The following is a 144179-nucleotide window of genomic DNA, read 5'->3' on the forward strand; positions in this document are numbered from 1 at the left end:
AAGTCGTCCAAGAAACCAGGAGTAAAGGTGCTGAGACAACCACCTACTGCAGAGAGCAAAATGGCAGGATCCATAAGGGTTAGGGTTAGAGTTATTAAAAATCTGTTACATAAACTTTATAGTATAAAACAATTCAATCAAGCTGTTTTTTTTAATTCAAATAATAGTCGACGGCTGATGCAAAGAAAATTACCCCAAGTGTTGCAATGTAGTACAATAGTACAGGTACAAGTACAAGAAGTACAATACACAAGAAGTACAATACAGACTGTCAAGGTAAGACACACACAAAGCTTTCTTTCTTTTCAGTCCGATTTCACTGATGTTGCAACACACTTACAGCTGTCTTCTCTTTTGTTATTTTATTCAATTTATTCCTTTGTCTCTCTTTTGAACACACACCCAAGCATTTATGAACACACATACGCGCAGTGGATTTAGAGTTTGTTGAGAGTTGTACCCAGTTGTAGAACTGTTATCATCTGATCCCACATGTCAAACAGGAACATGGGTCGTTGTAGTTCGCTGCAGGGTAACTTGCTTCTGACCTTCAGATTTGTGTACAGTATCTGTTTCTCCTGCTCCCTCAAACACACTGACACACAGTATGAAGAGTACACACAGCTGTTGGTCACACAGCAGCTTTTTAAGAACTGAAAAACTCTTTTTTTTCTATATTCCCATAGTACCAGTCAAAAGTGTAGGCACACATTCTTATTTCACGGGTTAACAACAGACAAAGATTAACACTGAAGGCATCAAAACTATGAATAATACAAATGGAATTATGTGGTATACATAAACAGTGTAAACAAAGCAAATATGTTCTAAAATATGTTCCTGCTTTTAATGACTTGAATTGTGTCAGTCAGCTTTATGATTGGCAGAATGCCTGGAATGCTTATTAATATATTCTCATATAGTTCTTATATATGCTGAGCACTCGTTGGCTGCATTTCCTTTACTACAGTCCAATTCAATTTCACTGTGGTATTATTAGGCCATGTGACTGTGGAGGCCAGGTCATCTGATGGACAGATGAAATGGACATTAGACCAGTGGAAATCACTGTTTCTTGGCATAAGCAATGTTGTTGGTCTCCCTAAGTAGTGGTTTCTTTGCAGCAGTTTGACCACGAAGGCCTGATTCACACAGTCTCCTGCAAACAGTGAGTGTTGAGATATGTCTGGTACTGGATCTCTGTGAAGCATTTTTATGGGCTCTAATCTGTGGCTGGTAACTGTTTGGAGGTTTTCTGCAGCAGAGGTAACTCTTGGTCTTCCTTTCCTTGGGCAGCCCTCAAGAGAGCCAGTTTTATCAGAGTGTTTGATGTTTTTTGCAACTGCGTTTGAAGGCACAAATGTTCTTTTTCTGGATTGGTTGGCTTTCATGTCTTAAAGTAATGGTGGACTGGCCCCTCTGATGAATGTTAGCCTAGCTCTCTTATTAGCTCTCTATATATGAACTCCTATAAGTCTTTAACTACTAGGTGCTTAATGTTAACCAGCAATTTTGTTTTTGGTTTTTGGTTGGGCAGGCTCTGGCAGATAGTATACAATAGGTTAACTTGTAGCACCAGACTAATGTGTAACCAGAACACTTAGATATCATAAACCTGCTGCTGGAAATATGAAAATGTTCCTGGGCTGTTCCTCTGTTATTATTATCTGTGGTTTAAGGTTTAGACAGGGTTTAAACCTGTGTTTGATGCATGATCAGAAGTCAGAAGTAAAATTAAAAAAGTAATATTGGACACGTGATGATTTGCAGGAATGCTGGAAACTCATCACAGTTAAAGAAGAAGGCATTATAGACCATCACACTAAATTGTGTGTGATATTCATGTTTTATATATTAATTGATTAATTTCAACAGCCAGGATAACTAATAATTTGTCAAATTATTAACAATTTACAACAACCGCAGCAGCTTCACAGTCAATGACACAGAACTAATGCATGAGAACTGCAGGACGACGAACCAACGAACAGTTCATCAGAGTTTATAAAAATACAGCACAGATTTATCTGTTTGTCTGTTAATAGAATCCAGAGTAACATCAGACTTTATGATCAAAGAAAGTTTTTATATCACGTCAACACGTCTGTCCATATTCACATGCTCCCTCTCACTTGTCCTAGTGAGCTCTTATTCTCACATTGCTGCAGTCTGCACCACACATTTTCAATAAAAGCTTTTTTAACGTCTGGTTGTGAATGGCCGAATGGTGAATTGTATTTTACATTATCTCTATTCATTTTAAAAAGGAGTTTCCTATGATGAATGAGGTAAAAACAGAGCACTGATGCACCTTTTCTTAACATTTAGAGAATTTAAACAGCTCTTATCATGACTGCCACGTAAATACTTCCAGGTCATTTCACCGTGTGACTTCCTGAGCAAAAACAAGTATTTGACTGGAGCCCTGATTTAACTGAGGTTTAAAGACAAAGTTGAGTAAAATGGCAGATTTTCCTATTTATTCTTAATGCCTCAAACATACTGTAATAAATGTGGGTTTTACCTTTAGCTATAAAAGCTGATGACGTCAGAACCTCCGAACAAACACACAGACAGGATGATTTACAGTAAATAACAGCCTTTATTCATAATTAGCAAAGTTAATAAAACATGTGGGGGGCTCCAATCAGACAGGGAGATGCGGGTCGGGGGCACAGGCTTCTTTCTGGAGGGTCACAACAGCAGGTCCACCTCTAATGTAACTCAGTGACAACCCACCACACATCAGGCTAGCTTCGCTAGTTTCTAAGGCACGCTTTAAACACAGCACGCAGAATGAAAACCCACTACACATCAGGCTAGGGCAGTGGTTCTTAACCTGGGTTCGATCGAACCCTAGGGGTTCGGCGAGTCGGTCTCAGGGGTTCGGTGGAGCCTCTGCCCTGGAATTTTTTATACCATTTGTTACAACATATCTTTGTGAGCAATCGTTTTCGAGGATGCTGGACATAAAAACTAAGAAAAGGAACAGACTTTGCTGTGAAAATGACATGAGACTGGCACTTGCCATGGTGAAGCCACGCATATCTGAACTGGTCTCTCAAAGGCAACAGCAGAAGTCACACAGGTAAGTTGTTGTGAGTTCATGCACTGTGTTGGTTTTGTTATTTGAACAAGGTGATGTTAATGCACGGTTCATTTTGTGCACCAGTAAAAAAAAAATCATACTTACTAAAGAAGGGTTCAGTGAATGAGCATATGAAACTGGTGGGGTTCGGTACCTCCAACAAGGTTAAGAACCACTGGGCTAGGGTCACTAGCTTTTAAGGCACGCTTCAACACAGCACGCAGAGTTCAGACACCAAACCACACCTGGCGAACCTGCAGCGTTTGGCACCCATCAGACCGCCCACCCTCGAACCCGTCACTTCCGCCCCGGAAACCCTACTACCGGATATCAGATATAAAAAATAGGCCGACCTATACACACAAACACTAAATGACAAATACATATAAAAATGTTAAAGTGCACTTAGCTCGCCCGATTGGCGAGACCCTCCCCCGGGGTCTGCGCTGGTGCCACCGTCCAACTCCCCGGGGCAACGGCTTCGCTGGACGGCGAGGACAGGGACTGGCTGGCGATCCGGAGGGCACTGTGGCGGCTGCCCAGGCAGCGATGGCCACACGGCACTCTCTACAGAGGCCCTGGTCTAACTACAGGAGGCAACAGGCCTCCCCTCCTGACACATACACCACTAACTTCCCCCTGGCTACCTGTCTCCTCTCCCCCTGCGCCACATCTCCGGCCCTTATCAAAACTGTCTCTCCTCCACGCCCCCCTCACAGCTGCACCGCATCAGTGATTAAAGAGTCCTGATCCTGACGTCACCCACCAGGTCTCCCTTAATGTCACCACAATACAATCAGCTAACACACCGCCACAAGTCCAGCACCTGCAGAAGAATACATGGTTTGTTTGATGAATGATCAGATTTTCAGACCACTTTCCACTGCAGTGTTTTTATTGTAAGCCAACACTGTATACTTGACAGCTTTGATATGAAGTACATCTGAGATATTAGAACAACATAAAAAATATTCTATATATGTAATATATTATTTGTAGTGATAGTCAGCTATCGCAAGTGCAAGTAGACATGTTCACACATCCATAAATCATGGCCTGTGCTCAAACATAGTTATTTTTGTACATCAAAGGTTACAGTGCAAACAGGAACTCCCAATAGATAATGCAGCATGTAATTTACATAAGCCTGTAATGGAAGCAAAAGCATCCTGGGTTTCAAGAGTCAACTACAAATTCTTGTTGTTCACCTCGGGCTCTGTAAACAAACATTCCCTTCCCTTTTAAACCTTCTCTTTTAATTACACTAAATAGTCTATTTTCTTTTCTTTTCTTATTGGGGTTTATTTGTGTTGAATGAATATGGCAGTTGACTCTGATGAATGAACATGTCATGTGATGTAAAGCCGCTGTCATTTATTAAATAAATCAAACAAACAATAAATCAAATAAATCAAAAAGTGTTTTTTCCAAGTTCAGTGAGATCAAACTTCTTTATTGCCAGGATGAGTTTAAAATCTCACCACAGCTGTGATTTTTTTTTGACTTTGTCTTTTTAATACACTGTTCTAATAGTAGCTTACTATGTCAACATACTGTATATGTTAAGTTACTAGCAGGGTGTTAGAGTATTAGATTCTGCTGTTGCCTGTTCATACATGCACAGTATGGTACTCCTGAGCAATCAGTGTTTGAGTATACCTTGGTATTTGGTGTCCAGTTACATAAGTAACCTGCCTTTTTTTTCATCTTTAATAAAACCTACAGGACATCACCAAAAAGAAGGAGCTTCCATGCTAAACCCGAGATGAGCAGCCATTAGAGTGTAGTTCAGATCCAGATGTGTTGAATTAAATCCTTCTGTTGCATCCCAGAATGCCTCTGAGACGGCACTGACTCATAAATCAACATGATCTACACCCAGAGCAGGCTTTCTTTTGCTGTTAGCTTCTACCTCTTTCTTAGCTGTTGCCTCTCTGTTTCTCACACAATGACTCAGCAAACACACTCGGAAACCAGAAAACATCCAGAGGCATTCTTTAAAATGTTGTGAGGAAGGGGGGTGAAAAGAACGATGAAGGAAGAGCAGAGAATGGGAGTATAATTTCCATGTAAATTTGCCATGTGGTACAAATCTTAGACTGACATTTCTCATGTTTCCCAGCTGTATGTTCTTTATGCAGCTTTACGGGAAACAGCTATTTTGTCTGTCTCCCTGAGCTGCATGCAAAAAATACAAGGACAATATAACTGAATGAGTCCCTTAACCTTACTTCTCAATATGGGATTATTAAAACATATACCAGAAAACATCCTGAGTACTGTCTACTTTTATGAAACTTGTGGCTAAATGCTGTTTTTAGACTTGTGTAAGTGAAAGATGGTTATGTGTTAAGAGCAAGTGATTTGTAAGAACTATTGCATTGCACCAGGGTTTATTTCGCAATAATGACCAGCTGTCTGTACATTATCCAGGTTATTACATGGATACTTACTATATAAACAATAAATCAAATCAAACCAAATCAAATCAAATTTTATTCGTATAGCCCAAAGTTACAAAGTACATTTGGCTTAGAGGGCTTTACAATCTGTACAGGGTGCGGTTCGAGTGAGGACAAACTTGCCCACAAAAAACCTTTAACAAAGAAAAAAGGTGGAAGAAACCTCAGGAAGAGGAAATAGATGTCATGTGTACAGAACAAATCAACAGAGACATATTGCACAATTACAATGAATGGTAATATGACAATGAATTACAATGAATGATAAAATGATTACAGTAGCAGTGGAACCTGCGATAGAGATAGAGAGACACAGATGCACAGTGGCAGCAAATCATCAACTAACTATAAACTGTAACGGAGATATGGTAGCAATAATGATATATATGTAATAATATATAGAGAAAGAGAGTTTTCAGTTAATGAACACAACATATTGATTTAAACCATTTACTGTATGACAGTATTGCATCCATAGCAACCGTTTGTTATCTAAAATAACAGACTGTAAAATTGACGTATAAGAATCGAGTATTCAACAAGGCTTAGCTTGAAGCTACAATAACTTTGTCATCACTGAGTGTAGCAAAACAGTAATTTTAGCCTGCAACACATTGCATTGTGGGATTGTTAGCAGAAGGTTTTGGAATTTTTTCCCCGTTCCATTTTCATTTTTGAGGGCACTATATGGTGAACAAACTTCTTACTTAGAATCCAGACACTGAAATAAGATGGTGGATGGTAAATATAGGACTTTATTTTGGGGCTTTTTACTAAATGAGATGAAATCATTATCACCTCACAAAGCTGACACAGCTAAAATGCAACTTTTTCTACCCATTTCATGAATGTCCAATCATTTAGCTCCAATTTGGTCTCCACCAACTCCTGAGAGAAATACTGTGCTGTGTCATAATTTGGATACTTCTACCAGTAGACTTCTATATAGTAAACTGTGTACATTATGTACTCCCTTGTGTGGTGCACTAATTTTTACAGGATAGTTTTGTCTCAATTCAAGTGTGGACGTTCTGCACTTGCCAGAAATGACAATCGCAACATTTTTTTGAATTTGTGAATTCAAAATCAAGCAGTCAGTAGTAGGAAGTAGCACTGGACTGTCTAGAGCCAGTCATGTTACACTGCCGATTTAGTTAATATGAAGGTCTGGGCTCTCTCAAAAACTGTTTCTGGTTAATATTCCTCTTACATCATTGCTAGAAAATATATTCCTAACAAGTAAAAGAGTCAAGATAAATCTCTTTTCTTGTAAATCAAATACGCAATTGTAAATCTACACTCACTTTCTCACAGTGGTGCTGAGGTTCACTGTCTGTCTCATAAACAGGACGTTATGGCTTTCTGTTGATCTGTTAATTATATATAATTTACTGTCTATTGTGAAATCTAAACATAATTCTTTGTAGCAGTTCGTGTAGGTCACTGTACTGTATGTGGAAATCTGACTGTATTAATCAGTTCCAATGGGAGCCAACTGAGAGCCATATATCACTGGGTCCCCTTGATGATTATTTATATGTTACATATATTACAGAAAGCATATATATATATATATATGATCAGGTTGGTATACTTTTTTGTTTTTTGCTGTTTCAGCCTTACTTGGTCTGGTATGACCACTATTCAATTCATTTCAATTTAATTTGATTTATATAGTGCCATATCATAAAAGTTATCTCATGACACTTTTCATGCAGAGCAAGTCTAGACCGTACTCTTTATAATATTATTTACAGAGACCCAACAGTTCCACCATGAGCAAGCACGACGGTGGTGAGGAAACACATACCATAACGCTATGATGGCTAATATTAGCAACATTTAAATGTATTACTGAGTCTTTGTGACTCCTCTTTATGTCTGTTGTTGTGCTACTTTTTATCATTTACCCCTATCACTTGTGGCAATGGTGTCCCCTGGTCAGCCAAAGTTAGTCTCACTTTAATGAATTGATTTTGGTTGTCTGTGGTGCTTTTCACTCATCTTTTACGTTGAGCCTGAGCCGACTATAGAATAACCAAATTCTACTTAAGTGAAGGAAAAATCAAGGCAGAAGAGATGTTTGAGTGGTCAAAGCCGAGAGTCTTTAATAGTAATAGAAAAACAGAAACAGAAACATATCTTTGTTTTTGTTTTTTTATTGTAAATATGTTTTTTTTACGTAAGAACAAAAGCAAAAATATAAGATTTTAAGCAACTCTTTCTTTGTAATGCCTTTTACAGAACACATAAATTGAAATCTGCACTTGACAAAGTGGGTGTGCAAGTCAAGAAAACGTTGCAGAATTTGCATGGGGTCAGATGTATTTTACACTGATCCTTGGATGTATTATGAAACTTCTCATAAGCCTTTCAATAATGTGTTGTGTAAAAAACTGACAAAGTTTGTTACCACATTTTTCACTATATATTTGAATTATCATGTTATGTACACTTTCTTTACATATTTTTAAAAAATCTTTTACAATCACATAAAATCACTAGAAGAATATTTCAGTTCTCCTTTCAGATGCATATACAGTATTTACATACATTCGTGGGCTCACATATGACACCCGTTCAGAAAAGCGTTTCTTCTGATTGTATGGAAGGAATGTCTGACATCGATAACACACTTCCTCCATACAGCGTCTCATTCAGGTGCCGCGTACCGAACACTCAAAAGGTCTGTCAATCATTGTACGTGTCAGCAAATCAAACGTTCCAAAACAAATCAAACTTTTAATATTTCTTTCCTCAAACCATTTCATTACCGAATGTTGTCAACTGATCTTCGACTTTATGGCACAGGAAGCATGTCTGGACTCTGTGCAGCTGACAGTTTGTGTCCCTCCCATGACTTATTTGGTTTGATTCAACTGAGATTCAGAATGACACACACTAATCTGTACAGGTAAATGTAGTATGACAAACAAAAAGCAAAACAGTCACTGTTCCCTTACAGTACAAAACATAGGCATCTCATTCTATGGCAAGAGATTTGATATGTTCAAGACCAGGGGCAGATAATTTAATATTTGCAGAACATGCTGTAACAAGTGCTGTTGGGGTTTGAGCAAAGTCAATGAAAATGATTCATGAAGAGAATTTGTGATTTGATGGTGTGACAGCACACAATTCCAGTATTAACAAACATGTACAAAAAATTCCAGTTAAACTTCAAATCACTTTGTTCCATTTTTCATTTTATGAAATACATTTCTGAAAGAAAAGAGCAAAGACAAACTTGATTTGGCAAGAAGATTCTTCATTGGGAGCTAACAGAGCCAGTCTTTACCCGATGACTCTTACAGAATATTACTGATATTAAAGCAAATCTATGTCGCTTTTGAAAGAGGACACAACCTGTTCATTGTTTTACATCATGTATGTATAAATTCATGTCTGTTCCTTGGTCTGGTATGCCCATTAGCTTATGGTGGCTACTTTGCCAACCTACTGTCTCTTCTCTACTTGTGTTATTGTTATGTTATGCGATACCATTTACTGCTATCCTGTATTATCCAGTGGCTGCTGTTCAGCAAAAGTTACAAATGCATGCTTTAATTTACCTTTAGTAGATATGAAACTGTGCGTGACTGTGTTGCACTGAGTTGTGCAGCTTATCTGCAAGGAATATAATTTCTCTAGTCACAGTGTAACCTACACACCATTACTGCAACACACTGGGACAAAGTTTTTTTTAGAAGAAAATGCCGAATTTACAAGAGGGGACAAATAATTAAGGATATGCTGTAGACAGCGTTTCACAAAGTTCAGAATGTTTCCCCAAACTTAGCAACTCACAATACTGTGGAGGACAGAGATCCGATCTCAATGAGGATAACGACAGCCCAATAAAGTACCAGGTGTAAATACAAAGGCTTGGATTGGATTATTTACGATCGGAATAGCATGTCAAGATTTTAATACCACGTGTAACTGGTGTGTTGCTGAGTCATTGTGCGTTCAAACTAGTCTTTCCTTCCTTTTAGCCGTGTACATTTGCCATCTTGTATCATTTTAGGCATTTTTTCACAGCAGTGACATGAAGTAAATAAAGTGACATAAAGTAATAAAAGACATGGCACCACATAACATTACAAACCAGAAAACAAATGTTGTGATATATAATTATCTGAAGACAGAACAACAGACAAATACTTTTGTTTCAAACCTTGGCATGAACTATTTTGTTTTCACCGAAAGAAGCTGCACCCTCAATTCATTTTGATTTAAATAAGGCCATAAAAACGACAAATAGTCTGATAAACTCCGCAAAAAATACTCCAAATACATTGTATGGGCAGACAGTCAGACATCTCATGTGTGCCAGTGCAAATTACATAGCGACCTGATCAATGTTGGTGAGCAGTAATTCAACATGAACTTGAGCTTTGTTATTTTGTGCTTGAGGTTACTACAGTGTTTTTTTCCTGTAACGAGACTCAAAGGCAACAAAGACATTTACACAAAGCTAAAGGAATGTTGATGTGTCGTTCACTCTGCTGTCTATGGAGAGAGAATTAAACCAAGGCCCAGAAAGTTTCCAATGTCCAGTGAGCTCTAGTTTTTGGGCAACAAATTAAATTCAAGCCATTAAGTGATGGGTTTTTGAGATCAGGTACCTCACAAGGTAAAAAAAACAAAAAAAACAGGGGGGTTTAAATAGTAGCAGACCCCTTAGTGATACAACTTTGACTGATATAAGGCTTTGACTCCAACAATAATAATAACACACACCTCAAAGTGTAAAAATACTCTGAATAGCAATTTTCTTCAAATTAGATTAGCTAAAAGAAAGTTTTAATATACAAGAAGCTTATTCCACCTGTGAGGGTGTTGTGTCAAGTAACAGTTTTCTGTTTTAGTTCACTTTTTACAGTCTTTTCCTCTCCACCCAATAAATTATCACAGTACCATGAATGTACGTCACGCGTACATATTTGAATATAAACACACACACACACACAGACACATACACACAAGCTAAAGAGTTCTGCACAGACTCCTTTAAAAGGTGTTTGGACTTTCACCCGCCCGTCTTTCGTCACACACAAACAGACGCACGCATACACACATCCCCCTCCTCCTCCTCCTCCTAACCCCCTCCTTTTCTGCAAAGCGTCAGTCCGTCAGAGCGGGGGGTCAAAGGAGTCAGTTTGCAGAGCGTCCTGTCCTGCTGCTTCGTGGAAAGCGGTGGACTTTGAGGTGTTTGGACAGGTGATCACTACGGGCAAACTTCTTCTCGCAGACGATGCACTGGTATGGTTTCACTCCGGAGTGGGAGCGACGGTGTCGGGACAGCTCGTCAGATCGAGAGAACCTGACAAGGAAGAAGACAGAATGTGATTGGTCAAATTGATCACATTTTTTGGAACATTAAGTGTCTCATTAAACGATGACAGTCAAGAGTCACTCGTGGAAAATTGCTTCTGTCATACTCCCAACTGTTTGTATACAGCACTTCCTATGTAAAAATAGTGGTTGCAGTCATGCTTCAGGCTGCCACATAACATAAAAGCCATGTCAAGCTGTTTTATGAGGGTAATCTGAGAGGTGTGACGCCGTACACCATGTGTATTCTCCGCAAAGGTAAAGAGCCACACCATATTTAGCTCAACACATGAGCGCTGCAAATCCAAGCCCAGTCTATTCCTGATCTAGCTCTGCTCTGGTCTCCGGCCAGCTTGGATATCATGACAGTGAAGAGTTAAGTGGATGATAGAGTTGTTCCCCTTGTATATACACTGTATGTGTGTGTGTATCTTTTACTAAGGCTGTTAAGATCAGATTAATCTGCATCACAGATTGATTTCTAGGAACGTTTCCTGCAGCAGCAGCGGCAGGCTGAAGGCATGGAGGCGATAATTCACAGAGATGTAGAAACATCACTCACAGTTATTTCAAACATGGATTACACAACCGACCTATTCATCATTTTAATGGCCCGGTAATAAAAAAAAAGATAACTGACAGCGCTTATAAAGCTGTGTTGTGGCATCTGAAGAGTGGATAACCTCAAAAAAACAAACACTCCGACCCGATGACTCATTTGGTTGATTGTTCGGTATTGAGATCTCGTTAACCTCCATCTCAGCAGTTAATCTTAGATAGCCAAACAATATCTGGTGTAAGTCCAGTGAGTGTTATAATCCGATGCTCTACAGTTAGTAGCCCTGCATCTAATCTGTCTTTCATACTTTCAGGTGATGATCTTATCACAGGAGCTCATACTCAAACAGATACACTTGTAACGAGAGTAAAGGTCTACATCCATACTATCAGCCCTGTGGACTGTACCCTACTCACTGTGTAGCATGCTAAGTAGTGCTAATTAGCACTAAACCAAAGTGTTATGATGGCACCAACACAATTAGCTTCTCACTCACTTCACTCAAAGCTACAAAAGTCAGTAGGATTCATCATCTAGGTAGCAGCAATAAAGTCTATGAACATGAATGCAGTGCACATGTACTGCAAGAGGTTTACACTTGGGGAGATAAGCTGATTACACCAACATATTATCATTCTCTAAAATTAATATGTCTATTATACATCTAGTAGACACAGAGGAACATTAGTATTCATTTGGAGTTGTGTTCTTCTTCAGCTAGTGGCTAGCATTGACTGTATGGTGCTGGTAGGCCGTGTACAGTTGCTTTATCATAAGATCTTTGGCCTGTATCCAGCTGCCTGCTGCAGATAGATACTATGCAAATGTTTTCTATTACAGGTGACAAGAGCCTTGAGGCAAAAATAACTTGGAACATCAGTCTCTTTACGCTCTGTACTTTTTGTGATTGAACATTCATACCTTATTGTAATCTCCTTCTTACTCAGATGCACACATATCACTCTAAAGCAAGCAGCTTCCTGCTGGGGCATGATATAAACCACGCACAGCTATTCTACTGACTCAAACTGGGCCTGAGCCCAAATATAATACTGCACCATGGAGGATCTTTCAACAGAACATGCATCGAAGACTATCTATGTTAAAGGTTTCCCAACTCCATACATTGGAGCGGACATACAGACAGCCAAGTCACTGAGTTTAAAGGAGTGGAGGGCGCTTTGTGTTGATCACTTGAATCCTCGGGGCGGCTTGGCGTGGCTGCAGCACAACACATAGTGTGCATACTAGTAAGGGCGCTGTGGGAAACACATATGCGGGCTTTGTTCTAGCTTGTCCCTAAACTGTGTTCTGCAGCCAACACGGCATAGTGAAAACAGCTGAGGAAGGTGGGGCGGTTAGGTTGGTTACACACCTGGAAAATTACAGTAACGGAGATATTGGCAAGCACATGTACAGTACAGTTTCTGTTTATCTGTCATATTTATTTTCTTTGTCTCTTTTTGTTTAGCTTCTCCTGTCGGCTCGCTGCATTTATGAGTGGCTCAATTTCAGCTCTGTTTAAGTTGAAAGGGGAATCATGACAGCACTAATCAGTGACAGAAGTTTGCCTCCTACATGAAAAGCTATATATAAGTAACCATAAAACCTCTTTTGACTGATTTAATACAGTGTAATCGTATACAATGTACTCTATGCAGGGGTCAGAGGATAGGAAGATGCTAGTTTCCCAGGATTACTAACATATCATAATAAATGTATATAAGATAAGCAATCTCTAGTTGCCTATTGATTGACCTCCATTGTTAGATCAACCTGTGATACAGTAGCTCTGTCACCAGCCAACAGCAATGTTTTGTCGTGCCTATGAAGGCTTCAGCTGACAAGGACAACAAACCACTGCCCCGATGACAGATGTCGAGTACACACACGTCATGGTGTTATTACAGCAAACTCTTTGGTCTCAGAGTCTCCATGCAGGTTTGAGCTGAATGTATTCTCCGTGCTTATGTGTGCTTGCCCGTATGTGCACCTTTAAGTGCATGTGACTTTGTCCGTGCATCCAAATCTGTACACGAGCATACCCATGAACTACAGCCAGAGAGAGACTACAGAGAGAACGAGGAGGGACTGGAAGTCCAAAAACGCTTTGAATGAGAAAACGGTTTGGCAAAGGAAGAAATATAACTTTCACTTTATAGCTGGTCTCCTTCATAGTTATATGAAGGAGACCAGCCAATGAAATACCACTCCGCTCTACTTCAGAGGAGCCAGCACAAGGATGTGTTCTAAGGTTACAGAGAGTAAGAGGTGCTTGACTCCCCAGCTCACCTCCATTTCCTGGCCCAGAGGGAGGGGAGCAGCGAAAGGTCAACTGTATAATACAGTATACTGCTCCTGTCATGTAAAGACTGCAGAAGGGTAGTTTTGGGAGGACTGGGGGTTTTAAGATTTTAGTTCGGTTAAGGAAATGCATGCTCCTCAATGCCTGCAGTACATTAAAGTGTTGCTGCATTAAAATAGCATTACTCCAGCTTTGAAAAATGCACCTCTCATGTTGCACATGGTCACTCCTGACAGATTACAAGTGTATGAAAGTATCTACGTTACATTATTTTGTGTCGAACATTTTCTTACATGTAATTCCTGCTGCAATTTGAAATTGCATTTTAAGTTGCCCAAGTTAAAGGAGCAGTTTGTAGAATTTAGTGGCATCTAGCGTACACCGCTGGTTCCTCATACCACTCTTCTCACCCTCTTCATCATGGCATGAAGGAGAAACTATGGTGTCTGTGTAACGCACAAAAATCGAGCTTCTCATCTGACTTTCTGCCAGAAAAAAAAGTTTCCCAAAATGTCTAACTATACCTTAAATCACTGTCATCAGCAAAATGCCTTTTTACAGAGTTCCACAGGCAAAAGTGTACACTGCAAATGATGCAACAGTAATTCTTCATCCAGCATGTTTTCCTCAAGCCATCTTAAAAAATGCTATATTTTCTTGTTATTACATAAGATTCTTTTAGGGTACAAAAAAACTTAGAGTATATAACTTATACTGTGGAATAAATGTGTATTCTGCTATAGGCTGAGCCAAACATTTGTATTGTTCCTTTACATGGAGCTACTCTAATACAAATACATTCTAACCTCACCCTTCCATTCAAATCCTTATCATAACTTAATTTTAAGTATAATGCATGCCCTGATTTAACCTTGCCTCCACCCATGTGTGGATGCACACACATGCAAGACTCTACATGCATGCCTTGAGCAAAAAAAGGTCTTACTTATATGAAAGAAATGATTGAAGAAATGAAAATGAAAAAAGTTTAGTTGGTTTTTAAAAATGCATCGTGTACTGAAAATAAATTCTGGGTACCACGAGAGATTGTCTGAAGGGAAAACTTTGAACTTGCTTCTACAATAATTCAGTGTATGTCTACTGGGTTAATGTGTGTGTGTGTGTGTCTGTGTGTATGTGTGTGTGTGTGAGAAGTGGTTGTAGACAGTGGGCAAACAAGTGGAATAACTAGCAGGGGGCAAAGTCTGCATGCAGACAACTTCAAAAGGCACTCTATCTAATCTACAACTTTAACATGGTACAAAAATACACAGATAGCAAGCACACACAGCCAGGGTGCAGAACAGAACAAATTATAAGCTTCTAGAAAAGACCTGGATATAGTTTATAGAGTCCTTTCCTCTTCCCCTCCCTTCCATAAACCTCCAGAATCATCTCATCGTATATTTAATACATATTTATGTCCCATTAAAACCTTTCTCTGTCCTGTAAAACAATATCTTGATTCTCTTAAACAGAGTAGTGACATCAAAGATGCTCTGTAAAAGAATTTGAAGGACTTCCAACATGTTTCTGCCCTCAGAAAAAGTTGCATTTGATGGGTTAAGATCTGCACTAAAGAGTGCCATGGGCCGTTCTTATCTATACCTAGTCGACAATAAAAAGCACATTGATCTCTGCTCTTCACACGACAAAAGAACATGCCGCAATCTGTGCAAGTCTACACACATCTGGAAAAGTTATCAACCACTATCTTCAAGTGTCTGTACATGAGACTGTAGCGGAAGTTGATAACCCTGGTTACTGCAATCCCCTGTCGTGTAGATAAACATGGAAAACACTTCAGACTGCAATTGCACATTAGGTCATATCATCAATCTATTCATTCACCTATTTAAGTGTGTTTAAGTCCAGAGGCAGCAAGATGCATAACAACCTAAATAAATGAGTGGAGGAACATGCATTTAAAAATATGAGGGCTCTGTAGTTTGAGTGTTTGAGTATGAAAATGATCTGAATCAGATGCTATTCAAAATCACAAGATTGACCAATGCTCTCCACCACCATCATCAAAACGCCAAATGAGGAAATCGGTAGTATGCTGTTCATCCCTCCAGTAGAGTTCTAGAGCAAACACCAAGGTGTACTGAAGTTGTTCTGGTGGTACCTGGTGACCCGACACCTTAAGACACTCTATGTTGTTTTTTTTCCTTAAATTGTCAACCATCTGTGGATGTACATATATCCAATAACTTCATTATATTATATAACATCACTTCTTCTCACCTCCATCCACAGCCGGGCCATGTGCAGGCGAAGGGTTTCTCCCCCGTGTGCCTCCTCAGATGGGCTTTGAGGTGGCTGCTCTTGGTGTACATCTTATTACAGCCGGGAAAAGAGCACTTGTGCATTTTAATAAGATCTGCTACTGCACTTTTCTGGTACCTCTGACTTCCAGGAAGGACCCCTGCAGCTGAACCTCCACCTAACCCACCGTCCCCAAGCCCAGTGGGTTTTGCCGCAATGGGTACAGGTGCGATTCGGACAAATTTGGACGAAGCAGCGCTTCCGTTTTTGCCTGAGCCAGTAATATTTGCCGGGGAAAGCAGTTGAGGCACCAAGGCAAAGGTCTGTCCCTGGATGTTCACCAGGAGTTGGGCAATTTTGATATCCGATGGGGCCTGAGTTGGCTGGGATTCGGTGTTCTGGGTTTTGGTTTGCTGGGTGATGGCATCTGATATGGCACTAGAGTTGGGTTCTTGTTTGATCTGTAGGGGCTGGATTTGTAGGATGACAGGCACACCGGAAGCAGCACTGGTAGCTTCTGATGAGGCTGGCGGTGAACCACAGTCCTCCTGCTTGATCTCATCAGCTTCACTACTTGAGGAACCAGAGCCAGTTATGCAACTAACATCCACTGCTGATGGTGAGTTATCCATGTCAACACATGGAGTATGTTTGGTCTCTGTGTTGGAGGTGAGTGGAGAATGAGCCACGGGCACAGTCTGATCAGAGTTCTGTGACACTGAGACGAGTTCTCCTGCTAATGTCCTTGAACTTTCCGCCTCAGCATCCTCTGACGTTGTCGACATCGCCTCATCACTCCCTTCCTCTTCTTTCTCCATTGCTACCACCATGTTCTCCTCCAGGAACTCCTCAATCTCCTCCAGGGTGGGCTGAAAGAGGAGTGCCGCAGGATCCTGAAGCCCATCCAGGAAGACAGGGAACTCATAACAGTCTTCCTTGGCCTGCTGCTGGAGGAGACTCAGTCGCTGCTCCCTCTTGGACTCCCAAGCCAGACCCATGGGTAAAAGAGGAGCAGTTGAGGAGGCAGTAGGGGTTGGGGAAGATAAGGATAGTGAGGAAGATAAAGGAGAGGAATGAGAGTTGCTGCTGGCATTAGAGATTACAGCTGAGTTGGTGAGGGAGGTCTGTGAGAGGAGCAGGTCCAGCAGACTCTCTTGACTCTCTCCTCCTGAGGAGCTACAGCTCCCACTGCTCCTGCTTTCATAGCTAGAGTCGAGAACGTGCCGCAATGTCGGCGACGAGGACTCAGGGCTGGAGCAGAGAGAGGAACGAGGGCTGGAGGAATCGCTGAGATCATCCTCAGAGAGGTGAGGGGAGGAGGACAGTGTCACCCCTTGGTAGGGGTGGTGGTGATGGTGGTCGTAGAGGCATGCGTCAGTTACCATGGTGCCTGGCGACACGCCATCACTGGCGTGGCGACAGAGGCAGTTGTAGACAGACCCCGGGGAGCCGGTGTAATACAGGAAGGTCTCCTCACCAAGTGGCAAGTGATCCACCATTCCTGTGGGGATGAATGGCAGCTGGACTGAAGATCAAGCCGTTCTGTTGGAGATCGGCCGAATGTTGATGAAAAACTTCTGTCTTCTCCCTGCAAAAGACAAATGAGCGTGTTCATCAGTTATGACAAAGAAATGTGTCAGCATACCAACCAAAACTACAGAGCCTTTTTGTACTAAAAGAGACACTGAGCATCAAGCGACACCAACTCTGCTTGATTTTAATTAAATTTGAATTAAATCTAACTTTAGAGTTAACAATTTGGGGCAAAACAAAAGCAGCACAGTAACACTTTCAGCAAGGTCTTGAGGTTAATGTTTTACAAGAGAATTCCTTAAGTTTATAGAAGTAAGTAAACCAGCAGACTGACTGAAAATGATGATGATGATTTGGTCTCCATGCACTACCTGCTGCTTGTTGAAGAGGTCTGCAGCTGATGGCACTTCAAAAGGAAAGTCAACCACGTGTGAAGGAAGTGGAATTTGAAGACTGTGTGTGTGTGTGTAGTCGCTGCAGCTGCTGGTTCAGACTTCACGCTGACCATGTGGAATCAGGGGTTCCCATTTCTCACTAGGTCTAACATTAAAGCCACATGGTTCTGCTGTCATTCCCTGATGTGTGTCTTTTAAATTCCCCTCTGGTGCTTCGTTAATACAGCTCAGTCTGGCTGACAATTAGTGTCAGTGTTACAACAGAAAGGTAATGTGAGAGGTTTATGCAATCCATGAGTTTAAGATCTGCAGATTTCATCAACGGGATTAAAAGTGAAGCATTTAACGTCTATTTTTATCCAGCAAACAGCCCAACAAACAATACACCACGTCAACATTTACAGGGATTAAAAACAAATACTAGACATTATCAAATAGACTTAAATGCAATCGGTGGTTTATGGTGATTAAACATGACGCTGAATCCTCTTCCAAACCTTAAAAGGCTACATGTGCACTGCACGAGACTGAAAACAAAATGATTGTGCGCCCTCTTCTGTGAGGCTGAAAACCAGCCGTGTCCAAAGTGAAGTCCTCACAGAGGTCCTCAGAATGAATTTCAAGATGATTTATTTTTAAATCACTTTTGATTCTTTATTGCATTATGACTTTATTTACTTTGTGTTACGCTGGAAATCACAGGACGTTAAATTCTTCTTCGCTGTTGTTGTTCTCCACCTTCAGTTGATTATGTAATTAGTGATCTAACCTGAAAATGCAGTTTATGTGATAGCATCATATGACTTGAAGCGGTTGGGTGTTGGGGGGGGGGGTCTACTGCTGCTGCTGCTGCTGCTACTGCACCTCATGGAAAGTTTGGGACGAGAGTTTGGAACACCTTGGCACAGCTCAGTCTTAGGTCGTTTGCCCTATAGTAACCTCGCCGCCGTGAAACATCAAACAGGCTTTGACAAGCATGATGCGCTCCTGGGTCTTCACCACGCTGCATGAAGAATCAGTTATAGAGGTTCACTCGGGATTTATGGCGTGTTTAACATCGAATGCCGTGACAGATTAGAGAAAAAATATTGTTTTACATGATATATTTATTATAGTTGTAATATATAAGGATTTTAAACACGTTTTTGTTGTGTGGGCAGCAGGATAATGCGGTGTCGCCGTAAAGTCCCATATGTAGGAGCTATAGATTCAAAACAACTCTCCATTCACTCAGCAGAGTCATGCTTCCTACTCTACTCCACACTGAGAGACAGAAAACATGCAGGCATATATAAACAAACACTTTTCGGTCCTTTATCAAATCAATGCACTCACCTTTAGATGTGAGGGATCCAAAATTCTACTCCTTTGCGCCGAGCGCTCTTTTCTTGAAAGCAGCTGTCAATGCGTAATAGTGCGTAATGGCAATCTAACTCCACAACACGGTCTTTGCATAGCTGTACGCCTCCACTCTCTCTCTCTCTCTCTCTCTCTCTCTCTCTCTCTCTCTCGCTTTCTCTCTCATGCACACACACACACATACACTCACACACGCTGTCTCTCTCCAGAGGGCTGCTAGTTCGCTTAACTGTCACATGATCGGAGCTGGGTATGTTATACCAGGCAAATTAGGGGGGTCGGCTCATGAAGGCTCGCCTGCTCGGCGCGCCGCAATTGGCTCTCAGTATAGAGAGAGGCCGGCCTCGGGGTTTGGCGTCAGTGTGGAGAGGGAGTGTGTTTGTGTGTTTGAGAGAGACCAGATCATAAAATCACTTTCAGACCGCTGCAATAACTACAGGGGACTGTGGGACAAACTGTTGTTTTTTTGTTTTTTACATTTCTTTTTATTTACATTTTCCTCCTTGTAATATTTCCATTATGGCTTCCAATATAATGTTTTGTGTGAGTTATTGTAATGTATCATGTTTCTGTAATTGTATCCAATATTATTCTATGGGAATAACATTTTTTTTAAAGTAATATTACCACAGAAACTTAAAGCAACATTTCATAGAAATTGCCCAGCTCCTGTTCTGCCACAACATTGGCTCTGCTCCCTACCGGCATTCCCCTATGCTCCATGTTTGAAAACCTTACTTTACTTACCTTACCTTACGTTACTTTACTGTCCATCAGAAAACTCTGTAAATCATAAAGAGTTGATACACAGCAGTTGGAGGACATCAGAGGGAAAACCACAAAACATTTTCTCCATAAAATATGATCCAGTTTCATCGAAAACAGTGAAAAAGTTGGCAGTGTGTGACTTAGTGGCATAAAAGGTTATGTACAGAAGTTGCACAGTGCAAGAAACATGGATTCGTTTGTTATTTTATGGTAGAAATGTTACATAATAAGGCTTTAACTTAAAATGTGTATGTTCATTTCTATGGATGGCTGCACATTATGTTATAAGATACATGTAACAGTATTAATTCTGGAGAAAATAAATATTAGGCAATAGATATGAGCATATGAGTCCTCTCTGCTGCCTAGAAAGCATCCCGATCTTGTTCTGAATAGGTGCCTGAGTGAATGAGGGAGCCATTGAGTAGGTCAGCGAGTGTGTTTACATGCTCCCTAATAACATCAGTAATAGAAGTTTTGCTTTCACTCCAGCTGAGCAGACCTCATATAAACACCTCCACTGGGCTGAAGTAACTTTACTGGCTCCAAGCTAATTTGATTTGCCTGCGTAGGTTAGATTACCTTTCAGTGTGTTTGGATAAATGATCCACTTTCAGGCTGCTTGTAAACATAAGGAGTGTTTCACTGTGTACTTGTGTACAGTAGAGAGTCAGTGGCTATTATTCTGTGTAAAAGGGATACACGATGTCGCACTGAGGAGGTCTGTTTAGTACAGTATAGAATACTACTGTTACTGATACAACTACTAGTATTGTTTGTGAGGGTGCTTTTAATGATACCCATACTATTAGTAGTGCTGCTATTGATACTTATTCTACTACTACAAGTAGTCACCTACCCCTAATTGCTATAACAGCTGCTGTTACTATGTCCAACACTACTACTACTACTACCAAGCTACTACTAAATACAACTACCACAATTTCTAACTATTGCTGCAACAATTACCCTGACAATTAGGCTCCCAGAATTACAACTGTATTTACTACTACTGCTGCTGCTATCATTACTGTTGCTGTGACAACTACGACAACCATTAGGCTAAAATTTCTACTAACATTGGTACTATGACAAGACACAAAGATTTTGGCATTTTCTGTTTGTTGTCCAAGTAGAAGTGAGCAGTCTTTGGTTACAACAGTCTGTGTAGTGAGCAAAAGAAGCGGGAATCATTGGTTGAACTGTAACCTTGAAACGTATCAACTATTGTCTGATGGCGATTCATATTTTCAAAAAGCTTTTGTTAAGCTATCTGCATTCATATGCAGATATCTGTTTATATTGACCTTGTTTTGCACTAATATTGCACTAATATTATTCATTACCAGGTCTCGCATTTTACCAGTATGACATTTTTTCTATTTTTATGACATTTTACTACCTGATGTTTTGAAAGACAGTTGAGTGAATGTATGTATGTATGCAGGGCATGTGCAATGACTGATAGGCTGGATGTGTTGTTTTTGTGCAGTATGTGTATGTGCTATGCGTTTTTTGTATGTGCTATGCGTTTTTTTTTTTGATATGTTGATTTTGTGTAATGTGTTACATGTATATGCTGCTGGACACCTTAATTTCCTTCGGGATCAATAAAGTATCTCTATCTCTATCTATCTATATATATATATTACTGAGTTGTGTCTTCATCATTAGCCCTGACGTATTAAGTCACTCGTGTCGGATTGCAGAGGAAACATTGGCATGGATATGTGTTTTTCAGATATCTGTGGGCTACTCTAGAAATATTAGTTGTCATCAGATAATAGCTGATGGATTCCGAGATTGCTACTACTACAACTATATGACACAATATTTTTAAAGCTCTAGAGACTGTGGTACTACTACTTCTCTGAATATGCCTTTTTCTTAGAAGACACACTGACATTTCACAACAGGGAAAGCTGCCTTCAGGTTTTCGGATATTGTGCAGACTCAGGACCAGGTTATACTCCAAAAGTAGTAGGCGGTACGATGTGTTGTCTGACCTAGTCTGTCCTGAAAGGTAATCATTGTGTCACAAGTAGCTGTTTAATAAATGGAAAGATTAAACCCAGCTTACTTTCTTGTCAGAAGAGGGGGGTTTCTGAAGTTACACGACCATCCGTTATGCAGTTCTGATGGAATATATTAGCGCCTTTGCTGTCACATTATAATGGCTTACCAGAACAGCTGAATGGAACAGAGCCATTGTCAGTGTTATGAATGAACACCTGTGCTTTTTCTGGACAACTCAGAATTTCTGCTGTGAAAAAGGCCCATCGTAGTATGATTCCTACCACTGCAGCTATGTTCGGTAAAAACCTAATGTGATAACACCTTTTGAGTTGAAACGTTTTTTCTGTCAATACTTTTGCTTCCCCACACAAATCAAATGGACCATGGCTCATTTAGCAGAGTCTCAGCCTCTCTCAGTTAATACTGACCTGAAATCAGAAAGAGGTCCTGTAAGGTTGTTGGTTGGTCACAAAGCACTTAAGAGAAGCAATGGGCAGCTGCTTTTCACTGCATGAAGTCAACACTTCTCTGTTTCCCCACATAGATTACATCTTTGCTCACATCAATAGTCAGCTTGTTAGATATATTAGGAAGTCCTGGTAACTTGCTAGGCTAAACTCTAAAAGAGTTATCTCTGTGGCCAGTTTCAGGTCCCAAGATGTATATTTTAGGTCTAATGTGATGTTATGTTTGAGGAAATGCATGGCTCAAAGTGATTACTCACTAACAGAGTCTCATGAAGTCCACAGAGGTTCTTTTCTCTGCCCCACAAACTAATTGGTTTCGGCTGCTCTATTCAAACTCACAAACACCTACACATATGCATATTATGTAAGCCCCAGATGGACCTAATGAATCAAATTGATTTATTTCCTCTGGTAATGCTTGCGATGTGCCAGAAGTGAAATTGGGAAAATGTGTTCTTCTTGGGTGCATTTTTCAAGGTTGTAACAATTACAGATGATACACTGAACAAAGCCGGCACTCTCACCAAGAAGTACTGGGAGGGAGGGATCTGTAAAGACTTCCAAGCCGTTTCTTGTCTGTTTGGTATTCTGGAATGTGGAACCCAAAATAGTACATAAATAAAATATATATACATACAAATTTGCAATATTTATGATGTTGGTGATAGTGGCAGCTGGGTCTTTGTTGTGATCCCTGACTGGAGTTTATGCCTTTGAAACTGTGTGTAATCTCGGGTAAAGCGTCCAAGCTGTAACCAGCTTTAGCTTCATCAGCTGACCTCAGATCTGTCCCACAGCACATAAAAACTATGATCCAACTGTGACCTGTTGTGTTTTGTTTATCGTTTCACCTCTGAGATGTTAAAAATGCATTTCTGAGAAAAGTATTTGTATTTGCAAGATTACATTTGTTACAGGACACTTCAACCTTTGCCCAAAGTTGCTGTTTTTCTGTAATACCCAACACACACACACACACACACACACACACACATACACACACACACACACACACACACACACACACAAACAGAGAGAGACCCTCAGGAGATACTCGCAGTCCTAACAGAAACAGAAACTATTTGTAAAAGAACAAACATCTTGTTTTTTGGAAACAAAGTTTTCCTCCGAGAATTACGCAAGTTTTTAATAAAGCAGAACCCCAACCCGTCCACACCCTCCGACCAATCACCACAGACACAAATGCTCACACTCGCGCAAACCACCCCCCTCATGTCTAATGCACATCTTAGACAGCTTAGTTGGATTTTGGTTACACTGACAGGTCTCATCCTATTTGATGGATTAAGTGTCCTTGCCTTTTGCCTACATACTGACTCACATTCAAGAGTATAGAATCATTCATACAGAGCCACAGTGCAGCAAGTAACCTTTATGGAGTGTTATTTTGAACATTTTTTGGGGGTTTAATCTTTGTAAAGCATAAATATCCTCATTTTGAAATCAAATCAGCCCAAATACTAGGGTGATTTGCTGATTTGATCAGCATACATTATAATGTTGGCCAATAAATGTGAAGAAGATGTAGCGCAGAAATGCAAATGATATCCATCCATCTATTTCTACTGCTTACCCAGGTCTGAGCTGCAGTGGCAGCAGGATAAGCGAGATAACCCAGACATCCTATTTGACAGCCAGCTCCCCTAGGGGGATCATGGGTTGTTCCCAGACCAAGTGGGATATAAGATGCCCTGTGGTCTCCTAAAGATAAGCTGTGCCTGTACCTGTACAGGAAAGCCTTGAGGAGGCATCTTAATTAGATGTCTGATCCACAATGGACCCTTGATTCCAGACAGCTAGACCAGAGAAGATCATCTCATTTCTGCTTGGCCAGCATCAATCTAGCTGGGTTGCTTGTATATTGTTTCAGTTCTTTCTAGTTAGGTAACTCTGAGTTGGTTGGTTGGCTGGCAGACTCATTTGAAACAAGAACCTTTAAAACATTGTAAATGTAATTGATGGCAATATACATGATATGATGCTAAAATACTACACAGTGTCCCAGGAGAAAAGTCAACATCCTTACCATGTTTCATGTATAAGAAAATAAAATTATAGCATTGTTGTTGCAGGGTAACTAATTAGTTAATTCAAGTTTTAACATAACAGTGTAGAATCAGACTACTGTTTCATCGTAAAATAGCATTGCATGCTTATTAGATGAAAACATACCTGGACAAGCAACACAGAGGTTACAATTGTTTATGTGTAACTTTTATGACAGAAAAGGCTTGTATGATGAGGACTAACTCATGTGTTTGGCAAACATAATTCTATTAGGGTGACCATTTTGGTCGGGGTTGCTGTATAAACTTACCCACCTTTTAGCATCCTGTGCACTGGATGTGCATAGAGTGCTGAAAGGAACTTTGTGTAACATAACCTTCACCCCAACAAAATGTTGCAGTTAAATACACAGATGAAATGATAATTTAACACAGCGAGTGGGTGTTACAGTAATATGTGGCTCTTGTTGCCAAATGGCAGTGAACACAGAATGAAGCAACACATGACACTTTGGTCAAAAATGAGTTCAACTATGTTTCAAGGTTAAATAGTGAGCGAGAAAGGGAGAGAGGCAGGTTAATGAACCATGACTTCAGACACAATGACGCACATGAAATGGAACAGAGTCCACCGATCCACACTGCATTCATTTAGACTGGTGGCTCTCAAACCTTTTTCTGGAATGCGCTGGTTTAGACGTAGCAGTTTCTCTGTTACTCTAAGAGACAGAGGAGAGACTCAATCAGCCATATTCCATATGTCCTGCACTTGTTTGTTCTTCTTCCCATTTTATTTGTCTAACCAAAAAACAGGTCCAGGCCACAGTCCATCACCTGCCTTTCAAGGTCATGAACAAATTCTGTTGTCAATACACCTCAGAAGCGGTGAATACCTGCCAACACATACACAGGCAACTTTCTGAAACATTTCTTCTTCTACTTCTTCTTTTCAATCGTCTTTTATTATCACCCTTTGTGTTTTTTGGTCAAAGGAAGGAATGAAGCAATGCCACCTCTGTCAGTGAGTGGGTGTTTGATAAATGTATGATGCTAAGAAAAGTTCTTTACTTGAACCCAAACATTAGGTTCAAAATCCCCATAATGTCTGCTGTGAGATTAACTTCTCTGCTTTGTTGTCTCTGCTTATGCTTTCTCCTGGCTGCTGGCCGAGTGGATCAGCATAAAACTGGTCTTATTTGCCTTTCATTTGACTGCATTTCACAATCCAAGGTTAGATACTGTGGGTAGCGAGAGGGTAGTTTAGGCCAGAGTTCAGTTCCTTTTTCAACAAAGGACCCCTTGCTAGATAGAGAATATACCGGGGACCCCCACATGTATGTACCTTGGAAAAATGTGATGTAGCCTATGTTTTACACATCTGTAATCTTAGTTTTGTGAAAGACACAATGACAAACACCACATGACTTTACTGGTCCCTAGCTAATCCCTAACAGCACTTTAGCTGGCTAACACATTTAGTGAAACTGCTACCTTAAAACCTTGCTGCAGTTATGTAAAAAGTTACAAACCTCACCTCAAGGGAACTTCCTCTCTATCCATTGATAAGTAGACATGGGGTCACTAGACCTGATGTCTGGAGCTGGACAGTTTTCAGCAAACCAGCAAACAAAGTGTGTCCATTGATGCTGATTTCATCACCGTGTTCCCTCCAGGAGCCCTACTGTCTAAACACTGTGTTCACCCACATGTCCAAAGTCTCCACGGCCATCAAAAACAAAATAAATGTGTTAGAAAGATGTTACATATGTATTAAACAACCTTTTTTTATAGCATAATTATTGAATAAATAATTTTTCACGGACCCCATGGCAGAGCGCCATGGACCCATGGACCCGTTTGAGATTTAGTGGTTATAGAAACTTTTTACTTTGAGTTGAGTAAAATGTTGCATTCAGTTAAAATATAACTCTGATTTAAGATTTCCATTTCAAACCGCTATAATCAATTTCACCAGTGAAGTCTAGTGTAACTCATTTATAGGTGAATATGGGGCTTATTTTCTGCAATGATCCAAAATCGAATTGAAAATTGCATGTATTGCCTGCAGGGGGCAGTGTTAACAGCTCCCCCTGAGAAACCATGGACTTCATTCATTGCGTCACGTTGTATTAAACTTTAACGTGCCATTAAAGCCATAACATTTTGCTGCCGGGTTCTGCTACACTGTAAAATGTAATAATAAATTCAGTCATCATCACCATTGTTTTACAGAACTCCCCAGGTCCCAGATACTGCTGCTTTTCCAGGACAGAGGCTACAGTGTTTAGCGTTGCTGTCATGGCTACTACCATGCTTCCACAGAGAATATTATGCCTCCAAGTCCTGGATCTGTAGACCTAATCCAAACCGTTTACAGACACAGAGAACAAAGCTTTGCCTTTATTCAAACTCCAAAACAGGGGTATTATATATCCCCTTCCTTCCTTGTCTGTTCTGATCTAAAAATGGTTTGCTTGACTACATGATAGTGGCCAGCTCATTATTTAATGGATTTAAGTAATGTGTCTGCCTATTCACCGATTCCAATGATGGGAAGAGACAGAGAGGATTTTGCGATCGGGAAGAAGTATTGTCAAACACTTTTTGGACTAGACCGTCCGTACACACTGAGATAATCACCAGTGAGTGGATTTGAAATGACTAAAGTAGAATATGTAATGTCATCCAAGTATGCTGTTAACATAATTGTAGCTGCACTGATGGCAGAACATACCGGCCATTTAGTGGATGATCTTTTTTCCAAACTACCAGCTCACATTTCAGTAATTAAATAACTTTTGAGAGAGAAGGTGCAGTGGGAGATGAGTTTGTTCTCCAGTGTCATACTACAAACTGTTTTTCAACATTTAAATGTAGACGATTAAAAGAGTGGTTCCACATTTTAGGATACATACTTGTTGCTTTCCTGCAGAGAGTTAGATGAGATTAAAGCTGGAAGCAGGAAAAACAGCAGTCTCTGTACAAAGGTGACAAAATTCAGCACCTCCATACCTTCAAAATTGAAGTGAACAAGCAACAAACTGATGTTTTGCGAGGGGCAGAGCTGGACTTTTGCAGTGCTTCATGTTTTTCCTCATATCTTTGTACAAATGAAATGATTGAGATATGTATATAACGTGAAAATATAGAGGTGCTGATAGGTTTGTCTTTCTACTTGCTGGCTGTAGCTTCATATCACAGAATCCAAATGCAGACACGAGACAAGCAGATGAGAAGAGGTGAAAAGAATACTTGCAGCAATTGAGAGATATGGCTGGCTGGGGGTAAGGTGGAAGGCTTGGGATGATAGCTGGGTAATGGTGAGATGGGCAGGGATGCAGGCAGATCATCTTGATACATGAAGGACAGGTGTAATCTCAGACAGGCAGATAGATGGACGGGTAGGCAAGTGAACTAAACCAACGCAAAAGTAAACAGACTTCCAAGAAGTGAGCAGCATAAACTGTGATCAACACTGTGACTGTGAACCGGCAGAGCATCCAGAGCTCTTATAGGCAGCGGTGATTGCTTGATGGCAGACAAGTGTGCTGATTGCTGATGCATGGGATGCCAGGGAAGAGGTTAAACAAGGACAAAACACAGAGGCATGGCTGTGGTCGTGCTGATCACATTTCATCTAGGTTGCAGCTAGAAAGCAAATAAGCGTATTTACAATAAGATTATTGATCCTGAGGGAAGTTGTAGTACATTAGGCATTGAAGTGGTTAGCCTCACAACAAGAAGGGTCCTTGTTTGACCCTTTCTGTGTGGAGTTTTAATGTTCTCATTATTAAGCAAGTTAATTGGTGACTCTAAATGGCCCGTAGGTGTAAAGGTGAGCGTGATTTGTTCGTCAACCCCGTAATGAACTGGTGACTTGTTCAGGTTGTACCCTGCCTCTTGCTCAGAGTCAGCTGGATTAGGCTCCAAGTCCCCCACGAACTTGATAAGTGGTTACAAGAAAATTGATGGATGGAAATAGTAGTGCAATAAAGTAGAAAAGAATATAAATATAAAATGTCAATAAAAGTTTCTCAGGCTGCTTCTTGATAAGGTGCATACGTACGTATAAGAAGAGGCATGCAGCATGTGCATATACACTGTATATTAAATCTCAAGTACAGGTAAGTGTATATGGTAATTAAAAAATACACTCCTTTGAAAAGGCTGGCCTCGGCCTCTCAAGAGAGACGTTACATGGTTTTACACAGCGTATGATTGTACCGACTTTGGCCGTGTTTCTCCATGGTTTATAACTCCCGTCCACAGCACCTCTCAGCTGTGACAGCATAACAACAACAAAAAGCTGTTTTATAAAGCAGCTCAGCGGTGAGGTAAGTGGAAAAACAGAAAGGCTACATTGTTGATATTGGTAATACTACTGGTGCTTTTATTGAGTCTTTTAAAATTCGACACGATTACGTCTCCTTGATTATTCAGGCCACTCAGCGTTAATTTGCAGCGTGCACAGTGGAATCTGTCGCTTTGAATTATACACAGTCGTTCTTTACTCTCGTAACTAAACATATAGCCTTCCTGAGTTACACTTAACTTGTTCCAGTTAATGCTTGTGGAAACCGCTTTGGCACGTGTGCAAAACTCCTCAGTGGCCTTTGTTTGAGACCATTAGTTAAAGCAATTTTCTTGAAAAGTGTTACGCACAATCTGACAGTAGCTCCTCCAATTCTAGTAGTTCTTGCTGCAAACTTCAAGTGTGCCTCCTTTTTCTTCCTAGGTTTTTTTTTTTTTTTTTTTTTTTTTGGGCTTGAAGGCCTCATTTATATTTGCCCGAAAGTTTCCCTGAGCTAAGCCTCTCTGACCTATTACCCAAAGTCCCACAAAACCAGGTTTGTTCAAGTCCCTTTAAAAAACACACGTTTTTGCCAGATGTTGTTCCTTGTTTCTTTCCACATCATAAAAAATTATGTTTAGAAAGAAAGGAAAAAAGAAGGACGCTGTGATGACATCAGGATCTGCTTGTTGTTGTCAAGAGCTGCAGGAGAGTGATGTCCTCGTGGGTGTATGAAAATGAAATGTTGAGTGCACCTACGCGAGCGACGGATCGGCCTTTCCTCCGTCTCGTTTCACCACGTTTAGAGTCTCTGCAGTGCGCTAGTTCACTTTCTCTCTGTCTCTCTAAATGAACCCTCCTCCTGTCTTTCCTCGGCTCCTGCCTGCTTCAAAACGCCTCCTTTAGCATGTTTACATCCAGAGAGCTTCTCCTCTGCCTCTTTAAGTCATTATGTTTAATAGGCCGTCACAGAGTGTCCGACTACAACTGTTTTTCTGTGCAGTTGCAGCGATGTGTTCAGTTACTCTCTCTACCCTTTGCTAGGAATAATAATAAACACCTTGTTTGATGATTCCCTGTGCAGGGACTTGACCATGTTTTTAACTACACACAAAAATACTGTTTTACCAACCATTTCCAAAGTAAGTTTTTAGTTTCCTACTGTCCAGGCAGTAATAGTCTTTATATAGTTCAGTATGAAACATCAACATGGAAAAATCCATCACTGAACGATGTTGCTGATTTCATAACGTCATTAATACGTCATTATCACAGTAATGTGAGCAGAACAGTTTTTAAAACTGTTCTCGTTGGTGCACTTAAGGACAGAAAAACCTCACTGCCAGTTTTTTACCATTTACCAAAGAACACAGTTTACAATGAAGTCTGTGGATTCTCCAAAATAACCATGAAATTTTGCATGATTTTCATAACGCTTTCAACCGTTATGTTGCCATTATGTGTAGTCACCTCCATTGTACTGGGATGGAGGCAGACATCACAGAAAGTGAAGAAATGAACCAAAACTATACCACTGTGGCTATGTGGATTAAAAAAAATATATGTATTTTGATATTTGGCTCAAGTTTACAGCTGATTACCACTGAACCAAAGTGGAAAAACACTTCGTCCAAAGCAGGTTATCATCTTAAAACAAACAGCTAGTCATTGTTAATAGAATGAGGCTAGTAATGACAAAGCACAGACTCTACGGCTACTAAATGATAAAAAACTGAATGATAAAGAACTGATAAAGAAATGATAAAGAACTGTTGATGCCGAACATTAACCATTAGCGTCACTTAAAAAGTCTTATGTTGACTTTTGAGGGGTCTGAAATTTTGGGATGATGACTACCTGACATATGTCCCAGTAACTGATAGCATGAAGAATGGACAGCATATGCATGACATCACCCACAGGTTTTCTGCCTCTCCTGCATAATCTGCAAAGATGTGGATCATTGACAAACCTGAGCCAGACTGAGTGAAGCCTGGTTGCTCAAACAAGCCATCTATATTAGCTCAAGCCTGTCAATCAAAGCCATGCTGTTAATTCTGGATAGCTTTAGGCCTTAATATAATTTGAACAGGTGAGTTCTATAAAAAAATCACCCTCAGTACAGTTGTCATGAACGAGGAAATCAGCTATAGAGAGCAAAACTGTTTTTGTACCAGGCTGTAAACATGTTTATTTCTGCTGTTAAGTTGGACATTTTAACATAGAGGCTTATGGATATTGACTTGTTCTGTAGCCAGCCTCAAGTGGACGTTTGAGGAACTGCAGTTTTTGACACTCCTGCATTGGTTTCACTTTATAGCCATAGAGGTTGCTGCTTGGTCCCAGTACTTTAACAACTGTACCTTTAATACACTATACACAGTGTTAACTCTAGTCAACATTATATGATTGAATTTATCAGCGCCGGTCCTGGCCACATTTGCGCCCTGGGCGGCCGCCCACATTGCCCATAGCTAGGACCGGCCCTGGAATTTATTATATATTATATATTATACGAAACAGAAATAAACTTGACTCCAAGATGAAAAGTGCTGGGAATGGTTAAACATTCTATAGCCGTGTTAATGTGTGTTTGTTGTGCTATTCATTTTTCTTTGTTTGGCTTCGTTTGCCATCCTAAATTGATTTCATAAAGTGAACAGCAGTCCTGTTTGTGGCAGAACATTTAGTACTTGAGGAGGGGCAGAGCAGGTCTGGCATTTCCCGCTCCGGGCAAGAAGTAGAATTTAGCACTGTGTGTCTTTTGTGATGATTTAGACAAAAGTGCGTGGACACCTCTGTTTAAACTTTGGTGCGACAGCATATAATATCTTTGGGCTTCCAACTTTGTGGAAACTGTTTGGGAAAGGGCCTTTCCTGTTGTGACATAAAGAGGCCCCGGTGCAAAATAAAAAAGACCTGTTGCCTTACCAGGCTGGTGAGAAAGAAGTTTACTAGTCCTCACGGAGGCCTGATCTTAACCCCTTCAAACACATGTGGGATGAACTCAAACACAGACAGTGAGCCAAGCCTAACAACCCAACATCAATAGGGCACCTCAGCCTACAGTGTGTTATCAGATTGTTGCCCATGTTTTTGGGGTGAAATGTCATCAAATTTTACTTACTTTTATTTACTTATCCTTCGCTCTGTTCTTACCTGGGTGGCGTCTCACTCATTCAACCGATGGAATAATGTTGGTAAATCAGCAGCTTTTGAACTCAGTCACCTCGGATGAGAACAGAATAACATGCAGAAACTTATATATTAAACCCATTTTAGCTCACTTTAAAAAAAAAAATAAATAAATTCATAGTCAACATAAAAAACTAAATGTTGGTCTTGCTGGCACAGAAGGAGAAAGTCAGTACTTTCTCATGAAAGCATAATGTATGGAAGCTCACGTTTTTAGCATTGCGATCACATTAATATATTTTTATCACAACTATCAGGTACTTCAACATGAGATGGAAGCAGATACAGGGTTTACTGATGAAGTGCTGTGTATTAAAGTGCTTTAATCTGTTTACCGAATCAGCCATTTAAAGCCGATAGCTCATTTTCATGGGAGGAGGCTCGGCGCTCTGTGCAGTGTTGTCGAATGAATTGCTAATACTGTGACAGAATCAACGTCAGCCTGCTTTAAATCATCCTCCTGAGGACAAACAACAACATACAATAATCAGATTGTGTCGCTTTATGTTTGGTATTACTGTTAATGCAGTTCAACAACTTCGGGAGATATGAGGGAACACGGACGGAGTCAAACCGCATATCAAAAACACAACAACATATTTGTCAAAACAGTTAAAGGTTTCTAGCTCAAACTTCTACATTCTTCATTTGGACATTCATAAAAACGTCAACATACAATATAGATTTATTATTATAGACACAAATGTAAAAGGATTTTGTAGCTCTACTCTAAGCAAACAAATCTGCTGTGCTGTATGTACAATGAAACCTATCCATCTGCTCTATGATCAATTCGCTGATTTTACATGTTCATACAGCCATAAGACAAAGATAAGAGACAGACAAAAATGCTCTTGTTGTACAAAAATCACACGACAGGCTTTACGTGCCCTTCAAGATACATTTTTTTAAACCATTGGTGTTTTGCAGAGGCCTTACATGTCTCTTTTTTATGACCTTAGACGCCAGTATCATTGCAAAATATCAAAAATACAAGTCTGTCAATGGGGGAAATTTCACTTACTGAATAAACCAGGTTTCTGCAAGACATTGCACACAGCAGCTCTGAAATCTACAAATGAAAATGTACAGCGAAACAAGAGAAATGCATATTACTTCGAGATATACTGTGTGTCCATCTCTTTTTTTTTTCTCTTTTTTTGCAATGACGACGACCACTTGGACACTTATTTATTCCTCGACATGCAGAAACTCGACGGTTCAACTAATTATGGTACAAGTTTATATTAAAAAACAAAAAACAGATATACTTTCACAACACATGAAACAGCATAAAGACCCCTCTAAGCCACCACCATCATCACACTGACATGAACAGAACGTCTTCAAATAAGAACGTAAATGAGATCAACACGTTATTTGAATTTTTCGGGGCTGCCTGACGTCACTTTGCTTACAGTTAGTTACGGTGGTGAGGACGGTTGCATCAGGTCATGCGTCTGCACTGTGAAGGTTAATATAGGAATGTACAGTAGTCATGCATAACAAAGGTACCCTGCTATATAAATGGTGAACACTAGGTGGCAGAGTTTACCCACTTTGTACACAGCTCCAGTCTGCATGGGAATAAAATGTCAAGTCATGGCAGGGGAGAGGGAGGGACATGCATAGGGCAGTCGTTACACTCAGAGTCAGGTATATTGCTTTTTCGGAGATTGTGCATTTATCGTTAATTTCTTTACCAAAAAATATGTATACAAAGTCTTATCAGACAGAGAAAAACTCAACTAAACAGAGGTATACTCTTCCTCTCTGTTGATTTCGCCAACTCAGCCGCTCATCTGCCATATTTCTTTCATTCTTGGCATCAAAAAAACATATCCTCTCCTTTGTCGTCGTCCCTTTCCTCCACTCTCATGGCCTCATCTTTGATTTTTTGTTTTGTTTTCAACTCTCCCTCCATCCCTCTCTCCCTTACCCCTTCATCCCTCTTCCCTTTCCTCCCACCTCTACCATCTTCCCTACTCCCCATCCCTTTTTTCCTTCCGTCCTCCTCCTCTCTGCAGGGCAGCCGGAGAGACTGGCATTTCTCTAACAGCAGGAGGCGAATCTGCACCCAGCCTCGGCCCACGCTGGGCAAAGAGAGGGTGGGTGTGTCATGGCGGAAAGAGGTGTGTGTGTGTGTTTGTGTAAGTACATGTGTCTGTTTGAAGGTTTTTGACTGGTAATAATGAGACCGGAACCCCCAGACTAGACCTGCCAACACTTGTCTGCTACCCTCCATATGACGTCCACCTTTAGAAACTCAAAGAGTCTCCCAGAATACACCCCTCGTGACTAATTCATCTGGTTGTATTAAACCAGGGGTTTTTGGAGTGATGCTGTGCCTCCCACAGACAGAATCAGTGCAATTTGAAATAATAATAATAATAATAATAGTATCAGGCTCTAATGTTTGGAACTATAATTCTCGTAATTTGCAGGCTGTAAACAGCTTACTGTTTGTTTTGCCTGTATTTCTTCACATTTTGCCAAATTAGCACCATTTAAACTATGCTGAACGAGCCATCAGCAGTTTTTGTTCACACTGTACCCAGAATGAAAAGGCAACTCTCACTGGTTTACTGTGAAATGTGATGATTCTCTGGTAAATTCTGCAGTTATAAGGAGTGATCTAGCTTTTTTCTACGTTTTTTTAACAAGCTTTGTGGACATTTATCCATGATGGACATCTGAGACAAGGTTAAGTCACGCTGAATTTAACTATGTGTATTACGTCTCTGTATTTAGGTTTGACTGAGTTATGACTCAGAGAAGAGTGTAAAAACGGCAGCAATAAGTGCCAACGGTTTTAAATTACCTAAATTGCTTTAAAGAATAACTCAGTTGCCTCCATGAGCTTTACCTCACAGCCAGCGCTGACTGCTAAATGTGTCAATGGGTCTGACTACAATAACTAACTTCCGTTGCATGTAGAACCCGAGTGTGCACAAGTGCCTTTCACCTCAGGAAGCCCTCACAGTTTGAAACTCCTTGGATTGAACCAATTGTTTGGTACAGCCTGACGATAATAACAACATTAAGTTTAAACCACTTGCACAAATATATCCCCAAAGTACCTGACACAAGCTGCTGTATATAGCTCATCAAGGGCTCTGCTTTCATTTGGGGACTCGCTTTAATTTAATAGGAAGGTACAACACTAAATTTAATTGAAATTTAGTGTCGTACCTTCATGGGACTCCAGCCAAATGTGACTACTGTCAACACTTGCTGAGGACAAGGACAAATGTAACACATTTATTGTGCAAAAATGTGTCGTGTCAGGGGAATTCAAAAAGTCAAAGCCTTGAGTGATAGTCAGCGGGGAGGGGTGGGACCGTCATGGTTCAGTCTCACTGTTCTTCAATGGAGTAAATGGAAAGTAACGCTATATAACAGAGCAAGTTAGAGAGGAAAAGATGAGGTACAGCAGCAGGTGAGTCAGGGATGAGCGCCCACCGTGTCGGCATGATGTGCCTGTTTAGCTTCAGCGGTGATAAGAGAGGAAGAGGGCAAGTCACGGGTCGATCCTTCCGCTCCTTTAAAGTGACAAATAACTGTGTGGGAGGTGAGCATAGATAAGCAGGGAGAGCGGGGTTAGACAGTCAGGGTGGAGAGATTGAGACGAGTGGCTGTGTCAGGGTCAGATATGCCGGTGTAACTCCGGTAGCGGCGAGGAGGATAGGGCCGGGCGTGGTTCAATTCCTCGGCTCTTCATAAAAGACAGCAGCTGGTCGGGGATCTCGGCGAGGACATCCTTAGCCAGCCGAGCCATGCTGAGGACCTGGTTGCCAGATCTGTCGATGTAGTCTCTGAATGGAACGAACTGGAAGCGAGAGGACACACCAGTGTTGATTATAAAAGTACATTACATGTTGCAGTGCAGCTTTTTCCATTTGTGTTCAACAAGCCCTGTCTTGATATGAAACACATGCTTTGACTGTATTCATCTGTCTGTTAAAGACAGGCAACTTCCATTAAGTCAGTGTTTGTTGTGGCTTTATTCTCTTTTGGAAAGATACACAAATGTTGTCCAATATATCTGATACGAGAGAGTGGAGTGGAAAAAGGAAAGTGTTTTCTGATGTTGAAATCTATTTAATGACTGTCACTCTAACCCCCTTTTGCCACAGCGAGTCCACGCATTAATTTGCTCATCAACTAGTCGATTAAACGATTAGTTGTCGGCTATGAAATGAATCTAAAAACTAAACTATTTTGATAATCCATTGGTCGTTTTGAGGTTATTAAGAAAAAATGCCAAATTTCAGCTTCTCATGGGAATATTTTCTGGTTTCTTTCATCCTTAATGACATGACAGGGAATATTGTTGGGTTGTGGACAAAACAAGGAATTTGAGGATCATTTTGAGTCATAAATTCTAGGGCTGCAACAAACTAACTATAATGAAAAAATTACCATCCCTATTCGCCACGATGACATATTCAAATTGATTGTTTTGTCTGACATTTGCCATCATAGAAAAAAAACTAAATATTCATGTTTGAGAAGCTGGAAACTTTGGCCATTTGCTCCAAAGTAAAAAAAGTTCTCCACTGATTTAGCAGTACAGTCATGTAACAATGTCAGACTTATGATGGGCAGCGATAAAGATATCACCTTTTTTTATTCAGTACATTTCTTTTCCTTGTCAAAACATTGCAACTCGCAGAGATGAGGAGCGGGCTACAGAGGACTAACTTCTTTCCAACTCTTATCATTTTTAAACTTATAGTCTTCAGACTGTTGCTGTAGTGGTGCCTGGATAAGTGGTAACACTCTTAATTTATGCCTCAGTCTTTTTTAAAGCGGCCCCTCCAGCAAAGCATAAACACCCTGTGGTATAAACAGTGACATGTCACACTGCTCTTGCAAATTTAGCTCATCTAAAAATGGGTCGATACTATTCCCACATTGTCACTTAACTCCTGCTGCTTGACTTCAGGGAATAAGGATATTTATGAAATCAATGAGAAGAGGTGCAGGTTTTGTAATGAATACTGGCTCACATTCCTTATTCCTCACTCCATCCACTCATTAATACTTGACAACTATTCATGCCCACGCTGACTCAAATGACATCACCTGAGGAAATTCAACAGACTTCACACAGTTCTCTCTGGAGCCACAAAAAGCTTTAAAAAACTTTTTTCCCCCCACATATATATTAGTAACACCTGGAAACAGACTTTAAGAATTTTAACTTGACTTAGTCATGTATCAAGGTTCATTACCGTAGGATTGTGAAAAAGAGATGATTACGGTAATCAAGTGATATATGTTATGGAGATGGAACGAGACCTACATGTAATCTCTCTCTGTGTGTCTGATCTTGTGCTGCTTCAGCCTTTATGTTAATCTGATGACAGCATTCAAAATACATTTCCATGCAGTAAAATTGACTAATGTCCTCTGGGTACAATCTACTGCCAGTAAGTAGCCACACACCACCAACTATTTCACTGATTTTGGTGAAACTGGATTTTATTTTATGGAGAAATTTATTTCTGGTTTTCCCTCTGGCGTTTTCTAGCAGCTCTGCCTCAACTTTCTGTGATTTACAGAGTTTCCTGATGGACAGTAAAGTAAACTACTGCAAACTATAGCTGCTGTTAGCTAATGTTAGCTCAGTTTGTTAGCCAGGTCTCAGACTGTCAGCTCTCATCTGTTCTTCCCACTGTCGTCTGTCATCGTTCGTGCCAGAATGTGCCCGAACCAGAGTTAGGCATTCTAACCAGGCTCAGCAGCAGGAGGATGTAGATAGAGGAAGCTAAGAAAAGCAGAGAGTGACAGTGCAAGACGGACGCCGGACAAGAGTAACACCAGGACTGACTTTTAGTCGTTGGCCAGAGCTTGGTGAAATAAAGGCTTAAAGACAGACACTGAGCTGGGCTGCTGAGCTGTTGGACTAATAAGTAATATTAGCTGGCTGCTATGTCCTGCTATGTATGGCTCACTAGTTTTTGATCATACGTAATATAATCCTAACAAATACAAATGTATAACTGACATTGGTATTACACTTATTAAAGACAAAACTTTTTTAAATTGCAAAACTACCAATTGCTATGTAGTTGATTAGAGACTTCTGTCTATTAGTTTAGGATTCACAGGCGGAGGTCTGATGGGAGCAACGTGACTTTAATTTTTTTATAAATGAAGAAAATTATTCTACAGCATGTCTCTGCACTGAAGGCACTCATCATATCAAATCCCTATAAAGAATGCATGGAAATGTTAAGTGATTGGAACTTTGTTTTTTCTTGCCACAAGTATAAACATCCTGATTGAATTAGTGTCATAATAAGGTTAAAGGCAATCAAAGGATTACTGTGGGCATGCAAATGTGATTACTGCTGTTTGTGAAACACACGGGGAGGGATGCGACTGTGAAAACATGATAGCAGCATCAATTTATCTTTAGAATGAAACATAAATTATGCAGTTATTAACCTGGCGTAGGGTCAAGTGTCTAACAATGATGTTTCACAAATCAGATCATTTCTCTGTGTGCACTGATGGCAGCAAGACAACGTAATTAAGTTAAAGATTTAATGTTACAGGGTGGTGTCTAGCTCAGTTGGTAGAGCAGCCACTCTATGTGCGAAGGCCCAGGGTTCAAATCCGACCTGTAGCTCTTTCCAACATGCCATTCCCCGTCTCTCTCTTCCTACATTTCCTGTCACTCTTCAGTTGTCTCTATTAAATAAAGTTTCAAAAGGCCAAAGAAATCATCTTTAAATAATAAAAAAAAAAAGATTTAATGTTATGATTACTATTATTGTTGCCCATTAATATGATGTTAATGCTGAAATTAGAACTCAATACATCTTTTGCAATAAATAGTCACTGCCACTTTGCTGGAATTCAATTTCTCCAATTTCGTATACTCACATTTCCACTCTCAACATCTAGACTGTATACATTTATCATTAGAAGTGCTCGTTTATCATTGTACCCTATGCTCTGCCATCTCAGTGGCAAATCTCCACATTATACAAAAATTCAATGGTACATTGTTATCAGAGACCCGATTTGTATTCTCATATCTCTAAAAGGCTTTCTAAAATTACCGTCACTCCTGCCAGGTCTGGTTTTATCTGTCCTTGATGGGGTTACTGCTCCTCTTCATAATAAACTTACTGATAAACAATTTAAAGAAAGAGCTCCTCGCTGTTGAGTTTAAAAATATTAATAGATGTGCTTCTCTGCTCTTCTTCTCTTCTTATAAATGTACTTCTTACCTCCCAGTACAATTTATATATATAATATATGATCCTCTTGTTTTGAGAGATTTGAGTAGTAAAGTGTCAGATCCATAACAGAAGGTTTCTAACAGTACAAGGTGTCATAGTTAGATAGAACTTATTTTTTTGGTAGGTACAAATAGAAATGATTTTGTTTCCCTTCAAAAGACCTGTTCCAGTGCTGATTTGTGGATAACGATGAGTTTCCCCGGTACTAGTGTTAGAGCAGCAAGTATTCTCAATTGCTGGAGACAGGAATTTAACAAGAGTGCTGTGCTTTTTCTTTTTCCCCCACTTACCCAAGAACACACAGACCAACTTCTGTTATACAACAGAACATATCCGTTCACCTTCCCTGCATTTCACAAAGACATGGCAGCTGGAACCAAGCGTCTCAAATTTGGACAGATTTCCACTGGTCTAATGTCCGTTTCTTGTGTTTCTCGGGCGGTCCACACGTGAGCCGATTTTTTCGTAATGTTTGATTCGTAGGTTTTATCTCATCTCATCTTATCTCATGTCAGCTTGTCTTAAAAACCATTCCAGGTTAGTACCTCATGAAGCTGAGAATGCCAATGCTAATCTGGCTTTTATTTGAACTATATTCATAATTGTTTCTGTTTATATATTTTGATCTGTTACATCATTTTCAGTTTTACTTATTTATTTATTTGGTTAGTTTTCTGTCCATTTATATGCTATATAGCTGTGTACCTTTTTTTTGGGAGAATCTACAAATCTACAATAGAGAATGAGAAGGTGTGTCCAAACTTTTGACTGGTACTTCTGAGCCACATGGAGAAGTTAAATCAGAATAACAGGAAAAGAAACTGAGCCTGCTCTGGTCCCACTATACATGGGTCATGTATATTGTATGTGGCAGTTCCTGTTGTGTGTTTGAGTGTGTGTAGTGAATGTAAGCCATTTCACTCTGGGGAGAACTCCCCCATGCTGTTGCTGTTGACAGAAACATGCTTGTGTATAACCTGCAAAGTTAAATAGAATTATGATGAGTACCTGTACAATGTCTCTCTCAGCAAGACGTCCTCTGGAGGACACTCTCACCTCATCTCCATCCAGCTCCTCCATAGCTAAAAGGATAGAGAGCGACAGACAGAGTATGACTCAATACTGGAACCACCGAGGGAGAATATAAAGAAGGTACACATTGTTCCTTTGAATTTTCATAACATAACTGCTGAAGTGGAACACAGCATGGGGAATAAAGAACAGGTATTCAGGGGAGAATAGTTAGAACATGTAATAAGCACAAATGAGGGACATACACCACAGGTGAGAGAAGAAAATATTAATAATAGAACAATAATTCTGGCAAATAAAGAGGAAAAGAGCTGTTGCCACAGGAGCACTATCAGCCAGCCATTTCAACTAAAATTGTGCTACGATGAGACATTCAGTGTCATCCTCAGAGGCCTTAAAAAAAGCACCTGCACAGCAGCATGCATCCTGCATCTGGAGTCACTCTGGCAAAGACACAAAACAGCCCAGACGTGTGGCGCTGCCACGGAAAGGTGGCTGAGCAGGACGTGAGGTCAAATCAACAAACACACATATGCAGAACCAGAAAATATGAGTGGAGAGGTGTGCTGGGATCTTAGAAACACTCAGACACATGTTCACAAATGGAGGGCACAGACTCAAGACAGAGCAAATAACAAATAGAGGCAATTGGACTGCAATAAAGTGTAGACACACACACACACACACACACACACACACACCCTGAGGTGCTATTAAACCGGTATGACCTTGTGACCCCCAACCATGCCTGAGTGCTTTCACTACCAATCAAACCATTCGATTGTTTAAACAAGTAGAAAATGATGGGCCATCCAACACAATGATAAGGCATCAGTCATCACACCCTGCTGAGCAGTAATAGACTGCGCACACACACAAACAGTCCCTGCTGAAAAGTCATTGATCTGTGGGCTGTAAGATGCCTGCACACTTGACTCCACTGACTTTCTGCAGCAATTCTCCTAAGACAGATGAGAGCATACTCGTGCAGAAAAGAACCGGTTATGAACCAGTCACTGCTGCCATAGTGGTTTCCTGTTTGCTCACAACAGTGTCATTAAGTCAGGAAAAAAGTCAAGGCCAAAGTCCAATGCTGCATTCTGTATAACACGCATCATGTGTTTGTTTCTTTGCAATGTCAAGGTTGCTGAATTTAATTAAATCTGTTTACATTTCAAATTTATTCGGTGCACGTTGCTTCTCATGGCCACTGCTTCCTGTGGTCAGCTCAAATTCTGCTCAGCTATGCGTTATTCAAAGGTACCCCGCACAGGATGGGACCACCAGTGATACATCGTGATGAGTAAGTCCCCGCACATTCAATCTTTTTGTGATGTGTACTGATGAGAAACGTTGTGTGGACAGACGATCTTACCAGAATCCTACCTAAACCCTTCCTCCAATCATAGCTACGCAAATAAATTCGACTAAGCACGGCTGGTCTCTTGAGATTTCTGCACGCGCTGAAGCAGCGTGCATGCAGGGCTCTGGCAACAGATTAAATAAGGCGATTATCTGCTCTAATGTCATTGTAATAGCAAATATTGGCATTTTCAGCTAACTAACATATTATGTACCAAGGTAACTGTACTTTTAAGACCAAGGAACATGCACATTTTTCTGTGTCTTCGTTTACTCTTTATGCATAACCCTTATTTTGTGACTAATGTTGAGGATATGGAGAGGAAGGGCACCTTCACTGACAAGAGTCACCTTATTTACTGAAGACAAAACATTTTCGACCGCCCGGCCTTTATCAGGGTGACAATTAAGTAGTAGAGACGCCTCTAAAATAACAAACACACAGAATCTCCAGCACTGATTGACACTACACGTGATGAGGTAATCACCTCCATAAAAATCAATAAGCATTCAACACTGGAACAAGAAATACAGTGGAAACTATTTACCACAAAAGCCGTGAGCATTAGACTCACTAATTCATCACAATTCTTCACGTCAGATGTTAATACATGTTCTTATCATGAATTGATACCACATATTCAAGAAGAAAGCAAGCAAATTGAAATGATCATCCAGTAAAGGCAGATGCACCATGACAAAAATATTACATCAGAAAAACAGCATGCAGTTTGAAAACAAGTCTTAAAGTTGCATCAGAAGAAAGGATATTGAATTTCATAGATTTTTGGCTTACATTTAAAATGCATTGGTGCAGAACAAATGGAATTGAGTCACAGAGGTTGTGACGGTGAAAAGTCTTCTTTGAAAAAGAGCCTGAATGAAGACTACAATCCAGTGGTCTCTGTACATTTTTTTTCTTTGGAGTATAGAACAAATGGTACTGTACTGTAGAAACATAGTCGACTGTTGCGTCTCGTTCCAAAGACATCAAATACATATTGTGGGGCTCGCTCTGCACTTTGTTTGTTTCCCATTGACCTTTAATAAACGCCTCCTTGCTTGATGTCCACAGTGCACCTAGGTCCTGAAGAATCTCTTTTATGAGGCTGTAGATATTGTATAAGTCCTTCTTCTCTTTATATTAAGATGTAGACAGTGAGTGATACTGCTGTAGCTGTTTTTATACAGTGCAGAATAGTGTCTATTTATAGTGTTATATTCCTATAATGATAAGAAGGTGTATTAACATCTGATATGTGAAGAAATTTGATGGATTAAGTCTATGGATGGAGCTCACGGCTTTGGTGGTGAATTAGTTTCCATCTTTGTCCCTGAGTACTGAGGGTCTTGCCAGCTGTAATGTCATTTAAAGTGACATTATGTAACTTTTTTCTACCATAAAATGAGAAATTTTAAATCATTTTGATGCTACATTGACTTGTATTCACCTGAATGGTGTCTCTGTCATTCATACGGCTCTTTCTGCATTCTAACTGCTCCGTCTCAACTCTCTATGATTTACCTGGTGAGTTTACCGATGGACAGCAAACTATAGCTGCTGTCAGCTAACGTTAGCTCAGTTTGTTAGCCAGGCTGCCTGGACTGTGAGTTCAAATACACATGTACAACTGTCCATGCTGTATTTATCACAGTGGGATTACATTATGAAACTTGGACTGTTAAATCACAAAAATACAATTTTTTACGTAATGTTGCTTTAACTTAGCAAGTGTTGTACAGCGGAGGCTTCAAAGAAGGACCACCAAAACAGGTGCAGACTTCGGCTCCTAGCATCCCATAAACATATTAAAATATAAAGATAGCCACAAAAGCAGTGAGCAGATTGCTTTTAAACCCATTTTAAACTAAACAACACAAATCACATCATTTTGTTACAAAAATTCACAGCATTAGGAGGCCTCTGCACTGTGTGCGCAACGCTGAGGCTGACTTCTTGTCATTGAGCGTGACCCTCCTCTTCTTTGTCATGTTTATTCATGTTGACATAAAAAAATTAGAGGCACATTACTAAAATGAAACACTCACCATCAAACTCAGCTGGTCCAACACCCACGATGATTATGGAAAGGGGGAGGGATGATGCCTACACGGGAAAGACAATGAACAGTACAGGTGAGCTCATCGGATCATCAGGGTGCATTAAGACATATATGATCTCTCCGAAATCAACATTAGCTTACGATCAGGAGATGTGCACCTTGTATAACCTCAGCAAAAGGACTAGCATCGTTTGGAGAGTTTGAAGTAAATATCTGAGACGTAAATTAACGTGGAAGATATTTAGGAGGGAGAAAATAACAACAAACACTTCAGTTTCACTCTGCTATACTCCCTGCCATGAGAGAAATCACTCAGGACCGACCTAATTGGATCAGACACCTCTCAAGTATTCGTTTGACAGATTATTGAAAACCATTGACCTCACAATTAAAGTGATCAGTCACAATGAGAGTTCTATTTTTGGTATTTCTACTTTATTTCTGATGTATTGCTCATCACAGAATGCTGATTGCTGTCAGGCGTCCAGCTGTTTTTATCCAGACATCATCGAAAGCATCATTCTGGAGAAACATAATGCCTCCTCCTCCCCCACCAGGCAAAAGACAAGAGGATGGAGTAACTGAAGGAAAATCTCTGCTATCCATCAGTCTGCGTGTTGTTACAGATGAGTGTGTGTGTGCGTGTATGTGTGTTTGTTTACTCACGTTGACCACAGCCTCTTTGGTCTGGACCATGTCAGATATCACTCCATCTGTGATCATCAACAGGACAAAGTACTGGGAGCCATCTGTAATCTCTGCTGCACAGCTGGGGAACACACACACACACACACACACACACACACACACACACACGGACAAAATGGACCCAGGTTAGTGCTAACAATCTGCCTGTGCACCAGAGTTACAGACGTCTAAGGGAAACTCAAAGCGCACCTGCCTGTTGGTCTCATACATTATTCCACAGTCTATGGTGGGTCAGGAATTCTATACGAGGTTAAATCAAACTCTGACAGACAGAATAACACACACATCACTTATTTGTCTGACCTGTTTACCTTCACCTGAAGGCCTTTTCTGTTCTACTTTCTAATACCAAAAGCCCCTGAGTCAGCAAACACTGTCTGTACAGAGCAAAGGTGACAAAGTGAAACAATAACTGAAGACTGACCCAAACATATTACAGTATTATGCCATTACATGAAGTTTAACCTGGAAACACTGCGTGGCAGTGTCACATTTTCAAAATAAAAGCTGGCTCAGGTCGCAGTTTGGTTAGGTTGAGGCAGCAAATACTTGGTTAGGTTCAGGACTCTAGCAGCGGTCTCCTGGGTGAGGTCCAATGTTATTTTTTACCCATCTATTCACCTCTCTGTATGTGTATTCATACACAAAACAAAAAAATGATACTGACATGGTACGGTGCTTTGGTTTGAGACAAAATTTAGATGTTTTTTTGTTTTTTCACCTTTACAAAACCAAAAAAACAAAAAGTAAAGTGTACACAATCAATTAAAAAATGTTTATCTGCTGTAAGGTAAGCTGCAAATGTTGGACTAACTAGTAGCTTTAATACAAGATCAGCGTAACATTACTTCCAATTGACTTTGTGATTCTGTGAGATTAAAGTGAAACATTGTGAAACAATATATTATGTTCATATATAAAAGCAGGCAAACATGTTTTCATATTAGAATATGTGTCACCTATATTAAGTGACAAGTCACAATAACATGAAAACCAGTTAAGGAGCTTTAGCAACTGGTGACAAAAGAGAGTGACCTTTCTCAGTCTCTGCTACATTTTAGCATTTAGGACCACAGTGGTTTCTATTGATAAAATATTAGATAGTCTTGCTAGAAAACAATTATATATTTATAACATGTTACATAAAAAGTCAATTAAAAAACTTCCACACACCACAACAACCCCTGAGCTGTTTCCACATCCACCAGACCTCTGAGTTGTTTACTACATAAAACTACAACCTCAAGCAAAAGAGTGACCCTTCAAAAACAACAAGCATCCAACAGCATAGAATGAAGACAATCACATGGCCTCGCTTGTTGTTTTTCCACCGCACTCCATTCCCTTTGCAACACAGGCTTCGGTAAAAAAAACAAATTAATATATCCACACTGCCAAATATCAGCTCGGGCTTGATATGATGCCAGATGAGCTATGAGACTGTTTCAACACATGTGTGCGTGACTGTGTGTGTGTGTGTGTGTGTGTGACTGTGTGCATGTGTGTGGGTGTCCTTCACTTGCTGTTTGTGTACTTATTGCAAGGAGACAGAATCTAATACAAGCGTCTTGGCTGTTCCACCTGGCTGAACACAACATTGATCTGCGAGTTTGTGTCCCCGTGTGCGTTCATATACAGTGTATGCGTGTGTGTGTGTGTGTGTGTTTATGTGTAAGGGATTTTAGCCTCATGGTAGGATGAGTGTGTATGTGTATGTGTGTGTGTGTGTTAGCACCTCTGTTTTGTTTTTTTTCCAATCTGTGATCTCTATGCCACCTCTATACCTCTTGCTGCTTGACACAGTGGTGTCGCACACTGGGATAAAACACTGACAACTGGTAATTCAGTTCATTGACACATGAGATACAATGTCCAACACCATTCTGGTGGAACAGCTTGTTAAATCCATCTTTTTCACAGCAAACACATAAGATTACATGCGGCACCCGAATCCTTTGTTTTTTATTAACCTTTTCACCTGTTGTATGGTATAAGTCTTTGCTTTATGGTACAGCGTAAACAAAATAGACATTCCTTTAATCCGTCATTGGCTCATGCCCACTGACTAACTGAGGAGGATGAGGATTATAACCTACTAGCGCTTTTGGTCAAAACCAAGCAGCATGCTTTGTGGCTGTGAAGTGAAACCAAAGATAAAGTGCCAAAAACTGCAGTTCCTCAAACGTCCACTCGAGGCTGGCTAAAGAACGAGTCAGTCTCTATACGTCCCCATGTTAAAATGTCCAACCTTACAGCAGAAATAAACATGTTTATAGCCTGGTACAAAAAACAGTTTTGGTCTCTAAAGTTAATTTCCCTGTTTATGACAACTGCACTGAGGCCGAATTTCTATATAACTCACTTTCAAATTATATTAATGTTTAAAGTTATACAGAATTAACAGCATAGCTGCTTTGATTGACAGGTGGGTGTCGTTACAGGTGGCTCATTTGAGCAACCAGGCTTTATTCTTTTATTTATTCATTCCTAAATATCACAAAAGCTTGACCTCAAGGCTCTATACTGTTCTGATTTCCATTTTTCTAACGAAGGAACCTCCAGCCAGTGGATTTATTTGTATGCAGATAATAAAGTTACTGATACAGTTGCCCTCTGTTTAAATGAATCACCCCAGACTGCTTTTTGCATGTTAAAGTGAGTCATTTTACCAATTCAAATGAACTATGAATGAACTCATTTATAACTTTCTCCATAAATCATGCCCAGTCTGGGCAAAGGGTAGACAACATTATTCTTTAAACAGTAGCTGTAACTTTTAATTTATGATCGTCTCTTTCATATGGATATTTTGGAATATGACTAAGTTATGAAAAAACACTAGAAAATGTTTAAATTAGTTACTTCATTACTTTTTAAAGAAACAGCCACATAAAATCATAGTCATTTATCTGTTGTGGATTACGGTGGCAACCCGTGCATGTATGAGTCAGCCTTCCTCCTGTAGGCTTGATTCATCTCTTTTCATTTGACACTGGATCTCACTGGACATCACTGTCACAATGTGTTCTGTACACATAAATAAGGACCTTACTGAAAACACAGAGGAAGATTAATGTACGTTTTCATCTTCATAACCATTCTTGATAAACTCCAAGTTTGCCTTTATAAAATCTTTTTCTTCTTTTTTTCAAACTGCTATCAGACCAAGATAATCATCCCCAGAGTCTGTTCTGGAATTAGCAAAACTGTATTTTTGTTCTGTGCAACCAGGGCCTGGAATAATTTACAAGGCAAACTTCATTTGGAAACAAAAGCATTAAAAGGCTACATCCAATACACATTGTGAACACATTTTATAAAGAATGTATCTGTTTTCAGTTAGTCAAGCGCTCTCTCTTTAATGTCTTTAATGCCCCTCAGATCCTACGTTATCATTATATATGCATATTGTAAACAGATTTTTATGTGACTGTGTGTCGACTATTCTACGCAGCCAGGTCGCTGAGACAATGTGCCTTTGTTTAATCTGTCCTTCCTCCATCTTTATCCTTTTTATCATCCCAAACACAACTGTAAGTCATTTTGTCAGTTTTACAACATTAAAATCTCCCAAGAAGATAAATGTCACAGCCACCTATAAAACTGTCCAAATATTTAGTGACAATAACTTAAAATGTTATAATAGAACAGTTTGAGAATGTAAAAAATAATATTGTTTTATTATTTATACAGAAGCAGAGCAGAAAAATGTAAGAATTCAAATTATAAAACTATAATGCAACCAATTTGATACCAATTAATTTTTGTGCCTTTTCATTGAAAGTCTATGTACAGTTGTATGCTTTCCTGTTTACGATATACAGTATGTACAGTAATTTAAAGTTTCATTCAGTCAGAAGTGAGACACTGTGTGAAAGCTCCACGTCAGTTTTCCTCTACTTGTAAAGTTATATTTACTCTAACTCAGCATATTCAATGAAAAAACACACGGATAGACAAATAAACTAAAGACAAGGACATTTATCAAATTGAGAAATGTTGGAGGATTTCTAAACCATGCAAGGAAAATGAAATGAAAATGAAAAGAAAAAGAAAAACAAACAGTTGCTGATTGCCAGATGCGTTTTGACAGATAGTTTCCATTAGGATGGTTTCTGCAGCTCAACTTCTGCATGCTGAATTTCAAATGAAAGTAGCCAAATAAAAACAAATCCAAAACAAAAAAATCAAACGCTTTTCCCCAAAAATGGCTCTATAAATGTTCCCACTCAAATCTGATGACACACTTTAGGTTATTATTAGCTGATGGGATGTTGTAACCTCCTTAATCCTGCACATGTTGATTTTGCCTCCTGCAAAAAAAAAAAAAAAAATCTCTAATCTTCTGAGTCATGTCACTAATAAGCTTTGCTCAAGGCCTGGGAATATGAAGGAAAAAAATCACACACACACACACACACACACACACTTACTTTGCCACTTTGTTGATAACAGGTGCAAAGTTGGTGGGCCCATACAGCTGCACCGTCCTCAGGCTCTGGAAGTAAGCCTCCAGAACCCCCTCTATGCCCACACAGTTTGGACTGTCATTGTCACCACTCTGCAACAGACAGCATACAGCACATTAATGAAGCACACAGTGTACATCCGTACATCCAGTTTACAAAGAGGATAATTAACAAGGCAGTGCAGTAAACAAGAAAGTGTTGACGCACGTTACATCGAAGATAATTAAACATATCTTTATTATGCAGCTAATTGCTGTGATAATATGTGTTCTTCCTGCATTTATTTTATCATCTGACTGTTTGTTATTGTCTGTTTACAAGGAAATTGTCGAGAATACGACACCTTCTAGTTGGATTAACATGGGAATAACAAAGAAACACTGATAGAAAACACGCATGACGATATGTTTCTTTGGTGATGATGTATCGTTTACAAAGAATGGAAGAATTTTGTCTATTATCTGATGTCATTAATTCATTATTATCTTCTGGTTGTCCACGTTGCCTTGTTCTCTCCTTATTATCCTTGTTAGGAGCTACATGACATCAGGTGGTAAGTTTCTTGCAGAGGACAGCAATCTACCGTTACCCTTGATGATATTTCCTGCCGACCTCACGTGATTTTACTGTCATGCTCTCATCTACTAACATGATGTCTGGTTTGCTATCTACCATCTGCAAAGCTGGCCACCAAATGTGCAAAGAACACAGAAACCTAAAGCCAATGTTTAGTTTGTCCATTCTGGGCTACTGTAGAAACATGGCAGTTATACATATAAAAGGTTCATTTTAAAGTAACAAAAACAACAATTCTTATTTTCAGGTGATTACACGCTAATGAAAACATAGTTATGAATATTACATATATGCATACACACTGGACCTTTAAGCTGTTACGTTACCTCTATTTCTATTTTTAGTTACTCTTTAAATAAAGCTCCCAGTATTGTTAAAGTTGATTTCATTTAACCCAGATAGACCCATTTTGATAACACAAGAAGAGAGTTTGACTTCACTTCAGCTTAGCATCCAGCAGTTTCTGACTGGTTGCCCTGATCCCTCAGGAGGATGCAAGGAAGAAGTGGAGGGGATGCTGGGAGATCCCCACTGGCAGGCAGATGAGCCAGCTTCTCAACTTGTGCGACCAGCTGTTGTCGCAGCGACAACTCCAGGTCCAAACCACACCCTTCTACGGGTGAACTGTGTGTGTGCGTGTGTCTACGCGTGAATTTATATGTGCGCTTTCACATGTGTGTGTCTTACCAGTGGGAAGGCGTGAGAGATTTTGCCGTCAGGGGGCATCTTAGCTCCGAAACCATAGGCAGGAAAGAGTTTGTCACTGTCATAGTCCTGGATAATCTCACCCACTGCCTTCAGGGCCATGGCATATGCATTCATCTGGTAGGGGCTCATATAGTGGAGGGAGGTGGGCTGGGAGGGGTTACCTTGGAGGAACATACGCAGACAACACAATGAAGTAACAATATGTCTATCTTGTTCTCTTTGTGTGTTTTTTACCTGCAAAATACAAGATTCAAGCATATGAATGTCTTACATAATCTCTACATTTTAGGAACACATGGCTATAATCTGGCCACTTATCCCTTTGGGATAAGCAGGTCTGGACTCTCTCCTTCTTTATGAAATTAGGGTGCTGCTTCAAAGAGAATCAACGGAGGGGGGATGATTTCATTAGCCGTTATAGATGGATGCTCCTAACACACTTACTGATAATGCATTCCTCCTAATCCCATCTAGCTTCCAACTGCGTCACAGGTGTACAGCGCACACCTGTGGCCGTGAAAACACCAAACACATTCACCACGCCCTGTGCACCTCGCACAGTCGACTGCACTTTGTACCATGTGAAAACTAAGAGCCTTAATCTGTTTAAGACAGCGGTGTGCCCACCACCTCAAGCTTAAGCGTTACTGCTATAAAAAATAAATTACGCCAGGTCACATACTAAGGGGGAAAGGGACAAGTGCCTCCAGACTAAAGTGTTATATTTTATAGGTAAGGTTTTCCAACAGTAACTGGATGTGTTTCTTAATGCATGACTAAACCAATATTCAGTAGAATACAATCATATGACATATTCAGCCAAGTATTTTGTTAAGTATTTTGCATCAGTAACCTAGGTTTGGTTTAAAACTATTAGAGTGATCTCAGTATTTCTATAACCATTATTTAACCAGATAAAAAACCCATTGAGATGAAGACCTCTTTCACAAGGGTGACCTGGCCAAGAAAGGCAGCAGCGCACGTCATAGTGGTAAAAAAAACAGACAAACAGCAATAACACACAGTTATGGATACATTAAACGTTTATTTTTTTTTTAAAGGGACGATAGAAACTTAATGATATATCATTAAGATCGCTTAAAAAGCCCTTTTAAAAGCCTTTAACACTTACAACAAACAAAGACAGAGAGTAACACAACCAATGACGTGTCCATCTTACAGTCTGCGCTTGTGAGTGTTTGAGGTCTTCGATTTAACTTCACTTAAATCGAGAAATGATTTTCTCACTCACTTTTTGTAAGCAGATATTCAGCTCAGTTTATATTTGTACAAAGACTCAATTTGAACCAACAGCATTTATGGCTTTGATAATGAAAACTATGAAGAAATGTATGTTTTGGTTTTGTTGATGAACCATGACTAAAATGTTAGTAAAATATACATAATATTTCCCCCAATAAGGAAATAAATATGAAAGTATAGCGATGAGCAGGTCAGGGTTTTTTTTTTACTTATATCCCCACCCAACTGACTCGTTATGAGAGACAATCCGCAACATTCAACCCACAAAATATCTGTTGATCCATGATCAAAAATGCATCCAGACCCACAAACCACCAATTTATGCATTATAGTAGCACTATAATCAGGACTGTAGTGGGAAGATCTCAGTTAAATAAAGTTGTATCATCGGCATACGGTATCTGCTAGATTGTCTATAAATGTTTGGCCTGTGGAAAAATGTAAAACATTGGTGGACCCAATCCACAATTTCCACTGTCGGTGTACAATAGTCACTGTTCCAGATTAGGACAGTGGGCTTGGTTGTACAACTGAACAGACAACACCTGGTACAAGTTTTCAAGTTTTACATGAACATCAGATTAAACTGCAAGCTATTGTATATCTGCAGAGCTTGGGCAGGCACACATAAATGGATTCTGGGGCCTGACCTGAATGCTACATATTGACTCACTCTCAGACTCTGTGGTAAGAAAGGTAAAGCAGAGACTGTTTCACCTCAGCCGCTTGAGGGAATTCAAGGTATCCCCTCAAATGCTGAGAAATTTCTACTCCTGCACCAGAGGACTGCATCTTGACGGGAAACATGAACATGGTACAGAAATAGCACCGAACAAGACCACAAGGCCTTGGAAAGAGTGATTAATTCAGCTGAGTGTACAAAAATCTGTGCTCTACTCCGTCTGAAAGACATCTATACCAGAATCTTTAAGGATCCCATTCACCAGGATAAAGGCCTTTTCTCCCTGCTACGATAAGCATTATCCCAAAGTGATTCATTTCTGGCAGTTCATATGTCCGTTCTGCAAGCTGTGAGGGTCTGATTTTATGTTTGATGTAAGTTTGAAACGGTTGACAGATCGCATCTAGGTTTTCTATCTGGGTTTTGATGCAAAGGAGCAGGGAGCCAGTGAAGTGTTACAACTACACACACACAGAAAAAACATCCAAGACAAAGACATGTAAAACACACCAGTACGTGACCTACCATTGGATGCTGTGAAATCTATAGCGACCGTGAAGTTCAGTTGTGTTCTGTTGCAAAAGGGAATCAAAGAGAAGAAAACAACAAAGAACATCACACACGTCAGTATATTTCATGAACACACACACCAACACATTGAACTGTGATATAATGAGTTTACTGGTTCACTGGCTAATTAGTATGGTGGGACAATATTCCCTCCGCCATCTTGAAGGTCTAATTAGGTAAAACAAATGGAACCAGTAATTAAAAGTGAATGAACTGAATAAATTAGGTATTTACAAATGAGATTTACCAACGCAAACTTCCCTCAAATCTTTGCCTCTTTAGAGCCAAGATGAATTCACTGCAGCGCTCACGACAGAGCTTTTTAAGAAATTGAATCTAGCGCCGTCAGAAAACTACACACAAAGACACAAACCAGCAAAATGGTGGCTATTGACACTCGCTGTGAGAGCAGGCTAGTTATTATTCCACTCACCCTCCTCGGATGAAATCCACAAAGGTATACTCGGACTCCACTTTGAAGGACAGCAGAGTTACCTGCCCAGCAAACACACACACACACACACACGCACATGCACATGTACCAACACACATACAAAGTGATGAACAGAGGGGGAGGGTAGAAAAGGAACCGGGGCCAGGTAGACAGGAAGGAAAAAGAAAAACAGGTGGCCAGACAGCGAAGGAGTCCATGAGAGAGAAGCAGATTTATGAGGTGATGATACCTTGATAAACATAAAAGATAACAAAAAATACAGAAGGAAATGACACAGCAGATGTGAGTGGACTTACAGTTCCAGAATTGATGTATTTCTTCTTTTTGCCTTTCTTCTTGGGATTTAAAACCTGCCGGTAAAGGGGGGGAGTTAGTGATTGAGAGTGTACTTGTAAAACCACTTCATACCCTGGGAATGATGGTTCATAATGAACATGAATAATTCAACAGATTTCTGATACACTGGCGAGCCATGAATTGAAACTGATCTAATGTTATACTGTGTGCATATAGAGAGATCAAAATGAGAGGTGAAAGAAATTAAACCATCAATCCATCCGTCCATTAAACATCCATCCAATTATTCATTTGGGCAAAATCTGTATGAGCAGGCAATAAAAACATTTTGTGATATCACTTTAATTCCAGCAGCCACACAGGCAGTTAGCCAGCTGGGTGGCAGACAATTTGTTGCTTAGCCCTATTGGTGATTTAAGCTCTCCCTGCATTGCTCGTCATCATTCAAATTACAGTGACGACTAACGCCAGCTCCTCTATCAGCGCAACAATGGTATGCCAGGCTAAGGGTTCATTCAGACGGGATCAGGGGCTGCAACAAATCACTGCAGGGTCATGCAGCAGTGTGTGGGAGTGAACGGTACTGCTGGGGGTGTGTCTATTTGTCCCACTAAATCGTACACACTGGTCCTGTGACTTCCGAAACGTAATTAGGTACATAACCTAGCCAAGTTGTTTTTGTGCCTAGGGCCATATTCAGATGAAATAAGGTGTTGTGGCGAATCACCACAGATTGTGGATGTGTGGTGGTGCGTGGTGAGGTGTGGGGGCGTGTTAGGGAATAAGTTTTTATTTTGCTGACCGGCTTTGTTGATGCAGATGCCTGCTCACTCTCATTCACTGTCTGCGTCTCTCAACCAATTCTCCTCTAGGTCAAACCATCAGATACAAACCAAATGAAACTTCTTTGTGTCTCTATTTTGCAGCAAGACACATTAGAAGCTGGGTACATCAAATTAAACAAAGTTAGTCCATGAATCCACCTGGATAGTCTCAGTTTCAGAGACATTTCAGGCTGACTGTGGAGGGTTTGCCCAATTCAAGCACCTGATTGATGACCACAGTGTGACGTCGGGCTGCATTTTTCTAAAAGCTGGATCCAGCTCACTGCTGTGGCCTGTACCGCCGCAGCCAAATTGCACAACCGCAACTCAAATGAGTGGAAAAACGTGCGTTTTTGCCACAGCGTCTGATTCTGTCTGTATGTACCCTAAAGCCTAGTGCGAATCAAAAACCTTTGTACAGCCACTTGTTATATATCCTGACAGATAAGTCCAGCTTTATCATCTTCTGAAGAATGGAGGCATGCACAGCTGCAGAGCCATTGTAGTTTATCATTTCCTTTCATAAAAAGTGAGAACTCAAATCACAGTTTGGAACGACTGACATCCTTTGAAACAGTGTGAAACAGTTTGCATCTGATTTCTTCATATTTCTCATTCCTGGGTTGTAACAACAATAACCCGCTGGTATTACAATACTAAAAAAAAATCTGAGCAATACAGTTTGTGAAATCATTCCTGTGGAGGTGTATGGAAAATGTTTTCCAGCAATTTTTATCACCTATTGTATCACTTAATATTTTATTACTTCACCTCAGAGCCTTTGCAAAGGTTGTAGAGTTTTAGAGGGCCAGTAAGTGAAAATATCAAAATCACCTATATTGAAGTTAAAAGGTCTCCATAAGACAAAAGCAGTGAGAAACAACAAACCACCCCCATGTCATGGCTCACCTCATACACATTGAACTGGTTCTGCCCCCGAGACAGCTCTCTGTAGCTGGTGGTGAACTCGCCGATGAAGTCATGGCTGCAGACAAACAACACCCACACATACAGGCAAGCTTGAACACAAATTTTTAGAATCTCATATAAATGGTCACGTCTCTATCCACATCTCTTTCTCCATAGTCGTTCCTGTCAATCTCCCAGTTTCTGCTTCAACCTCTATCTTTGCCGCATAATGAGTTGTTTTGTAGCACATCAAAACTCTGCAAACTTGCACCCACAGAATGCACACGAGGCGTTTCATTATCTTCTGACATTTGACAGATGTCAGAGTGAATAAGTTATATTGAGCGGTTATCCGCATATGATTTTACCTTCCATCTCGATCCCAGTCATAGACATCCACCTTCACAGTCCTGAAATAAACAGAGAATATCTTATTTCTTCTTATATCTGCTCCTTGCCAGATCATCTCCTGACGTTCTGTTTAATTAAAAATAAAATAGTCTTTTCAATCAATCACATTGGGAACAGAGCAATTACACATTCACTGATTCAACAGTGTCACGCTGAAGAGGATTATTGACGCAGCAGGTACAGGGCGTGATGTGAGCTCAAGACACGTCTCTGCTCAGACTGCTCTTCAGCAAGTGAACATCATCAATTCCACATTGAGCAGAGACAAATGAATGGAGGCTTTTAAGACTGTGTGCAGTGCATTGAATATACAGTTAGTGAGTGAAGAGCCAGATAGGGTGTATGTAAGTGTTGGCAGGTGTGGGAGTAACAAATTACAACTAACATTATTGAAACTAAGTCATTCTTGGGGGGTACCTGAGTATTTTGCTCTTGTGTAAGTATGCATTACACAATGTAATCTATTTCACTACTTTTAAAATCATAACTTGCTCCTGAGTAGGCCTACAGTTTGAATTTCATTCTTCAGGAGATGCCCTAAAGGGCCCATTTTACAGAGCTCTCTGCAGTGCGGTGTGGAGCCCTGGGAGCTAATGTTCTGTAGAGATAGTTGTCCGTCTGTTCTATTTTCTCCAAGCGAAACTGGCGAGAAAACACTCAGAGGACCAATGAAAACCATGAAGACACTTTCTGCAGAAGGCACAGGTCTGGAGACCAGATCAGAAGGAGGTGGGAGTAATTTAGGGACTGAAATTTTTGAGAAACAGAAACCAAATGGGCAAAATTACTGTCTGGCTGTTTGCTTGCAGTGCAGTCGGAGACATTTTTACTAATATCATGTGTTCAACACAGGTTCAAAAACATTTTTAATGACTTTAACAAGACAAAATTTGTGCTTTATTTGTATCATGCATTATGATTTATACCTTTTTTATTTATCAGAGAAATATGTTTTGTAAATATTTTCTGCATGCATCCTCATTTAATGTACTGACAGCTAAACATGCAGCTAAAAAGTGCCTAACGCTGCAAGACATTGTGGGAAATTGGTTCTGCAGGTTAAGCTTTAACTGTTGCTGATGCATGTCTGTGGAGGAGAAGATTATTATCGTAGTTTCTGGAATTCCTTTTTTGTGTACCTGTCATCTCCAAGACTATAAACAAAAACAGTGCTGCTTGGCACAAAGTTGGAGGAAGTGGTACGTTGCATGTACGTTGGCAATGTTGCATGAGTATTACTATTGACTAGAATCATTTGTACTTATAATTACACTTGATTGCTTACTTTAACTGCTGTATATATGTTAGTGTATTCAAACTGCATTTTGTTGTCTCAGTAAATGTAATCTGTGCAATAATAAAAACACTGAATTTCATCTAAGATAATCTAATCTAATCCAAACTAATTATTAAATACTAATACTAATAATAATAATACTAAAAAACTGCAGAACGAGTCAATCTCCCTAAGTGCTCATGTTAAAATGTCCAACTTCACTGTTTACAGCCTGGTACAAAAAACTGTTTTGGTCTCTATAGATAATTTTCTTGATCATACCAACTGTACTGAGTGTGATTTATTATTATTTTCCTCCAGTTCTCTAATTTTTCACTTGCATGAATGTCACACAAGGCAAATCTATGTTTATTTATGAAAACATGATGGTGATGTGGGGAACTTAGTGACACTTGAACATCCCTTAAACTACAGCGGCAAGCTGTTTTGGGAAATTGCTTGACTTTTACAAAAAAATAAAAACAAATATCCCTAAAAACTATGTACAGTGTCTGTGAGTGAATGCCAGGGTATAAACTGAGGGGTTGTTTTTTCCAGGACATTTACACAACGCTAGTTTTATCTTTTAAGGTGACAAGATAATTCATTTTAATAGTCTCACATAGAAATAAGCAAAACAATTCTTCAAGTTCAATATTTAGATCCAAAAGTGACACTGTAAGCACTTCTATATGTATACTATATGCAGCCTGTACCTAGCAGCAACCACAGCCCAACCTGACTTTGAACGCATCACAGAGTGCTGTGTGAAAGCTGAGTCAGTCTCAATAACACCAGTGCTGGTCCCTGGGACACCATGACCGACTGCTGGCATTATTCTGACCGCCCCAGCAACAGGTGATGTCATCCACATAAGAGTCTGTCTCCACCTCATGGGTTTCCCTACTTCAGGACACGGGGCATTATGTCACTTGTGTCAACAGCAGTGGAAATCAGGATTCAGAATCATAATAGAGTTGTGTAAAATGTTGTCTGACCTGTCATAGTCGCCATTGCAGAGTGCTCTAACAGGGATGGTGAAGGGCTGCCATACCGGATTCAGTGTGTTCTTAATCACCTCTGTCTTATGGCAGATGGTGAACCTGCCAGCAAAACAACAGACACAAGGCCATTAAAGGGAGAGCGCATTGATACTGCTCATATTGCACCTGTGAAGATAATCCGACATGACTGATCTGCAGCTTCCTCCGCAGTGCTACAAACTGCTTTGTAGGTTGTTGTGTCTCTTTTAGATCTGTCTAAGTATATCTGGAGGAGACGGCAGATTCGCAGAGTTTTATTTGCTACAAACATCTCTCCAAGGCTGAGCGGTGGAATGAGGTAATAATCTTAAAGGCTGAGATAAACTTCAAAGGGTGATTTAGGATCAAGACATACATAAAAGTTTATTTGTATAGGAAACAAGACTTTATGCAGTCCTCCCATCCAAAATGCTCATTAAACACCTTCCATACAAACAAATCTACTCGATCAGCAGTACCCTAATGGTATATTTTATCCACTTGGGGATATAGAAATAACTTGTAACAGACATCTCCTGCTGTTCCTAAACATATTCATTCGAGTGAAATGTTATAAATAAAATGATGCACAAACTGTTTAACATAAAGTTTTCTTTTAGGAAACAAAGATTTCTGTTGTTTGCCTCATACTGGAATATTTTTTCATCAGGGACTTTTTTGAAAATAACCACAATGGCCTAAAAGAGAGAGAGAGAGAGACCTGCTCTCTCTGTTCTTTGGTCAGATTTCACTCACAGCATGATTTGCTTTCTTAAAATTGAAGGTTGTGTATACAGGTAGGCCTGGATAAAAAAAAAAAAGTTGGTTTGAAGTGACAATGAAACAAACTGTTGTCTCTCTTGGCTATTTTGCATTCACTTTGGGACTAATTTCAGGCTTCATTTCCAGACAATGAGGTACAATTTTTTTTTACATACTCCATTAAAAACATATTGCTAGTGTTTCCTGGGCATAACAGTGGTAAAAAAAAGAAAAGAAAAGTAACATAGGTGAACAGTTGAGTCCACCCTGAATGATCCGACTCACGTTCCGTCCTCATTACTCCGATAGAAAACCAAGAAGGGGTCCGACTTGCCGAAAAAGTCTTTCTTGTCCAGCTTGTTGGCACACAACTGCATGGTAGCAATATCCTGAGAGAGAAGTTTTAGATAAACGTCAGTATAATCACTCTTATTTTGAAATTCCATTTCTAGGTTCCTGTCTTCAGTAACTCATTTTTTAGCGATGAAGGCTCAGGTTTGGGACGTGGGTGCCATAATCTTGCAACCGAGAGCCGCTCGGTGTAAAAACTAAAAAATGCAAATGATCAGATTCAAACACCGGCAGTGGAAAGAGTTATGAACCAGTGTTGATAACAGTGATTGCAATGCAGAGTTTGATTTAAATTACAGACTTTATAAGTGGGAGAACTGGATTTTATTATAGGCTGTCTGTAATATAGTCAGAGTGGAAGGGGAAATGGCTTCATACATATGAATGAATGGTTAGAGCAGTTAATGAGGAACTGTGTTATTCCTGCTACTGTGGTGGATGGGACAAGAGAGGACAGACAGACAGACAGACAGACAGACAGACAGACAGACAGACACATAGATACATAGATAATAGCCCTTAATGAGGCCTTTTAGTCATTGCCTCTAGTAGGAAAGCATCATGGAAAATCTAAGCTTATTATTGACAGACACACACACACTCACACACACACACACACACACACACACACACACACACACTTATCAAAATTTTTGTGGAGCATTTGGTACTTGTCATGAGCTAAACCTCCCTGAGTAACGATGGTAAACATGACCAAGATAAACCTGTTCACATAATGGTCTCTGGAGCCAACACACACACACACACACAGACAAACACAAGCAAATTGTGTTAGCATCTGACTGCTGGTTGGCATTAATATATCATTGTGGCAGGGAAATGGCAAAAATGGAAGTGAAAAATCACTTAGTTCATTGCAGGACAACATCTTGACAGTTAATTCTGAACACACTGAGAGAAGTGTGGGGAGGTCTGGGTACACAACATCAAGTGTTTATTATTAGCACTGCAAAAAAAAATCGACTCGGGGGCGGAGGTCCTAGTGAAGTCATTTACAGATTAAACGTGGGCACATTTTTCACATTTCACATTTTCCACATGTGTTTTTGAAAGATTGTCCCATCATTAAATATTTTCCTTCTGTGTGTGTGTGTGTGTGACTGTGCGCGAGGGGGAGAGGATTGCAAGATATTACAACAACGGTATCAGGATGAATAATAATAATTTAAGAAAAATGCAGGCAATATGATAACATTGCACTTAGTTTGTGTGCATGTTTGAATGTGTGTGTGTGTGTGTGTGTGTGTGTGTGTGTGTGTGTGTACTGACCCTGCAGTTACTGAGCTCCTCTGCAGTAAAGATAATGGCTCCACACTTCTTTCCTGGAATCCCACTGAGAGCGAAAGGAGAGAGAGAGAGCGAGAGACACAGAGAGCCATTGAGAAGGAGGATAATTGTAGCGCAACATAAATAATACAATTGCCAAGCAGATGTCATTCATAGCTATGGGCTGTTATTGTGATAGGTGACAGCCCAGCATGTAGATTGTCATATTTGCAAGAAAGAAAAAAAAAACCTCACATTTGCAATTCTGCACTTACTTTCTAACGTCATTTCTGAAAAAGATGTGTGCCTTTTGGACACAGTCATTAATTTCCTTTTTTAAGATTCACATTTGATCATCAGGCCTCTTATGCACTCTGCATGCTTTTTTAAAATTACACCTTTAACAGCCGGTGCAGCAATAGTTAAATAAAATGACTCGCTTTTTTAACAGGGTAATTTCTCTGAGTAGAAATTCTGGCAGCTACCCATCACAATGTGGCCACTGAGGAGCTTCACTGCAGCAGTTGGAGGTTAAACGCTTCAGCTGGTAACTATGGAGGAGTCAAGCTCTTCCCTACCAGTCCAGCATATTGAACCAAAAGTCTAGATAGAAAGTGAACTGAATATAAATATATGTTTGATACCAGAAGAATTGTTTTTTCTTTTAAATTATGTGTTATGAAATATGTGGCATATTATACTGTGGTAGTTGAAGCAGATCTCACTTCTTACATGATCTTTAGTCACAATAAGCCCACTGGTCAAACCAGACCGAGTGAGGATGCAGCTTTAAAATCTCTGAATGTACTGAACCGAGAAACAAAACAAACCATAACCCATCATTTATTAGTTTTTATTTATGTTTGTTTTTGTTTTTCCACAACCTTTATTGCTTTTTCAGCTTTTCGTGAGTAAAATGAAGTGTTTTGTCTTTGATCAAAAGTGAAAAAAAGTGATTTTTGTAAACAGAATTATGTTTGCAATTGTTTCTTAACAAAATGTACTATAGTATATGTGTCCCTCAGGCCAAATATACCTTTCCTTTCACATAAAACCATTACATCTTATTTAACTTTTTTACTATTAAAGTCCGGCCTTGTTTGAATCTATATGTGCTAACTGCTTACTGGATGTTTTGCTACTTCCCTGTCTTTCTGTTTGTTTGCTTTCTGTGCACCTTCTGTCAGCACTGTCGGGTGTAAATACTAAAAGCAACATCATTTCTAAGCTGTTTTTAGACCAGTATGCAGCCCAAATTCACGAAACAGGTTTAAAACAGATAGAAAGTAAAAAACAAAAACAGACAACGATGATTAGAAGTTTGACTTGGAAACTTGGAAAGAAAGAAATTACAGAAAATCCAAATAACTAAAAGCCAATAAATAAACACAAACAACAGATAAAAATTATACAGAGATAATTCTCCATTGTAAAAGAAGACAAACAAGACAAAGAAAACCAAAATCAAGTGGAAATCGTGGAGGAAATATAACATTTACTGCATGTTCGTTTCATATATTAATGTAAGGATGGTGACGCCTCATCTCCTCATCACTACACACAGATCTGATGTTTTCATCTGCCGCCATCTTACATCTCTCCAGTGTGGCACAAGCTGTACTTCAGTCACATTTTTCATGTGCATCATCATTTATTTACCAAGTTTGATGCACCAACTACGACTTCAGCCAAATGCAAAATCTCTCGAAATATTTTCACTTCTTTTATTTCAAATGTCTTTTTTTGTTTAATGATTAAATTGCAAATGTACATAAAGCAGGAGGATGGAAATGCACTTACTGACACGCTGTCATCGCCAACTGAAACATTTGAATACAACAAGGACATCCTTGATGCTATTGATAACACCTGTGCTTTTCCTTCTTAGACAAAGTGAAATCTCTGCTGTGAAAAGACCTGTTGTATTCCACCTTAAGCAGTAATGTGTTACAGCGAGTGGCTGTAGACATTTGTTAAAGCTTTAGAACAGCTTTAGACTCTGTAAATAATTTTGAATATGTTCTTATATTTAAATTGTTCCATTAGAGGAATTATTCACACACAAAAACCAATTTGTGTTCAGGTGTGTGTCTCTTTCACTCTATCACACACTTTTCTTTTCTAGGATATTTTTAAGCATGTAAAGTTTTTTGGTTTTTTTCCTTTGCTTTTGTTTCCCTCCCATTTAAACTCCCATTAAATTTGAAGTCCTGAGACTAAACTGACTGCGGTGGAGAGGGGGGGGGGGGGGGGGGGGTCGGGACAATGTCCACTTCACCATCACAAAAGAAAAACTGGAACAAAAAGAGAGCAGAGGGTGGATGTCTATAGAGTTGACTTGGGAAGAAGAAAAAGGAGGGACAGATTGGGAGTGTGAGAAGAAAAATGAGGGGTACATTTGTGACAGTCGGGGCACAAAAGGACCAAGCTTGGCTGCTGCTTCATTATACTTTCCTGAATCACAAGATGAGTTTAAAAGAGATGAAGGGAGGAGGGGGAAGAAGAGGGGGGCTGAGAGAGAGGAAGAAGAAATGACACACGGGGATGAAAAATAGGGTTGAAAGAAAGATGAGAGAAGGGAGAGAGAGCCCGGACAGCCTCAGACAGAAATGATGTTGGCATGGAGCCGACATATAAATATGTTTGAATTAAACATAACATCCTTATATTAGATGGATTTTCATAAAATAAAAACCAACCTGAAATGAATATTAAACAGTGTTCTTCTATTCCAAACATGCAATTTGTATGAAGGAGCAGACTGGAAATAAAAACTAACTAGCATGCATACAAACTATTTGACACTGACAAGAGTAAAGTGATATGCGACCCACAAATCCCTCTATAATAAACACAATTACAATAATACATTTAGTGAATTGTTATTTACACTGGAACCAGATCAGATATATGATGATTAGATAAATATAAAGCTTTAAGTAGTATCAACAAAAACTCAATAATTAAAGTAAGTGCTATTGTATACATGTATTATATCATAAAGATATTTGAATTTTGTACGTTCTGCTTTCTCTTTTTCACACTGGATGCTGCAGTAAGAAATACAGCACCAACAATATAATTAACAAAGTGAGTTCATTAAGATCTAAACACAGCCCAAACACAATGAGTATTATGGTTAGTTAGTTAGTATAAAAGCAGAAAACAGAGCTGAAATTGTTTCTTTATGTTCACAGTTGTTCAGGATTTTCTTTCCAGCCCTAACAATCTGTTAGGTACTCAACTGGCAAGTTCATGGTTAACTGGGATATACGTGTGCATATACACTGTGTAAGTGTCCTCTGGTAGATAAAACATATATATTTATACTCAATATGTAAATACACTGTACTGTGGATGGCTGTGTTCTAAAGCATTACCATATTCACTTTCCTCAACAGTTGAGCACAATTTCAAATTATACAAAACAAGACAACCAACAAAGACTAAACACAAATGTCAAACGTTCATTAGGGTTAGGCTTTTATTTGCTGAACTCAACCTGCCTATATTTGATTTGATTGATTTGATCGGGCTCTAGGAGAGAAAGATGAAAGCTGAAGGTTACTGTCGTTATGTCACTTAAAATGTGGTCTTCATTTGACAAAGTTAGTAGATGGTGAGCAATGGCCTTCACATATTCACAACTTGGATTAATCTTTTTGAAAAAGACATTTTGCTCCTTCTAATCGGTGAACACTTACACTGCTTCAAAGATAGAGAGTCACCACCTTGCCTTCATATCTCTGGTTTAACAGGATGGTAACTCTGAGAGAATCATACTTGGCTGCTCGTGGCTTTTGAAAAAACGGAATAATTGAATAGCTGGAAATCGAAACAAATATGATAAAAGTTTATTTTAACATTCATGATATAAGCAGGTTAGAACTTGTTCGAGCAGGCTAACCAAAGGGGAGTTTATGTTTTATTTTTTAGACATCCAAAGAGCTTCTTTAAAAACCAGACCTATATTTATTTGTTAAAATATGTAACCACATACAGCCAGCAAAAGGGACGGTGTTTAATTGGAGCTCAGCTTCTATTAGAAGTTTTACGGTAATCACCCTCATGGCGCTCTGTGGTCTTGCACCTGATTACTTCACTCTTTAACTTTGCTTAACTCCTGAGCCACACTCACCAGATGATGAAGGCAAAGTTAGTGCACCTTTCGATAAGTTTGTCACATAAACATACAGTACATTCATATCATGTGTTTGATATGACCAATGCTGTTGTTTTGCTTGTGAATACAGCCGCTCTAGAATTTTGGACTATTTTAATATATCCACAGTGCACAATGCAACAATATCACCTTTCACCAACGTTCATCAACTAGTCACTGAACTCTTCTGTTTTCCATCATTACTTGTTGATTCACAGGGTACAGTCTCTCATTAATCTGCAGTGTGAAGGACCGAGCGGAATCTGAAATTCAATAAAACATAGTTAAATAAATATTGAATTCCTTAAATCTCTAAATCTAACGCACTGGACCTTTAAGTCTAGAGAGGAGAGGTAAACTATAACCAACTGTGCTTTTAAAAAGTACGATGAGAGACATCCATTGTTTTTCACAGTTGACAGCTCCAGTGACAGCCAAGTCAAATTGTACGGCAATGTGTTTGGGCCACGATATCCAGAGTCCCTTTTTCCACAGAAACACACACATACCATAAAATATGAATATATGCCATTATGTCCAGAGCACATTACTGCATTAAAATGGTGCAGAATATACCAGGCTACAAATTTTGAATTCAGTACAGCTGGATTTGAATAATGTCATGGGCACGAAAGTGAAAATAAATGAAGGCTTTTGCAATTTTCATTACAAGTAATGATTTATTTATTCTTTTTTTGTGTGCTTGTTTGGTGTCCCGTGTGCCTTATGTCACAGTGGTGTCCAAATCAAACTTTTTTTTTGGAAAACAGGCGGCCTGAGGCAAAGCCAGGAGGCAGAGCTGCTGTTCTCTGACCCTGAATATTTCAGCTGTGCCCCAGTTCAGTGTCACAATAAAGCAGACTGCAGCAAAACAGCCCCATCAAAGGACCATTATCTGAAAGAAACCGAGAAAAAAGAAGTAATCATGTAGGAAAACTTGACGTTAGTCCAAAGAGGAAAGCGGGAAATCAAAATCTGATGACGCCGTCTGTGTGCCATGTCTCATAAATCCACAGCCTTCCATGACGTAGTTTTGAAGTCAATGGATTCTCTCGCTCACGCTGCCCGCCAGCTGTAGCAGGCTGCTACAGCGACAGAATTATTTATGAATTTATCTACGCTGTGTCTAACTGCACACCCGCCAGCTACCCCACTGGATACAAGAACTCCCTGGACCCTGGAGTATGTGTCCGAGCCTTGACTTGCTTACTGGCTACGGAATAATAATGACATGCTGTTCCTCTGCTAGATATTACAAGTATTTAATCCTGGGCTGTTTCTCATCATGAGATACATCTGAGGCCACAGAGACTTGATAGAGCTCTGTCTTCAAGATGTGTTTGCATCGCTCTAAGGTGCAAAAGAGTAATCCAGTTCACGTCTATGGATTTGGATTTTTTTTTTCTTTTTTTTTTTTTGCAAAATCTTCCACAATACCTACACAAAATACCATCAAAGTGAGGCAGCCGTGAGATATTTTTTAAGCTGCTCATAGAAAACACAGCAAGCTTAGCAGCCATCTGTTATTAACAAAGTGACATATGAAGTACAGTCTCTTAACAGAACACTGGTTAACCTTGGGGTCATAGCTGCCATTTGACAAGTTCACAGAGGGCCATGCATGTGTTTATTGGCCTGTTTTTCTTCTTCTGGGAATCTAGCCAATAATGGCTCGAGTCAGACTCTGTGACTCAGGTACTATCTAACAGCTCAGTGTGCCAATATTTCATTCTGACCAAACAATGCAGAATGTGATTTCACCAGATTAGCTCACCTCGGAAAGAGATTAGTTCCCCAGCTTGTTTGTGGATGCAGGCATCGCAGCAGCATGAAGTTAAAATGCAGCTTCAGTCCACTGAAAAGCCTCTGAAACATCTCATCACGTCATACCTGCACCTTACACAGATCAGCAGCTGTCCTCATTATTCGATCACTGCTGACTTGCATAAGTGTCTATCCTCCCCCAGAAACATAACACTGGAGCTGATTCTTTGATTCTTTTGTTTCCTCAGTTGAATCCTTTCCAATCAGCGATCTAACGAAGCTAGAAAAGTTTTAGAAAAAGTTTGGCCATGCAGGTTCATTCAACATACGCTAGCCTGTCTTGTCTAGGTTCTTTTTTTTTTAACCTTCTGATTGCAGCTTTCTCAGCTTTGTGAACAGACTCCTGTTTGGACTGCAAATTACCGCATGCATGGCAATGATCAGAGAAGCATTCAACTGGAAATGTTAATTTTTTCTATAACGTATTTTTGGCAGTTGCTAAAAAAAAAATAAAATGATCATTCAGATAGTGTAGGCTGCTTAAATATAACCACCTGATTTTGAGGACTGTGTGATAAGTTTATTTTGAAAAGACAAAAAGTTGGGTAGTAAAACCATAACTCTGCAACCCCTCGTTGAATAACGTGGGGTGCATTTGCTCCACTTGCTTCACTGCTCACTTGCCTCTGGTGATGAATACCTGGCCTCTATTCATCTGGAACAAGTTTGAAAACATCCAAAAATAATATCTTGATACCATAAACACTTTTGTAGCATTTACAATAATAATAATAATGACTCATTTTGCTATTTTGTAGTTTATATTCATTTGGAATCTTCATTATCATATGACATGAACAGCATCAGTCCTTTGTGTCCTTTGTCTTGTTTATGTACGTTGTGAAGAAGAAACATCATCTATCTTGAACTGCTGTTACTAATCAAACTAGTATTATCTGTACTTGTTAAATATTTATCTGTTCTAGTATTGTAGTACTGTTATTGCTATCACTAGTTTAAAATGTTTTATCTAGAAATATTTAACAATGGCTCAAAAATGGATGTTGAATAATGACTCTCTTGCAGAATACCAGGAAGGTCAGTTCACCTTGGGACTCTTTAAATCAGTTTACTCCACATTCTCCCCATGTTTATCCCCTAACCACTAAACTAATTTCTTATACATTTTATTCAGTCTGCGCAATTTCCCCTATCTCTGTAATTCCTCCTAAACCTAATAACCTATCTGTTTGTTGGCATCTCTCTCCAAGGCCACTCTTAACCCATTTATGGACTCCTGTTCCCGGAGGTCCAAAGCTCCTATGCTACCAATATAAACACAGATATTCCCTGGTGGTCTGAGCGCCTATAGCCAGTACAGTTGAGCTAACTAGCTAACAGCAGCTACATTTCGTAGGATTTTACTTAACTTTCCATCAGTAAACTGTGTAAATCACAGAAATTTAAGGCGGAGCAGCTGGAAGAGATTAGAGGAAAAAACAGAAAACATTGTAGTCTCCCAAACTGGAGACCAAAGTTACACATTGCCAGATCAGGCATATGTGGTGCTAACTGTGAAATGTTTGAAACATTTTTATATAATGACACTTGGCTGGCCCAATCACATTTCTTACTGGGCTTGCACCAGCTCTCCCCCTCATGTCAGATGTCGCCGCAAAGCCAAAACAAGTTGTTGTATTTTAGATGAGCAAAAATCAAAGACATGCTTGCTGCAGGGGCTGCAGTACCCTCAACGTCTACAGGACAGGAAGGAACAAGGCTGTAGACTACCTGAGTATGCATTTTGTGTAGTCCACAGCTACGTCTGTTAAAAGCGCTAGTCCACATGCACTGGTACACTTGTCAATAATACTTGTCATGCGTCGGGGTGATGTGAGGGGTATACGAGTGCTACTGTATGTGGTGTTTGACCGAATGTGGGGTGCTGGATCGGTCCAAGAATTCAATGCCCAACTTTTTTTTGTTGGGCATGGCACCCTTGGCAGCCTTGACTGATCCCAACACAGGACAGAGCCTGAGGTCAGGTGAAACCTAGGGCAATGTATGTGACATGAGACACCATTTGACATTTACAGATTCACAACAAGAGACACTCTTTTTGTATGGAGAGAGTACCGTAACACCAGCTTCTACGGAGAGCATTAAGGGTTGGCTGTATGTATGCTCATTGGTGCTAGTTTAGCCAGTTTTTAAAACTCTCTTTGGAGTTTGTCAGTCTGCACAAGCTAGCATAACATGTTTCCAAAGAGATACATTCTCTCAATGACTGAAAATGAGTAGAAATCATTGTCTGTCAAGCTGCCAACAATCATCAATGATGAGGACCTCTTAAAGCCAGCCTGAGAAATGCTAATACCCAGAGAGAATTGTCCTTTAAAGAGTGTGACAGGAGAATGTAGGTCAACTGTAAAAATGTTCTGCTAAAGTACTTCATGTTTCATTTTACTAAAGAAAAGGATCTTGAACCAATTCTTAAATTGTATCCTGGAAGTTCTTATATTCTCTGGAAAACTTGCCCCACAGGGTCAGTCTAAGCGCCACCGTGCCTGCTGAAGACAGTCCACTGTCATTCTACTGTAGCCGAGTCTGTGTCTTAAGCGTCTAACACACAGCTCTTACCTTGCTCTGTTGTCTTTATGTGCCATTATAATGCCCCCTTCTGACCCTTCAGCACCCGCAGCATTAACTATCTCTCATTTAGTCTGGAGGTTTTATGTAATAATGGCTGTTATTTTAGACTAAGAGTTGTCTTTTGATGCTAATGGTGATTAAAGTGGTACAGTCGTGTTTTATCCAATTGAGATCATGTTATTCATGCTTTTATCTCCTCCAGACATGACAATTGCAACTCACTTTATTCTGGTATCAGCAGGTGAATCATCCAAAGACTGCAACAACCTACTGTCAGGCTTTAACGCATACAGAGGTACAAGACCACCTGAGAGTTTGAGAATTGATTTTAGATTTCTAAAGCCTTGAACTATCAAGACCCTACTAATGGTTTCTAAATTGACTTGTCACTAAGGGTGACCAGACCTTTGCTACAATCCTCTCATTTGTGAAATTCATTTCCTGAGTTTGTATGGACTGACTGACAGTTTCCTCTATTAAATTATTATTATTATTATTTTTATCTCTGTATTAGATTCTATCTACTTGTATTATTTGTTTTTCTTATAAAACACTATGTAACTTTGTTTTGAAAGGTACTCTACCTACCTATATAGTTAGCATCATATTATAACTACTAAATGTATAAATACAAAAATGTCATGTTATGAATGTAGCTGCTAAGGTACAGATACTTCTGAAATGTTTTCAGATATTGAAACTGCAACTGAGGCAGCCAGAATGTGGTGCAGCAGGATGCTGTGTTCAGGTGGTAGAAGTACTCTGTATCTTTTAAAAAGAGTCAAAAACAGGTAAGTATGATAAACTGTGGGCAATAAAATATTTATGGTATTTTAAAGTAGAAATGGTCTCGGTTGATGCCTCTATCTACTGCATCAGTTTATCAGCTGTGCAAGATTTTATAGGTTCTGTATATAGTTCATTTCTTACTGCTGGTTTGAAGTTACAGTAACGATGATGAACACTGATTACTTCATGTCTACTATTACTGCTTCCACCATTATTCTGATGTTCATTTACGGCTTTGACGAGCAGCATGACATGAGAAACAAGACAATATGAAAGATCCAAGCCCTCTCCTTGCAAAATGTCATCACTCACTCCTAATGATCTTATCCAAAACCTCTATCTTCCTACTCCAAATCCTTTGTTGTTTCAACAAGTGGTGTTGCTAACAGATTAGAGGTGTTGTCTGTGGCTGTTACAGAACAACACTGTCACATTATTTGCCAAGATGCTCAAAGCTGGCAAGCATGAAACAAGCTCCACAATAATTTCAAACAGAGCCAACTGCAAACATATCTTTGGTTTACAAGACAAAGTAACAACTAATTCCTGCCAGTTGGAAGATACACAGTTGTAAATCTCTGTGCTGATCCATCTGTTGTTGCAGTGGAGGCTGATATTTTTTCAATGGAAAATCGGAACTGAAAAGACAAAGAATAGTTTCCTTCTCTGAACATATTCTTTAACATTAACAGCGGGAATGAAATCAAAGAAGTCTAGCAATTTGACACGGACAAGGATAACTATAGATTTTAAATCACATTTGCAGCAGGGTCACATATTAGATATTTGGGCTGATAAGGTTTAACATTCTCTCCAGAAGAAGAGCAGCAGGAGCAGAAGAAGTTTTTTGTCTTGGTGCCTGTCACTGCAGAGCAAGCCAGATGAGATCTGAACCTCCACACCAGATGGCAGGTGACTGTTCTGTAGGACACCAACCACAGGGGACAGACAATGACAACACTGATGTGTGTGTGTGTGTGTGTGTGTGTGAGGAAGAGAGATAACAGTAAGAGAGACAGGAAGACTGGAATTTTAGTTTGAAAAGTAAACGTAAAAAAATAATGTCACTAGTACGTCAAACCTCATTGAGTCTTGGCTACTCTGTATTTTGGAAAATGTAATGGCAACTAAGAACAACTAAATCATCTAAATCAAATGGTGGCGATGGAAATCATGACCTTTAAAGGTCAGCAGGCTTGCTAACTATTCTATAGTAGATAGCTATTTGAACTTGAAAGCCCAGACTAAATAACCTTGATCTCACACACTCTACAGGCGGAACCACATCAGGATTTAATCACTGACAAACTGCCGTCACAGTTCACTACCATGACTTCATTCACCCTTGTGGATCTGTGGATATTTGGAAAGTAGACCTCTAAGAGTTTTATTTGAGTACCCCTTGACCTAGATAATTTCATCTGATCAGACTGTGTTATGTCAGTTTGTAACGAGAGCTTCACCATATTAACTTTCTCCAGTGGGCCAGCTTTTTACCCTGTCACAGATAATCAAGGGGTCTTGGGAATGCACTTCAGTATAACATGCGTTTGGTGTATCTGCTACCGTTTTCCCTGAGGTATTCTCTGGGCACTGCTGCAAGAGTGTGAAGTGCAGAGGTTGCTGTTGAAAACAATCTACTCCCTGAACTCTCAGAGGTTCTCTGCATTAATTCAAGAACACTCAGTGTGGGTCTGACAGGGGGAATACCTTGTTTCCTTTCCTGTTTGAGACATCCATGGACACCACCATTGTACTAAGGTGAAGTCAAGGTCTGTGTTTGGTGTCACTGGGCAGTAATTTCTGCTACTTGGGTGTCATGCTGTATTTTGGGATTTATTCAGCTGTGACCCCTGATGTCTGTGGCTGAAGGCTCAAAATGCAACTAGTATGTACAAAGTTTTGTGTGACAATGTCAAGAGGTAAGTGTAGTGTAGTTCTGAAGAGCCAAACAAAATAAACAGAATTAAACCTAAAAAGTTTAGGAATCCAATACTACTTGTGAGGTCTTTGCTTCTGGACGGTGTAAATGCCCTTCATCTATACTGCCATTGGTTTGGTAAAGTTAGGTCTCATTCTAAATTTAATGCCTGCAGCTCATTCCAAAAAAGTTGGGACACATGCAACAAAAGAATGGCAAAGTTGTGTAATACTCAAAAAACATTGGAACATTGTATGGTTAAACAAGTTCATTGGTAACAGGTGATAGTACCATGGATGGGTATAAAAAAAAGGCTCAGTTACTCACAAGCAAGAATAGTGCAAGCTTTACCACTTCATGAAAAACTGTGTGGACAAATACCAACAGTCCAGTATCCAAAGTATCGCCTTGCAGCAAAAAAAAATGATATAATAAGAGTCTACAATCACACCAGTGGCTGCGTGAAACTGTTCTGTTCTTAGGCATAGCTGTGCTTCAAAATTTGGACCAGATGATGGCACAATGTTAAAGGATCACGCAAGTTATTACAATTCATCCCAAGGGGAACATGACTCTGCAAACCAAATTCCATGACAATTCAACTATAGTTGTCAAGACATTTCACTGGAAAACCACAAATATCAATGTCATGGTGGGACTATAGCAAAAGTCAGAGGATCATTTAAGTTATCAAGATGCAGATTTTAAGATCACTGCATAAGTGAGTGCTTTGACCTGCTGGTGGCACTGCAGGAAAGGTCGGGGGATCACCAAAGTCATTAGGGTTTATGTTTGAGTCAAGACCAAAATGGTGGACTGACACACTGATAGTGTGACATTTCCATCCCTAAAGCCATGCCACTACAATCGCTATAAAGCCAATACTGTTATTGATTTTCAACATTGCCCACAATAGCCTGAGAGACCAAGATATATCAAATGGATATATAATTTTTTGTCAACTGACATCATATACATCATCGGATTGCCCAACCCAGATGGCTCTGTAATACAACACAAAACTGACATCTCATCCCAACCTAAGAAAATCTGGACCTTGGTCACAGTTAAATACAGCAGAAGTCACTTTCTAACTATGTGTTCCTACCTGTCTGTCAGCATTATAGTGTATTGCAACAGCATAAGACAGCATTTGCAAATCTGCCTCCTCCACCAGCAGCAGCTCTGTAACAGTAACAGAACCCTGCCTGCAATCTGCCACTGTTTGCTACCTCTCACAGGGCAGAAAATATGTTGTAGTTTTGTGGCTGTCAATTTATTGCTTTTGCCAAAAGTTTGTGGTATTACATGTGAGTGTGTGTGTGTGTGCGCGTTGGTCTTTGTCCATCTGACATCAGCCACAGAGCAGAAGACATCCCACCAGCTGGACCCAATTACACACCCTGCCCTGTGACACACTGCACCGACAGACTGACCAATGTCTTGTGGTGAAATCCAGACAGGTATAATTTCATGACACGCGCTGGTTTGGCGTCATACACCTAGCAACATAACCATCCCTGCGGACAGCTTGTTTAGTCCACTATTCACCTCATCAATCTACATCTGGGCGCCCGGCGGCCTGTGGGACTGTTAATGAACCAGCCTCATTTTTTTAGATTACATTTACAAATGGGTAATTTGTCTGGTTTTTGCTTGCTTGTCAACCGCAAGTGGTGATGATGTGGTAGTTAAAAAGTTTTTGCTCATGCTGCACTGCTCTGCTTCCAAGAGTATATGGGTGAATACATACTTTATATGTATGAAAGGCTCCGGACAAACATCAATTCCAGTTTAAAAATACCTCCGGTACAATATGTGGTGGAACTGTATGGGTGTCCATATAATATATCCTGCCTGCTCCCCCATTTATTTCTTCAAAATGCTGTTTTTTGGATCATTGTTATACCTTTACCGCCTCGGCTAATAGCCCCCCTTGGTTACCATGGCAACACACAGGTAAGTGGAAAGGAGTGCTTAGTTTGCCACGCAGCATGAAGCCCGTTTCTAAAACTGTTGACCTATAAAATCATACACCCACCTACATGTGGAGGCTACCAGAGCCATATATGTTTTAGACTCTTTGTGCGTCTGTGTTTTTGATGCCATCAAATGCAGAAAAACAAAAAAAAAAAAATCAATGTAAGTTTTTTTATATACTGTGTCTGTGTTGTCTTATAGGCTCTCACAGCTAACCACAGGTGCAAAGATTGATTGAAATGACAGCACATACTGTACTGAGATAACTCGCACTTTGGAAAAGTAAACACAAATCTATCTCTTTCTGCCTCGGGAACAAAACCCTGCATCTATCTCCCTTTTTCCATCACACCAACTACCTTATCTTACCTCCATCCTCCTCTTTTCTTCAATCCTTTACACCTTTTAGAACCACTTTTAACGCTTTTTTTCGCTCCCTTTCCGCATCTCCATCCCTCCTCTTTCCCTTGTCTACTGAGTTTGTCTCACCCTTCAAATACCTCTCTACCTCTTTCTACCCCTCCTTTAGCTCCATTTCTCCCTTCATCCTCCTTTGCTTCTCCCCCTGGGCTTTGCTGTGTCTGATCTATCAGAAGCTCCAGACAGCTGTCTATTCCCTGCAGGCAGCCATCGGAGACACTGACCATATGGGAAGAATAGTGATTGTGCTCTGTTGGTCTCTCATTGTTTTGTTTCCCTTTTTTATTTTTAGCCTTTTTCCCCCCTCAGAAACACTTATTGTATATCCGGTCCCTTCAGTTCCTTTCATTTTGATTCTTGCTAAATCTTTCGGGCCATCAAGAGCCAAACAGCTCGGCTTGTGGTGGAGACGGAGGGGGGTTGGAGGGGGGGGGTGAAGAAAAGGTGTTTTTGTGACAAAGCCACGGACGTGAGGTGTATTAAGGGATCATTAGGGAATAATGTCACAATTACATATCTGTATTGCTGGCTTGTTTGGACTGTTCTTATCAAATTGAAAACATTTGTCTTTCAAAGGAGAAGAAAGAAAGAACTGAGGCCAGCAGGTATTTTTGTCTCAGGTATTTTAGGATTTTGTTTTCATGGCTGCGAACAATGGAGAAAGAAAAGGGAAAAAAGCTTTGTGAGGGGATTATGGAAAATACAATGCCAGTTTCAGATTGATATTTGTCATTGTACATTACGGTACAACTTTGGCACAGAATATGCCACAGTGAACATTTCTTTCTTTTTGTTACAGTACACGCACAAATCTAACTATATAGAGCTAAAACTATATATTTTTACATTACAAAAGGTCACATGACCATATATAGTGGGAGTCTCACCATATTCCCATATTTTAGCTCATTGTTTTGTTTTTTACGACCTGCGACTTTACTGTGATTCACTCCTGCTGCTGTCATCGTGTTTGTTTCCACCCACAACAGGAAGCTGTTTTCAGTGTTAAAGTTCTGATGAGCCCCTCTGAATGATACCTGCCCAGAACCAAATGGCACCTGGTGCCATTATTTTGGAGCACTTTACAGCTAATAAGCCATTATTTTTTAACACAGGCGTTGGTGTGCAATGTTTGCTTTCCAAATCCCACTTCAGCATCTGATGGCAAATATTGTTTTTGTCATTTCAGTTGACATTTAGCTTAATGGCTCTTTAACTGGTCACATAATAACCATGGCAAAGTCACATTACATCACACCACTTGTTCTCTCCTTGAGGTGTCTTTATGCTATAAAGCTGATTATTTTTGCAACAAACACAAGCCATGAGAGCAACAGACTTCTTCTTCTTCTTTCTTTTGATTGAAAAAATACATTCAAGAAATAAAAAAGAGCAAATATAGATTTCAAACGTTTGCACATGCTGCTGCATATTTTTGGCTGTCATTTTGCTGAAAGCATTTTTCTTCATACCTTCATTTGATGGATAGGTTGGGCTCTTATCTTTGCAGTGTTAGAATACCCCCCTTGTCAGTGTCTTTAAGCTCCATTGTCCTCCATTCATCACAGAATAAGTCATTATGACAGTCCTTCAGACTGGGGTCTTATTGTATGTAACCTTTCATTTATATCATTTTTACAATTTCTCTCCTCAAGGTGAATTCCATTTATGGATACAGTGAAAAGATGATTAATCACATGGAACTTATGGCAGATTTGTGATGAGTGTGAGTAATCATCCCTGTCATTAAAGTCTGTTTAATTAAAAAAGGGGGACATAAATCTATAAATCACCTCAACGTTGCCAACATTTGTGTGCGTGTCTGCATGTGACAGAGTTTGCAGGGTTAAAAGGAGACACGCTAAATGCTTAAAAAAAAGGCTGTTAACTGAGTCAAAATTATGGCTTGCATGTCTGCCTAAATAATTTATCACTTTGTTGTTGGGATTAATGGTTATTTTTGTATTTTATGTGTTTATGTCTACAGGCCTTGGCATCACATTCACTTTAAATTCCGACGTTGCCAAAATGTAAAAGACTTAATTCATCTCTCTCTCTCTCTCTCTCATCACTCCCTTACTGTTTTCCTCTCCATCCCTAGCTCCCCAGCACTGTGGCATTCGGGCTGACAGTGGACCATAACTAGCTGATTGTTTGGTCTGTCTGACCATGATAAGCTTTCTAAGTGCAGTGTCACGCTAAAGTCAGTGGCAGTAATTCATATACTGTACTACCAGATGGAAAAACTCTACAAACCCCCACGGACTTGTTGTTGACAGATTGGAGTATTAAATATACAAGCGTTAGTTCAGGCAAAGCTGTTTATTGAGCTAGAACTCCACGAGCAATGCCAAAGAAGCTTTTGGGAGTGAAAATGACTTGCCTAGCAAAGTTGGACAGCAGCGAGAAACTCTGGTGAAAATGTTAATAGAATATAAAATGCAAATGATTTGAGTCTGAAAGTTAGCTTGTGACCATGGAAACAGTAGCAGGAAGAGGAAACTTAACTCCACTGAGGATAGTGTTTTCCAGAACTTTCAGACCATTTCTCAATGGATGTAATTTGATCAGTTGTCACAGAGATAGCTTGGATGTTATGTAAAGTACACGACTTGGTTGCATAAACAGCCAAAAGGTGAGAGACCCCTTCCTGCTGAGAAAGACTGGAAGATGTGGTTGGAAGCTCTGAAAAAAACTATTAAATGGTCCTTGAGTTAAAGAATTCATATATTAAGCCATCCTACATACGGCTCTCGGGACATCAATGTCGTTATCTGTTGGTCAGTTGATTAGTCCACCACACACATTCGTGGTCCCCAGATTATGAATCTAAGGACTTTAATGACTCTAATGCCACCAGCAGGTCAAACTTTTCATTTATCCTGTGAAATATCTCAACATGTACTAAATGGATTCGCTCTGAACATTGTACAGACATTCCTGGTTCCCAGATGATATACCCCAATAACTTTAGTAGAGGTGGACACTTGTTGATTTAAGTGAAATGTCTGAACAACTTTTGAATGTTCAACACATAAAATGTATGTCATAAACACATGATAACTTTGGCGACCACTTAACTTTTCATTTAGTAACATTGGCAGGTGGTTGGTTTATCACTAAATATCTACCAAACTAATATTTTCATCCATCTCAGTTATATTTGTGCAGTGCATAGACAGTATAAAACATGGACGTAGTATCCGGACATTTTACAGGCAAAACTTGAAAACATAAATTGTGTATTAGTAATAAATAATCAGCGGATTAATCAATATGAATATAATGTTAAGTTTCAGTCCTAGGAGTGAGCACATGGTATCCTTACTCACACTCATACTGAACTGTTTCTATAGCTCAGAGTAGCTCACTTGCTTGGTTGTCTTTGACAAATTCAGCACATCGCTGAGAAGCACCTCACAAACAAAGCCTCGCAAAAGAATCATCAACCTCTTCACATCCCTCATGCTCTATGTTCCCCTCGTCTATTAATAAATTCACTCTGCCAATTAGATTATTTTTGCCTAGTGTTTCAAATCACCTCATGCATCCATTGAAGAAATCAATAGAGTTTGTCTCTACAGTCAAAAATGTATGAAACATATCCGATACTGTAACTGATTATTTGAATTTTCACTGCAAAAACAATTGAGAAAGTTTCACCTTCCAACAGCGGAGCTACAAACTAAACAGAAAAAAAACAAACCAATCAAATAGTGTTTGCTGTTACTCATTCAGGCAAATGAGCTGCTGTGCAGCAGTTACGCTTGTTCAGATGATATTATACAGCTTGTGATGAATACGCTGCTCTACACCCGGCATCCTGTATGATGAGCTTCACGGTGTATAGGCAGATACGGGGGGGATACATTACCTTGTATTTGGAATAAAATGGGTTCAAGTCTGGACCATGACTTCTCTGACCTCTCTATCTCCTTTCTCTCTGCAGAATACAGTGTGTTATCTAACACTGCAGGTGCAATAAAAGTTGTTGTGTTGTGTTTGCAATAAATGTACAATATTCTCTCTTTTACTGTGTGAAAAAAAACAACAACGCTGTCGCACACTTCAGTTGCTTTTGTGCAAAATAAATAAAAAAAGCTCAACACCACTCCAACAGCTCTGTTGATCTGTTCGCTCACACTCTAATTTAACAATATAATACATGAGGCTGTTTGAACCTGAGTGAGTCTATCCACATTTAATTCTCACTTTGCAATTTTTTTGTGTGCAATTTCTATCATGAACACCTCAACAAACAAAAAAAGCACATTAACTTGATTAATACAACAGATGTTGTATCAATGACAAATTGATAAGACGTTAGGATGTTGAGGGACTTACGATAGGGGCCTCTCCAGCCGCCCCCCTGTGGAGCCGATGATTTCTCCAAGAGTACAGAAGGTCTGGCCCAGAAAGTCCTTAGGAGGGAAAAAGATAGAAGAGAGAGAATTAATTGCACAACAGGGCCAACAGATGGTTCAGGAAGTATGTGACCTGCAGACATGTGATCGGGTTTTTGTAAGTATAATCAACCCAGATTATGTTTGAAATGTCTAATTAGATTATATTTACACTGTCATTACTTGTTTAGATGTTTTATTACATATTTAAATTTTATAATTCAACTCTTTTCCATGGTAACCAATACTCAGTGCCAATACTGTTAAGACTGAGTATTTTGAGATGTTTAAAGCGAAAAGGATGGAATGTGAATATGTTTGAAGATAACTTAAAGGACCACTGTGAAACACACACAAAGAGGGAACTCTGTAGAACTGTAGAAGACACACACATATTGGAACCCAGCAGCTATCGCCTGAATAAGATTTAGCCTCTGGTAAAAGCCGATGTTTCTGGACCTCTGGTGTAGCCAGCAGATATCTGGAACATGGATAACAGCTAAGACTTCCTCTGCAGTCCAATTAGTAATTTGATACAGAAGAATGATGAGAAAGACACATTTCTTATCTCTATAGATAATAATCCATATCTGCGTATGAATGCAGATAACTTCAAAAAGCTGATGAAAAGCTAAATCGTTGTCAGACGATAACTAGAGACTGTATTTCAGCCAATGTGTTCTCCTTGTGGACTATTACAAACAAAGCACACTCAAACATGATTGGTTAATATATCTTAGACTACAAAAACAGAAACCAAAATACTTCCAGTGCCAAAATCTTAGTCCTTCACTTACAGATTGTGCATTCACATGCAGATTTCTGTAAAGGAGATAAAGCTCTACTAAACTTGAAGAATGTATTCTTGCACAGAAAGGGAACTGTGAAGTTTGTCCCCGACAACTTTGATATTACACCACGGTGTTAAAGTTTAGAAAGAAAGGTCCCCAAAGAGTTAACTCAATTTCAATCTTCATATGAGCACCTGACTATCTACTGTATATTATATTACTAATATATTTAATAATGAGGCAGCCATGGTGTGATTTTCTTTTACATTTACACTCTCTGAGACACCATGGTGTGCTTATTTCAGAAGTCAGGGTTAACATATGAGTTCAGAGGTAGCACGGGGGAACCGGCCCATTAAAATACATGAACACTAAACCAATTACTCTACACATTTCTGGACCTTAAGTATTCTAGTAAACAGGGTTAACACTAAAAGTAATAGGCTCAACAGGAATTGTGAAGGACTGTAAAACCAAATGGGATAGTAATGGATACATTAAAGTTATTAAAGTTCAATTAAAGTCTAATCTTCTTTTATTGAAGTTTTAAAATCAGGGTTTGATTCCACATTTTATGTAAGCATGCATTAACCCATCTAGGTCAAGCTCAGGAAGTTGTAGCAGGGCTGCATTATTCAGGTGCTCCTTGACCTATTGATTATTCTTATAAGGATCACGCTGTGCATAAAGCAAAGCCTCGTAGTAGAAAAACATTCAATTTGCATTTTCATTGAACAACAGATTTTGCAGTTTACAACTAGCTCACAGAAAACAAAACATACGACAACATAAAAAAGCAGCGAGATGACACAACACTAAAACTGCAGAGAAACAAGGGCAGAGCGCTACGTGTTGATGCTTGTCATGTGTGGGCGCGAGCAGGTGTAGGTGCGAGTCCCAAAGACTGAATGTGTGTGTAGCTAGTGTAAATGTCCTGACATGCACAAGCTGCCGTAGTACACTGTCTCAAACAACAACAGCTGCTATCACTTTGAAGTGGAGTGACGAAAGGTGCTTTACCTGAGCGAATGATAAAATGCAGACAGACTAAATCAGGGAACAACACTATGGGGAGGATGAGGCTTTCCGGATGGGAGCTGATGGTGTTTGTCCTTAATGAAATGAGACGAAAGAATGGGAGAAAAATATGATCAAATTAAAGTGAATGAAACACAAAGACAAACAGAGACAGTGACACTGAAATATATTGGAAAAAATAAAAAAAATGAAAGCCAGGACTCGTGAGAATTTTTACAATCTGCATACAGCACTCACCTTCTGTTCATCCACGAGTTGATTTGTTAAGAAAAGAAAAAAAGAATTTGTCACAGGACAGACTTACACTTTATTAAATCCTAGACTAAATTATAGACTTTATTCATGCTGAATCATCATCAGCTGCTTCACTCATTCACTGTACATTAGCTTTAACAGTATGAGTACGCTGCATACAATGTGGAACATTCGGGGGCTGATGGCAGTTGTGGAGCGCTGAGTCAAAACTGTCATTTGAGTTAGACATACTGTACTTACGTGTTTGGAAATGTTACAGCTTCTCGAGTCCACATTGTACCTGAGAGAAATAAATGGGTGGTAAGAATTGGAAGAACCTGCGACACGTGGCTTGAAGAGATTTAGCGTAACTACATGTTAGTCTGTTTACCCGTGCACCAATTATCCTGATTCATTTTTTATTTGCTATTAATCATTTAGTTATGTATTATCGAGTAACACATTACAGTACAATAGTTTCCCAGTAACAAGTAGTGTGAGGGACTAACATTTCAAATTCTCCAATTATACTGCAGGTACTGTATTAATCCCAGTAAGCACGTCAAGTGGAGACCCTGATCCAGTATGTGTTGGCATGACTTAGGGGCTAGAGATTAGAGGAGGCAACTAGCTCTTGTTAAACAAGTAGGAATCCATAGACAATAAAAAACATTGAAGGTGATGTCACCCAGAGGGTTTAGAAGAGCTGCATGTGAAGCTTAGTGTGTGGGGGCAAAGACATGAAGCATTGGTGGAGCTAAGGTGGGCTGAATGAAACCTGTGACAGCACCTATCTGTCAATCAAAGCAGGGGACATTAATATAACTTGAATGTGTCAGTTGAACATGTTTTACATGTTCTTGCTTAACTAACTAGCCACTGGGACTGCTTTACTGAGGAACATGAAGAATTCACAGTGGGATTTATGGAGTACTATGTGGCACTGTGCCATCATCAGGGCTACGCTATCTGTTGCTGGTCAGTAAATTCCTACAAAACAAAGAAAAGCATATCTACGTTTATTTCTACACAGAAGAGACATGGGTTTGGACTTTCTTTAAAATCTAGTTTACTGAAGCTGGGATACAGTAAAGCTTTAGAATATGAGTAAAATCACTCAAGGAGTATTTCAACACTGGGGGAAATATACTTATTAGTTATTCATTTGAGGCGCATAAAGAAATAGAAGCTTCTGGTTTGTATATGGATCAAATAAACTACATGTTATTTACTGGTGCTGGTAGACATATTTGGCAAGAACCATGCTAGCTAGTTCCACCCGTCTCTCCTTCATAATTAACACACAGATGTGAATGTTTTCCCAGCGAGAAGGTATATATTTTAAGCTCATAAGCAATATGATTGGAAATTTTCAAGTAACTTACCCAGCACTGTTTATCATTAGCATACCCATTCCTCTTTCCATTACCATTTTATATTTTAATGTATTTTTTTTTAGAAACTGACTTTAAAGAGCCGAGAATAAAGGAATACCTGAATGTACTCATGCTTTCTTGAAATTCTAATGCCTACAATCTCTTATTACTGTAGCATCTGGGCTGTTTCAGAAAAAGCCTATTATTTGGTGATTGAACATAAGAAATATGACCTTGCAAAGCAGGAGGGATGCTCTTAGAGTGAAAAAATGCACCAACATAATTGCATCATAATAAACAGTGTTTCTGTTCCATTTTCATGTTCATGCTGTAGACAAGCTACAGCCTTTACAGATCCCACTGAGCTGCATCTTGGTTAAAGCTACAGAGGCATGTAAACGATCTTTCCCTGCTATTGATTAAGGTAGGTGAATTGAACAGAATAACCAAGTGGCTAAACAGACACTAATTTAATCAGTGGGGCTATCAAGCGGGCCTGAGTTACTGGCCTTTTTTTAAATCTCCTTCCACAACATCTAATTTTAGCAGTGATTGGCCTGTTCATGAATTCTAATTGGGCAAAATTATGTTTTCACCGGGAAGACCTGCACAAAGAGAGAATATTCAAATGTAATCAAAGACACTTATACCTCAGCTTGGTTACTCTGAATCCACATTGACGTATTTGCGTAGCAGAATGTATCAGAATTCAGAATTAATTATTTCAAGTTTATTATAGAAAAAATAAGAAATAATGACGGACCACTTACACATCAAACCTTAAGTTTTGTTTCTCTTCAAAGAAGAAATCCAGGACAAACTTCCTGACGAAATCTGGATTCCGAGTGTTATCGATTACCTCTGTCCTGCCAAACTACAAACATAGAAAGAACGTGATAATTGGCTGTAATAGCAGCATTGATTCATTAGTCAATATATGTTAAGCTAATAATCAAGGGAAAAAAAAACATTAGTAAAAGAAGTGAGTAAAATTCATGAGATTCAGCAGCAAGTGATATTACCACTGAAACATTTCACACAGAATCAGAATCCATAAACACCAATCTTCTTTGCAAAAATATGACCCCACTGTATAATGCTGAGCTCCTTTCTGCTGTGTGCTAAATCCTGTGTCCCCTGAGAAATCAGACTGCTACATTAGAGCCAGCTCTCCACCCTGCTAGCCCACAGAGTCCCGGTCCCAGCTTACCTCCTGGGCCTGGCCGTTGCTCTATCTCCGTGACAATCACACCAGTAATCCCCCTGGTGGACTGCCAGCCTCGCCTCGGCGGCCTGGCCCGACAGCACCGTGTAATGAGCTATTGATCTTGGCACTGCCTCACCGCACCCTCAATGCCTCTACTCATGTCTTTAGTGTCCAGTGCACATAATCTGTGCTATCAACTACGTCCCCAGCCTATCCATTACCAAAGCCTCACAGGGGGAGTGTATTGGACCTCAGAACCTACCTGCAGCATCGACCCGATGGGAAAATCCCTAGATATTTCCTTGTAATCTTTCTATTTTTAGGGTTAGAGGCCTTTGGTTTATAACCTCACTCAGGCGTGATTGGTTAATAGGTGGTGGGCTGTTGTGGGTGAAGGTTAGGGAATTGCTTTGTTACTGAGGGAGAGTAAGCAGAGCAGCTGGCAAGTAAGTTATTGGTTTCGACATATGCTGTGAACGTCGACCTACCAAATGGATCCATTACGAATACCATATATTTCTTTCACGTAACCTAACCAACCTTTTTGATTTATTGTCCTTCAGTAAACCTGAGTATAATCAATCATTCAATGTCAAAAATGAAATGTTAAATAATGACAGTGTTGCATAAAAGAAAGATGTGTGTTCAAATTTGTTTCACTTGTGTGTATGTGCACAGACTTGTAAAAGACTTGCATTCAGTGAGTACACTGGGTAAAGGACAGGGAGTTTATGCAGACCACAGTACAATAGCTGCATTAGAGCAAAGTATTCCTGAACTAGTTCATTGGAGAATTGTTGTCTCGCAAATCTGCGAATCTCAAGCTGGTCAGCTGGGTGTCTGTTATCTTATTTAACAGGTATTACAGCCATACACATTCATTGTGTGTAATGTAGTGATTGGATAACGTTTCTCTGTTGCCTTTTTGAAACATAACGTGGGCGAGTCGGCTGTGTTTCTCCTGGAGCTGTCGAACAGAGTGACCCTGAACTTTGTGTTCTATAGTCGGACCATAGAACTCATATGGACTCACCACCTGGAAGGAAGTTGTATTCAAGCTTATAGTAACTCAAGAGGTGAAGGGTAAAATGAGCTTATAGCTTATCGTTATTAATTTGGCCAGTTTCTACTTTGAGCGTGATTCGAAAGCGTTTGCAAACAACCACACAATCATATATTGCTGCTATGTCCTGATTGGTATGTAACAGGAAAGTATGTGACCCTCCCCCTTTCTGGCTGTTTATTTAAGATTAAAACAATTGATTTATAATAATAATAATTATAAAATATATCTTCAGGGTCCTCTTATTTGCATTTATCAGACAGGTTCACAACAACAACTGCCACAGCAAAGTTGATCCAAACTTCACCAATTTGTGAACTTCTGTAGCTGGTGAACTAACTGTTAATATTCTACAATTTGTGAACTTCTGTAGCTGGTGAACTAACTGTTAATATTCTAGCCAGCCAAGATGTCCTTTTCTCTGTACTGTGCCGTTTATTGCCTCTTATTTTAAGCTGGTGGTTGTAATTTTTTAAACACATTTTATTGTGTAGGGGGAAAAAAAGTCTCTGAACTAATACGCTTTCTAACTTTCAATGAGGCTTGCTTGCTAAGTTAAGTCAAGTAAGACTATTCCAAACATATTTGTAGGTGTTCATGAACAATTTGATTTTGTGAAGCAGTTAATATACTAACAGTGGAAGAAAGCACTAAATTATGATGGCTTCCCCATTTTTCAACATTATTAAGATGTTTTTCTATTGATCAAATTCACAGAAGTTGAAATTTTTCAACTGAATGCTCACACTGATTACATCAAAATGCTTTGATTTCACCACAAAATGTGTGTTTTTACAGCATGTAATCAGACATAGATTTCTGGAAACCTCCATGGCTGGAGCAGCCATGATGATGATTTGGGAGCTTATAAGTGGAGGATCATATCCATGGGCTGGGAAAAAAAAGGAATAGAGCCACTTGTGATTAGAAAACTATGTAGTGCACAGCCTGATGCAGCAGGAGGAGTGAACGGGCTGAAAAGAAGCACAGAATAAATAATAAATAGAAACCACTTTACGATGGATGACGGACTAGTTGGAGATATCATGTCAGCCTCTATGGTGACAGAATAAAAGAAATGCACTTTCACAGAGTGATTTTTTGCTTGCTAATAAGAAATGCTCATGCCCTATTTGACAAAATGTAATTTACCAATTATAGAGTACTGGCATAATGAAAAACATGAAGTCAGAAGAAGACAACGGATTTGACAGGATTGCATCCAAGCACAATTATCTGCTCATTGCGTCGATATGTGTACGGGTGACAGCGAGATGTTTACTCTGCTGATTGGAGAGGCGTTCATGCCGTGTTTTTGATTAAGCCCTGCCACACGGAATAAAAAAGGTGTGAGGTGTCCTGAAGTGAGAGGATCAGCAGTGGCAAAGCCTTCACTGACACATCCAGTGTTGACTTTGAATTAGCAAATCGGCAAACACGCCACTGAAAAACAGAATGTCACAGGCAAATTAGATGAGGGGGAATAGGGCTAAGAGACAACATGGAAATTGGGGTGTTTATGTGCTGGAGAGACATACCGAGAAAAAAAAAATGAGTTCAGAGGAGCAGCTATGAATGGAAGGTCACATGACCTCTCCTTGAAAAAGAGTGACAGCGGGCGAGACAGCAAGAAGTCGAGGGGAGCAGACGGTACATGACTGAGGGCACATCTAATGAGGCCGAAGAGGAATCTTTATTCTTTTTTTTCCAGCCCTGAGTCATGATTTGTCTAACATCAGATTCCAGATACAATGAGATCAGTTTTATTTTTTATTTTTTTTACTTGTGCCATCTGTTTGGGTCAAGTACATGGAGCTTTTGTTTCCTCTCACTGGGTTAAAACAGTGGTTACTTGTGTGTAAGTGACGAGGTCGACACCGTGTTCTCAGGTGGTTTGCAATGAGTTGCCTCTCGACTTCATCTTAAAAACCCACTCTCTTAGCCCTGACTTGAAGTCTGTACTTTCATTGCATTGCTCAAAAAACAACAAAGAAACAAAGAAAGAAAGAACAAAGATGGACATAAATATTGGATATGACATTGGAGGTCACAAACTTACCTCCCTCCATTCTTTGGTTCCCACACCCTGCAAATACAACACGACCACTGAGAGGGAAAGAGGAGGAGAAGACAAAGTGTGGGGGAAAGAAGAAAAAAAAGCGTGATTGTTTACATGTTGGCACCTGCAGAACCTGACAGATATAAAAACACTGAAGAAAATCAATGTGACCCACAGCCATTTTCATTAGATCTGGCACAGCTAGAAGCAAAGGCAATAATTCCTTAATAAAAACCATTACAGCACAGTTGTTGGGCAGAAACTCTGGATAATTAAGGGATTTTCATTGTATTCACTGTATAATAAATACATTCATTCATACATTTCTTGGGTTCATTTCCACTATTCCACTAGGTATACTATCATAACAGTCCAGGAGTAATCTATCTCTACATTTTCTGCCTTGTAGATATGCTGTCGCCACCTTCAGCCAGGCCTCTCTCTGGCTATCAATATGTATAATTACAAAAAGGCTGTGTATGAGGTGCTATTCTAAAGACCAAATGAAACATTTAGCCTGCATCTCATTAACAACAGTCTACCAAAGAAAAGCGAAAGAATCATTTCAGCAAAAACAAAAATATAACATAAAAAACAAAGAATGAGAAGGTATACTTTAATAATCCCTCGGTGGGAAATGATTCAAAGACAAACCCCCCAAGCAGTCCTGTCGGTTGTGCATAAAGTCTTGTAGAGGCATTCATGGTCCCAGAGGATGAATCCTAGTGACTTTGGCGACACTGTGACTTTTCCTCCAGCTTCAACAGGAGGTCGACAGTTTTGGGTCAGAGTGAAATATCTCAACAACTGTTGGACTGTCCTAATGGTGCTGGGGTTCCCTCTCAAAAATGAAATGTGTAATGTGAAATATCTCTACAGCTACAAGACGGACTGGCACAAATATATTTGTAAACATATTCCTGTTCCCCAGAGGATCTACCCTGATGACTTTGTTGACAACATATATTTTGGATTATGACCAAATACCTTCAGAAGTAATGGCATTTCCAACAGCATTAAATGTTACTATGTATCATGCTAATAAAACATACTAACATGAATTTATCATGTAAATACTTTGCTAACAAAACTAAGGAGTGTGTTTAAAAATAAGTAATACTATATTTTTTTAAGTATATTTTCATGAGTGTATAATAACCTAAAAATAATAACCTTTCATATCAACAGGGAATGGGTCCTCTTCAACAGAGTCTGCCGTGTTGCACGGCAGTGTTTCGTTGTACAGTTGCCAGAAGAGACAAACCAAACTCTCGCTCTAGCTAAGCCCGTTCATGGCCACCTTTAAAGGTCCAGTGTGTAGCATTTAGTGGCATCTAGTGGTTAAGTTGGCTTGATTCTGATTCCTGATTCTAAGGCTCACAAAACACAATAGACCTTTAATCTTGTATTTTACCACGACTGTTGAAGACCAAAAACTTTTGAACAAGCTTGTGTCTGTCCAAAAGTTTGGTTTCACATTAACATTACAGAGCTTTCTAATATTGAATTAATGACTCAGACATGACTTAGTCTTTAGACTCTTAGTATTGCTGAAACAAATGTAGCCTCATTCAGTGTGAGCTTATTAGGTCAAGTTAAAGTATGGGTCCCCTGACTAGCTATTATTTTTACTGTTTACAAAATGTGACTGCAAAACATTACATTTGTCTTCTGAGGAGAACTTTTACTTTGAGCACGACTGCACAAATGAGGCAGAGGCAGTCAATTATAACCCACATTCCTCATGTTGTCATGTTGAAATATATATAAAAATATGCTCATGCATATGCAAACAAACAACGCTCACTAAAGCCTCTCATGGGATGTATTAATAATTGGCCAAGGGTTACTCTTTGTGTCTAGACGGGCACCATCAGCCTCTGCGTACTGTGAAGTTTGGACATTAGCTCTAATGAAGTTCAGACTGTCTGGACGATTAAAACCACATTTTCCCTCCTAATGAGCAATTAACAGAAGAGAGATAACAGAGAGAGGGCAGAAGGCAGCGAGCCTTTGGGGCATAGCGTCTTTAGAAGAAAACATCTTTTCTTTGTGAGACTTTTTAACAGGAAGCATACAGTGTCGCTTAAAAAGATTTTGTAAAGTATTACAAGTTAATCAGTCTGTGAATAACATCAATTGAATTAATATTCAAGGCAAACACACTCCTGGGATTCACTCAGCTTGTGTCAGAGTCATGCCCCAATGCTCCCTCTTCCTTAACAACTAAAATAATGATGCTCAAGAGACAGAGACTGTGTCTATTTATCGGTGATAAAAGTCGTATGACCTTTGTGTTTCCCCAAGGTTGCAGGGTAACAGTGCCAAAGCCCGACAGTGGGCTCAGGCTAATCCGCATCAAGGCTACATCAGTGTCAGCCGTGTCCGAAGAGCCTGGCTGATTGCCTGCTTCATGGAAAGTGACTGAGAAAGGGAAGAGTCCATCTGGTCAGCCGTGGAGCGGCATAATCACAAGGCAATTCATTGTCACTGAACCCTACTCCGACTACAACTCGGAGACAGTAGTATTGCTGCAGGACGGGTACGCAGGTGACTGTGAACATGAATGAATCAGAACTGAGCACAAATCATATTAAGCTAACACATGGCTCCTGAGCACAAAAAAAAATCTTCCTGTGAACAAGAGGAGCAGACAGAAAGGAATGGAGACAAACATACTGCCATGAAGATACGGCATATAAGAACTCCACTTTGCTGTCGCTGTCGTCTCTTTAAAGGGGGCATTGTGACTGGAATGTGCATCATTATATAATTAACAAAGCCGCCAACGTGCTCCAGATAAATGTCAGACAACATACTGCAGCTGACTTACACAGGGAAGATGATAAAGTTTCAATTAAAAAAAAAGCAGTGGAAAACAACTAAAGCTGCAATTTATTACACTTAAAACTAATGTTATGAAGGATGACCCAGATAAACATTACGATGAGACTATTGCAATGTTAGCTGGAAAAGGGAAACAAGGCAATGAGCTTGTACACCTGCCAACAATGTAACTTTGTGCAAAAGGATCCTATTGTAATGTTCATTAATAATACAAACATGATTCCAAAAAGTTGGGATGCTTTGTAATCATAGTTGTCAATACTAGAATTTAAAATTCCGATACAATACTACTATCAAAACATGATACGGGATACCTCTTTCAATACATGGCCAAGAAAAGGGACAGAAAAAAGGGCACACAGTTCTGGCACAGAAAGACTCACTGAACACATATTGAGGAACAGCTGCAGTGTTTCCCACTGTGGTGAGTATTATATATTTTATTTTATTTATTTGCATACATTATCCTATTTCTCATAGGTAATTCCTTTCTCATTAATTCTCCAAATTGACCTGCTCACCTTGCTCTCCCTCCTCCATACTTCCATATCCAATCCTTGAAATAGTTGGAAACAGTGGATTTGCGCAGTTTTTCACAAAGCGGTGAACCTTGATCTGAACCTTGAATGGCTGAGCCTTTCAAGGATGGCCCTTTTACACCTAAACATGATATAATCTGTAACTAAAGAACCTGTTTACCCGTGGGACTTTCCAAACAGGGCTTTTGTTTCCTCTGTGCAGGTATCAAAAAGTTTAAGTTTTAAATATTTTGTCTTTGTACCGTATTCAATTGAATATAGGTCATATTTGCAAATCATTGCATTCTGTTTTTATCTTCTCTGTCTTGGCTTTTATGGAATCAGGTTGCATAACATAAGGCCACTAATCAGACAACAAAAGAATGTTTCTAAAGATGACTTGAGGTATGTACTGTAGTGCAGTCTACTCCCAGATACAGTATACTTTTACACCTATACATTTGTGTTTGTGTGTGGTGCTCCGTCTCCCTCTTCCACCTCCCCATCTGAACTAGTATTCACTGTGGTGTGACAAGCAGCTGACGTGCGGGGCACTGAAAAGAAATTATGAGGTGTAATAATCTACTCTGGATATTTTGGCCTGTCTCTCAAACAAATGTGAAGTACTTAATCCCTTTATGCAAAGGGCAGAAGAAAAGGCTGACACACCTCAGTACAAAACACCATATCAGTGTAAACATAAATGTGACTATACTACTGTATGTTAGCACTTATATATGACAGCAGAATATTCATGGACACCACAGTCCTCAGTACAACTACCATCCTAGTCATGAACCACAGGCACAGTCAGCTTTAAGGCAGCAGCAGGTACGAAGCACTTCCTGAATGTCTCTGAAGAGCACCTGGGCATAACAAGCCTGTCGCTGAAAGAGCTCTTCAGCTGGTTAAAAACATTGTGCATTGGATGACATTCGTTTTGCATAACACTCTTGTGCTTCCTACCAATCCTTTCCTCCATGACCATTTCTAGAGAGTCGGGGCTCAAGCCAATAATGGACCCTGCTTCCTGGTCGGTTTATTACTGCCTTTCTAAGATGCTTAAAAACAGCCGGGACTGGGCCCTTTGAAAGATGACATTAGTGTTCTTTTTCAGCCTTTTGTCCACAAGGACATCCAAGGAAACCACTTTAATATCCTCATCTTTAATCAGGACAAAGGAGATACCTGCTCCATTAGGTATTGAAGGCCCGCTCAGCAACAACGTCATTTTGTTTCGGTGCAATAACAATTAGAAATTGGCTGCGGTATAGGCAGCTAAACTTATATTATTATTATTCCAATAATGTGATTATCCAGAACACCCTGCGTGCACGTCCCTGCCAGCACTTCTTTTTAACAGATTGCTATGGGACATAAAGAACATGCAATCTCCAGCATGTACATACGTGTAAGCAGAAAACATTCCTATCCCTGCTTTAATAAAAAGACTGTCCCATGAGTGTGTTGGAAGCGTAATTGAAAATGTCAGAGTGTGCTTTCCGACTCATCCGCCTAATGCAGAGCGAGCTGACAGCGAGAGTCACCTGTGTGTGAAGGGTTTTTTTTGTTTTTTTGTTTTTTTCTTCTCGACTGGGGATTTCTTGCTGCCTGCCTTAGATTTGCGCTGCAGGAAAATATAATCAGAGAGTGGGCAGACATAGACAGGAAGCCACAGGCTTACTTACAGGCTGAGGGCACAAGCTGCTCACAGTGAGGTGAAACAGAGAGGTGGTCGGGAAGCAGGAGCGTGGAGGTGGTGGTGGTGGTGGTGGTAGGGGGGTGGGGCTGGGAGAAAGGACTGAAGGAGGACAAAGTGGAATATTAAAGAGAAGAACAGGGAGGAGGGTAGAATAAGAATAAGAGAAATTGAGAGAGACAAAGAATGAGGAAACAGATGAAGAAAGCGGGGGCACGGTGAAGGTAAGAAGACGAGATGGAAAAGCGTTTGGCAAACAGAAGCGGTGTAGAAATCCGAGTCTAACACAGTCAGGCAGTGGCAGATTTTTCACTGGTAGGCGACTGAGTGGGTTTTATGGCTTTGGCTGTCAGAAATCCCTCAGAGATACTACACCTCTCACACCGCAGTTTAGGTGAAGCAGGATGGACACACAGCTCCACTAATCTACTGATCTCCTGCCAAGAGAGGGATAAGACAGGAGAGCTCCCAACCTTTGGAGGCCAATTCTTGAACCACAGTGGAGCAGCTATGGCAAAGCTGCATGGTTGGAAGCCAGTATAAGGAGATATCCTGCAGTGGGCGGGGGGTTCTGTGAAAAATCTAGCCTTTTTACGAGTCTGAATCACAAAAGTGACAGTAATAGCCAAGTGTGACTTTAGAGCTTTTTCACTGAAAACAAACACCTGCTGCTGTTGCTGCTGTTGCTGGAAGCAACATTTACCAGTGGCAGGACAACACAGTACAGTTGCAGGCCAGGAAACTCTTGGAAAACCAGGAGGCGATTAGCGTGGCTTAGCAGAAAGACTAGAAGCAGGGCAAAACAGCTGGTTCCAAAAATCCACCTAAAGCTCATTAACAGATGTTTGTTTAATACATACAAAAACAGAACTCATTTCTTGTCTCCAGTCAGTTGCATCTCTGTATTTAACACACGGACATGAGAATTGAAAAAAAAAGGGGAAAAAAAGCATTTTTTCAGTATTTGGTTATTTGTGAATGGGCGGTGTAGTGGTTAGTGTGTGGGTTCTCACCAAGCACTCCGACTTTTGCCCACAGTCCAAAGACATGCAGCTTAACTGGTGACCAGTGGTTTGTTGGTTATGGAACATGGATGCATAGGTTATTTGTGAAGGGGATATTGAGCTGTCAAGCTAAAACAGGGTCTTAAGCTGACCCAGCCATGCTAATAATGGATGTGAACAAATAAAGATGTTATTGCTTTGTCATATTGTCATGTGTATGTCGACACATTTCTGTCTTAGAAGCTTTTTAATAGATTTTAAATGGATGTAGTCTTTAAAGTGTGGGAGTGTTCTGGATGACCTTTCCTCAGATCTCATTAGGGGACGTGGTTAATTGGAGACCAGTGACCTTTATTTAGATGGTATGGCTCAGGTCCTGCCTTTATTATATATAGCCTTTATTAAATTATAATTGACCTGCAGGTGTATAATGAATGAGGGAAAATTGTAAAAAACTGTTTTTTATTATTTCTTATTTTTAGTGGTGTAATAGCCAGTCGCTTTACATCTTCCATCTTTAGTTAAAAGCAATTTTCACAAAGTTTATCCTCAACTACTTACATCAACAACCTCACACAGAGATAATGGCAGCACTGCTCATAAAGTAACAAAAGGCCAAAAGTAACTTGGTTCTATATAACATGAAAGCAACCATAATCATACTTTTTTTACATGAAAATATATTATATTCTATATAATAATAAACTAATCTATGATTCTGATGAGTCATTTTAAAATCACAGCAGGCACTGAAACACATTTTTAGAACAGGACAATGAACAAACTCAACATAACTCTCCAAACAAGAACCACACCTGCTGTGCTGTAACAAAACATTCACTCCTACCTGCCAGTGAGTCAGAATGCTCAAGCAGATCCAACAAAGTCAATGTACAGGAAGTATCATATGTAATTTAATAAACATGACTCACCAACTTTGCAATTGGAGACTACAAATAATAATCATGTGCGAATCATTCCATACTGAATTGTATTTCATCTTAATACTTGTGGACTGGTGGGTGGGTTGGGGGCTGTGGGGTAGGGGGTCTCTACTGCAGATTTTAATGGAGTGAAACACCCATGCATGTGGCTGAAAACTGTCAGCACTCCACCGGCAAATGATGTTACATAAGAGAAGTGGGATGTTTCATATGTGAGCCTGATAAAGAGGCAGCTAAATCGTGCAAGAAGAAGAACACTGGAAACATGAAGCAGCTGAAAGATTTCCTTGAGTGTTCTCTCTTAAACTTTCAAAGTTTTAATAAGCCAGTCATCAGTGATTTTCTTACAACTTACAATTACAACAACCCAATCCATCAAATTTGAATTGGAGCCTGGAGTTACACTTTTTGAATGAACGGTCACAGTGACATAGAAGCTGTGCCAAAGACAGCGAGGTACAGTCATAACTATTGGAAATGAGAAGAAAATATCTCATGAATTCCATTATTTTCTCGGCTCCTAAAGAATATATCAAACATGATAACCAAATGACAGAACAGCCGATAATCCCTGCAGAGGTTTCAATTTTTCTTATTACAGGAGTTCCAATAGAAAAAATTCCACCTTGCTCGGGGGAAATGCATGAGGGCGGTTTGCATCTCTCCAAGGGCACCGTCACTGTGGTTGAGGTCACACATGCCTAGAATATGTTAAAACCCAGTCAAGACTGGACTGAACGAAACTGTGCAAAGGGTCAGAGCGAGTATCCAGCTGACAAACAGCAAAGGCAGAGCATCGTGCCTGGAGAGAGAGCTTTGTTTTAAAATGAAACATCCATCATTTAAAAAAGTGACACCTCCTTTTAAAACGCTGACTGACAGCGTAAATTGGTACACAGCATGCATGAATACTTTCCAAAACGGCTTACATGACTTCAATCCATGGTGAACAAAATATCAGTGTAAAATCAACTAGCCATTATTGGAGTACATGTAGATGTCAAGATCACCTCAGACCAGTCAGAGATAAGTTCAAGTCCATTTTTCATATAGCTATTTGACTGTGGTTCATAGAGAGAGTCTATTGTGACAATAGTACAAATTTTTGGGTTAGAAATGTAAAGAAAACTATGAAAAGAATATCATCTAACAATGACTTGATTTAGCCATGATTCAGTATTGTCTTAACCAAATGTGAAAATGCAACAGTGTAGTCACGTCTGAAGCTTTGAAATCAAACAAATCGTTTTTCTGGGCTGATGGTGGAAGTATCTAAGCAGTGAGATATCTCGCTTCGTTCTCTTTTTCTCTTCTCACGAGAGTTGCACATGCAAGTCCAATGAGCATTCCAGTTATCTTGGAAACTGGAGTTTAATTGGGTGGCGTTAGAAGATGCGGGAAAATCTCCAACTACGTTGAGATCAACGATGGAGTACAATGAAATGAGCTGCCAGCATCTCACTTGCATGGCAGCTAGGAGTCTGAAAGTAAAAAGTGACTTTTCTGATGTAGACATCTAAAATGAGTATGCTTTGTTGGAAAATGGTAAAATAAGCATTACTTGCGCTTGTATAGATATCACTCTAGTAGTAACAGTATGATAAAGAATTTGTTTTTAGGAGAATGTTAACTGAAATTATTACAATACGTTTTTGTCAACTATCTCTATTTTGTGCCCTCTCGACTCCTCTCGACTCCTCTCTCCTCCATCCTACTGCGTGTATCCAAGAAATCAATCTCACACCATCTTGAAAGATGTCTCAATTCCTAAAATGCGTCTCGAAGAGAGACAGGAGGCCTGCCCGAAGAGCTATGAGCGAGGATACACCGGTATATCATTTGCCTGAGTCTGACGTATAAAAGAGGAGTAACAGTGGACAGATGATGCAGCTGTGCCACATGCCACATTTAATCAACTTGGCTTTAAAGTGGCAGCTCCGAAGTGAAGATGTGTCATTCTGTTAAATGCATGTTGCCTCTTCCTCATATCTCTTCTCTTGTCTCCTCTGCTCGCATCCCAGGTGGGGGGGACTAAGACGACAGCCTCTGCGAACCCAGAGATAAAAAATATTCCCATATCACTTGCAGTTGCTCAAACCATGAACTCCTTGCTTCTCTTCTCTGGATTCTGGCAGTGAAATAGTCTGATGGAACTATTAAAAAGTGGCAAATTATTACTGATGAGAGTGCCAGAACAATTATCTGAAAGAAGCTAAAACTTTATAGTGCTGCAGGGAGCTGCAAAGTTTGGTGCTGAATCTCTGTAGGTGTGTAACTCTGAATGACTCCTTTCAGTTCTATGAAAAACTAACAACTGATTAGTGAAAAACTTTTGGCAGAAAAGGCAACTAAGAAAGAGATGAAGGAAAACTCACGAAACCCTGAATACTGCATGGCTGGAGCTCATGGTCTTTGTAACACAAATTAAATAAAAAATGAAAAGACATCTGTTTATGTCAACAGTGAGGCAAAAAATGAGCTCTTGCAATGTAACCCCGGCATAAAAGTAAAAGCAGAAATAAGAATAAAGAAAAGTAGAAAAGAACTGGAGGCTTTCTTGCTTTGAACTGGAAATGTGTTGTCTCTCGTATGTTTGCCTACTGCTCTCTGTGCTCCTATTTATTTATGTCCCTCAGTTGGAAGCCAGCTTCCTAGTTCTTCACTTCAGACAGAAGCACACATTGATTGTGAAGTTATACATCCTCCGTGCGCGTAGGCAGATACACAGAGAGGCATCAGGTAATTTGATGGTGGAGTAAGAGAAACTCAAATTGAATTTACACAATGACCCAAGGACAAACTGTGAGTCATCATTAAATTAGATGAGGAGAAGTGCTTCACAGTGTGGCTTTGGTCTCTTGGCGCATTCTTGTACAGAGCTGCAACACATAAACACGACAATACACCAGACGCAACACACACACATACATGTTTGTAGCTTGTTAGCAAAAGGTTGAGGACTAAAACTCTCAAGAGTTGAGGAAATTTCAAAGACTTCAGGTGGAAGAGACGAAACAGTGATTCAATATTGCAGTGACATGAGAGTGAATTTCACTAACTGGATCACTGGGTATCATAAAGTATCATCTTATATGAAGCACCATCAAAGTGTGGAAGCCTTTGGGTCCCGTCTCTAATTTGCTCTCTCTCTTTTTTTGTACGCGTCCCAAATGTGCAATCTACGCCACCATGTTTCATGCTTATGTTGTGTTGTGCGGCGTCTGTCCAGTCTGTCACTGGATCACTAACTTTGATCCCTGAAAAGCTCACATGATAATATGCACTCTCATCATCACAGGCTCAGATGCTCTCGCAGGCTTTATGATCTAGTCTCTCTTTACTTGCAGTAAAAGTGATATATAATGTATGTACGTGGAAAGTTCGGGCTTCTTTTAGCCCTTGCATTGATTAAAATGAGGCCTGCAGCTTAAATAAAGAATAAAAAGCATTCACATTTTTGAGAGCCAAAGGAGACATCTTCAAATGACTGCTTTTGTTTTTGCACTTAAAAACACTCAAATATTCAAATAGATATAAAATGGAGAAGAGCAGCTGTAGCGCCACCAACATCCCATATACATGACAGTATATGTCCTGTGGTATGAGGATGATGATGATGAAGCAGCTCTGTAGGCATGATTCTGAACATTTAACAAAATATTAATGAAACTCAGGCTACATTAAAAACCACTAACACTCAAGCTGAAACATACAGAACAAGTCTTTAACCCATGGAAGCATCAAGTTTATGCACACAATTTAACAAAGCTCACTCACCACTAACAGAACTGAATAATACACACCTTGAATTTGGTGCTGAAGTGTGTGTTGATGTGTATGTGCTGCTATTATATCTTTTTTAAATGTTTTTCTTTATTCTTTATAAATATTCCCACCTGTCTCCTTCAAAAAATTGACTGTCATGAAAGTCTCACCACCTGACTGAGTCAGCTCATTACCAAACCACAGAATTCCCCATAGGGTTGTATGATTTTTAAATGGCAGCACCTTTATATACATTTTCTATGATGCCTATACTTATTTACTCTAAAGAGTTAAAATCCGCCTCGATTCCAACAGCGGTGTTGGTAAACCATCTACAGGTAGTCTACAGCTGGGTCTAACAGCAGATCGATACTTCTTTGACTTTTCTTTGAAGGCTGCTGGAAACTGTCCGACATGCCTGGAGCTTTTCTTATACAGAGAGTATGAGCTGTTTGTCAGAACTTGGTCGATAGTTCTTTCAAACGTTGTCAGGTTATGTTTGAGAAGTGAGATAGTTATAGTAAGAGTCTTAACTGCCACCTTACTCTCTAGCCGAGGTGGTCATTTTTGTCACATTTATTCAGTACTGTGATTTTATTTCCCCTCAGGACAGCCTTCAGTGGTTTGTAATTTAGACCAGGCCTCTCTACAAAGTATTTATAATCTGGCAACAAAAGATATTCTCGAGGAAATATTAAGTTAAGTTTTACGTTACGTATGACAGTAAGAATGGACAGAACCTGAGCGATGTCACCCAAAGGTTTCTGCTGTTTTGAAGCTGAAAAAATGCACCGCTTGCCACCGCCATGTTGGATGATTTGATTAGCCGCCCGGCTAATCTAAATATCGGCAAAGACGTGGATCATCGGTGGACGTGAGGCAGGTCAAATGACGCCTGGGTGCTGTAATAAGCAGTCTGTAATGGTACTTACTGTTCAACCAAACATTTTACGCGCAACTGCACTAATATCATCTAAACGGGTGAGTTAAAAAAAAACATCTCAGAGTGGACAGAGAAATTATATAGACCAAACTATAGAGACCAAAACCGTTGCAACATGTTTATTTCTGCTGTGAAGTTGGGCATTTTAATACGAGTGCTTATGGACAGTGATTCTCTTCTGCTGCCCGTCTCAAGTGGCCGCTCGAGGAGTTACAGTTTTTAGCACTTCCGCATTGGCTTCAGTTCCCAGCACCGGAGGTTCCTGCTTGGTTACTCCCCTCTCTACTAGACCAACAGCTGACCCTTACTGAGCGCTGCCGATTGGTCCTGAATTATCTTAAAGGTCCAATGTGGAGGATTTAGTGGCATCTAGCAGTGAGGTTGTAGGTTGCAACCATGCATGTTGGCCTGTCTGTTCTGTGCTGTTGTAGAAACAGACGATGCAACATGGTGGACTAAGGATCCCTCTGTAGATATAAAAAGGTACTGCTTTATAGGTGTATGGCTGCCAATAGATCCCATAAAATCAAGAATACAGTAATTAACTTGCCATCAACTCTTGACCCACTCGTGTACTGTGGGTTTTTTGCTCTCTGTCCTGTGAATCACTATATTTAGCGTTTACATAATCAGCAGACTACGGTAATTCCTGCCGTAGAAGTAGCTCTGATTATGTGAGCATAATTAGATTAAATCATTTACATGAGAAGAGGAAAAAAAGAATGACTGATTGAGTGGGTCAATCTCCTCTTTCCTGTATGGCACCCACACTGTTAATTACTTCCTTCCTGTCATAAACTGCAGTCACATTACTGCCATGGCATTTGCTGCCATGCAGCTCCGCTCTGCCAAATATCCAACGGCTGAGACTTGACAGTCGTAAAGTCAGGACAAAACAGCAGGGAGCAGCTGTGGCTGTAAACATATCAGTTAAGTCGAGGTTTGAGGGTTTGTGGTCCACACCTGTAGACAAGTTCAGCTAACACGCTGCTCAGCAGAATAGCTCTCTACATATTCGTATTGGACAGAAAGTGACGTGCCAGAGTTTCTGTACTGTTACGATTTTCACTGTGTTCAGAAATTCTTAGCTCAGATAGATGTTAGTAACAAATAGTCTGTTTCGGGATCTTCATGTTGTTAGATAACCTTTTTCATGCATTGCTAATGGTTGTCTGAGACATTGACTGTATATAATTAGTCGATAGAGCTTCCAGGCCAGGGAAGTGAAGCCAATGTGGAAGTGTTATTACCTACATTTTTTTTAATGGCCAGCAGGGGGTGGTTCTGTTGGCTATAATTAGCCAGATTGTATTAAGTCTCATGAGGAAATTACTTTCATCTCACTGCAATCTTAACCTCAGTAAACAGTTTCTACAAGAGTTTTTGGTCTCAATCACTAGTTTCAAGTCTTCTTCCACAGCATGGTGTTCATTTTCTAAATTATGGTCTCATTCAGAGTATAATAAACAACAAAGCATGCTTGCTTTAGGGTTTGGCTATATTGTGATTTAATTCATTTCCAGTGAGTCCGTCCAGCTCAACACACCGACTGGCTCACGAAACTCAGATCAAACTGTCAAGCTAGGCAGTTCTGATCAAATATTAATCATGATTCAGTCATTGCATTTCCCATTTCTCACCGCAAATGTTTTCAACATATTATAGGGTTTTCGTGAAAAATCGTGGACAAAACCAAGCGCTGTCCAACTCACGCACCAGCTTCATGCTCTCGTCCAAATATGGTCACTTCTGCCTCCAAAAAAAAAACAAGAAGGAAACGACCATAATGCCAAACTTGAGGCTTTAAAACAATTTCCATAAACATGAGCTTAGTTTGTATGTGTGAGCCTAAGGAACAAGTGAGGATGTTTCAGAATGAGCAATAAACTTGAATTAGTGTCAATATAAATGCAATGGCATTATTAATATGAAACCAGACATATCCAGGTGAAACTAGATGACTTAAAGATTTTGATCCCCTCTCTCTCTCTTACTGTGTGAGCACAACTCACTTTACTTTTAACATTGCACATCCAACTTTCTATACTTACTGCACAGCCAAACGCACCATACCAGTATTGTATTACTGTCACGTATCTGAGCTGCAGACTAATGCAAATGTTTCACATCAAACTTGTTAAATTCGTCTTTCTGCTGCGCATCGAACTTTTATTGTACAGTGAGCCAATTTTAAACTTGTTTGTTATTCCACTTGTATAATTAATTTGTTCTCCTGCTCTGCTTTTCAAAGGATTTGAACCAGAGAGACAGACAGAATGTAAATTCCATTGTACAGTCCCACTGGTTCTTCGTGCACAGAGACAAAAAAAAAGCTCTGGATCTCTACTTTTCCTCTCTGTCGCGGAGATTATAATTGGCACCAATGTCTATCCTAATTACATCTTCCAGCTGTGGTGCATATAGCAACAGGCAGCTCTGAGAACTGTTTGCCACATCTGTCTATATTGCCTGGACTGAAGGGAAGGCTAATGCACCACTTCTGCCAGTCAGGTACTGGTTGGAAACCAGTAACTCCTCGGGCTGCCTGCACATCTGTGGCCAGTCGCACACATTATTGCTCGAGTCTCAAGACCGACCTGGGTGAGGTGTTAGACAGCTGTGCTCTCCAGCTGTGATTTGTGTAACTTATTTAAAGCCAGACTGTCTGGCTGATTTGGGGTAACATTTGTCTTGAGAGAGCTGTGCCCTATGGGCTCTCAAAGGCTCTCAACCACGCTGCTTCTCTGTTAATGGTGGAGGCAGAAAGCTTTAGCGAATAAACACCTAAAACTTGTAACAGAGCGGTTTGGAGTGCCAGGTGCAACGAAGATGCACTCCCTGTGATTTTCTTTATACGGCTCTTTAGTTATTTTAGAAGGACAAATGCACTCAGTCTTGTCATAGCGTTTCCAACTAAAACACTTTCTTGGCATTTTTCTGTAGCCTTGTCTGCCACGCTTTTTGCTCTGATGAATGTGATCAGAGGCATCGCTTCGAAAAAATATGCAAAGCTAAAGAATATTGTTTATGGCTGTTCTGTTTTCTTCCTCATTAAAATTTCTGAGGAGTGCATAAATTGATCACTTCTAACAGGCAGAAAAAAGTTTGATTGGATGTTTGACATCAAATGACTAAAGCACCAGCATCTTCTGTCCCACTTTCACTTTCTGATCCAGACTTTCATAGCCTTTGTGTTCTGTTTGTGTTTATTTAATGTTATTTGGCTACTTTTGACTGCTTATCTCTGCTCTGCATGTTTTATTCCCTGATTTTATTAACTGGGTAACAGCTTTCATGTGTTTCTTTTGACATAATGATGGTGATAATGGGGCTGCTTCCTGCAAGAGATGACTGGCAGTGAAACATCAGAATCAAGTTGTGTCCACCATGTTGAGTCGACATCTTTCTTACTAAACTAAACACTGGCTCTATAGATAGAAAGCAACTACACTACACTGCTGGATGTCACAAAATCCTCCACACTTGTCCTTAAATTCATTTATAGATGGGTGATGGGAGATTTTTGGTAGTTTAAATAAAGCACCTTGCTGGGAAACCAGTGAAAACACTGGACTGTGAGGTACATTTGTATGCAGCACCTGTCCAAACTTTTCACTACACTCCTGTCTCGGTCTTACTGTATCCCTGTCAGCTTTGGCTAGCAAAAATGACACATTGAATTCCACTGAGGAACAGTAGCTAGTGGCCATGGTAATGCTGCCAGGGGCTATACACAAAGTTAGCTACACAGACAGTGAGACATGAGCAGTGAGTGTCCCAAAGCATCAGCACAGCAGCCTCCCTCACACCAGTAATGCTACCATAACCTCCCTCATTCTGGATATTGTATTGAAAATCCTACTGTTTCCTAACAATGTACTAGATATGAGCTTGAAATCTTAAATTTGAAGCATTTTTTTTTTTTTTTATCTTAATCTCTCATGTCCCTGCATCTCATGCTGCCTTGTGTTCATGACCTATATGAACAGCGGTATTCTTAAGCTCAGATATGGGGGAGGCTATGGACGTTCATTTTTCAGTAGATAATAAGTTAATATATTGTCATTTTAGTCACCGAGTTTAATATGTCATCAATCAGTGTCATCACGACTTACTACTTAAACACCAAGTGTATCATGTACACGACTCCCCGTGTCCTCTGAAGGTTAGGGGAGAGCAAAAAAGAAAATGTGACCAAGACCACGATAATGAGATGAGGAGAAGTGACTAAAGAGAACGGAAAGGCAGTTATTATAACATTATTATATCATTCAGTGGATTTTTTTCTGGCCCTGAACACTGTTTTACTGTTTAGATAGATGTTTCCTGCAACACGAGCAGGAATTTTGAGGCCTCTTTTTGTACCAATAAAAGATTTTACATTTTAATGCTACACTGACATTGAATCAGATAAATGTTGTCTCTGATATTCCCACTCTGCGTCCCGTACGCATGTTCTCACACTATGTTTTGACAGTTTGTGCTTCAGGTACGATCAGCTGAGCAAGAAGCCGCCAGACAAGAGTAAATCTGGGACTGACTTTTAGTCGTTGGCGGGAACTTTGTGAAATACAGATGCTGAGCTGGGCTAACTGCTGTTGGACTAATAAGTAATATTAGTTGGCTGCTCTGTCTTGTCTAAAACAGAAAAGCACGATTGAAAATGTGTAATTTTAGTAAATAAGCCACAAATGTAATGTAATATGATCACATTCAGAATTTTGTTGGCTTGTGGCCATGGTATAAGTGGGATGCTAGCTCTTGATTGGTATGTTATATGCAGATATACAGTACAGTATATTTGTTGCTGGTTGCCTTGAAGACTTAATTCTGTTCTTAATTTGTTTACTGAGGTTTCATTAGGAGAATGCAAATGAAACTGTGGTTAACACAACACCTGACACCTGGTTAACATCTGCAGCTCCGGAGTTCTGCTTTAAAGAAATATGCGTTCATACATACCAATAAAGTCTCTGTGCATACGGGGGTGAATGGCTTGTTATCCCCTCGCATCGTCCTCCAGTTCTGTCAGCCTCCTCGCTTTAATTCCTGTCCCTGTCGTTTGTCTACTGCATGACATACTGACACCCGGCCAACCTCGATTGTGACCTTTCTTCAACCTTGACTTTTCAGCCCCTCCTCACTCTTGTATTTTATCAGCCAAGTTGTCACCCATTGATAGCTCTGACCTTCTGGGTTATTTAACAGAGCAAGAGCCAGAGGAAAGTAAAATGCATCTCACTGCTTTTTTCGCTGTACCAACAAATACTCTCTATGGAGGCATCTCAGTTTTATGGATTTAAATATTAGAGTAGATATTCAGGTCAATATCCAAAGTGGTATTAAAAGAGTTTATTCTGTAAAATAATGACCTACAACACAAACAATGATATCATTACCAGCATCTCACAGAGTAAAGAGTTCATACATACCAGGATCTGACTTGGAGAATGTGTCCACGTCCAGCAGACTCCTGTTGAGACATGCAGTGCAGGTCAAAATGGATGCAAAGGGTGCAAACAACACAACAATACATACTTTATCTGTGAGATCATCTATGATGATGATGTAAAGAGGCGACGTTATCAAAATGAACTGAAAATAAACTCTTATCGGATGCACTGACCATCAAAGAGACCAGTCTGGATTCTTGTTGAGAACCAGTTCCATGTGTTTCAATTCCATTAAAAATCGTTTGGCACTTTATCTAACGATTCTCTTATTAATTCCAAAAAGCAACTTCCGTAAGAAGTTACGAACGTTCGATTCCAGCAAGCATGACTAATTACGCCACGAAACTTACGCAAGTATCGCACGTGCAGTGCAATCAGTAGTAAACAATGTCACCCACTCGGTTCAAACGCTCCAAAGTTTGGCTGCATTTTACCAAAACAGATGCAACAGGGCGACTTGCAATCATTGCAAAGTGGAGATAACAGCGTCGGGAGGGAACACGACGAACATGCAGAAACATTTGCGCACAACATGCAATATTTTTAAATAAATGTCGTGTTTATGACATGCTTCGGACTGGAGATGAATCTCAACCTAGCAGCAGCAGCAGCAGCCAGGCTGTGACCACCTCTGCGGTTACTACGGAAGGTAGTTACACATCGTTACTATCATCTAGGCTGTGGGCCTCTTTTGACCTCACTGTTGGTTTTGTAAGGTTGTGATACTTTTAACTAAACAAAGTTGATGCTGATGAAACTGTTCTCCTTTTTTTCCCAAATGAGAATCGATAAAGAATCGAATCATTAAGCAGAATCGATAATGGAATCGGAATCGTAAAAATCGTATCAATTCCCATCCCTAGCGGAGAGCACACCCCAAACTGCCTTGTGTCTAAAAGGACCATAATGCTTCTACAGAATCCAAAATCCAAATCCACATCTGACAAAGAAAGCTTTCTTTCCTTCACCTCTCAAACAGCAACATTATTGTCTCATCCAGATCACGGATGCATAAAACTGTCAGTGCTTTACTACACTTCCATCCAGGTGAAGGTGTAAGGGGAGGAATTCTCCACAGGATATATAGACATTGCCAAAGTGGAGCTCTGGCAGGGGCTCCACTGTTTTCAGTGATTTAAAGACTGTGACGGCTGCTGTCTATGGGTGGAGAGTGGATCAAACTTGCAGTTTGTTCATGTATCTTTGTTTTTATGTTTTCGTGAGGTGATCTAAGCATTCGTGGCTTCTATGGTTCTGCAGCGTGTTCATTGTCGTTCGCCATGTTGGAATGGTATTATGCCATCCAGAGCTCTGCCCCAATCACATGACGGTAAACTGCAGGAATGTCGAGACGATATGAATATGCCTTACAAAAACACAACAATATGGAAAAAACACCTTACGTTGACAGTACATTCATGTGCAAACCAAGGTTACACTTGATGAATACTTAAGATGTCTAAAATTTTAGCTGTTTTTGGGGGGAGTGAACACATTTTCATCATATATCTCCCCGTCAGAGCTCACCCGCATCCTTCAGGTGTCTGGCCACTTCAAGTCTGGCTCTCTCAGGAGGGGACAACACAGGAGCAACAGACATTCATTATTCAGGGGCGAATTGGAAAGACAGTCAGCACACCGCCAGGAAGGCAGGCAGGCAGGCAGGCAGGCAGGTTGACAATCCGCAAAATCCTGACTGAATTTTACTGCTCCGCCAGGTAGTCAGTCAGTCAGCCAACCATTCAACTGAAGCAGCCCGTCTGCAAACAGTCCATCCAGGTATGTTCGTGGACACGAATGCAGTTTTTGTTTCGGGGGGTTCTAAAATCAATGCCAATGATGCATTCTGAGATGTTTACTGAGTGTAATTCATTCACAGGTTTGTGTGAAAACAAAGTGAATCATGCAGCAGACGTCTGACATGACACACAAGCAGCCCAACATTAATAATGAAGCATGCACGCCTGTGAATATCAGCGGTAATCTCCTGAAACATCGGCTGGACTTTGCAGAAACCAGGAGAGTCTGAAGGATTTCTTTAGAGGAAAGGGCATCACATGGTAAAAGGTCACAGATAGACGGATGTCCTTTCTTTTTAAGTTTGTCTTTTTATTCACACAGATATATTTCCTAAAAGAAAATATCAAATGTTAGAAAAAATGGAGGTTTATTTGAGGAATAACCTCAGCAGAAGGTATGATCAGAAGAATAAATAACTCTACACAACATTCACACACACACACACACACACACACACATACATACAAATACACACTTCTGTCACTTGTATTAATTTCATATCACACAGATGAGATCCCTGGTGACATGACAGACTTGTCATCTGGGTTTAAACCGGATTACATCGACATGTATGAGAGTTCTTTGACCTTACCGGCAAGACACGGTAACTTCTATTTTAGTTGCAGGGACTCTGGTGTTGAGAGGATCGAATTCCCCTATTGATGCCATCATCTCGACTCACGACGCCAATGAGCATCCACAAAGAAAAAGAAAAGATCTGATCATTCACAATAGGATCGTGATTGCAGTAAATCCATTGTCGATATCTTTTTCTTCTTTTTTTTTTTTTTTTTTTTTTTTCTCCTGGAGCAGAGAGCAGCGGAGGAGGCAAGGAGAAGGAGAAAAGAAGGGATGAGGGGAGAGAGAGAGAGAGAGAGAGAGAGAGAGAGAGAGAGAGAGAGAGAGAGAGAGAGAGAGAGAGGCAGTGAAAGTTGTGAGGCAGATTTAAAGTTCATTCATCCTTCATGCGTCCGCGGTGCGCTCCGTGCGTCTGTCCGGTGCCGAGGAGGAGGAGGAGAGCGCAACCAACCGGAGGCAGCGGCAACAACACGTCTCTCTCTCTCTCTCTCTCTCTCTCTCTCACACACACACACTATCTATCTCTCGCTCTCTCCCTTTGCGCGCGAATGTGCCATTTATTCACTTACTCACTTTAGTCACCTGCTACAAAGCATCAATCCACAGTCATTCCCAACCTGACGTCCTGAGGTGGAATGACTCCTTTAGGTTGAACGATGAACTTCCTGTTGTATAACTCATTTCAGTTCTCTATTCAAGACATTCAAGGAAAGGTGCAGGGTGCAGTTAGGTTTGCCTAACTAATGCCTGACTCACTTAACTGATCTGTAATCAAATGAACTGAATTCACATGGCATAGAAAACAGAAGAGGACTTGTTTTCGTAAAAAAATAATATTTTCTTTCTTTCTTTATTGTTTTTTCAGATCAAACTGTTTGTGAGATGCAGATATCTGCACGTTGCTGCATGCAGTGCTCTTCTTGTCAGAGTGGAACACTGACAGAGGTCAGTCCAAAAGTCAGAGGAGAGACATTCAAGTTTAAGGGAAGGACCTAATAAAGAACACAAGTCTTAATAAGACCAAGCATTACTTAATCACTACTTCACTACTATGAGATAAATGTATTAAAATAATAATAAAAGTAAGAAATTTGAGACTCGCCTAGCTTGTAAATGTGGTATAAAGACCAGTTGATAAATACAGCAACATGTAGATGTTTGCTTCAGAAAGATCCAAAGACTTCTGTGCACACAAAAGGTTTGTCAGAACTAAGCACTTCTACTGACAGGTCATGATGCTGATGAAACAGCATGACTGTTGCACAGGTGTGCTTTGGACTGGTCACTGTAAAAATGTGTGGTCTTATCAAACACATCGAAACAAGAAGTTTGGGGAGAGCGTGCAACATGGCATGCTGACTGCAGGAATGTCCAGACCGGAGCCTGTGAATATAATGTTCATTTCACACCATGAGCCATCTTCAGCGTCATATCCAAGACAGTAACCAACCTCACATCTACAGACCACGCGTACCCACACCAGCCCAGGACCTCCACATCTGACTTCTTCACCTGCAGGATCACCTGACACCAGAAACCCAGACAAGAATCGTCTCAGGGAAGCTCATCTAAATGCACGTCGTCCTCACTGGGTCTTGACCTGACTGCAGTTTGTCATCGTAACCGACGCGAGTGGGCAAATGCTCACCTTCAGTGACATCTGTTCATCTTTGGAGAAGTGTTCTTTTTGACAGATAAATCAAAGTTAACACAGCTCAGGGTAGATGATGTCATGGCGTACAGTTTGCTGGTGTTGATGTTGTGAACAGATATAAGTTATAGTCACAAATATTACTAGAGATATGCCCTTTGCCAGCATGGCCTCATGTTGCAGAATGATAATGCATGATGACATGTTGCAAGCATCTACACACGCTTCCTTTAAACCTGTCAGAAGGATGGACTATCTTAAGGGGCAAAGGAGTGCTCTCTGACATGGATTTACATTTCTACAAAATTGGAGAGAAATAACCTTTTATGCGCATTGTTATAAAAATTAGGAGGGGTGCAGATGTTTTAACTCATATAGATAGTGTGTGCATCTGTCTTTACCATGTCTTGCATACCTCCCTTAGTTGACCTCTGGTTTACTGAGGCTGGCAGGGAGAGATAATTATAAATTAGTAGTACAAGGACAGGAGAGACAGGCTAGAGAAGTACCATGTGGATATAAAATATATTGCTAATTTCTGAGCAGTAAACCAACTAAAGGAATGTTATGACGTTATCTGTATCAGTGGGGAGGTGTCCCAGACAGCCCATTTTTGAACAATGTATAAGAACTTACTGATAGTACTCCTCATGGAGCCTTTTCTCTGTAACCCCCTTGTGTGTTGCACTGTTAAACGCTCCTTCTTGTACAAGAATAATAAATTTAACTTAAACTTTGATACGTTCAATCCAGTCCTCCTTATTCAAGGGTTCCTCTTTAAAACTTCTTGTAACACGCTTAAAGAAGTGTTCGATCTTTTTTCTTTTTTTTGTGAAAAATAGGAGCAAAAACAAATTATATTTTTGTTGAGTCTAATATTCATGAAACAGTCACATTGACTTAATGTTGAGCACCAAGAATTCATGATACATCCTGTAATTTAACTCATGCATTCAATTATCATGACTCGTTTTGTAGCCTAAAGTGTCACTGAAGTGTATGTTTTGTAACTTTGATATAAATGCACCAGAGATGCATTTTGAATAAAATGATAGAGGCCAGTGCTTTTACTGAAGTTAATGTACTAATTAACTGTAACAAATATTGTCTCAGTGTATATCTACACATGCTATGGATATGTTGTTATTGATATAGTTAGTTTGTTTTATGTTTAATGTTTCCCTGAAGACAAAAGTCTTTGTTTGTTACTTGATTGATGCAAGATTGAAGAAAAGTTCTGTTCCATGTTTTATTGATCGCTATATTTTTTTTTAAGGTTGTAAATTAACTTTGAGTAAATAAATCAATTTAAAATCAACACTTCATTAACACAGGATGTCCATGCAAAATGAACTACATTCATCGCTATTTGGAAAGTAAATCTAAAAGAAAAAGAGAAGAAAAGAAAAGAAAATCAAGACAATCTGTGAACTGAGCAAACTATCTGATACTGAGAGACGTTAGTGTTAGATGTGTTTGAAAGCTTCAGGGAAAAGGATTGTGCTGTAAATCTTTCTTTCCAAGATATCTTTTTCAACGTCTGAATCTGTTTTTCATCATGCTTTCATAAGCTCTCTTTAAGCCAGACGTACTTCCAGCTAATCAGTGCCGTGGATCACACAGTACACACGGCAGCTTTTATGTCGCAGCCTGTTTCAGGAAAACTTGATGTGCAGCTCTGAAAACCAAATGACCTTTGGCAGAAGTGAACAACCTTTGGTGAAAGAAAATGTCACCAAAGTCCGTCATGGACACGGAGTGGTCATACCAATATGTCACAAAAATGGGAAAATGCTGCCATTCAGGACGATTGCAGGGAATTTAAAATGATTCAAATAAATATGAATAAATGAAACTCCAGCCTCTTGATTATTTCATACAGAACAAATTGTAATAACTTCTGAGGGTTGGAAATGAGCCACTCATCATTATTTCAATTATAACCGATGACAAAGGAGGTGAGGGAGCATCCTATGAACATTCAAGATGGGTTTATAATGGCGTCGTATTAATGTAGAATTCAAGTTTGACTAGAATAATCCACTTTCAGGACAATTCTGTGGGTTTGAAAATTACAAAAGGTAACTGTGTCACTGCAGTGAGAACTATTTCAATAGTTTGCGAAATATTCGACGAGTGTTCAGGCGGCATTGTTTCTATCAGCTTTTGCCATGTAGCAGTATACAAAAGTAATTTCTAAAAGACAACCCCCTCACTTTACCCTCTACTTCCAACATAAAGGAGAAACTACAGTGGCTGCTAAGGCTTGAAAAACGACAGTGTATAGTTTGTTTTTTCTGGATCTGGCTCATGAAAGGGTCGCGTTGTGTCTCAATTTGTGTACTGCACTTGCTATTTTAATAATATAATTGCGTTCACACTGTTGGTTATGGCAAAATGCAGTGCACTATGGGTACCTGGATGCACTCATAACAGTCATGATGTTGGTGCTAATGGTCCACTCGGTTATAATTTGCCAAGGAAGAAAATGTGGTAAACCATTACAGTGTCATTTTCAGTAAGTGCACAACCGCCACACTCAAGTTGAGACAACTCTACACTGATGAAATCAGCGCATTACACCAGAAGTACATAGTGTACACAGTGTATTATTCCAGTTTAGTTGTACAGTACTAGTTGGTCTGTGTACAACATAATCTGCTGTGTGCACTGTACTTAACAGTAACTTGGAAGTTATGTGTATGTAATAAAGAGAGGTATGTGGAGGTGGGGGATCACTACGATCCCACCAGCTATTTTTTACCCCATGGCTGCCTGGCAGTTTAATGTTGCCATGGCAATAAACCATTGAGCACTATATTTCCGGTAGGCTTATAAGGTTAACCTGAGAACAACAACCTGACTTATTGCATATATAGACACAATCGAGAGTCTGTCATAGGCTAAAACATCCACTTGTGGAAAACCCCCAAACAGGAAACACCACCCCAAAAGCAAAAGGGATGATTACATCATGCAGTGCATACATTCACTGGAGCAGATAATAAAACAGTTGAGCTCACACACCTATGGTCAATTAGATTAAGAGAAGAAACAAGCTGTCATCTTCTAATGAGATGTCTGCGCTTCTAAATCTGGAAGGGCTACTCTGTAATTTTCCATTAATCAGCTCTCCTGAAAGCATCGTGAAAGCCACCCACTGTGACCTCACCGCTCGGATTACATTTCGAAACCTGGACAAAAATAGCTTCAAATATTTCAAATATTATATTTTTGGAAAACAAAGCTAGAGAGAAACGGAAGGAAAAATGTGTGAGTATGTTGCAAGAACAAAGGAAAAGAGGTACAATGTTTAGTGTAAGACAAAAGGGTTTCAGACAAACACACTAAGCAGTCTGTGGCAGCTCGAACTCTTGTAAAACATACAGGTTGAGTCATTATTTGTCTAAAATAGACTCATCTATGAATTGGTTGAGAGGTATTGGACAGTGAGCGTGACTGTATCAGTTCTCCCATGGCCTTTTCACACACCAATGATGACAAATAGTTGTTATTCCCAGCTATGTGTGTGTGCAAATGTGTATGTGCAGAACGACTCAATTTTGCAGCTGATCAGGCAGAAATTGAAATTTTTCATGGGCTGAAGAAAACAGCGGCGAGAGAATTGGGGAGTGAGGCAGAAACGGGAGGGAGGATGGATGGAGAATGGAAGCCAGATGAAGAAAATGCGAGACGGAAAGCTAAACAGGAAGGAATGAAAGAGTAGAGCGAGAGGAGAAAGAGAAAGTCGAGTTATTTAGCCATTTTCCCCTCTACTGTCTCTAGTGATCTATAAATAACGTCAATGGAGTGGACAGTGTGTGGGGTAGGTTTTGTGTGTTGTTTAGAGCAGCAGCTAATTACTCAAGGATGAGCGATCGTGCTTAGTTTCCAAGTCACTGCAGAGCAAAGCAGGTGTATGACAAATAGTGAGAGCCGCAATATTGTAAACAGAAGAAAATAAATACTCTCCTCATTTGTAGATTTTCTTCAAGTATTCTTACCTCCTTCTTTTTCCTTTGGTCATTACAGCCTCGGTCCTGTCTGAGGTCACTGTGCTCTGAAACCTCCTCAGAGGAATATGGTCATGAATCCTGATTCAGGTTAATAAAAAAAAAAGATTTGGTCCTGTTTTTTAATCTAAAAAACAAGAAGAATAACAACAACAAAAAGAGGTATTTTTATACTGTTTTTAGTTTTGCAGGTACCTGTAAAGCAGAAACCTCTGAACAACTGCAGTTCCTCAAACGTCCACTTAAGGTTTTGGTCTCTATAGCTAATTTCCCCGTTCATGACAACTGTACTGAGGGTGAATGTTTCCAGAACTTAGCCATTCAAATCATATTAAGGCTTATAGTTATGCAGAATAACAGCCTGGCAGTTTTAACTGACAGGCAGATGCTGTTACAGGTTTCATTCAGCCTGCCAGAGCTCCACCAATGCTACACATCTTTCCCAGTTTTTGGATTAGCTGGGAGGGCTGCCAAGATGGCAGCACCACACTCTGAGCCTCACAGAGGCTCTTGAGAAACATATGAGTGACATCACATCCATGTTTAATACAGTCTATGGTGTTTGGTCATAAGCCACAGTATTTTTTCATAATCTAAATGAACTACTGGACAAAATGTTGACATGTTGATGACACTACTGTAGATGAAAGGTCAAGGGATCACCAAAGTTATTAGAATTCAACCTTGGGAACATGAATATCTCTACACAATTTTATGATAATCCATCCAGTAGTTGTTGCAATGTTTCAGTTACAGTGATGAACATTACCATTTATAGAGTCATGCCACCAGCATGACCAAAAATACAGAGACCTTCGGGATGATACACACTTTCTTCATGCGAACGTGTGGAATTTCTTTACAGAAATGCACATGAGGGAAACATATGACTTTGGTCACCATCAGCTCATGTTGCAGAATAATAATACACCACTGCACGTTGCAAGGACATCTTAGATCTTTTACTTCAACTCACCAAAGTGTGTTCATATTTTTCTTGAGTGTTTGTTCAGCGAGTCACTTGTTCCTTTAAGATAAGAAATAATTGTTTTCAAACTGATTTCACTGCTTTGTTGCAGACTGTACAGACCTAAATTTAGGACTTCTGTAAACAGCAACATTTCTCGTTTCTGCCACAATTCTGTCTGATTAAGATATGATGAGCCCGTCTGAGTGTGCTAAATGAGATGCTTCGTGGTTCAGACTTAAATATCTGCCCACAAATACGCACAAGCACATGCTGATTATAGCGAGACAAGCAGTAAAACATAATATATGACTGTGTGACTCAGTCTAAAAGGAGCTGAGGAAATGACTGAGGTAGCTGTGAAAAATATGAAATATCAATATGCATATCAAATAGTTTTGGCAGAGACCCCCACATGAATCATGTGCTCCTCTTTAAAAGAGTAGATGAATGATCTGGACTCTGTTTCTAGGTTTCTCTTTCTGTTTACCAGCGCAAGTTGCAGTTTGAGCGTATTTGATTTGCGAGGCCTCTGTCCAAATGGCCCAAAGTCAGCACAACCTCTGCCAGCACGCAGCCCGTGATCAGCTGGCCCAGCATCCTGCAGACTAGACAACTGGAACCACAGCTCACCACGCTCTGAGTCCAACAAAGCCAACTAAAACAGAAGAAGAAAATAAATATCGAAGCTGCAAGATCTCAGTAAGGCCACAAAGGTCGAGGGTGAGAGCGCGATGTGAATTCTGCTGATCTTACTACAGTTTTCTTCACACGTCGTTGTTCTTCACTTCAGTGAAAAACAAGAAGCAGAGAGACAAAACACCCACACCGCAAATCTATCTCTCAGAGGTATTTAAAGCTCGCTGGAAAATATGGAGCTGAGTTTCCAAATGTCAGGGTTGTCCTTTAATGTTTGAGTCATGAAAACAACATCATTATGAAGAGCAGGATGCCCCCGCCATGACAAAGGGTATAAAGGGAAGCACTGAAATGAAGAGCAGCCTGTGCTGTAACTGGACCAGATTTGATTAAATGCTCCCTTCTAGTGTTCAGTGCATGACATTGCAGCTCAGCTACACTTAGAAACACTTAGAAATGTGTTGGACCTCAAGTACTGGCATTCAGAACATCCTGTCACCACATTCATGTGTATCTTGTCATACAGCAGGATATCCATTGGATAGAGAGAGCAAAATGAGAGTACCGGTACTATAATAAAAGTAGTACCAATACCACACTGTAAAAATACTCAATACACAATATCCTGCATAGCAAATAATATATAATAGCAGAAAAAAAAGTCCCCATTTAATGTTCTGCTATTATATATTATATCATGAGGTTATTATTACTATTGTATTTGGTTAAGAGCTTGTTTTGCACTATTTCATTTTTATACTGATTATTTTATTTAGTCAGTTGATTGACTGTGACACCTTTGCACTTTTGTTTTGTCCAAGCAATAGACCAAACTTCAAAATGATTAAACATACATTTTAAATTATCCAAAGAAAAAGTAGCAAATCCTCACATTTGTGAAGCTGGAACCATGAAATGTTGAGAGATTATCAAAAGAGTGCATCCCAGATTAGTGGTATCAACATATTAACATGTTTATATTGTGCCTAGAAACAAACTGTTGCAATGTTTGTATAAACCGATGGGTAGTTTCATTTAGAACAAAACATCATATTTTAGAACTCCTTCAGATGTTTTGTGTGCAGAAATCTGAAAGAGTAAAAGTACAAAGTGGAATGAAAAGAAAAGACTCAAGTACAAGTACCTCAAATGTGTACTTAAGTACAAACATACTTCATTACATTCCACTTCTAATCATTTATTCTAGAGAGTGAACATATCAAAGCACTTCAACCAGAGCAGTCTGTAGTATGTAGCATTGTTTAAGGCCTAACAATGCTACATACTACAGACTGCTCTACAGACAAAAGCACATTTACTTTAGTACTTCAGTTTCACAGATTAGTGTCAATAAGAGAAACAACACAATGGTTTGATATTAAAGTCTAAAACAGACTCAACACCTCATATGTTTGATTCATATTCTGAATGCACAGCTGTGCCTAAAGCATCCAAAGGCTTGACTTTCTGAACTTTTAATGAATAGAAAGATTTAGTGTGTAAGGTTTAGTGGCACCTTGTGGTGTAATTTCTGACTACAAACCGCTCACTTCACTCAATGTGACGGACACAAACGTAACGACACTCATTCCTATTAAATCTGGTGCTATTTGACATTTTTCTTAGTGTCAACAAATTCAATGAAAAATGAAACCGAGCAGTGTTGTGTGTGTTTCCAGACTCTGATATATCCTCTGTGCCAAAGAGCTCCAAAATGACTATTAATGAGCGACACTGTTGAACCTGCTGACATGTTCCTCCATGAACACACTGTAGTTTATTGACTAGATATTGACTCAATCCAACACACGCATTTCTACCGCTGTAACTGCTAACTAGTGTGTATTTATCCACTGCTAAAATAGTCTCACCAGTTTGAGTAATTTTTGCTAAAAACTACAGCACCCAGCAGTAATCACAGAGGCTTTCTGAAGAATATATTTGTGTGACTAGTTTATATAGATTCTGGTAAGAGTGAATGCTTGGGTCTGAGATTTACAGACAGTGGTGTGCAGTGTGTGTGAGACAGTGACAACACATGGTTGGTTTCTGTGTTTTCAAGGATTACCATAACAGTAATAAGAAAATCGTGATTCCCATCCTGCAACAGACACACAGCTCTCACAAGCTGTTTTTTTTTTTTCTTTTTAGAAATGTAAAGATTTTACTGACCTGTGTAGACACTTAACCTTTATGATGGATCCCCACTGTGGATCTTCTCCATTGAATACCTTTAGTTCACTGTCTCTCCAACAGATGGCAACCTAAGACAAGATCATGTGAACAACCATGAAGTAGCACGGTGCGCTGACATGGACGCGTGCATAGAAATACTGTGTGTGTACTGCAAGGTCTAAAAATGCGTCATAAATTATTAATATGATATGATAACAGAGGACAAAAAAACATCCAAAAAAGATACACACCACAGTCATGCTGATATTCACACATAAACTCTTTCCCTCCATCTCTCTGTGAAAACACCTCATTTCTCAAGTGGTATCCCCTCACTGTGTACAAGTCTATTTTCTCCCACTGTCATGTCCTCACTTCAGCAGCCACACTGTACCTTTTGCGCTCACTCTGCCAATTTTAGCACACACACACACACACTTGTGCACACAAACGCACACACAGATTTTTAATTCCCCTGCTGCTGCTAACAGATGACGACAGGCCTCGGGATGAAGAAAGATAGTCTGAGTCGTGTGGAAGTGGAGGGAAAAAACACACGTTTGTTTAGACAGCATCCAGATGTGCTACATGTACACACTGCTGCCAGAAGGTATGAACCCAGTGCATTATTAATCAGAATACTACATGAACTGTCAAGCATGTAGAAGCATGAAGCAATATGTTTTTGTTCCTCTAAGACCTCTGCTGTGTTATTTATTTTGTCGAACTTGCTTTTGTACAACTTGCTTGAAGACTAAATTTTGGGCCTTACCATTATGATCACACACAACAGTCTTTGTATGTTCCATCTCTAAAACGTGCACTCTGTCAGAGACCACCGTCTTGGCCTAGTTTTCCATGAACATGCTTGCTTGAGGGCAGATGCGTTTCTCCCCAGAGTGAGTAACAGAGCTTTTAATGGACAGAGAAGGAAGGCTTCAATAGTCAAGGCAACATCTGGCCCCGAAGAAAAAAGGGGACAGCTGAATAAAGGAAGAGTAGTGTAATGCACTCTTCATTATTTTCAAATGGAGATATTCTGTAGTGTTCACCCAGTGTTACCAAATATTCACTTTATTCTGCACGATCAAGAATTTTGACTGGAATTCTGACTCTTCATCAGTACACTACTTTGATCCACACTGAAATATCTCAGCCTCTGGAGGGTTTGCATAAAATTTTGTACAAACATTCTTAATCCTCAGAGGATGAATTCTATAAGTCTGGATTACGTTTCATATCACACACTAGAGTCGCATAGTAATGGTTAGGGTGGATGGTGAGCATATAAAGTACATAAAGACTGTGACACCAGGTTGCTGGGTTAAAGTCTGGATTCTGGTCTCTGGTTATGTTTAGAGAACAAAAGCACTTTAGTTAAAGTTAGGCAAAGATGGTGATATTGGTTAAATTATACAAATGCTGTAGTGCTGTATGCTCCAAGAGTGGATAGTCTATTTTGGCAGAAAACAAATTAAATAAGTTGTCAGGGAACATTTTACTGATACATTTAGAATCGCAATTCTTGTAACTTCCAAGGAACGTTAATTAACATTTCTTCATCACGTTCAAAGAAAATGGCATTCAGTCAGCATTATGTTTCCATCAAAACATATTTGCTGTTGAAGATTTGTTGTATTAAACATGATTTCTCCACAAAAGTGGGTCTTGCACACCTGATGAATATTTTTGGCACCAAAATGTTTCATGGTTCTCAGAGGATAGCTTTGCCGCCAGCATCACTATGAAGGTTTAACAGCTATTAGTACACACATTTATGCAAATCACTAAATTTAACTCTATGCACCATCAACAGGACAAAATTCTTATTTGACTAAATTTGAAATATGACTAAATATCTTCAAGACTAAAAACATTCTCATTAGCTAATTAGCATGCTAACATGCTTAACTAAGATAGTGAACATGGTAAACAGAATAAGATAAAAGTGTATGAGCATGGTTAGCATTATCCAGACTATATAATATTTTTGTCTGTGGAGATTGTCACGTGTCAGATTAGTTTAAAGCAAATGTTAATGTTATACATTCTTGCCATGTTGTGCCGCGAGACATGACAGATTACACATTGGTCCTCGACCAGTCGTTCCTTGCCATGTTTCATAACTTGCCACCTACTTTGAAGGAACAACAGAGTGAACATACAGTGACGTGTGGGTCATCATCAAAAAACAAAACAAAAAAAAACAGGAAAAGGCGATGGTGATATTTCCTCTGTTTCATGTGATAAATTAGGAAATGGAAAGTGTGTCAGCACACTCACATTTACAAGCTCTTAATTTTTAAGCACAATCTTTTGACCTGGTACATCGTAGTTTTGTTATTTTTACTCCAGTAAAAGGTCACCACTGTTCACGAGTCAATGTTACTCTGTAATCTGAAAAGTTTGTTGGCATAACAAAATAGTTTCACATTATTGCAATGTACAAACATATCTTATTTCATGTTCTAATGTAATGATGTATGCTATAAGATATTTTCATTTTATTACAGCATACAAAGTTATGACGTTATAACAAGCCACTTTTCTTGTTATAACAATGCACAAGAAAATGTTCTTGTTATAGGTGCAAGGTTTCTTGGTATATTATAATGTTATAATGACACTTTACACATACACTCACGTTTTATGTAAAATGTTTTACACACTAACAAGACAGACTGTATACTTTTTATCACTTCAATTATAAGTTTGTATGAAAATATCTTGTTCTACCAACAAACCTTTGTTATTGCAACGTGAAACATTTCACCTTATCAAGTGATAATAAGATAAGCCCTAACCTGTTATAACATCATACTGCTTATCTTGTTCTAACGTGAAACATTTCATATTCATATGTTACAATAAGTTACACATTTGTATGTAGTACAACGTGACTATTTATCTTGTTATAACGTGATAATTTACGTTGACATCACTCATGGAAGATTAAATGAGCTGAGTGGAAAACTTTCACACAGTAACAAACTCTCATGTCTGGCCCCTGAGTCAAAACGTTTCTCAAACACTGCTGCATGCTCGCTTTTAAAAAATAATAATTTCTGTGCGGGAATATTTGTTGGTCTAATTTCAAACTCAAGGTGAACAGGGGCGGAGACGCGCCTTGATGCAAACCTCCCCCTACTACTGCTGCAGCTGCTGTGTGCGTGAACGTGTACGTGAACGCGCTCCATCGCTGTCATCAGTACAACATCAGCATCTTCCGGGGGGGGGGCGCGCAGAGAAACGGGAGGAGGAGGACCGAGAGAGAGAGAGAGAGAGAGAAAGAGAGAGAGAGAGAGAGAGAGAGAGAGAGAGGAGACATACTGGATAAAGGCTACGACAAAAACCATGATGATAATGGAGTCGAGGCGGTGGAGGATGTCGGATTTACGAGAAAGGACTGTTGAAATTTGACAGAGGGTCCGTGCTGAAAGCTGCTCTCGATTTTTTTTCTTTTTTTTTCCTTTTTTGTTTTTTAGTAAAAAAATAAATAATAAAAAAAAAAATCCCGTTTGATTCCCACATGCTGCTTGGACAGTGAAGGCGAGCAGAGGAAGGGGAGCACCCCACGGATGCCTCGAAAGGTAAAAACGGGGTCCACCGCTGGCGCTACAGGCAACAAGACGCATCTCATCTCACGGATGGTAGAAAAAGGACATCCTGAAGAGAGCTGTGGACTGATGGATGACGATGAAAAACGGCTTTAACCCTACCCTCCACCCGACCACTGTGAAATAAAAGAAAATCCTATTTTGATGGGGAGGGGGGGGGGTTTCTGAATCATTCATGGTGTAGCCCCGAGGAAACGAGCCTTAGACAGCAATGTTGAATCACTGGTTCTTGGTAAATTATTAATTAATGGTGTAGGTAGGCTATGATTTTGTATTGCTTCAATGTAGCATTTTGCCTCATTCATTTTTACAATGTTTAGTCCTGTCACATCATACACATATCTGCAGGTTACATTTGTATCGTGTGCTTATGTAGGCCTTTAACAGCCACATAAGAAGCAGCCAAAGCGGGAGGAATATTAGCGCAGGGAAGCTTTGATAGAGAGAAAACACTGGGCAGTGAGGGTGTGGAGCTGTCTGGGATTTTTTTTATTTATTTTTTTTTAAAAGATACTTTTTTTTTCTTGTAAGAGTGTAAAGAGGAGGAGGACGGGGGTGGAAAGAAATATACAAGGAGAGAAAGAGAGAAAGAGAGAGAGAGAAGAAAAAAAAAGACCAAACATGTTGCCTTCCCAAGAAGCCTCCAAGATCTACCATGACAATTATATGCGCAACTCCCGGGCCATCGGGGTGCTGTGGGCCATCTTCACCATCTGCTTCGCCATCGTCAACGTGGTGGTGTTCATCCAGCCCTACTGGATCGGCGACAGCGTCAACACGCCGCAGGCCGGGTACTTCGGCCTCTTCCACTACTGCGTGGGCACCGGGCCGTCGCCCAGCCGGGAGCTCACCTGCGTGGGCAGCTTCTCCGACTTCAGCTCCATCCCGTCCGGAGCCTTCAAGGCTGCCTCGGTGTTCGTGCTGCTGTCCATGGTGCTGATCCTCAGCTGCATCGCCTGCATGGCACTCTTCTTTTTCTGCAACACCTCCACCGTTTACAAGACCTGCGCCTGGATGCAGCTGCTGTGCGGTAGGGAACCCAGACTTATTAATCACAGAAAAATATAATCAATATTATGTATAAAATTTTAAAATAATAAAAATCAAGGGCCTGGAATGAGATAAAAAACCACCCAACTGACCCTCTTGTTGTATTTGCACCTATTCGTGTGGGTGCTGCTGTGCCTCATCTTTTCAACATGAAACATTTTTAATGTTCTCTTCTTCTTTCGATCATCATACATACAGCTTACAGCCAGAAGCCGTTTGCTCTCCTAAATCCATCAGATTCTATGATGAGCTCTTGTGAGATAACACAATAACCATATGATGATTTTTTATTTTTTTTTGATCAATGCTTAAGTCCCACGTTAAGGCTACTGTAGTGGAACCATCAAACACCATTACAGCCATCTGGGGCTCAGCATATTGAGCATCACATGGTTCTCATTCCTATAGAAATATCCAAGGCTGAACATGGAACTTCTCAGCTGGGTGGAAATGAGGTGAAAGGTGTTTGTGCAGCAGTTTCACTGTCTGTTACTTCACTGGGATCGATACCCTGTAGTCTAAAGGGTACAGGACACACCTTGTTTCAGTTAATTAGAAGTGTTGTACAGATTTCCCATTCCTGCAACAACAGGACCGAGACATTAGGAACACATTTGAGCGATTATTCGCGCCCGCTAAAATGCACAGAAAGCAATAACGGGCCCGGAGCTCCCCTGCTGCCATTGATATTCTGAGAATACACCACTGCATCTCCAAAGAAAGCAAGCAGCGGGATCATAGCTTTGTGCTGATGAAATGCAAATGTCATTCATTCACCCGTTTGAGCTCATCGTTTCAGCTCGCCGTATATGATGCGGTGTGGTGTGATGTACGATGCAGTGCAGTTATGAATTCAGTCCCCTGTAACTGAGGGCCGTATTGCTATTTTGAGGTGATGATTCCAGGTCGATTGGATTATTGATTTCAGGATGGTGATGTTTGCATCCTGCTCCTGAGGGTAGATTAGAGTTTGTAGGCATGGTTAAGGATAGAGGTTGGCCTCCCAGCACATCCAGGATGCTTTGAATAGTGCTACCTCCAAATGAAGAGCTTGAGTATTTACAAATGGTCACTTTGATGGTAAGGGTTGGATTTGTGCAGAGCTAAGACACTTTTGGAGATGTTATGAGTATGACTTAAGAGGGAATGGTTTAAAACTAACCCATCAATGTCCACGGGGGGGGAATTTATAATGTCCTTTACAGCACTTAAAGTACGAGCTGATCTAAGCTCAAATCCATTGTAATTTTTCAAACCGGTGACATGTTTTTCAATCAATCAATTCTTTAGTCAAGGGGTAACAGGAAAACACCTCTAGACCAGCAAATAAGGAATCTGAGACTATTCTAATGTGTATGCAGATTCTAAACAATTACAATATAGTTACAATATAGATTCATAAAGAAAAGCTCTAATTATATAAACGCCACTGTGCATTGACATACTGTATAGTACTGCTACGGAGGAAGAGACTTGTACAGATAAACATATATTTTTGCTTTTTTAAAAGAAAATCAAATTTGTCATGTTAAATATGTGTTACTACAGCAAATTTTATGTTTCTGACAGAAATAAAAGTCTTAAGTTATTAATGGGTAATACCACCAGAAATGAAATATGAATCTAATGCAGGTTTTTTTTTTTTTATTAAATTTTACATGCTCAAATCTTATGGTGTCCTGTAGGAGTGAAACATTTATTTTCATTATTAACTGGCACAAATTAATTTGAATCATAAACATTTTACTTAAAATATTCTTTAAACAATGATTCAACTCTGAAAATAGTCGCAGATCATTGTCTGATGATGAATTAATCAATTCATCGACTAATCATTTCAGCTCTACTGTCTGTGCCGCTCATATTTTCTGGTTGTTCTGAGCAGCCCACACAGGAACATTGTGAAATTTTGGTCCGATTTATTGCTGATTTACTGCTGTGTGAGATTCAGGCTAAAACAACAGTGGAATCTGCTGTGATTAGATGTCACACGACCAAATGAGTAAGAATGTCGGCCAGACTTCACCTTTGAGGAGCCAGAGCTACATGTATCTGCCAGAAGCTGCAAAAATCATACGCACATTTCTGAGCCAGCCTCCTATGTACATCCGACTTCTTTATAAGCTGATCAATGTGATAAATAGGCCAGGCAGAATAGCGTGGGAGTCAGTTTTCTGTACAGAAACAGTCAGCATACTGAATGAGAGAGAGAGAGAGAGACAGAGAGAGAGAGAGAGATCAGCACTTTTTTTCCCTTCTGTATTGTTCTTTTCCTCATCCTCATCTGCCCACTCTGTCCTCTGTTCTGCAGAGTGTGTTGAAAGGGTTTGGTGCTCTCCAATCAGCACGAATCAGACAGAATAGCAGAGCTACAGATTTTACTCTCTTTAGCAAAATGTTCATGACTGAACAGGAACTGAACCCGGATCTTCCCACAAACCATTAATCAAAAAGAAGAAAAAAAAAACATTGGTTAGTGGTGGAAGAAGGATTCAGACCCTTTAAACAGCAGCTGCAGTAGTGGCTTAAAAATATTCCTTGCAAGTCAAAGTCCTGCTTTTAAGATTCTACTTAAGTATCATTGGTATTATTAAATTGTTCATACTGCTGCATTAACATGAGCACATTAAAATGAGTGTGGTAGCTAGTCCATTTGGTAATTTGGACCTTCCAAAGAGTGTTAGGATAAATCTGTGGAGATCACTCTAAAACTAAATGGACCTGCTAACATGTCATCAACATCGAAATGTGACAAGGAGGCTCTAACTAGAAACACTGCTTTAATCTTTAAAGAATTTCTCATGAACTTAGAAAATGTGCTGAAGTACCTGAACAGACTTATTTAGTTATTGTCCATCACTTAAAAAAAAATCGGTAGTAACTGTCTCAATAGTTCAACATCACCTCTCCCACTAATGAACATTTGGATATAAATATAGATGATGATGATGATGTTGCATTGTTCCACAAAATCATTGTGAATGTGACGACTGTGTTGAATCACATCAGGTCCCGTTTAGCCATCATTACCCCCACATCACCACCACCATCTGGCTGTAAAGGTTGGAGGTTGATCTTAGTGCGGCAGGCAGGCAAAATCTTCTGCATGGTTTCATTTATTAAAATTTGAAATCACAAAAAGAAGATTGCATTTTCTAGATTGGCTTTTGATAACATTGATTAGTCTTACTGTCAGAGATCCCAATGTTTTTCTTCAGAATTCTTTAGATCTTTTTGATTTTTGGCCTATGGCAAGCACTCTGTGCTGACCATGACTAAACAAACCACTCATTTTTATTCTCAAACTAAACGTATATCTGTGTTCCTCTAATTTTCACACACATCGGAGTTTGTGAAACTTGAGAAGGTTTTAGTGTCCTTCCAGTGGATGTCTATGATGTATGGTGGAGGCAGGTTGTCTAATAGGCTTGGCAGACAGCCTAATGCTGTTCACCACCTTGGAGATGATCATTTAATCATCCACTCTGCCCTGCTGGGTGTAGCAGCAGGACACTGCGCAATGACAGAGTGTACCACAGCAAATCCAGTAAGGGCCAATTTGAACCGGTGGTGGCCTAGATTTAGGCCAAATGGACCAAAAGTGTCAATTAGGGAGCAGTTTGGGTCCTGATCATGATGGTCTGCTAGTATGCAACTGCAACAGGAAGGTAAAACAGAAATGTTCAGCCAATGAAAAATGTGTCATTATCTACTCACCCTCATGTCAGCTGAAAGCAAACTTTGATAGTCCACACAGGAAAGCAATTTTAGTGGCATGTCAGAATTCTAAGTGAATGGTTCTTTTAGTTGTGGAGACATTGCAAGTCATACCAAAAAATAATTCTCGGGGGAACGAACAGGACTTATTGGTTAAGTAAAGTTTAAATGAAAGATGAAAGAAAAAAATGGAACCAAGGCCAAAACACTGGGATGCAGTTCTCCTGGCAGAGCACAGTGACACAGTGTGTCTTGGCATCCATGGGCTGAAAATGGGCCAAAGTTGGCCTCTATGTATACTGAACCAACCCAGGGTGAATAAGGTTAATGCACTTGAGGAGGACTATAAGGTGCCACTCATAACTGTTGGCAGTAAAGAGTGACTGTAGGCCAAAATGAAGCAGCACCGACTTGAATACAGGTTTACCTCTAAATTGTAGAGCCAACAAAGAGTCTGCAAAAGAAATCAGCAAAACTACCTGTTTTTTTTGTTTGTTTTTTTACATGCATGCTGCACTGCTCCTGCACCGCTTTTAGAAATCAAAGAGGGATTGATTATACAATCCTGCAGCAGGGGCCTGTATTGCAAAGATTTGTGGGTCATCCAGCTATGGGCTTAACTCAGTTGTCAAAAAGCTGGCTCCCCACGGTAAACTAGTCTCCACAGCTAACCTTCTCCACCTTTTGCTTCACCTTTTTCAAGCCCATCTTAACAACAGTACTCAGACTTGTACACTGAAATACTGTAATCATACCTTCTGTCCATACTGACTCTGAAGAGGCTCTAACACTTCACAATCTTACAGGGTTCTGACATGGACACAAATAGTTTACAATAAAGTGACAATCTTTGATATATCAAATGAATTACCTTGGTTTCCAAAGAAAACAGCAGAAACATTTTGAGCATCTCTGGGTTTAAACAGAGTGAGAATTAACACACTAATGAATGGCAATCACAGCTGCATATTAATACCCTTAATTATCCTTTTTTTTTGTTCCATGATCCTCCAATCTGCTCAGCGACTGCTCTATTTTTGACATAAGAACTAATGACAAAATCTGGTCAATTTTCAAAAAAACTATTGAACTATATAGCCTCCTTCCCTGTGGTAGGAGCACATACATCAACAAAAAAAATCTGAAAAATCTGAGCATGTCCACAAAATCTGGTAGGCTACTGGTAAAGCAAGAAGCTGCATGGAGAACGGCCCAAAACAGAGTCATTTCTGCAGCGTCACAGTGCTGTGCCCGATGGAACCAAGGCATATTCGGGTATTGTTTACAGGAATGTCTTGTTAGATTCAGTAAAGCCAAGTAACTGAAACAATGACAGGCTCCTATTATGTGATACAGGCTCCAGGACAACAGAGCAGGGATCAAACAACACAAATGGCTAACAATAAAAACTGTTTAATATAAAGTTTGAAAGTGGACAAACAAATGTTTAACGGTTATTTGTAGATAAGACAATAATTATGTCAGCAGGCTAAAGGTCAAACCAAATGAGGCTAAAGTGGAATAGGTCTGGGCCATTAGCAAATCAACAGCTCCCTGCTAATAGATGACTTCCTTGCTATCATCCCCCAATTACGTCACACCTCGACGGGAAAGTGAATAATGGGGTCAATTTACACTAAGAATCTAGACTAAGCAGCATGCTTTCTCACACAAAAAGAACAAGAGGCGGGCTAGATTTGCCAACAGCACCCAAGAGAGCTCTGCTGCTCGCACCTTTAGATTAAATCAGTGGAAAATGCTCGTAGAAAAACTGAAAGCTGATAGAGGTTTGGTCTTAATTCATCCATTTGAACAAAAATGGATTTAGTGCAAGAAACACTCAAGGAAATTCAGGAAGGGTTTGAGTTTTTACCTTCCTACCAAAAACCAACAAGTCTGATTTGTTTCTTCATGTTGCTCCCCCTTACTCTTCCCAAATCTTCTTTCTCCAGTTTTCTTCGTTTCCTTTCATCCCTACAGCAGAAATTAGGTACCAAATGAAAGCTCAGTAACCCACAAGCCATTGCAGCTCAATGATTCCCTTTCTCCCAAGAACCCAGGAAGAGCATTGGGATTTTGAGATAATTTGACATTGTGGCCACACCGTGTAATGACAGCAATGACGTCTGTTATGTGACGCACAAAAAGACTTGTGAAAGAATCGGCTGTAAAGCAGTGGATATATATTTTTTTGCGTCACGAGAATTTGATCCTTTCGCTTCAATAACATTTGAAAAATCTAGAAGAGCCGTGTGATGTGAAACATTTTTTCCTAGTTCCTATTCAAGTTAGCGGAGGGCTAAACTGGAAGTCGGTGGCTTAGTTCTGACGCGCTTGCTCTATGAGCAAAGCAATGTGAAAGCATAGATGGAAGATTTGGTTCATTTTATACCCAGAAATTGGACTTCTTTGGCTTCATGTGCCACTGAGCAGCTTTCATGAGAATGAAAGGAGTCCTGTCTCCAACGCTGTATCAAGTCCTCTTTATACATCCAAGCTTTCACCTCTTCTCTTCCATCAGCTCATGTCTCTATCTCTCCTTCACGTCTTTCCCTGTCTGTTGCAATATTAAACAGAACTAAGCAGGACATGGGCCGTGGCACAGGGGAGGAGTTGTCCTGGGAGAAACGACCTGTCAGTGACTGCTCGGTCTGAGTGTGTGTGTGTGCATGAGTGTGTGTGTTAAGTGAGAAAAAGGATAGAAATACTGTGGGTTGGAGGAATAGAGGGTATGAATAAAAACCATCCAAAATAAGTTAAGAAACATCAACCTTTAGAAGCATAAGCCAATGGCTCCCTGTAGCAATGGTGAAACTAGCTTATTAAATGTGAGTATACACTTGTCTATTCAGACATACTGTACATAACAGACACAGAAACTTTAACTTTGGTTTGGAGTCATGTTTTTGGACACCTAAGTGTACAAGTCTAAAATTCACTCTTCTTTTAGCTCTGTTTTGGGCCCCACCAACTCTGAAGTACCTGTCTTTTTAGCTGCTAAATGCTCCACTACATTCACTAGCCAGTGTTTTGTGAACAGTGGGTTTATCAGAACGTTTACACTGATCACAGCTGCTTGCTGCATCTGGAAACAGTTGAGTTGAGGACCATAAAACCAAAACAACAAGCTAAAGGAAGATAAAAGATCCGTAGAGCTTTGGTGATAAGTCTATGTGGCTACGCTTATTTGACTTGATCTTGTATTTAGCTTGTTTGAAGTTAACGAAATAATCAGTTATGTGGAGCTGAACAAGATGTTGTTGCCTATTGTGTGTGTGTTTGATGCTGTTTGCAGGGAAGACAAGGAATGGAGGAACTGATTTAATCTGGTGGATTTGTCACACTGTTGACAGTGAGGATGGTTTGTTTTGTTGCCAGTTTTGAAGAATACAATTCTGTTTGTTGATCCGAGTCTCGGGGCGTGGTTGCTTGGGGCTGAAGTGATGATGATCTTGTTGTTGTTGTTGTTGTTAACTAAAGAACTGACTCAATGAACCAATAATTTAATTTAATAATTTGCACCTGTAAATCAGCTAAAAGTCAGATTAACCTGCTTAATAACACTTGATTTGACTAATCATGCCTTATAATGCCCTCGTATGTATATAAGTTACTATTTTTGTGTTCCCCTGAGTAAAGTAGTGCAGAGCTGTTACTAGGAATGCATCATTACCTCACTTACCATTACTCACCAGTTTTGTGTCCCCTTAAGTAGATCATCATCCTGCCCAACTGACAAGTAGCTGCTGAGTCTTAACTGAGAATCCACAATTTGTTCATGAGTGACACAAGCTGGAGACGGCAGAATTCTGGACTGGGACAAAATGCACATTTTCATTAATATTCACATCCATGTGTCACATTATTAGCTAACACAGTGAGATGCTCCATGAAATGTTTGCAGAGTAAAAAGATCTGCTTCAATCTGTTACTGTGTTGCACTCTTTGGACTCTTTTTGGAGAGAAAACTCACTGTACATGTGTTGAAAAAATGCATGTGTGCACCAAATAATGAGTCATTTTGACTTAACATGGCAGCCCTGCGTTTCCATTTCACCGTGGTCTGGCAAATACAGAAGCAGGTATTTGGTTGTGGTTCATAGATGGGCATAGATCAAAATTAATTTGTGTCAATTGGATCATAATTAACCAGGTAATTGTGGCATTACGCCGACCAACATGTACAAAATATTGTTGGAAGTCTGTTCAAAGTTGCAAAAATTTTCAATGGCAGCGGATAATTTTATCATCTAAACCCATTGCTGTGGCCCTCATGGGACATAGAAATACAGACATGTCACCAGTTACGACCCTTGTCTTGTCTTTAATGTCACTTCTGCCGTGGTTTGTTGGTGCCTCAATAGTGATACAGCCTACAACACCATTCGTCAGCATCAAACTGTGATTTTAAGCGTGACATTAGATGGAACCAAGAAAATAGCAATATAACGGCACTGTCAATAATTAGATTGAAGCAGAGTGATCACTGATTACTGTACAAAAACACAACTTCATAACTTAATTCACTGCTTATGGCGAAACCAAGTCATGTTTTCTTATTGCTAAAGTATGCAACTAGTTAATGGTAGCTGTCATTAACTCTGCTCACCCAGTCTGACCACAGCCGGACCAGAACCAACTACCAGTCAAGCCTGCAAGAAGTTGGAAATTCCGCTTGGGAAATTCCTCCAACTTTGATTGGAAGCGCAGCATAAATAACTGTCATACGCAGCTGAGGTTTTCGGCATATGGAAATCGAAAGCAATACTGAGCAACACAGATAAATCACAAACGCATTCACAGATCTCTGTCACAGTAGAAGTGTATGAAAAGTCACCATTGAGAGGCCCGCCCAAGTTGTAACTGATGACTGATTTGCAGCTCCAGCACAAATACTTTTCATCCATCGATATCTACTGTACACACACACACAGATTTGTCTACACATTTACTAATCTCAATACACTTCTGAATCTAAATTCAGATTTAGAGATTTGTTTTACAAACTCACAAATCTATAAAGTATGCATTTACAGTTTGGATTGCACACACATGGATTGAGACATAATTACACAATTCTTCTCTCACATTTAGTAGTTTTGCTCCAATAATTCCAAAATGACCCTTGTGAACTTCATAATTTAGAAAGGAGAAACTTTAAATAATGTCATCAGGTTCTTTTTGTACTGTGTGTGGCCACACATGCGTCTGTTCACGTGAGCATGTAAGACAGCCGTTAAATGTGTATATGATGGTGTGACAGCTGAATAATTAATGAGAACGTTTTTCTTGCTCTTCTCTGGAGCAAGTGTGTGTTTTTTTGTTGTTTTTTTATCGTGTGTGCGCGCGTTTCCGTGTGTGCAAGCATGTGTGTTGCTTCATGTGTGTGGTAACGACAGTGCACGTATGTAATGCGCCCACGTGCATGTGTTTCCAGCAGGAGCTAAATAGATGCTGCAGTGGTTGAGTTAAATATAGAACTACAGAGAGAGAGAGAAGAGTTTCCCTGGGGGGATATCCCTGCCTCCCTCTCTCTCTCTTTCTCTCCCTGAGATTTCTGGACAGCTTTTCCCAACCAAACGTACATGTTTTAATTATCAGGCGCTTAATAAATAATTCCAAAGTCACCGGGGTGTTTCTAAAAATATCCTGACAGCTAAATAATAGATTCCTTTGACCCTTCTCAGCATTGTCACTGTGTCTGTGTGTGTGTGTGTGTAAGAGAAGAAAGCAGCAAAGAGAAGGAACGACCCTAAAGCTTGTTGATAAGATGTATAATATGAGGGGGAAAATGGAAATTTCTCTGTTATACATCATGCATGCTTCTTATTAATGTGCAGTCGTGACTGAACAACAGATGAACCTCAGACATAATGTTCATTCTCCTTCAGCATGTCAGGCTTCATATTCTGTTTTTAAACAAGCTAGATTTCGTTCCAGCTTCATCATCATCATCATCAAGTATGTTTTCACTCATATTCGGTATGTATATTTAGTAAAATGGCAATTTATGTTTTATATTTGAGGTACTTTGCTGATGTCTTTAAAGCAGTCTGTGATGACTGAGCTTGCAATTTGTTGTGTTGGAGGTTGATAGGCAGGTACAGGAGATATATATATATATATATATATATATATATATATATACATATATATATATATATATATATATATATATATATATATATATATCATACATATAAACATCTATATATATATCTATATATATATATATATATATATCTATATATATATATATTATATATATCTATATATATATTATTATATATATATATATATATATCTATATACATACCCATTATTATTATATATTTATTTTATTTTTTTCCACTGCCAAAAATTCACTGTGAACTTTTTTCGTTGGAACTAATTTATAATTGTCCAATTTAAACTTGACAGTACACTCTGGGACATTCATTCTTTTTTCAATGCTATGAATGCAACAAACAAAAATCCATTCACTTCTATTGCATCGGGGTGTAATGCGTTTTCTGTTTATTTTTCTGCATTTTTTTTTGCGGACTTCCACGAAAGTGTAATTTAATCTACATGTCAAATTTCAAATGTATACATGAACATTTACGTTTAACTACTATACAAAAGTTACTTCAATGAGAGAAAGCGGTAAAAACGCTTCAGTCACCCTTAATTATTATTAATTATTAGTATTTTCACTGCTGAAGCCTTCACTGCACGATTCAGAGTCAGAAGTACAGTCCTGGATGTCTTGGCTGCAATGATGTTGGTTGGCCAACAACTCAATATCCCCGCTGCACTCATAAACCAGCTGCGCTCAGTGTTGACAGGCGATATGTTCCACCTAATGAGGAGATAAGAATGACTCTGTCTCAGGACAAGACCTGCACGTCGCTAAATCATCGGTGCTAGCATTCTTTTCTCTCTGATAAAGACAACGCTAAAGTAGGCTAAATGGTTGACAAAAAACATTGTTATGTGGTAAGTCAGGCTTTTACACCATCAACTGAAAACATTATTCAACAATTTATATTAGCAGTTAAACATAAAGTGTTCAAATCAGGACAGACATATCAAACCTATTACCGGACAAGGCATCATTATTGGACCATAAACGATATATAAAAGACATCCAATCCTGGCACATTTTAGGATTATTGTACATTTGTCAACAAAGCTGCAAACTTTCACATAACTTTCTAAATCTCCTGATATTCAGAAAAAAAACTATAATATCAGACCACAAATAAGACTGTACAGTATGTATCTGACAGTGATCTGAAGTTGAAAAAGGGTTTAGTAATGTGTAGGATCAGTATCAGTGCTGCTTCTGTCAGGTACTCTTCCTCTAATTATGAATTAGATGGATTGCCAGAAGGGACCTCTCACTGGTCCCTCATTATATCACAAAACTGCTTCACGTAGCTCAATGAAAAACGTTGCTTGGACTTGTGCGATGACACATTATACGGTTATGTGAAAGCAGCTCTACGCCTGCCAATCCTCTTTCCAGATATTGGACTCATGCCAGTGACTTCCTCCTCAGCCGGTAAAGGACACAGGGATGAGTGAGGAAGAGATAAAGGATTTAAACGGAAAGCGAGCGGGGGGAAGAGTGAGAGGTTTTAAATCTCAAGAAAATAAGTATGGTAAAGGTATCACATTTAACATTTTAGGCTAGGTCAACAACTTGTAAAAATGTCTAAATTTATGATTAAATAGCGAGATATTACCAGAAGAGAGCACAATGCTCAGCCTCTGTTCCCCAAAAAATAATAAATGACAAATCTATAAACAAGAAGGAAGCACAGAGAGAACTTAGAGCTGTACAGGGAGTGAAAAAGTGTAAATACAGAATGAAAGAGGGGGACAAAAAGAGGGAGAGCCCATGCCAAGTGGGCCAGTGAACCCTGGCGGCAACATCTTGTAAAGTGCCCCTTCAGCAATACACACACACAGACGCACACACACAAGGCTTGATCCCAACTCCAATAAAAGCTCTGTATATCAGCAACGAGGCCGTCCATTAGATAGATAGAGGACAGCAGGCCAAGGTCTGGACACAGTAGCAGAGGGAGGAGCAGACCTCGGACAGCTTTATTAAATTATAGCCTGGACATGGTGATCTCTTAATGCAGTCATGTTCACACCTTTCCACCCTGTGTCGGACTTCAAAATGCAGGAGCTCGCTTCTACAAGGAGACCAGTGGGAGGTCTACAGGAGGTTACAGTTTGGTCATAGATACAGATACTGCTTTTAAACTTCCAGGATGACTTTGATATTTTATACTAAAGATAACCATATGATTCTCCACTTAAAGTCTTACCACGGCCACATTAAATACTTATTTCTAATAGACTATTCAAACAACACAACTGGGCATTTCAAACATATAAGGATGACAATTTAACCAATGGTCTTCTAAGGAAAATTAAACCTTGAACATCATTTAACACTATGTAACTTTTGAAGAAGTTAATAACACATTTTTTCTAGTGAAAGTGAAAACATGTAACAACATGGTATAAAATGCAACCTTGCTAAGTTCAATACTCTCTGGTTTTGCAGCTGCATCTCACTTGGACGACAAAACTTGTTTGTAACTGCTCTCCAAAAGGACATACATGTGTATGTATATAACAATTCTCTGACCTGACACCACTATCAACGCTACATTTGTCTGTCTTCCCAAACTCTTACGAATTACGGTTGAAAAATAAATCTGTTTTATGGTTAGGCTTTGGTTAGTTTTAAGCACACACACAACATGAAAATAAATGTAGTTAAAGTACTGAGTTAAGGTTAGAAAAACATGTTTCAGGTCTCAAACAGCCTCCTAATGCAAAATTTGACTTCCTTCCTTTGCTCTTGACAAACAAGAATTATAGTTAATACTGCTGGTAGAGGGCATTATCACCTCAGCGTGAACATAAGATTATGGGGCATTTGCTTGAATCACTGGTGATTTTTTAAAATTCAGTTTTACATACGTAATTACAGCAACCTACACCCAATACTGTGCCTGAACACATCGTATAGCCATGATTAGGTGGAAGGCCATCCTGTTTTGACATTTTGACGATAGGTCACCTGTGCACATGCCCCTCGAATGGGATTGCAGGTTTCCAGGCTGTGGTGACATATGGGTTTAAACCTTATGTAGTGTGTGTAGATTGTGTTTTATAGCCAATCTGGCAACTTGGGTGTCATCAGACAAACATACAAAGTTTATGAATCCGTGTACGATGATTATTCACAATAACGTTTCAGGGCGATGTAAATTACAGGAGGTTCCTGTGAGAAACAACAAAATGAAAAGCGAAGAAACCCTCCTTTTACTCTACAGCAGCAGCAGCATGGTGCGGATGTTTATCTTGATGTAGGGTCATTTACATTGACTGCGTGTGGATGAATAAATCTGCTGTAGAGACAAAGTGCTGTGTTAATATGTATTACTTTGGGTGTGCAGAATCCAGGCATAGACTGTATCATAAAGTAACTCAGAGAACATGACACAGTGCTGGATCGCGTCACAGCCGTGTACACAGCAAACAGAGTCAAGCTGCTCAGGAGGAACACTGGAGCCTGAAGCTGCTCCATCAAAACTCTCCCTCTCTCACACATGCGCACGCACACACGCACACACACCACAGTGATGATATTTTTAGAGCTCTTATATAATAATTTTTGACTGTTTGTCGAGTAAAAAAAGCATCCGTAGATAAGAAAGTCTGACAAAATTGTTATATAATAAGTCTATAAATATCTTTAGGTGCTATAAAGTTCATAAATATGCCCTGGCAACAGGTTTCCAAATGTTTTTATTTAGTTTGATCTGTAACAGCGGACAGGCTGTGTGCGCTGCGATGAAAAGGACTGACAGGTGATGGCAGTGATGAACTAAGGAGAGAAAAGTGACATGAAGGAATACAACTTGTTTTCCCCTTTCATTCTTCAGCTCTCTGTCTCTCTTCGCTGCCTCCCGTCCTCCCCTTCCCTCCCCCCTCCCGTTCGATCCCTCTGCTCGCCGCCTTTGAAGTTCCTCCCCTCCAATGCAGTGTCTTGAGAGAGCGAAGGGGAAGAAGGAAGAGGAAACACCCCAACAACTTCAAAGGGCTTTTCTTGGGTTGTGGGAAGGTGGGGGTTATTTTTAGCCTGCTGCTGTCCACTTAGACGTTGAAGATGGAGGAGAAGGACGCAGAGAGATCATGTCACATGGTCATACTGCTACACTGTTCAATATTTGTTTTTTTAAATAGGTGACTTCATCTTAAAAATATAAGTGTACAAGTCTAAAAATGTGAAGATATAGTCTCTGTAAACAGAGAAGGGTGTTATAGGTAATCTTAGAAGTCAACTGGAGGTGTTGAGAACATCTGTGAATGTACATTAACACAGAATCTATGTAGCTTTTAACAGTGAAGCTCGTTTAACTGGTGTCAGCACAGCCGAGATTACCTCCTGGTTAAAGGCTTCTTTATTTATGTGATAACTGTTGCAAATAGTTTGCTGCCGATGACACTCATGCACGTTCACTTACATACATGTCATGGCCAAGGAAAACTACTGTTTATTACCATTTGAGTTTAATTTTTGCAGGTTCAACCATTAGTTCTCTCTGTCATGATAATTTTGTGCTCAACAAAGTAAATTGATAAATTCTCAGAATGCAGTCACGTTACTAGAAAAGGTCTAAAGGAGCAACCTGCCACTAACCCACATAAAGATAGATTGTAAACAAGGTAGGTCTGAAATAAGTCTGTAAAGTGTTTCGAGTGGATTATTTGGATCCATTTGAAATAAATTTGACCTCTATAGATGCCCGACTGCCCGTACTGTCCGGTTGGATCTATTTTAGTCATCGTGTTCCGAGATCTCATCACTGACTTTGGTGAATACAATTGGTTTAAAACTTAACCAATGGCCAGAGGTATGAACATGAAACCTAATTAACTTTAATGTTTTCCATCATGTAAAGTAATACCACATAATAAGATTCAGTTTCATGCCAACACAGAAATCTAATTTTAAAAACTATAAAATTTTACAGTATGTGTTTTGGGCTGGTGATCAAAAGCAGTGTTTACTCCACCATATACAATCTACTGTAGTGTTAAAAAAAACAATTAGCATTACTACAAAGATATATTATTGGTTAATGAGCTTCTGTTTTGCTCAACAGATTTTTGCTGGTTCTGTATCTGCATTTTGAAAAAGCCCAGACTCAATAACTTTAGATGAGTTTCATGCCAGATGGGGAAACATCCATCAAAAATCCATAAAACATGTTACCTGACGCTCATTACTCAGTTAATGATTTTATCATCTCCCATCAATGTTAATATCTTGTACAAAGGTCATAAAAGGAGCTAATAACATGAAGATTTCCCACGATGATTACTTCCATTGCTCTTCTCTTCTCTCATTACTTACTGTATTATCGTCATTATATTCTTTCTCATTACATCCTCTCATTACGCCTGCAATCATTTTGTCAGAGGAGCGGCCACATTTTCTAATGGCGTACATCTCAGCTTGATGTAAGACTCCTCATATTTGCATGGTGTTCTGGTTTACACAAAGAGGTGGTGACTAATCTGATATCCTCCCTCGTCTGTTGCCATGAGTTCACCACCCACCATTTTCCCATGATGGATGGCTGGTAGGTGAAATACAGGGTCTTCGGAGGGAATCTCTAATATGACAGGGTTCAACCATATGACTAATGGAGTGCACTTTAATCCACTCAGATCCATCACCCTCAGACCCTACAAGCACAACATTCTCTTGCAGTTTTGCCCTTTAGTGATATTCATTCAAGTTCAGCTAAAATTAAATTGCATGTTCAGTTCCTGCTCCAGCATGTAAAGTCCTGTATGCATATCATAAAGCCACAGCACCCCTGTTCAGTTCTAGCCTAGACCTTTGTCATACACCTCCCCGTTATTATGTCATTTTTTTGTCTCCACAGAGAAATTCTTTGCGCACAGCCAATCAAATATCGCTTAAATTTGCATATAAAATCATACTATTTGTGAAACACATTGCAACAAAACACAAACAAAATTTGAGCTCACATTAGATTTCTAGCTAATGTCTCCTGATGCATAAAGTTACACAGGCAGGGATAGGTTATTTCCTGCTCGTGCTGGCAAATACAGCAAATGTGAATGGTAGTTTGGATCTTCACTTGTATGTAGTACTTCCAGCAAATACCCACAGCTATGGTCCCACCCTTCCCCAAATACTCGTCTTTTATGAGTTACCAAACTAACTGCCAGCAATCAAAATTGATGACCTTAAACAGTGAACATAACCCACTTACAGTAAACAGTGTGTAATTGTAGCTTTTTACACTGCGGGTAGTGACTGACTGATGCATGTTTTCCCCAGGTATGCGCTCACCACCACCGAGATAGTTTAGCCCTACAAACCACAAAAACTGCATACAATTAGCGTTCCATGTACATATAAAAAAACCACACAGTGATAACGAATAACAAATGAATACTGAAAAACATTCAAGTTCAAGGTATTTAGAGGTCCAGACCCACAACACCTGAATATAGCTTGACTTCTGAACGAGCTATCAGCTGGCGTTCAGCAGCAGATCAGCAGAATTCACTGAAGGCACCATACTATTATCCTCTTCTTTACATTTCAGTCCGTGTTCTCTCTGTGTTACAGTACGCCTCATTCCACACAGCAGCTACTGTGTTTGAATGCTGCCCAACACCCTTCAATAGACACACATGGCAGACGCAGCACTTAAAATATTTACAAATGCACACCGATTGAGTTCCAGACGATAAATCTTTTGAGCGTTTATTGGACTGAAGCATAATAATCATTAACTCAGGCAAATCTGTGCGACTTTTTTATGTGTGTCACAAGTCATGTTGCCCATAGAAAGGACATGTCTGGTCTGGTATGAATATTCAGTGTGACGTCTGCCATGTATGTTCCCCATCTCCCCGTGGAGCCCGCTGTTTTACTTACAGCCCCTCAGGCACAGACTGGCTGCTATTTAAACAGTACTGGTAAGCAAAGAATATGGCACAATCAGCTCCCCGGTGATGCTCACTTTGATGAATGAGGAGAGGTGTAAAGATTATAGATTACCATTTTTGTTGTAGTGTTGAAATTCCATGTATGCATTTCCCTAGAGAGCTTTGAGCTGTGTGTGTGTGTTTGTGTGTGCACCACATGCACTCAGTTTAGTTTGTGGGTGCGAGTGCACGCAAGTTTGTGTGATGTGTACGTTTTAAATTCTGTCACATACTCAATCGTGCCCAGGTGAATAATGTATACGGTGCAAGTATTCCATCTTTCCACTGTCTCGCTGTTAACCCCTCGACACCTGAACAGCTGGCTAAACTCTGCAGCAGTTTAAAAGGTGCAGGATGCGGTTTTCAGGTAAAACTACAGTGGTCTTATCAGCATAAATCACAAAGTGGGGCTAAGTGAAAGTCTATAGAAGCACATGATTCACATAAATCTAAAGAGTAAAAGTAGTGAAACACAAAGCTGGACTCACCAATATTGCGTTCCGTTTTCTCACATCACTTTCTGTTGAATCAAGCACAGATGTTTTATTATTATTCATTTCCCAATACCAGTTTGGCCTTCCTTGTGAGAGCTGACTCTGATATCCATTTTCTTGGGTGGTGAAGGGTTTGTATAGCCAATGAGTAAAGAGTGACATATCTGTCCCACCTACATCATTATCAGTTGGACCATGACCCATTGTTTTGTGAACAACCATGTTGAGGCATCGACTTTGCCATCTTGGTGTTTTTGGTGTGGAGCTGTTGGGTGACGTACTGTAGAAGCAGTAGCAATAAACATTCTCATATTACAGCTGAACTTACACCAACTATATAATTCTGAAAACATTTGAGGAGAGAAATAGGCAATGCAGTAACAGAATCTTGACTCATATTTTATCAGCACTGTTTTAGTTTGAGTTTGATCTGAGTTCAGTGAGCCTAGTGTGCATCACTGGACGGACTGAGAATTAATTCTCAATTACAAGGTAGACACACTCTAAAGTATAATATAATCTGCTTTATCATCTATTTTACTATAAATGGGTCCATAATTTACTAACTGAACATCACACTGTATGGAGGAAGACTTGAAACTACTGTAGCTACTGAGACCAGAGGGTCTAAACACAGCAGTGTAAGGCCATCAGTGTGCTACATGTGAGATACATTTTATTGCTACAAGTTCATGAAAATCCAGCAGCAAAAAAAAACGTTACCCTGTTACCACTGCCCACTTTTTTTCTACCTAAACTTCTCATCTCTTCTGCCTGTTTAGAATCAGTCAGTCATTTGTCCTCACAGTTTGTCATACCCCTTTCCTTTCTACTCTGATCTGTCTTTATACGTCACATATCCCAACTCCTAATTCTCACTTCAAACCTACGTGTCTCCTCTGTGTCCTCCTGCAGGAGTGTGCCTGGTGCTGGGTTGCATGATCTTCCCCGACGGATGGGACGCCGAGGTGATCCGGGACATGTGCGGGGAGCAGACAGGGAAATACTCCCTAGGCGATTGCTCTGTACGCTGGGCCTATATGCTGGCCATCATGGGCATCCTGGACGCCCTCATTCTCTCCTTTCTGGCCTTCGTCCTGGGTAACCGGCAGACAGACTTCTATCTTGACGATCTGCAGACAGACAACAAAGGCAAGTAAAAGAATACTGTAGGAATGGCCTAAATATGACATTTAATTTACCTTTTCATTTATGAAATTTATTATTTTACAAACAAAACAAAAAAACTAAACAAAGGCTGCAGGTAGTTACTGTAGGTCGTTTATGCATGCCAACACTGGATGGAAGTTACCAAATAGAGCAAAACACGCAGATTACCTAAGATGGTTTCAGCTCGGCTCCATTTAAACTCTTGAGCAGTTTTTTTGCAACCAAAACAACTGTCTGGCTTCCCCGGTGATTTAAGATAATAATGAAAAGTGCGTCATGTGCTACCAAAAGGACAATTGTTGTGTGCGTTTGAACCCGTCAAATCCCCAATGGTGAACTCTTAAAGCAATCTTCTGATAAGATGCATCAGGATACTGTTTTCTAATTGCAGTCTAGATGCTCACTGGAACTGGATATTTTGTTCATTTAATGAACACTGTTATATTAACCGCATAAAAGCAATGAAAAATTAGCAACACTCACTGCTGGTGTTCCATAATGAAGAAAAATAATAAAGAGGAGGGGGGGTGAATCCTCCTGGTAATTTTTCTGACCAATGAGAGAACAGTTTATTCACTCACGACATTTTTTACAACGTTTGGACAACTGTACCATTGTAGTCTCTAAATCGGAACAAAAAAACAAACTAACAACCAAAATGAACATGTGAAGCCTTTAAAACCATATTACTATAAACGTGAATAAAAAGCATAAATGAAAAGAACATGATGTGAAGTAACATACAGTAACTCACTGCCTCTAAAGGTGGCTTTGCCAGTCAGTCTTCCTCCAGCTCTAATTTTTGACTGCGAGCCCATTAACATGAACAAAATTTGCCCAGTTGAAAAATGACTACACTCTAACCTGACCTCAGTAACTCCAGCCAAATTGCTTTCAGTGCTGTATTCAAGAGTGGGAGAGAGTCCTCCAGAGGGTTTCTGACAGTTTGCATGATGTTGCATCAGGACACTTGAATTGCATTGTTTCAGCTGAATGAAAAGAAAGGAAGAGGAGGAAAGGAATGGCACAAGGCGTCGGTGGAGAGTAAAAGATACAATACAAAATACTAAAAAAAGTCTCCTTACATAAGGAGTGTGTTTGATTCGACTTCATAAACCAAATGTACAACAACACAGGCAGGAACAGAGCGAGATGGAGAGATCTGTGACATAAGACATACAGTAGTAGACAGAGTGTGAGAGATATACAGACAGACGAGAGTAAAGGGGAGAGGAGGAGTGAGAGGAAGAGAGAGATAAAGAGAGAAAAATGACATAAGATGTCTCGCTTCTCCGACGGTCTATCTCCATGATGGTTTCCATAGTAACTGGAGATATTCCAGAGCGTGGGCGTGTCTTTCTGTTCTTATCTGATTAACCTCGCTGACAGTCTGAGTGATTTTACACATTTAATGCATCTAATGCTCCACCAGCTGTGTGAAGTTCCTTTTCAGATTTATTTCATGGAAAGAAACAAATGTTCCTTTAGCTTCTTTATATCAACTGATACAAACCTGTGTGATGATGTGACCTATAGACAGTGCATGAAACCATGTGTTGTCCATATAAGTGACAGAGGTGGACCAATAAAATGCATCAGCTTAAGCTCAATAACAATAGTTTTTGAACAATACAGTAAAATTATATAACAAACAAACAAATGAAATAAAAATGTAAATTTGAGCTGGACTGCACATTCAGACTTTAAATGATGACCTAAATGCTGAACTCATAACTCAGATTCATGTTTTGCACAAATGTGCACTTTCACTGGTCCTGCCTCACTGCCAACACTTCTGTTCTGTTCTGTCCTTGCAGATTTTGCTGTGTCAAGGGTAAGTTGACTTTTGCTTTACGCATTTCATGTGCATTTTGTTTGAGGAATACATTAATGTGTCGACATAAAGCCTCGGTTTTTGAGCATACTACAGCCACGTTAGCTGACAGTTGTAGTGGACTCTTTTCCTGCTAGCATTCTTCAACCCATTCAACAACAGGTTGTTTCATATTCTTTTTATACTGAGGGACGTTAATACCTCTGACCTATTCTAATACTTTATACATAAACTCCCACACCCACTGCCCGTATGTCACATACTCTAATAATAAAGAAAAGTTAACAGTTTACTATGCTGTGCAGATAAATGTTGAATTCAAACTTCACGTTAAGTACACTAATTGGTTTAATACATGAGACATGAGACAACATGTCAACACAAGACATCTAGTTGGTTAAGGAAATACGGGGTTGAATACAAATGCGAGTACAGCAGGCAGCAGGATGACTTCAGTGGTTAGACGAGAACATGCAGACAGATAACAGGCAGGTCGGCAGGTTCAAGTCCAGGTTTTCAGAAGCTTGAAAACAAAACCAAAAGGCACAACAGGAACATAACAACTATGCAACTAAGACAAACTGACACAGGGAACACGCAAGTTGTGTCTCAATTCAGATACTTCTGTTAGTACACTTTTATGCAGTACAATATTTCTTCAGGGTAGTGCTGTCTTAATTCAGGTACTGCCATTGTGATTGCAATATTTTACTGCTTTTTCATGCATTAGCACCAACATTTGATTGCTGAATTATAAATATAAAACATATGTACAACTTACTTTTGTATATTGCTGGATTTACCGCAACCACTTCAGATCAGCAGCTTCCTTGGCCACCGGTGGTCCCTCCCCTTCCACTGACAGCATGAAGCATCAAGACATAGATGAAACTAATCAGGGCAGACAAGCAAAACTGGCCAAAAAGCACATGTAGGAAGTTACAGACACGAGGAGAGGAGAGAATTCTAAAATAAAACAGGACATGCTATACATGAAATGATTACTGTACAGTTACATGTGTGTGTTCCTGTGCATGTGTGTTCCGACGGGTGGGATAAATGCGGAGAAATAATTTCATGTGTAAAAAGCATGATTAATAAAGTTTCAACTTAACATTAAATAAATAAATTGGTGAACACTCCATTCTGCAGCAAGCTGCTGTAAACGAACAGGTGATCAGTTAGCTACTCACACTCACAATTCAAATGAAGACAGAATTGTTTTTAACGCTGAACAAATAAAACTTGATTCACATTCAGTGCTCACGCTCTAATTGTGCATAGCAGAAATGCAGTCCTAGGCTTGTAGCCTTCTCTGATACAAGATTTAGAATTGTTGCCTGGCACCAACCTACCCTTTGTGACATGCTACAGAGGTATGTACCAAGCAGGTCCCTCAGATCCTCAGCATCTGGACTCCTAGTTGTCCCCAGAACCTTCACAAAGACGTTTGGTGAGGTCGCTTTTAGCTACTGCGGCCTCCATCTCTGGAACAGCCTGCCTATGGATCTGAGGGACTGCACCTCGGTAGACATTTTTAAAAAACAACTTAAGACATAACTCTTTAGCCTGGCTTTTACCTAAGGTGCCTGCCCATTCACTGCTGGATTTTTATGTCCTGATCACTCCCTGTTACTTTTATCTCTGGTTCTTATTTACTGTACAGGTCATATCTACTTTTACTGCAACTGTTCTTAAATTATGCTTTTTATCCTATATGTTCTTTTCTTATTTGTTTCATTGTTGTAGTTTTATGTTTTTACTTTTCTTTTAATTTCTAGAAACTGCTCTGTTGTCTATTTCTGTTTTTACTCTGTTCTGTGAATCACTTTGGGCTACAACTCAGTATGAAAGGTGCTATATAAATAAATAAAGTTAAGTTAAGATGATTCTAGTGCGAGAAAACTAGCTTTACCTATCAACACCCACACAAAAAAGCATACTGTGTTACTATGACAACCTTGATGTGCTAGATCCTATAGTTTCCATAATGTAACTGAATAGCAGCCTTTCATTAGACCTGGGTTTAATGGCCTTGAACACTCCTCCACAGCCACAGACAACCCTATACAGCTGTTTCCATACGCTTCATGACAAGTAAATAATGTTTATTTGTAAAAATTGTGGATTCTTCCTTTAAACCTTACCTATAACCTCTTAAAGGGTCATACACGATGCTTCATTTCTATGAGAATGATTAATCCGTCTGTTCTCCTTCAGATTGAGGTGCGGGACAGAAGAGAGCCGAGGTACGGAGTGCAGCGTCTTCACTGAGGGCAACAACAGCACTGGACAACTTCTCTTCTCTTCTCTCATCCATCTGTTTCTCTCCCTCTCCTCTCTTCTTATCTTCTCTCCAATGATCAGGATATCACCCAATTTCAATGCAGACACCAAGTGTACAGGATTCTGTAAGATATAAAAAACAAAAACAAAACAAAACTAGGATAAACTATATTTTGAAAAAAAAAATTATACAAGGTTGTACAGTGCATTTAACACTAGACTTTCTCAACGAATACCTTTATGATGGAAAAAAAAAGAAATACTGTATTTAAAGTCTTTGTGTGAGAAATTCAATCCTTAAGATGAAGAACCATAATGTCCATCTATGATTTTATGATGATTTCTTTCAAATCTTGCTATTTAAAGGCTTTGAGTTTGTGTGTTGTGTACATTCATAGCTTCAGAAAGCAGATTATTGATACTCCTCGTACAGTGATAGAGTCAAGACTCGCAATACAGCAGCAAGTACATTATTATTAAACATTCACTCCAACAGGGACTTGTATGGCTCTTCATCTAAGGACTTTCAAATGTGAGGAATTTAAAAAGGAGTACCCCATTGCAGCTTTACAGAACCTAACATCTCTGGGAGATTCTCTACTGTACATACTTAACGATGTAAATAACATTACTGCTGACGAAAACAGCCGACAACAAAACCTCATCTGACTCTAATGCATTTGAGTATAGTATTTCTACCCTTGGTTTCAGTGTTCCTCGTGCCGGAAGAGCATCAGAGTATGTGCAAATCCATTGTGTTTATATGACTCCTCGCTACTGATTTGGTGGAATAAGACCGATGGGAATAAAACGGATATCTCAGCTGGGTATTCCACAGAGAAGCAGAGGACCATGAATCAAAGTAATTGTGTATTGTCGCAATTTTTTGACCCAGAAGATGCTTCCCCTGCATCAACGTGGCCTCAAAAGAAGCCCCTTATTGTAGTGTTTTACCCTGCAGTACACAGCAGAAATTCAAATTGTTGAACTGAACCGCAAGCTGTCCAAGTCAGACTTAGAAGTCATGCTTTTTTTGCTTTTTTTTGTCCGAGTTCAGTCCTTTGTAAAACCCTTTCTCCAGTGTGCAGTTTACTCCAGTTTATGGTTCCAGCATAAAGTGATCAGTTTACTCTACAGATGTCTTAAGACTGTGTGAATATGGCTGTATGAGTCGGCCTTCTCTCAGAGGGAAGCCCCAAGTGCTGCATTGTCTTAAGGTGATGTCACTTATATGCCTCTTTGAATACGCAATGCTGTTTGTAGTAGTAGTAGGAATCCTAAGAGTGACAAAATCACAGGAGATAATCGCCAAAATCAAGACAAAGGTCCTTAAAGAGTACAAATCAAAATGTTGCCTCTGTAACAAAGTATTAGTCAGCAAAATATACTGTGACTTGGTGTCATTACCATTTAATCCTAGCTGCCATATTAGATGTTAATTTTTATGTTATTTTGAGTAGGGCGGGATTTTAGAAAAACTGAAGTTAAGAGTTGTCCTAAGGCATCTCCCACGCCCCCCATGGTAAAGTAGCGTGAACGTAGCTGAAATGTATTGGGCCTCGTGCATGAACTTTTTAATAATGCAGTTTTTTCTGTTAAGTTTGTTATGAGTGCGCTATGTTGGATTCGACAAAATTGTCGCACATCGCTCGTTTCAACCAACGAGTGTCGCCTTATCGTACAAAGTACTATATAAAGCTACCAGTTCTGCGCCATTCTGCATCAAGCTGACAGAAATGAAGAGAGAACGGTT

At 39.7% G+C, this 144179-nt stretch overlaps 3 protein-coding genes and 1 long non-coding RNA gene across 5 annotated transcripts in view; 1 reads left to right on the forward strand and 3 right to left on the reverse strand.

Moving 5' to 3' along the window:
- Positions 1 to 9262: 9262 nt before the first annotated feature.
- On the reverse strand, positions 9263 to 19504 carry LOC104919269 (Krueppel-like factor 15). Its single transcript, XM_019266391.2, has 3 exons — positions 19283 to 19504; positions 15999 to 17607; positions 9263 to 10876 (listed from the first exon to the last, which is right to left on the reverse strand). The coding sequence occupies exons 2-3, from the start codon at positions 17516 to 17518 to the stop codon at positions 10708 to 10710; spliced, it is 1689 nt and encodes a 562-aa protein (XP_019121936.1). The 5' UTR covers positions 17519 to 17607; positions 19283 to 19504; the 3' UTR covers positions 9263 to 10707.
- A 13708-nt stretch (positions 19505 to 33212) lies between these two features.
- Positions 33213 to 106043, reverse strand: LOC104919268 (copine-9). Its single transcript, XM_019266396.2, has 20 exons — positions 105780 to 106043; positions 103367 to 103407; positions 86215 to 86261; positions 82656 to 82759; positions 80771 to 80810; positions 78388 to 78467; positions 60359 to 60422; positions 59003 to 59106; positions 57932 to 58036; positions 55615 to 55656; positions 55247 to 55322; positions 53513 to 53566; positions 53196 to 53257; positions 52718 to 52764; positions 50227 to 50408; positions 48928 to 49055; positions 44453 to 44555; positions 43773 to 43830; positions 40338 to 40411; positions 33213 to 35899 (listed from the first exon to the last, which is right to left on the reverse strand). Exons 1-20 carry the CDS (start codon positions 105857 to 105859, stop codon positions 35717 to 35719), a joined length of 1674 nt encoding a protein of 557 aa, XP_019121941.1. The 5' UTR covers positions 105860 to 106043; the 3' UTR covers positions 33213 to 35716.
- Positions 106044 to 118525: 12482 nt separating this feature from the next.
- LOC104938231 (LHFPL tetraspan subfamily member 4 protein) lies at positions 118526 to 142438 on the forward strand. The gene is made up of 4 exons (XM_019266395.2): positions 118526 to 119858; positions 138052 to 138288; positions 140124 to 140140; positions 142361 to 142438. The coding sequence occupies exons 1-4, from the start codon at positions 119450 to 119452 to the stop codon at positions 142412 to 142414; spliced, it is 717 nt and encodes a 238-aa protein (XP_019121940.1). The 5' UTR covers positions 118526 to 119449; the 3' UTR covers positions 142415 to 142438.
- The window catches only part of LOC113747779 (uncharacterized), a 29378-nt gene continuing 23356 nt past the window's right edge, over positions 138158 to 144179 (reverse strand). Inside the window, exons 3-5 of one of the 2 annotated variants that reach the window (XR_003463885.1) lie at positions 142288 to 142549; positions 140922 to 141031; positions 138158 to 138269 (exon numbers count right to left, since the gene is read on the reverse strand). This is a non-coding gene — a long non-coding RNA (uncharacterized LOC113747779). Of the gene's footprint in view, positions 138270 to 140921; positions 141055 to 142287; positions 142550 to 144179 lie in introns of both variants that reach the window. The other variant, XR_003463884.1, reaches the window with a different exon arrangement.

The sequence above is a fragment of the Larimichthys crocea genome, chromosome XV, assembly GCF_000972845.2.
Source record: "Larimichthys crocea isolate SSNF chromosome XV, L_crocea_2.0, whole genome shotgun sequence".
Taxonomy (NCBI): Eukaryota; Metazoa; Chordata; class Actinopteri; family Sciaenidae; genus Larimichthys; species Larimichthys crocea.

Bases quoted from the DNA above. Each gene is read 5' to 3' on its own strand.
- LOC104919269 (XM_019266391.2), bottom strand. From the start codon at position 17,518: ATGGTGGATCACTTGCCACTTGGTGAGGAGACCTTCCTGTATTACACC. The intron at 10,877-15,998 runs GTGAGAAGAAGT...CTTCCTTGTCAG, and splicing joins TGGCCCGGCTGTGGATGGAG to GTTCTCTCGATCTGACGAGC.
- LOC104919268 (XM_019266396.2), bottom strand. From the start codon at position 105,859: ATGATGGCATCAATAGGGGAATTCGATCCTCTCAACACCAGAGTCCCT. The intron at 86,262-103,366 runs GTATGTATGAAC...TTTCCCTCTCAG, and splicing joins ATTCTCCAAGTCAGATCCTG to TGGTCGTGTTGTATTTGCAG. The intron at 82,760-86,214 runs GTAAGTTTGTGA...CTATGTTTGTAG, and splicing joins GAACCAAAGAATGGAGGGAG to TTTGGCAGGACAGAGGTAAT.
- LOC104938231 (XM_019266395.2), top strand. From the start codon at position 119,450: ATGTTGCCTTCCCAAGAAGCCTCCAAGATCTACCATGACAATTATATG. The intron at 119,859-138,051 runs GTAGGGAACCCA...GTCCTCCTGCAG, and splicing joins CTGGATGCAGCTGCTGTGCG to GAGTGTGCCTGGTGCTGGGT.